This window comes from Pygocentrus nattereri, chromosome 2, assembly GCF_015220715.1.
Source record: "Pygocentrus nattereri isolate fPygNat1 chromosome 2, fPygNat1.pri, whole genome shotgun sequence".
NCBI classification, from domain to species: Eukaryota; Metazoa; Chordata; class Actinopteri; order Characiformes; family Serrasalmidae; genus Pygocentrus; species Pygocentrus nattereri.
In genome coordinates, this window is record NC_051212.1 from 16633251 (window position 1) to 16777429 (window position 144179).

Below are 144179 nucleotides of genomic sequence, written 5' to 3' on the forward strand. Positions count from 1 at the left end.
ATCCAATTTGTGATCCGCATGACAGTTTTGGCACAAGTTTTACACTGGATGACCTTCCTGACGCAACCCTCACCATTTATCCGGGCTTGGGACCAGCACCAGAAGTACACAAAGTACACCCTTAATGGCTGGTTTGCATTATCCCTACAGGACGCTGAACAATTGGTTCATGCCTTTATAACTTCAAGGCTAGACTACTGTAATGCATTGTTGTCAGGATGCTCCAACAGGAACCTAAATAAACTTCAATTAGTTCAGAATGCTGCAGCTAGAGTACTCACTAAAACCAGGAAATTTGATCACCAGCCCAGTTTTATCAGCATTACACTGGTTTCCTATCAAATTCCCTATTGACTATAAAATTCTCTTATTGACGTGTAAAGCCCTGCATGGTCTCTCACCGGAGTACCTGCAAGATCTTATTTCCCATTATGAACTGCCTCGCTTACTCAGATCACAGGATGCTGGTTTTCTACTGGTTCCTAAAATTCAGAAGACTTCAATGGGTTGAAGAGCTTTTTCTTACAAAGCCCCCAAATTGTGGAATAATCTCCCAGTTAATGTTCAGGACTCTGACACAGTCTCAACCTTTAAGTCTAGACTGAAAACATTTGTTTAGTTTAGCTTTTGATAATTAGCCTTCCCCTTTAGATAAAGGCAGGCGATCCAGGGGTTCATGGGCATAGAGGCTTATGGTAAACTGATGTTGGTGCTGTTGACCCACCACTTCACGTGATCACACAGGTTTGTTGACAGTGGAGTGGGGGGATCCCAGTGTCTCAAGGTACTCTCATATCTATGCTACCTTCTGGTTCTCTCCTTTTAGTCTGTGCTGTTATAGTTAGATCTGCCAGAGTCACCAACCACACTCTGGGGGAAATCATATTTATTAGTCACACTCCTGACCAGAACTAATTTTGTCTCTTTACTCTTCCTGAGATAATGACTGCCCTCCCATCTTGCTGAAGTCAGACCATCAGGGCCTCCTCCTCCTCACCATCACCAACCTGCTCTCTTGTTCATTTGTGCCAACTGCAACACCCTCAATTACATCACTGTGCCATCCAGATGCAACAGCATTGAGAGAGGATGGCACTGTTTCAGCTCACTCCCACTTTTCATAAAGACTCAGTCAGAAACTGCCTCTACCAGTGCAGTTTCTAAAGCTTTACCATCCAGTCTTCAGAGATCCTCTTAGCTTTTATTTGGTATTTAGCTTATTAAATTGTAAACACTGTTTGACCAGAGGAGGATGGGTCTCCCCTTGTGAGTCTTGGTTCCTTCCAAGGTTTCTTCCTCCAGACTGAGGGAGTTTCCTTGCCACCATCACCTCTGGCTTGCTCACTGGGGGATATATGTTCTAACTGTGTTTTCAAACTTCTGTAAAGCTGCTTTGTGACAACATTGTTATAAAAAGCGCTATACAAATACACTTGAATTGAATTGAGGAGGGCTGCACAACTTCAGTCCTGGCTGGTATTCAGCACAGTTTAGTTTTCTTTACTTGAACACACCTTCCAAACCAGGCAATTAACAGATAAATGTAATCAGGTAGGTTTGTGTAGGTTAATCACAACTCTGCTGGACAATGGCCCTCCAGGTTGTCAATGTGGAACAAGACTGAGGGAACGCCATGATTACCATCACAAGAAGTGCCACAGCAGAACCGTGGAGGTCACAAACAACCATAAACTTGACCCTCACGGTGACCAACCCTTAACACACAACACCCCAATATGCAATAAGCCACAAATAACACGCATCTAGTGGATTGATACAGTATTACTGGTAGCCACACAAGTCATTTTAAGAAGACTTCTGTCATGACATGCTTTCAAATAAATCAATATGCAATTTTTATCAACAGTAATGATTACAGTAATCAGTAGTAACTACTGGCAAATATAGATGTTCATGCCTGTTAAAAGGAGATCCAGATGTTTGTTTGCTAGCTGCACAGATTTTGGTTTGAGATTTTTATTTTTATTTTTTTCTGTAGACACTTGGATATCAGCCATAAATATAATTTTAATACATATTACAGTTAAAATAAATTATTAAAAATGTTCTGTAACCAACGCCTCATGAGTGATCTGAGAATTTGATGAGGCTACTAGGTTAAATGTGTCACCAGAGGAGTTACTGTGTGAGGAAAACATAAAAAATCTCTAAAAATGTAAAGTCATTATAGGCTCTGTGTACCTTCTGTTCATTTGACTTTTTCTTTTTAAAAACCAGAATTATCATAAAATCAAATAATAAACAGTAATGGAATAAAGTGTCATTTTCTAGTGATCTCCATTTAGAATTTCCCATCATAAGTGGAAATAAATGTGCAGATCGCAGGTATGGAAGCTCAGAAGCCACAGAAATCAGGTCTGTTCTGGTGTATTGATCAGCTGCATTACTTTTTGTATAAGCACTTATATAGTTTGTACAGGTCAAATATACAAGAAAGAAATGATATGGGGAAGAAACTGAACTCCCACCATCCGATGGGGGCTTTGTGCTCCCCAGATCAGCTGCTCAAGTTTAAGAGGTTTTCTGTCAGTGTTGTCCCAAACTCCCCTCTGTGTGTGCGCGTATCTTACAGGCATGTCAGCACTAAATTATCCATTCTGTCTTTCAGTCATAATGACCAGTGCTGTAGCCTCTTGGTGAAGGAGACTCAGGAGAGACTCTTTATTGACGCCTGCAGAAAAAGCTCATACAGGGCAGCTGAGCACTGACGGTCACCTCCGCTCCCTCTGGGCTGTGGTGTCTGGGGCACTCTATGATATTCGAAGTTATGAGGCTGGTATGTTTGTCTAAGTTAAGGGGCCCTGTTCTAAAGGTCAAGGTCCCATGGGTGATGGGCCCCTCGCTCCCTCTCTCTCAGTACCAGACAGATGAGATCAATTAAATAAGTTCATAAGTTGTGCCTTAGTTTCACGAAAACAACCACCCTATATAAAGCATGGGGTCAGAGCTGTTTTTCAGAGTTTTCATATTGGTGTTGAACCCTCTCTCAGGCAATCCATGATGCTGATCTTCATTTGTAATGAACCTTTTTATATACAAGTAAGACAGCAGACATTCCTTCATCATCATCTTCATCATCTCTCTGATAAACAACAAGAATTTGGCGTCACGAACTTCGGGCTTGTGGTTTGCGGCGTCGCCGATAACTTCAGCGACCTCCTCCCGCTCCAAGCCGACAAACACAGTGAGCGTTTCTCCCGTAAGTGCGCGCTGGTTCGGCCGTTGGGGCTGTTGTGTTTTGCTGTCTGGCCGCTGATTTTATTGCGTTGTAAAACACCGCAATAGGGGAGAGAACAAAAGAGAAAGTAAAGAAAATGGAGAGATAAAAATGAAGAGAAACAAGAGAAGACAAAGAAAATGGAGAAGAGGAAAAGTAAAGAGAGATGAGAACATAAGAGTGAAGAATAAAAGAGAAATAGGAATAAAGAAAAAGAGAGAATAAGAGTTAAAGAGAGACGCCGCAGGTTTGGACTAAAGCCCTCTGGGAGGCGGTTTTAGACGCGCCTAAAATCCTGGAAAAATCACTTGGTGAGTTTCGGGTCAGTTCTAAGGAACTGGAGGTGTAGAATGGGGAAAATCAATGGTGTAGTTTGTAGTTTGTTTGTATGCTGGTGAGCAGCGTCTTCATACAACACTAGTAAATAAATGAGGCCGAGGAGGCAGCGCGGAGCAGCTCGTCTGTTTCTTTACTAACTCACTCAACAAGAGAGGGCGGGAGGACACTTACTTCAAAATAAGAGTCTTACTGAACTGCAACACAACACACAACCAGTTCCCACTCGATCACTAGTTGACGAACAGTGTCTGACGCAGCTTTTCACTGAATGATCTGCACCTCAGCAGGTGGGACAAATTTAGAAGGAGCAATAAGAAAAAGGAGCGGCGGATAAAGCACGTTATAGGTGAAGTATGAATGAGTCGACTTTGAGGATTTAGGAATAAGAGTTTGTGTTTTTAGGATGATGTTGAATTTGCCGGGTGGTGTTTTTTGTGAATTTGCTTTGTGTCTCTGTCGGATGATCAGTGTCTCTCTGTCTCTGTGTGGCGCTTGTTCCAGCTGTGTGTGTGTGTGTGTGTGTGTGTGTGTGTGTGTGTGTGTGTGTGTGTGTGTGTGAAGATCAGTGAGGATATTTTGTGTGCATGAGTAAAGAAAAGTGTAACAAGTATTTATAATAAATATTTTTATAATTATATTTATTATTTAAAAAAAATATATTACTAGGAAATAAAGTCTGTGGGTAATGAGATACTATTGGAAGATTGATGATGATGATGATGATGATGATGATGATGATGATGATGATAATAATAAACTAATTTTCTATATTGAAGATGTCTGGTATGAAATTATAACTTGGTGTTTAAAGGAGGAAAAACGTCTGTTATCGATAAAAATGACCTAAGTGCGCAAATCGTATTGAGTGGCTTATTGGACCTCGTGGGCTTATAAGATACTGAATTCTTGTCTGTTTCTTCCCTCATCCACCGATGGTGTGGGGGAGTTGAGGAGCAGGAGAAGGAGGCGCAGATGAGAAGGTGGCCAGTGCATCACACGGATTGAGACTTGCTGACGACAGCGTGTGCAGCTCCTAAATCCAGTTTGATCAAGGCCAGTGCGGTTTATCCACGAACTCTTAACAAATACCTGCATTCTAAATATGTATGTTTATTTATAGTCATTATTGTTGATACACATTTAGTCGGCTTTCACTTAAAGGCTATTATAGGAATATTTCTCCATTTGGGGATAATAGAGTACATCCATTTGTTTACGTGTATATAAGATACTACATGCTGCAGTCAATTAAGAGAGGCTTGGCAACGGACTGTCCAGTTAATGCTTTTAATTTATTAATTGAGTATAATTATTTGGTTTAAACTCAGTTACAAATGTGAGTTTTATTGTTGTGCATGGTTTATTCTGGTTTCAACTGTGTTGGGGATTCAATATTGAGACTGTCTGATGATTCGAGGTGCATGGGTGTGGAGTCATGTTGCATGTTGGCGCAGTTTCTATACAAAAAAAAACGCATATAAAACGTAACACAGCCTCCCACAATGCCAGATCTAATCCAATCTAATGCTGTCCTCATCATTCTTTAACCATGACAGTCTGATTTCTGAGCTCCTGTGACCGATGGGTGCACTCTGCGGTTTATTGTTGGTTAATTTAAAGCAGTTAAAATCAAGCCTTTATTCCACTGCTGTTTGTTTTTGATTTTATAATCTGTGAAACTGTAAAATGAAGCTATTTCTTTTTCGACTGAGAATAACAATCAAAGCCAGAATTGACCCATTTGCCATTTTTCAATACTGGATTTTGAAATGAAAATCAAATGAAGGTACACAGACCTGAGGACCAGTCTGATGACCAACGGGGTAAAGAAATGAAGTATCGCACTCTGATTGTAAATTTTAACAATACTGTAAATTGTGACTCCCATTTTAACAGAATCACATGAAACTTGTTATAAAGGTTTGCTGAGCTGGAGAAAGTAATGTCTCTGAAAGTGTCCCACTGCAGCAACATTCACCTTCTATTATATTAATCTGAATAAAGTAAATTCAGCACATCAGTACGTTTATCACAGAGCACTGGCCAAACACTGCAGAGTCTCACAGTATGTCTACAGCATCACTGACCACCACCGCTGATACTGTCACTAATACATAATGAACCTACAGTAAGATCTACTGAATTATGATGTTACAGGCTGGACACACTGTGCTTTACTAGCAGCAGTGATAAACTCATCTTTCACAACAGAATTGATTTCTTACCCAGGAAGAAACACAATGTCCTGCCAATATACCTGCTCGGGTTAAAGGTCTTTTAAATAATCAATGAAATAATGAGATGAACACAGACTTGAAGAACTGAAAACTTCATGATCGGTAATCAATACTCAAATTCCAATCTCCAAATGATCCATTTTAAATATCATTACAGATTACACTCACCGCCCACTTTATTAGGTACACCTTGCTAGTTAAAGGTCGGACCCCCTTTTGCCTTCAGAACTGCCTTAATTCTAAACACCTTTTAATAGATTTTGGAAACGTTCCTCAGAGATTTTATTTATTTGAGTTACTGTTGCCTTTATATCGTCTGGAACCAGTCTGCCCATTCTCCTCTGACCTTTCACATCAACGAGGCATTTTCATCCAGACAACTGACCGCTCACTGGATATTTTCTCTTTTTCAGACCGTTCTCTGTAAACCCTAGAGAAGGTTGTGTGAAAATCCCATTAGATCAGCAGTTTCTGAAATACTCAGACCAGCCCGTCTGGCACCAACAACCACACCACGTTCAAAGTTGCTTAAATCCCCTTTCTTCCCCGTTCTGATGCTCAGTCTGCACTTCAGCATGTTGTCTTGACCACCTCTACATGAATAAATGCATTGAGTTGCAGCCATGTGATTGGCTGAATAGCTATTTGTGTTAACAAGCAACTGAACAGGTTCCTTGTGAGTGTATATTGGATGCCACAGTAATGCTTTATAAAAGCTGCTTTAAGTCCTGGCTGTAATCGTCACCCATAACAGAAACAATTGGGAACATATTGCAGATGTTGTGGGATGTGAGGAGCTTCATGACTTCTGAATAAATGTTACTAACAGATTATCTGCTCTGATTGGGAAAGAAATCTCTGTGGATCCAACTGTATTATTGCTTAACGAAGACTCCAGTTTAGCCCTGACAGGAAAACTAAAGAAGATCTGGATCACTGGTTTAACATCTGCTAAAAATCATTGCGCAGAGATGTTTTTCCCACATAAACTTAGTGTACGACACTATTTCTGCTACATGACCACAGTACTGTTAGAATCAGCTGCAGCTACAGTCAATAATGCTGGAGCATCTACTCTTCAGACGTGGAGACAGGTTTGTTTAATGTAGTGAAAAGATTGAAGCAAATGGTATGAAGCACATTATATAAGCCAGCATCTTTATTTTAATGTGTTTTCACTCATTTTATTACTTAACATCTTATTTATAGTTTGGTCAGTGATGTAAAGTACAGATGAAGGGGATGAATGGACCGGTCAGATGGGGGAGGGGTGTTTTTGGATTGCTTCAGTTCTCAAATATTTTAATAAAATGCTGTATGACAGAAAATGAAAGAAAAGGTTGATAAAGTCACACAAACTTTAACTTAAGAAAAAAATGAATGGAACCAAATATGTAATTTTGTATCCAGTGAATTTGAATGAGGAACATGCATAACCAAAGGCATTATTAATCAACAATACAAAAGTGAGTGATACGTTTTAAATTTAGTTTTAGGCCATGACTTATTATTTAAAGTCATTTAAGAGTCACTCAGACGTGAGCTGTCTATTTTAATTAAATATTTATTTACTAATTTATATAAAACCTCATGACTTGACACACAAATACATGTTCATTGATAATGACCCACAATGCAGAGTAGAGCTCATATCATTTTCTAATAAACATGTCAAAGGACCTCCAACTGAAACTCTCCACACTCTGAATTCAGCATGACAGAAAAGCTTGTAAACCATCTGAACTACATACAGTTACTGAATCACACAGAAGCTGATCATCTCAGAGCCCTCAGACTGAATATTAACAACTTCATACAGCAGCTCTCACTCTAATGAAGACATAGAGAACATTTACTCACAGAGTATCACAGAGAGAGACCTGAACTCCATACTGTCCCCGTAATGACTGACTGACTGACTGACTGACTGACTGAGCAGTGCGTTCAACAATCAACACTTCCTGTATTCTTACACTCACAGCACACGTCACAGAGAGAGAGAGATGGAAAACAATACAATTCAGGAAAACAAAGGAAAAACTCCTGAGTGCCAGCATCTGGATAAATCATCCAAGGATATGTACTTACATCATTTGTAGAATTGCTTTAATTTAGCCATATTGGAAGTTTCTTGAGCAAGAACTGCCTCTTTAAGGTCATTAAGAGTACAAGTCAGGACTGTGACTAGGCCCCTCCAAAACTTTAATCCATTCAGAGGTGGACCTGGCCTTGTGCATTGGGTCTTTATTGTGTTGTATAACCCATTTACACTTGAGCTTCAGATCACAGACCGAAGACTGGATGTTGTTCTATACTAGAGAGCAGAACTCATGGTTCCATCAATTATAGCAAGCTGACCACGTCTTTTAGCAGTGAAGCATCCCTACACCATCATACTACTACCACCACCACGTTTTACTGTTGATATGATGTTATTAGTAGAATACAGTGATAGCTTTACACCAGATGTTATGGGACCCGGAAAAAGTTCCACTTATTACTCATCAGTCCACAAAACATTATTCCAGTAGTTTTGGAGGTCATCAAGGTGATTTTTGGCAATTGTGAGAGGAATTTTCTTCTTGATTGTGTTTTTGCTTTGCAACTCTTTCAAGGAGAACTCTCTTTCTAGTGGTGGAATCATGAACACTGACCTTCTCTGAGATGAGAATCATCTGCAGTCTCTTAGATGTGCATCTGGGTTGTTTTGTGAATACCTGGATGAGTTACTGCTGTGCTCTTGGAACAATGTTGATAGGCCTTTCACTTCTGGGAAAATTCATCATTGTTCCACAAGTGTTCTTCATTTGGAGAAAATGGCTCGTACTGTGGTTCACTGGAGTCCCAGAGCTTTGGAAATGGCTGTGTAACATTTTCATGATTTATACGTTTTAATAACTCTTCTTAATTTTGGAATTAATTTTCATTGTGGCACAGTGTTCTGCTTGTTGAGATCTTTTGGACTACATTACAGAGCTGGAAAGGTTCTGTTTAAATGATGATTAGATTCAACAGGGATGGCAGAAATCAAGCTTGGGTGTGTCTTATTGAATTGATCCAAATGATCAACTACATTTGGTTAATTGGTTGATTTAGTAACTAAAGAGTGGCAAATACTCAAAAACACAGGGCCAGTTGGCATTGAATAACTTTTGCCTATATTAAGTGAAATTATTTAAAAAATGAAAAGACAAAACAAAAATCTTTAAAATCTAGTAAAATAACTAATAAATTGGGTACAAATTTTAAAATTTTACTTTTACACTTACTTTTTCACAGCACAGAGCTTTTACCACTTTGAGTGATTTTACTAGTTTAAATTATTTTGATCAGTTTTTAATGGAATTAAAATGTTCCTTTAAAAAGACTTTACAGGCTCATACAGTATCTGAGAGAAACCAGCCAATGAAAGAGCACATTAGAGGGTCATCACATGGTGTAAAATGTCAATGATCCCTAATCTGCACTAATCCAGAGACTTTACACTAAATATCAGTCATTTAAGGGAATCTTCATGTGCAGTACTTTCAAGCAGACTCAGCCGAGTCCTGAAACCATGTGCATCCAAATATGGTAGATAATTTGAAAAAGGAAGTGCAGAGAGAGCTTCATCTGTTTCTATATTTGATGCCAAACATGACTGGGTGAGATGTTACTGATTAGCATGCGAGCAGTCAGTAAACATGGTTCATCATGTTGTGTTAATGGGGTTTTAGGATTATCAGTTCTACTCTTAGAGGCAGTGAGAGGCCTGACATCAGATTTAACCCCCTCTGTGCTGCTCTGGACTCAAACTGGAAGGTGCACATGCGTGTTTCACTGCATGGTGTGATTGAGTGCGGCTGCGTAGGTTATGTGTCTGTTTTGATTGGTCAGATCATTTACAGTTTACTTTCTAGGTTTTTCTTCTGTTATTTCTATGCAATCAATTTGTAATTTGGATTAAATCTAAGTAAAAGAACAGTCAGAGCTCAGTTGAGGCCCACTGTCATCATGGAGCTTTCTGCATCGCTGAGTTTCAGTTCCTCTTTAGGTGAAGGTGTCATTGCCACTATTTAACTACAGAAGTCAGACCACAACCCTCTAAATAACTCCCCTCTGCTCTCAAACCTGAAACCTCTACTGGATTTCTGTGGCTGTATGACCAGTGAAACAGTGCTCAGAGTTTTGTTTTTGTTTTGTTTTTTATTAAATGTAGTTCATGTTCTGCTTCAAGGTCGGTCCACACCAACTCTCCTAAGGCCTGTCTGTCACTTAATGGATTGTCATGAATAAAATTCAAGCAAATTTTCAGTTTCACTCATGCAGCCATGTATAGGCTGCATTTTATTGTTTTCAGTGCAGAAACAACCACAACAACTTTATTTTTATTTTTATTTGGCAAACATGAGACACTTTTGTGAGTCAGCAGTATTTGGGGGATTGAGTGCACTCTGTTGGATCTTTTTAGCATCATATAGGGTACACACTGTTACACTGACAACAGAACACAAGAACTAAATGTCATACAGTGATCAGTACAGCGATTCTGAGATTTTGAAAGTTCTGTAGTGTCCACATAACATGGATCAGTTTTCACACACTAACTATATTCTCCTGAGCTTGTCCTGCAGAAATGCTCCCACTGTCTGCACACAGGACTGCAGTTTTTTGTTTGTTTTTATTTATTTCTCTTTGGAAGTATCCGTAAACATGAACAGATACAAATGCCTTTACTTTTTACTTTACTTTTAATAACAGCAAAAACCTGTGAAATGTACTGTGTAACTAAAGTGACAGCAGAGCACGAGGCCTTTTAGCCCCTCCTCCACTGATCGAACCCACAAAGCTGAACCAACATGGAGAGAAACCACAGTGACAGTTTTAACACCCGTGCTCAGAAATTCTGACACAGACAAAACACACTGTTTGTTCAAGAGCAGAAAAGATGTTATACTTCATTAAAAACAATGTTAAATGTAATGTTAACCATTAAGTTAATGTCATAATTGATAGTCATTTTTGTGAGGTTACTCTAGGCTTCTCTTGTCTTATAGACTGTATTATGTTAAATAACACACTGCACAAATATGCAATATGTGTTCATATGTATATCACAGTATAATATCTATGCAGTTCTGCAGGCATTAAACTTCATCAAGCCAGTTTCTTTAGGCTGACTGTGCTGTCTTTAGCTGTATATGCAAACTCATATACATACACACGCACACACACACACACACACATCATCTAAGCCACTTCTCCTTCTGGTTCGCGGGGGGTGCTAGAGCCTCTTCCAGTTTTTTATGAGGAAATCTGATTGACTTTGCTTTTACTTAGTCTACATTTTTGTTGGATATCAGGCCTTTGGGTGTGTAAGTTTGATTGTTGGTTATACAACTGATATACTCGAGTATTTGGCAGTAAATCCTGTGAAATTATGTGGTTTCAGTGGAGCTGCTGAGGACTGAGTGATACTATTCAAGTCCACTAATAAACAACAAATAATAAAACTGTAAATGCACCAGCTGTGGAGACAGAACTGTGGACAGAACAGCTTTTGACTGGACACAGCAGTGCAGCTCATTCAGCTTGGCTGTTCACTGTTGTCAGTGTTGGAATTAGTATACATTAATGTTTTAAAAGGTTCCGGTTATTAAATAATATTGTAAGTAATGACGTGTGAATCACCTGAAAATTATGTTGGTTGGTTGGTGTAGTGGTTAACATCTCTACCTTCTACGCTGTAGACTGGGGTTCAGTCCCCCACCAGTGCAACCACCCTACACTATACCAATAAGAGTCCCTGGGCAAGACTCCTAACACCACCTTCACCCACCTGTGTAAAATGATCGAATTGTAAGTCGCTCTCGATAAGAGCGTCTGCCAAGTGCAGTAAATGATGCGCAATCAAATCTTGATCTTCACCTCATAATACTGTTCAGATACAGTCGGTCGACCTCCTTAGTGAACCCGAGTCAAATACAGGTGGGTCACCTACTGATCTCCAGTCAGTTTTCACCATTTTAGGTTCATAATAATGAACTTATTCAAACAGCACTTCGCTGATCAGCGATCAGGCAGTAAGATCAGGTTCTGATCACCTGACATGACCTCCTCAGTATGAATTATAAATACATGAATAAATAAAACCTATAAAAGTACAAACACTTTCCAACACCCAGTTCAAAAACAGCTTACATGCACAGATTTAGATTCCATACAGAACATGAATATTATTTATGATTTGATCTACTGCCAGAAGAAAATTATTAAAAGAGAAAAACAGTTTCACATTTTTATTTTAAGGTCTGCATCATGTAGACAAATCCATACAATGCTGAAAATAATAATGATGAAAATGTGAGGTAATAAATTCGGGGTTCGTGATGCATTTTGACACCGATTTGACCAGCAGGTGGCGCAAGTCTGCGGTGTTTGAGCGCTTCAAAACAATGAATCATTTTTTAATCGATTCAGTTGGTTCAAAGCTTCAGGAAGACTCGTTTCTCCATTACCAGGCAAATGGAGAGAAACTGAGTTCATACAGTTCAAGACAGGCACTGAAAACACAAACGTGAGTATAAAGACAGCATCAGAACAAGATTCACCGGGAGATCAACTAGAACTGCTAGGAAAGAAAAGAACAAGACTTTACAAGGAACAAACTGAGAACAGCTCAACATGAAGAACATCAGGAGAAATGAATAACAGAGGTATCAGGAAAATACTGAAGAGAGAGCGAGAGAGAGAGAGAGAGAGAGAGAGAATATACTCTGGAGTGTGTCTCTACTGGCTGAACTTCACAGCCTGAGTTCACAAAACCACCTCAATAATGAGAGTGCTGATCTAGAACCAGTGTTTGTGATTATGATCATCATAAATGCAGATGATTTGAATCTGAGATCAGTCTCTAACTCAGAACTGCTTTGTGACACCAATCTTGCTACAGTTGAGGAGAGAGAGGATGTTGTTCTGGACTGGTTTTCTCAAAAGCACCTTAAAAGAAAGATGATTCTTAAATGGTAGAGCGAGCATCACACTGAACACTCTCTCTCTCCTAGACTGGGTTGATCCTAAGAAACAGATGCTTTTGTGAAACTGAGTGTCCCAGTGTCAGGATGGCCCAGTGGCGCAGGGGGTAGTGCTGTCGCTTCAGAGCGAGAAGGGCTTGGGTTTGGTTAGGCGGGGCGACTGCAGTCCTTTCTGTATTGAGTTTGCATGTTCTCCCCGTGTCTGTGTGGGTTTCTTTCAGGTTGTCTGGTTTCCTCCCACAGGCCAAAGACATGCAGCCAGGCCAACTGGACATGCTAAATTGCCCCTAGATGTGAATGTGTATGTCAGTGTATCTGCCCTGTGATCACCCAGTGACTGCTGGGATAGGCTCCAGCACTCACCCTGACCCAGGAGGATAAGCGTGTTCTCCCCGTGTCTGTGTGGGTTTCCTCCCACAGTTCAAGAGATACTAAGTTGCCCCGAGGGGTGTGTGTATAATAATAACCAGGACGTGAGTCAGGCCTGTTCAGCCCAGATAAATCTAGGCTGGTGATAAAAGCAGTACTAAGTTTTGGTCTCTGACCACGTTCCTCCGTATTTATGATGGTGATGGTCTCACAGTCAACCTGCCTTAACAATGGCAGATCTAAAGTGTCTTCTGCCTTGTTGATGAATGTAAGTGACTTTCTTTAAATATTTTCTAGCATCTGGAGCTCCCCGTTGTTCTTGGTGCCAGATGTTTGCCTATTGGGCGTGTCTGTCCTCTTCTTCTACTTTTACTCTCTTAGTTTTGTCTTTTCCTCTGTCCTACCTTTTGTTCGCTTGCTCCTCTGATCTCAGCTCATTATTAAAGCTTGTTGTGTGTTGTACTTGCTGTGAGAGTGAGCATTTAGTCCAAGTCCAAAGTATTTAATTCCCATTAAATCTCACATGAGCCTGTTAGTCTGAAAACTCATTATTTGACAAGGGCTTCAGTGTCTTTATTCAAACATGTGGATTTAATGTTAATACCCATATAAAGTTTGCTTTGTGACAGATTCATGAACTGTACTTATCCACTACAGCAGAGCCTTATTTCAAGCTTGTAGCTGAACACAGTGCTGGTCATTGTGAGTGAGGGACATGCAGCTCGTCCCAGGTGAGTGCAGAATTGTAGAGGACTGCATGAGCAACAGTGAAGTAGTTTTTCCTTCTGTTGGTCTGCAGAACACTCAAAGCCCTTTCTGAGAGCTCAGCTCGGCTCATATTGCTGCAGCATATCAGATAATTACGCTGCGCCGACACCATTAAGCAATTTATAGACCAGTAATAGTATCTCAGTCTTTAAATGTATTTAAATAAAGGTAATTAATAACCCTAATTAGAGCTGATTCAGTACTTTGACTGAAATTAGTCTAGACAGCTGTTTAAGGGCAGCCAGTAGTTGTTTGTGTAACCCTCGTCTCTCTACATGGCTCCCCAGCTGGGCTCTGCGTTGTGTTTTGATGGTAATGAAAGGGACCAGGAAGCGCAGGAATGTGGTGTGATCAACTGGTGGCGCTGTTTTATTGTCAAGCTCAGACAGCAGCTTGGCATTTCTTCAAGGAAACATACAATACTGTCAATTAAGCAGTTTTCCCACTTCTAACTTACACTCAATGAAACAGCTTGAAAATATGCACTAATTTGGACCACTAACTGAACATAAGATGTTATCCAGTGGTAATCTGTCCAAAACCTTGATGGATGTTAGATCTTTTTAAAGGATTAGTTGGGATTAATCACAGAGCACAGTCAGCCTGTCTCACCTTCAAGGAAGCCCACAACACTGTGTCTTATTTACTAAACAGCAACAATAAAGAGAAACAACGCGTAGCGCATGTACTTCCACCTAGTGGCCACGACTAGTAACAACACCTTACATTTGAAAATGATTTTCTCAATGATTTTTCCCATGAAAGGTAGATTTGAAATGTCTGTAATTTACTCACTAGAGTTGCTTCTAGACTTTTCTTTTTTAAGAGGTTTAACAACCGTGCTAGGAAAATGCCCAACATGAGTGACGTGTTTACTTTCTGATGTTTGTTTGCTGCTTTTTAAAAGTTTTTTTGTTTTTAATTGGTTGGTAATGTGTGAAGACTTCAAGTGGATCAACTAAAACTGAATTATTAATATCACTAAACTGGGACATTTTAACCACGATACCTTAATGTGGTGATGCAGAGAACACAGGCTCTTTGGTGGATATAGATGTAGTAAAGGCTCGTCTGACATAGATTTAAGTGTTAAAGTATACAAACTCATTACATCTCTCAGCTGAAACTAATTCAGGGGCCATATATATAGATGACTTAGTTATTCAGCCATGTTGAAGAGTGTTCTGCTCTTGTTAATATTATTGTTGATGACGCTGGAGAAAAAAGATTGTCTAGCTTTGTGCATTATTGTGTTGTAATCAAGCAGCCGGTCTTTGGAGATTTCTTTGTAGATCTGAGGTTTGGTTTCACGCCATCCGTGTTCAACCTTCCTACGTTCTCTCTTATGGAGCTGAACTGCAGCAGCGTTCCTCCGAGACCTCGTTCATCAAGATCTCATTCATCACAAGCTATGCAGCAAAGCATCAACACAGTCAGATGGTTTGCATGGTGCAGCACATTTTGCCCATGAAAAGTGCAGCTGTGTGTCATTTATAAACCTTTTCCTAAAGCAAATGTGTCTGTGTTTGATGTTTAGTGAGGACCACATTTCAAAGAAAACCATTTGAAAACCACATCCATAGATGATCATGACAGTGTGCGCTCAGTCAAATGCTTGGAGCCCAAAAGCGGGACTCTTCAGTCTTACATTGTAGTAAACAGAAAACACCAGAAATTCTGGATTTTAATTATTTTATTTGAAATATTCTAAATGTATTTCATAATTATATGAATTTTATAGAAAAATAATGAATTTAGTTGAAACAGGCTTTTAAATGTCATTTATACAGCTCCATAAAAGTTCATTACAGGGTCATCAAAATGCAGTACATTTCAGAAAAAACAGCTTATGGTCTCTGATTTTACAGCCTGAGGTGGGAAAATAACTTCAAGCACTTATTTTGAGTAACTTTGTTAAAAGACACCAAAGGAAAACCCCCATTTTACATTACATTAAACTATTTACATTAGTTTTGAGGCCTAACATGAACTTTATTCCTGGAAAGTGGCAAAAGACACAGCACTGTACACAATTTTAGTTGAGCTGATCATGAAGTAATTTGACAGTACATGCAGTTTAGCTGGTGTTTAGTAAGGATTATTTAGGCTCGTGCTTGTTTTGACAGAGCAGTCAGGTTTAATTTGATGAAAACTTGCTTATTGGACTCCTGATGTTACCAGTTTAACCAAACCTGTTTCAAGACTAAACGGCTGCTAAGCTAATGCAGATCAATAGTGCCAATGAGTCCAGGATCAACTGTAGGTGGGTGAAATGGAGGAGTGGGTGGAGCCAGAAAAGAAAACAAACCAAAGCACATGTGCACTGCAGCAGAGACCCAGGAGGGGTAGTTTGTTACAAGAGAACTGTAAATATATTATTATTAATATTTATTAAACACTAAAGCCGACAGAACAGAATTACATCTCAGTTTTGTTTACCTTTGAAACAAGAAGAGCTGTGAATATGACTGGCAATGAAATAAGAGGAACATTTACGAGTTATCAGATATATCAACTGATCATACAGGGTAGTGGAGTCATTATTTAAAAACCTCTATTACTGACTTACCAGATGAAATTATCTCTAATTGGGGTTTAACATGTTCCTCAACTATGAAAAGTAAAGCACAGCCATGCAAACTGCTAAACCGCAAACTTGGGCTTCTCACAAGATCATAACCATGACCAAAGAAACTTTCTCCAGCTCCAGCTTCTGTTAAGGGTCACATTGAGTTCAGCTCATCAGGTTTAGCTGTGAAATACACAATGATGAACACTTCAAATTAGCCTTTAATTAAGTTCATTAAAATTATTTTAATGACAATTCATTCAGGTTAATGAACAAACTGTGCTCTTACCTCGAGATCTGTAGCATTTCACCATCAGCACAATGGACACCAGCAGATACGGAGATGCTGCCTTTAAACTACTGAGCAGACTGAACACTGAGAATGAAGCTCCTGATTTAGATTCACCTGAAGAACAAAATCATTGCAGTGCTGAAACTGTTAGACTCATAAAATTATCAAATAATATAAAGAAAATTTGTAATTCTATGTACTCGATCACCTCTGACTGAGATCCAGCTCTGTGGAGACTCTCCTCTCTCTGGGTGTTTACAGTGGTAGAGACCTTCATCTGACTTTGAGACAGTACGGATGGTCATCTCTCCTGTAGTCTGAGTCTGGAGGAGTGATCCATTCTTATAGAACTCAGCTGTGAGGTTTGAGGGCTTTGGGTCACGATATAAACAGCGCAGAGTCAGAGGATCTCCCTCAGTCACAGGATGAACAGGACTGTCCAGAATCACAGCACCATCTGCAGGACAGAGTAAGAACAACACTGAAGAAAGAATCTGTAGAGAATACAGGAACTATAACTCAGTAGTAGAGCTCAGTACTGACGTGTAGGAATGTGTAAATGTGGGATTCTTCATGTATTTTCATATGTTAATATTTTCAGTAGAAAAAAAGGATTTCAGTAGATTAGTCCTGAAGTGATTTCCTCTTTTACCAGCTTCTCTTTGATTTTACTTCCATCTGGATTGGCCATTTAACTGAAAAACAGTTGCTTAAAAGTTGCTTTAAATGTACTTCTAATGTGATCATTGGCTCTACATGAAGGAAATATATCAACATGATTACTATGTGTAAGTAATTAACTTACTTAATTTAAGTTGATGTGTGTCATTTGTGTGAAACCAATGTACACAATTAACTCATTTAAAATGATCCACTTTGTTTTCAGTGCAGTGTTTTTTATTTCTCTGAATCTCCTGCTGTTTCTCCACTGAACTAACTCAGCAATGTGCTCATTCCAAATTCACGTTGTTTTTTGTGTTTATATTCAGAACACAGGATTAAAAAATAAGATGCTGTTACACTACAGCAGCATGCTCCTACACATGAAAATAGAATTATAAACAGAAGTGGACAGGGGGCAATAAGGGAGGGTGGTCTTGCACATACAGGAGGACATTGGACATACTAGACAAATAAACCAGATAACAAGTAACAATAAATAAAGCAGTGACAGTAAACAGTCCAGGTGACTGGCAGTAAAGAATTATGAAGGTGGCAGTAATTACAATAGCATTACACTGTGAATATACAGTGTAGCAATGTGTAGCAGTATGTGTGGAAATAATAATACAATTGGATATGCTAAAATTGCCCCTAGGTGTGTGTGTGTGTGTGTGTGTGTGTGTGTGTGTGTGTGTGTGTGTGTGTGTGTGTGTGCGTGTGTGTGTGTGTGACTGTCTGTGTCTGTCTGCCCTGCGATGGACTGGCGACCTGTCCAGGGTGTATCCTGCCTTCCGCCCTAAGACTGCTGGGATAGGCTCCAACATTACCCCGCGACCCTGACGGAGAAGCGACTTAGAAAATGGATGGATGGATGGATGTGAGAGAGGATCGTAAAATATCAGGAGGGGTCGCACATCAACAGACATTACTGAATACAGTGTAATGCTGCAGTATATACAATTCACCAGAATGCATAAACCTTCTAAACCACTTATCCTTCTGGGTCACGGGGTGCAATTTATACAATTAATAAAACTAAGCTATGCTACCTGTAAATGACCATTCACTCATTCACTTTGTACACGTACTGTCCCTTTAAGAGCCGCCAGTGGAATTGTGGTGGCACAGCACGTTAGGAAAAGCTGGCCTCGCGCTCCTCACTCTGTCCTCCATGTCAGCAGATTTTCTACTGTAAGTTACTTCTTATTTAGATGTTAAAGCTCTCAGAAATATAATTCTGTGTTACTTCAGTGAATTCTTTGTTTCAGAGAGGTCAGCTAGCGAGTCCTTTTGCTCGAGCCTCAGCTTTAATAACAGCGGGGAATAAGGTTCAAGGCCTCTTCAGATATTGCACCCCTTGGTGTGCGGAGTGAGGTTTGCACCTGGCAGTATTTGTGTAGTTTGTACACTGTAAACCCACATTTTATATGGACCCAAATACATTAGGTCTCTTGGACAGAAATATAATGATTTCCCGTTTGAAACCCAAACATTTTAGATAAACGGAACCTTTTTGACCACTTTGTACATACAACCTGTATCTTTGGACTGAATTAATCAAACAATTTGTACCATTGCTAAATGGAAAGATTTCATTGGCTAGTTTGAAGGCCAGATGCCCCGCTCAGCAATGTTTCTGAAGCGAGAACGTGCGGAGGTGTGAGCTTTTGATGACGAAGAGCGAGGGGAAGATGGAAATATAACAACGACAAATGAGAGAAAGAAGAGGAAGAAAAGGAGGGAAAGAAGAAAAGGAACGCTGAGGTAAGTGCGCGCGATTCACCGTTTTCAGTCAGTCATTTCAGTTTGTGTTACTGTGTTGTCTAGTCACCTCAGTGTCTCTCGTAAGTGCCATCGTGCCATTGTTTAGTTTATGCTATGACCACAACGTATTTTCTATGACTTGTATTTAGGTATTTATCATTGGGTTGCGTATTGTTTTCAGCTTTGCATATGTTCTGGTGTACTTGCAAATTATCAGAAACTTTTTCCAGCTAGGCTGCTATGAGCATGTCCACCATGCAATGTTAGGTAGCCATTTCATTGCATTTTGCTTGCTTGTCTCCAATGGTTAACACGTTGTTGTTTATTTGAGGCTATTATCGCGAATCATTCTCTAGTCTTTGTGAAGTGGTATCGCTGGCCTGGTTATTTTAGCGGCGCATAGTTTTAGACCATTTTCAGCTAAGCTGCTAGTTGCTAGGAATGTGAGCACGTGCACGGGTTCAATGGCGACCGATTTATGAACAGAGGACAGAAAATATGAATTGGAAGTGTAAATACTGCGAGTTCAATTGTGACAAAAGGGGGCAGATTTTAAAACATTACAGGATAAAGCATGGGAGTTACTCTAGAAATGAACCCTTTCCTTGCCCTCACCAGGACTGTTTGTGCACGTTCCGGTCTTTTGGCACTCTCAGGACTCGCAAATCTCGGTTCCATATTGAAACCCACTCTCTGCAACCTGCACCAGGTGCAGTCAAGTTGCGCTGTCTGTTATGCGAGTTTCTTGAACCATGCACTGATGCCACGTATTTCACCCACCTTCGTAGTAGACATCTTCGAGACAACTGTGTCCGTTTAAGGGCTGCACGTTTGAGAGCGGTGTCTACTCAACATTTAATGCACATAAAAGTAAGGTGCACAGAGATATGACTTGGACAACGTTTAAATCAGAAATAGTAGTCAGTACTGAAACAGAAGATGACGAATGTAGTGACTGTGGTGATACTCTGGAGATAAATGTTGTGGATACAGCAGGTAATCTGGATGAAGACAATGAAACACCTGAGGCTGAGTCTCAGCACTTGTGGGAAGATTTGGAGCATAACTTGGCAGCCCTGTTTCTAAAAATGCAAACAGTGCTGCATGTTCCAGAAAAATCTGTGCAAGAGGTTATTCAGCAACTTTGTGAGTTAGTTCAGTTGTCCCAGGCACCTCTGTACAGTAAAGTAAAAATGGTTTTACAGAAGCATCATACAAATGTTGATGAGTCAGTTGTTAGAGAGGTAGTAGAGACTTTGACAGGCAGCAACATTATCACTGCATGCTGTGGCAAGGATGGATGTCTAGCTACAATTAAAAGAATTGTGTTGCGTGAATTTCCACTGGTAATGCCAATAGAGTATGTAGTGGAGAAAGGCAGGAAAACTGTGGCATATGTCCCTCTTTTGCAAATGCTTCAAAAAATGCTGAACAAGCAAGATGTTTTCAAGAAGGCTAGTTTTACTCCAGTTGTTGTCCCAAATGAGTTCAACACATGCGGAGATGGCAAATGGTTCAGAGAAAATTACCTTCTATGCAGTGATGAGCTAACACTTGCACTCAACCTGTATATTGATGATTTTGAAGTAGCAAATCCACTGGGAACATCAAAAGGCAAACACAAGATGTGTGCAGTGTATTGGACCATTGCCAATATACCGGCAAAGTACAGATCTACACTTCATTCAATACAGCTTACTCTCTTGTGCAACACAACAACTATCAAAGAATGTGGTTATGAGAAAGCACTGTACCCACTCATTTCTGATTTGGTCTCTCTTGAACAGAATGGTGTCTACATTGAGCACTTGGGTAGAAGTGTCAAAGGAACTGTTTTATTTGTGTCAGCTGATAATTTGGGTGCACACTCTCTTGCAGGTTTTTATGAGAGTTTCTCCGTGGACAAGTTCTGCAGATTCTGCATGGCATCGAGGAGTGAGGCACAACAAAAAGAGGTATGCTCTGGTGCATTCCAACTGAGAGACAGACATACACACAACATGCAGGTGCAGGAGACATTGCACAACCCAACTTCAGGAAAAAATACAGGTGTTAAGGGACTATGCCCTCTCACAGCAAATCTGGAGTTTTTCCATGCAATTGGAGGTTATCCCCCTGACCCTTTGCATGACATTTTGGAGGGCATAGTTCCCATAGAGCTGTCTCTTTGTATTGCAGACTTGGTGGCAAAGAAGTGCATTACATTAGAGGTGATCAATGAGGCCATTAAAACATTTCCTTATGCTTGCACAGACAAAACTGATCGGCCACAGCCTATTGTGAAGGGCTTTGATAAGAAAGGGACGATAGGAGGAAATGGCCATGAAAACTGGTGCCTAATCAGACTCCTTCCTCTCCTTATTAGCCATTGCATTCCTGAGGGAAATGATGCTTGGGATGTACTAATGCTTCTTAAGGACATTGTTGCATTAGCTCTTGCACCAAGACATACCAGTGTGTCTGTATACCTTCTTCAAAGCAAGGTGGCAGAGCACAGGGAACTTTTGCAGTCTACCATCCCAGGTTTTAGATTGCTGCCCAAACACCACTATATCGAGCATTATTCCGAACTTATAAAGCTGTATGGCCCACTGTGTGAAGTGTGGACAATGAGATTTGAAGGAAAGTACAAGTTCTTCAAAAAGGTTGTTCGGGATGCTCAGAACTTTAAAAATGTTCCTATGACTCTTGCTGTAAGACACCAAAAAGCTGTCAGCTACCAACTAGACTGCAGTTCGTTTTACAAGCCAGAATTTGAGATGGCCAAAGTAACATCTTTGTTGGTTACCTCTTTACCAGAGAGCATCCAGAATGCACTTCGAAAAAAAGTCCCCAATACTTCAGCTGTTCTTACGGCATCCTCCATCTGTATTGATGGAATAGATTACAACGTAGACAGTGTGCTTTCAGCTGGCTCATGTTCTGGCCTTCCTGAATTTAAGCAGATCACTCAGATAATTGCTGTGAACACAGACGTTCTGTTCATTTGCAAGGTCATGACAGCTTGGTACTCTGAACAGCTTCGGTCATATGAACTTTGCAGTCCAGACAGTCCAACATTTTGCGTGCTTCAGCTTAAAGATCTAAATGACCCTTTCCCTCTTTCACCTTACAATGTACAGGGTAAATTAATGGTAACAGTGAGGCATTTTATTCACTGTTGAATGCCTTTTTTCTCCGCAGATGGCATCATCAACCACCATGAGAGTCATCCTAACTGAAGCCGATGTCTGAAAATTGAAGCTAACCTCAAGGCCTAGCTCAGTTGCGGATTTGATTATGTATATAAAAGACTCACTCGGACTCGAATATGACTTCAACTTACAGTTTCGAGACCCAGAGTTTGATAATGAACTTTGCAACCTCACAGATTTATCAGAACTGCCGGAGAAGCCAACAGTAAAGATCATTCCATTGCTCCATTTGGTCTCCCTTCCATCAAGCTTATCTGAATGACACTGTGTCTACAGCAGATACCGAGCTGCTCTCCACTTCGTCGACAGAAGCAAGGAAGCCATGGCCCGATGACTTCTTAATTCCAAAATTCTCTGTAGATGTCGAGTACAGACACTCCGTCAGGGGAATTTGACTTATCTCAAGGAGGGAACATACCTTAAGGTCTCAAAAGAGTTGAAGCATGACATCCTTCACAGGCTGGCAGAAACAATTTACTCATTCAAAGCATACCCAACTACTCATGACCTCAACGCATTAGCCAGGGCATTAATAGCGGCTCATCCTTGCCTTCAAGAACCGGCATCACCATCTGGTTGCTGTGGGTGGAAGAACAGCCTTAAAGACAAAATGGGCAATTACAGGTCAAAAATGAGAGCTCTGGGACATGAAGATGTCAAGGTCAGTGCAGGGAAACGAGGACGAAACACCCCGAATGGCGAGCCTCCACACAAGAACATAAAAAAGCCAAAGAAAGGGGAAATCAATTACTTACCAAATATTCCGGGTGGACACAATAACACAAGCCTTGAAGATGCCCGAAAGCAATTAGTGGACGAGATGAAGAAAAAGAACCCAGACGGAACACTTATCAATCAGAAGATGGATGTAACATTGTCTCTGCAAAGGAAGGAAGTTGTGCAGGACAAGCCACCTGTGATCCAGATGCTCCAGCGTTGGCCAGCACTGTTCGTGGAAAATCAGGTAAGTGTGTGTGTGTGTGTGTGATTCTTATAGTGTGGCAGTGTAATCAAAGTGTTAACGTCAGTTCTGGCCAGGCCATCGTAGTCAAGAAGCTTGCCGCTTGTCCTCACCTCAATTCCATTACTAATTGATCCAGGAGAATCTCCTCAGCTGATCATCTTTCTTCCCTAGCGATTGGCCATGCACCGCTGGCACACCCTTTAAATCCTACTCTGTTCCCCTCAGCTGCATGCTGCTTGGTTTTTGCTAACCCACCTCCTCCCCTGCTCTGCCTTGTCATGTATGACATGGCATGTGCTCTTGTCATGTCGCCTGGCTCTGTTCATGGGGGGAATATCTATCTCTCCCTGTCCTGCTGGGGTGAGAATTCCCTAACTGCTGCTGCCCCCTGACTCGCTGCTTTTCCATGGTGCTCATGGAAAAAGGTGGGGTTCCTCTGAACAGAGCCATACCGCCAATTCATATTTTTATTAATAATTCATACTTTACAATAAAGAAATTTCATTCAGAATCTTCTCTTGTGTTTCTTGACTAAATGGTTCTGACAGAATTGATATTAAATCTTGATTTATTGCTGTGTTCCAGGTGTACCAGAAATTTAACAGGGTCGTGGGGAAAAACCTGAAGCAAGAATTCTACGACTCCCTTGATCGCCATTGTCCTGCACTTGTTGATGTCATGAAGTCAAAGAGAGGGCTGAAGGGGCAGCTGCTTGATGCACTTTTGCGCCAAGCACAGGTTTGTGAATTGAATTCAGTCAATTCCCATGTACAATTGTCTTGATGGAGAACTATGAGATATCTGACCATTCTCTTTCAGCAAGGTCATACTATCTAAAGGAGTTAGGTCATAAGCAACTGGACTTATTTAGGAGCTTGTGTTTTTGTTGTACCTTACCCCCATTACTATGGTCAGGATCTCAGAAAGCTTAACAAAAATATGCCGCATCATCAGGTCATGGGTAACGTGAGCAACACAACGGCATGTTGAAATTGACCGGAATTTTCGCTCCAAATGTGAAATCAAGCTTACAATTTAGGCTTAAAGGGATATGCCGGGTCAAATTGAGTGTTAAAATGGGCAGGAATTCTTCTTTAAGTACTACTTAGGATTAAAGTAGGCACACTACTTGAGAAGTTCTTGGGAAACACAATGAATGAGAATTCTAACCTTAAGTAGTATTACAATGTAGTTTTTTTTTTTTTTTTTTTTCTTTTTTTCATTGCAATCCAGACATCGGACATTGTCGACATACGATGCCTCGTCCTGAGAGGGCTGGCAGTGCTTCTGGACGACAACCCATCTGAATTCTTCAAGGACTGTTTTGTAAGTCATACCACTTGGTTACCTTTGTACCTTGGTTACCGGGTGACGACGCCGACACGTCAGTCAAGCGAACCGAAACTAAATACCGGACGTTTGTGATATTCCGCCCGAACATATTTTAAGTCTCAAAAATAATATACGTTAATTAAATTAATTATCTTCAAAAGCTGAGCCGCATCAGAGGGATCAAAGAGCCGCATGCGGGTATATATAATATCCCTAATGTAGAATGGCTTTCTTGTTTGTCAGTTTTTACATGACTGCATTACAATAAACCTTCAAAAACCAGTCAATCTGTTTTTTTTTATTTTTTTTTTATTCGTAGCTCTTACAGCAATAGATGTGCTGTTATTTTGGAATTGTTTAAGTATGCATGTTCTAGTTTGACAGGTTTTCCCCATTTAGTGTTGAACCCACAACTTTACCAAGAAAATGCTATGTAAATGTGGAAGTACATACAAATATCTCTAGGTGCGATACTGCTGAAGACTAAAGATTCACATATTACCCCAACCCCATGTTTAGTAGTAAAATGAAGTGCATATTTAGCACTAGCCAAATTAAAAGGTTTGGAAAAAATAACAAATAATATTAAATTATGTAAACAATCAATTTCAACCTAACTAATAAGTATAGATTAGTATAACATGAGAATAGTTTATTGTACTGAATCAAACAATGCAGTGTACCTTAAAATGATGGCACAGTCAACCTTAACTTTTATGTTTATTCAGTGGTTAAGAAATCAGTTTTTTTTTTGAGGCAACGTGTTACCCCAAATGTTTTGGGTTCATTGAACATATTCGGGTTTACAGTGTAGAGTTGAGGTGTGTTTTTTGTTCTGTCTAACTTCTCGCAATAGCGCTAAACCCACCTGCTTTAAGGCACGTAGTTTGTATTTCTAGGTAAAGACGTTAAGCTTGTTATATATGAACTTGTGGAAATTATAAGCTTGTATTTTTTGTATTTTCTTTATTTTATAGTTTTTATGGTGCTCGTGAGAGTGTTCAGCAAGCTGAATAAAATAAAGCACCCGTTTAGAGACTCTCTGCGTTGCTTAGGGCTGCTACACCACATCTGTACATGTTTAAGTTGGTTGGGTCCGCGAGTCTCTTTTCTTTAGCGGTAAATTAAATGTAGCAGCAGAGCAGCGCGAAGCGGCAGTCGGTGATGATGGAGGCAGGAAGACGCCAGGTGGAGCCGAAAAGGCCAGGTTAAAATAAAGAAAGGCGCTGGAAGAAGAAGAAGCTGCCAGATGTGCTGAATGAACAGAGCTGTTCTCCAGAGGACAGACCCCAGCTGCAGCCGGGGAAGAGAGAGGTGGGAGTGACGCTGTACTGTCAGGGTGAGGCTGCTGCGCAACGTTTGCAGCGTCAGCTTAGCGTAGTTTATTCTGTAGAGCCCAAAACACACCACTAATCTCAAATATCCAGTTTCAGGCTGAGAATAAAGATCATTTAGAAGTGTAATATGTTTAATAGCCCAACTCATTAATGAATGGTTCTGCAGCGTCGGAGCAGCATGGGCGGCGCCACAGCAGGGGGGGGGGGGGCACTGGACCTCCCTGAAATCTGATTGGACCGCCAGGTGCCACCCCAGATGACTGACATGTCACAGCACCGCACGTCTTGTAGAAAAGCGCCTGGTGCAGTTTGTAATCGGTAAAACCTGTTGACTGCTAGGCCCCTCCTGTGCAGTAGGTGGCGCTGTGTATCACAGAAATGTAATCCACCCCACTGAAGGAGGAGGAGCGAGTCAACTGCTCAGGAAGCTCCTCTAACTTTGTGTGTGGCTCTGATGTGAGTATGAAGTGGCTTTCTGTTCAGAAAGAGCTGAACCCACTGCAGCAGCCTAGGGAGCTACAGGCACTGTCGGACACAAGGTGGGCTGCCGTAATCTGAGGGACAGACTTCCAGCAGTTCTCAGACTGTTGCAGGATCTTGGACTTGAAAGAAGTGGCGATAGATGAGTTGAGGCGAGGGGTCTTCTTTCTCAGATAGATGTGCAGCTCACAGGGCTATTAGTGACCTTGTGTAAAGTTCTTGGTGATGCTAAATGTCTTTCTGACCTGCTCCAGTCCAGCACACCTGATCTAGCTAGAGCTGTGGAGCTAGTAGGTGCACTTACAGACACTTTCCAGGACTACAGACATGAAAAGGACTTTGGGGAATTATGGAAAGAGGTTGAGGAGCTGGCTGAGCAATGCAAGATTGGTGAACAAACACAATATAAAAGACATCCTAGAATCAGCTCAAGATGTCTTGACTCACTGGTGATGAGCACTGTAGGCCAGAGAAACTGTGATGATGATGATCTCCAGAGCACTTTTCTATCAGGTGATTGACCGTCTCATAACTGATCTGAAGAGCTGTTTTACAAAGAAAAGCTGTGAGATTATGAAAGGGCTGCAGTCTCTGAACCCAAAGAGTGCAACTTTCCTGAATGAAGAGCCCCTGTTTGCCTTTGGACAGACCTATGAGTCAGATTTAAGTGACCTCAAGCATGAGGTTCATCATGCTTGCGGTCATGAACCATGCATGAGGTTCAAGCATGAGGTACATTTCTGACCTCATCTGGGAGTTTGTTCCAGCAGTTGGCAGCATAATGATTGAATGATGCCTCACCCTGTTTGGTTCTGATTGCTGCTTACTGACTGGTCCCCTGTGATCGGAGAGGTCTTTTGGGTTTGTAAACTACAAGTAGATCAGCAATGTCTTTTGGTCCAAGGCCATTCAGTGATTTTTATATAAATACACTTTAAAGTCCATTCTGTACTCACCTGATAGCCAGTGCAGTGATTTGAGGTAATGTTTTCAGGTCTCTTAGTTCTCATAAGGCCTCTAGCAGCTGCATTTTGAAGAAGCTGTCTGTGTGTAGACTTGGGAGGGCCAGTAAAGAGACCATTGCAGTAGACCAGCCAACTGAAGACAAATGAATTAGTTTTTCTAGGTCTTGTTGTGATGTGAAATTGTTTAACTTTGATATATTCTTGAGACAGTAAAAGGTTGCTTCCGTAATTGCTTTTACATGACTGTGTATATTCAGATCTGAATGAATTATTATGCAGAGATTTCTGGCTTGATCTTTAGTCTTGAGAGTTCTGTGTCTTTATTTTGTACAGACAGTATTCAGAATATAGAAATTCTGTTCTGAATTCAGCGTTTTAGTAAAATGTTAAATAAAAACCTTGTTGTCTTGAGGTCTACTCTCTCACAGAGCTTTCTGCGTTGCATCACTGAGTTTCATTTCCTCATTAGCTGAAGATGTAATTGCCACTGATTTCCAAAAAAGTCAAACCTCAACTGTCTAAATAACTTCCCTCTGCTCTAAAGCCTCAGACATTATATTCATAGACTGACTATGCGACCCATGAGATAGGACTGTTTTTCTGTGTCTGTATTTGTGGTCATGCTTTACATGCAAGCACAGGATTCTGGGCCTCTACCTCTGAGCTCCATGGCTCTGCTCGTTTGGCAGGAATGAGACACTGCCTGTGAGAATCGTTCACAAACACACAGGGATGGGATGCAATGGAATATACTGTAACTGTATTACAATCTAACGGAAGTATTTGGAATACATATTCAGACTACAGAAATTAAGTATGTGTAGGTCGGGGCAATAAAACAATATTTATCATTCTCATTATAAATTAAATCATGATATGTCACAATATGCTTTTCTGAGCATGTCATGATATCATCAGGTATTAATGTCAGTGGTACTGAGCTCTGCTACAGCCTGAATAGACTTATAAAATCAGTGTAACTAGACTAATAGAATTAATTTACTCCTTAAAATCCCAGGCTTTTTACATACTAAAGCTTATTATTCATTAAGAACAGGGACTTCAATGTAACCTGGCTGAGCTATTCTTAGTGTGTAATTAAACTTTGGCCCCGCTGGTGGGCCTTGGCCATTTGAGGGGTTAACCTCAGTGTTACTAAACTCTTTTAAGGAATGATGGGACTTAATAGTCTCCTCAGTAGTGGACAAGTTCACAAGTGATAAACTTGCCATCGGTGTTATGCTGGACTGCGTTGCCTGGAAAGTAACATACGGCATTAAGTGAAAATCACAAAGCTACTCGCTTTATAGTCTAATTTGCAAGCCTTTTATTGGGATATGTCAAATTGTTTAGTTCATGAGACAACATTGGAATTGTGGGAGCAGCAATGGAATGAAGTAAGTGATGAGATTAGCGATAATTTTGTATACATTTTTAATGAAACATATTAACACATCATATCATAAAGAAAACTGCCAACCAGTAAAAGTGAAGAACAGATTGAACTAAATAACAATGACAGCAGTAGAGTTTTTTCACATGCTTTATCAATATGTATTGTAAATGTATTCTGAATATGTTTTTATGTAATGAATACAGTACTGAATACAGTTAGAACTATGTTCACCTTTTTTTTTTTTTTCTCAAGGTATTTTGCAGTGCAGTGCTTCTTATATTCTCTACACTGAGTAGTGATAAATCATCATTCTCCTACACAGATTAGTCCTAACGGAACTTTTACACATCATGATGAAGAGATTCTTGGAGAAAAGTGCTGTAAGCAGCTCTACTGTAGGGCAGTACAGCGATTCTGAGATTTGTCTAGTGATGATTAGTGATAACACTAATTGGCTTTGACACATTTATCATGTCCTCCTGAGCCTGCTGTGCTGAAATGCCCCTCCTGGCTGTACACAGTACTGCAGACAACAGCTCAGAATTATAAAACAGTGAGTGTCTTTGTTTTAGGTGTGTTCTGTTCATTACACACTGATTGCTGATTAAAGCTGAATATCTGAATCCAGACTTTATTTGTTAGTGAATGTAACTTTATCTGTGAGCAGAATGGGATTTTATTGATTTTCCTTTATTTTAACTCAAGTCCTTTTCTTTCTTTGGACATCCCACAGGAAGTTTGACTGATGTGAATATGTGCATAACAGTGTGACAACCAGAGGAAAAGGCCTTTTAGCACCTCCTCCACTGGTCAAACCCACAAAACTGAAATAGAACATAAACCAAACCATGAACGCTTGCAGTCTGAACATTAGTTTCTCAATCATGGTCATAGAGGCCCAGCACCCTGCACACTTCAGAGATCTTCCTGCTTTAATGCAGTCACTTTAACTCAATATTTGGCTGTTGATGAATTGATTAGTTAAATCAGGGTTGTGTCAAGAGCAAGGAGAACACAAAAAATTGCAGTGGGCCTCCAGAACCAGGGTTGAGACATTTGTTCTAGGCTACTCTCACTGGATGACAAGTGCACAGAGAACCATACGTACCTGCTAGTGTCATTTCTTGAGTGTAACTTCTTCTTGAGCACTGCTCTGTGGCCACTGTTATCAGATCTTTCCCTGTGAGTCACAAACTCACATACAAATGTCTCTGTTACACTTTTGTTGCCATCACATGTGTCATACAGTGACATTTACTAGAACAGTAGTCACAACTATGTTTCAGCAATATGGATTTTGCTTCTTCATTATCAAATAGTTTTAACTGTACCTCCTGCAGCATCTCACTGCAGACACGTATTTGCAGAATCACCCTTCACACTTTACTTCCATGAGCCCAGCTGAAAAAATCCATAGAAACCATTACGTGGTTCTGTTGATTCCTAATGGTTTTGTAATGTGTTTTGACTTTTTGATGGGTTGATATCACAATATAAAGGATCTTAATGGTTTAACAGGTGCCCAGTTGGCGACTCTAAATGCAAATGGTTTTCTAATGGAATCAAAAGTTGTTCTATATGAAACAAGGAGAACTTCTGAGTCATTATTCCGTGATAATGTGTCACATCTCCTGATTTTCCCAAGTCGTGGCTGTCTTGAGGACAACAACTGTGATGAAGCCCTCAGGCCAAAAAACACATCAGCTAATCAAAGCTTGTCTTACAATGAAATTTCAAATGTTGGCTACTTAGAACAAAAGTTAACTAACCTGCTCCACAGCACACAGGAGCATAATCTGTAAATCTTAATGGAGCTAATCTTTGGTTTTGATATTGAGAGTTTAGTTTTCTCCATCACAAAAAATAGAGATTATTCTCTCCTTTGGACCTTTGTGAGCTCATTGTGGTACGAAATGTATGTATTGTCTATCATAATGTGGGTTGTCCCATGTCCATCATCATCATCACTAACATCACCATCATCATCATGTGTTTTGTCCTGAGTCCATCATCATCAGCATACACTGATCAGACATACCATTATGAACACCCCTTGTTTCTATGCTCATTGTCCATTTTATCAGCTCCACTTACTGTATAGGTTCACTTTCTACTTCTACAATTACAGACTGTAGTCCATCTGTTTCTCTGCATACTTTGTTGGCCCCTGTTCTTCAGTGGTCAGGACCCTCACTTGAACTGTCAAGTCACAAAGAAAATATGTTGCATGCAACTTGCAACCTTTAACTACAGACGTGCATTTTCACATTAAAGTACGCTGGTCATCAAAATCTGTTGATGTCTGTGAGTTCAGTTGTGCAGAGATTATCAGCGCTTACAGAACAGAGAACAACTGAATTTTCCCGAGAAAGTGTGTAATTAGTCCTGTTTAACTGGATTTAGTTCAGTCTAATCTTTTTATATGTGGCACTGCTGGGGCCTTTGAATGTTTCAACTGAATCCCTGAAAAACAAAATACTGTGATATTAATTATTTGTCTTAATTACAATAATTTACTGGAACTATCCTGCCTCAAATTACAGTAATTTACTGGAAGCCATTGTCCAGTTATTTATAGTTTTTTTTTTCAGCACCTGTACTATGATATACTATTACATGTATTTGCTATAATGGGAGTCCACAGCTGTTTGAGGACCCTCAGTTTAAAATGAACCACAGCAAATCTTTCTAATGAGCTTCTGATAGCACAGAACATTCATTCATACTGTTATACAGTTAAGAGAACAATCACATTCCAAACATCATAGTTCTGTTTATCAACCACACAATAAACTCCGCTCCACATTACAGCAGTTACTGCACTGATTCCTGTCATTAAGACTCCAAAGACTGTTTTCCGGAAGACAGCGTTCTCCTGACACCCGTCAAATAGATTCGTCCATCAGACTTCATGGCTGAACTTTTCTCCTGGATGCTTCCGTTTCTCAATAATAGTACTTACAGATGAGCAAATCTATCAGCGCAGAATTTCAACAAGCTAATTAGTTGCAAAGTTGGCATCCTATGACAGTGCCATGCTTAAAGTCACTGTACAGCCCATCTGACTGCCAGTGTTTCTCTATGAAAAATCATGGCTATGTACTTGATTTTATACACTGATTTACAATGATTGTAGCTAAAATATATTAGTTCAATGTTGGGGTGTCTACATACATACATATTCATATCAGTGTATATATACACCATCACTTTAGAACACAATGTTTCAGGGTCGTGTGTCACCCTGATTAAAATATTAATCTTGGAAATGCAGGCTAAGTATATTAACCTACATTTATTAGGGGACAGTCGTGGGCTGGAGGTTAGGGAACCAGCCCTGTGATGGGAGCAAGGCACCTAACCCACAACTGCTCCCCGGGCCCCTTGGATAGGGCTGCCTACCGCTCCAGGCAAGTGTGCTCAGTGCCCTCTAGTGTGTGTGTGTTCACTAGTGTGCATGTATGTGTGTATTTCACCACATGAATGGGTTAAATGTGAAGGTCTAATTCTACAGTGAGCAAACACAGTTGGCTGATGGTTCTGAATTCAATTAGATAAACTTGGTTGTTGAACAAACTACACCACCTTTTAGGATTACAGGTGTTAGCGCTAACTAGCCTTGCAGTTTCCACTACAGGACTAACTAGCCTAGCAGTATCGGCTAAGTGATTAACTGGTGGGCCCAAAGTTTAATTACATCCTTCTGTACCACTTTAGAATAAGAATGCCCTTATAAAGCAATTACTCATGATTTAATATTAGTTTCATTAGTTGTTATTAGTTTAGTCATAAATACTTTAAATATAATGTATAAGCATTTATAACACATCAATAAATGTGATGGAGAAGACTAAATAAGATCAGTAACAATAAACATCTGTTTAAAAATATAAATGATTGCGGGTTAAACATTAAGCAAACAGGTCATTGTTGCCCTTTTTATTTGTGTTTTAACTGCTCATTATTGATTTTAAGGTCTTTAAAACCTAATTAATAATCATTAATGAACAAATTTTCAACCATTCATCAACACTTGTTTTAAAGTGGTACCCATACCAACTATAACTTAAGAATAGCTTAGGCAGTTTGCATTGAAATCCCTGTAGTAGCTGAATAAATAGCCTCAGTATGTAATTAAATTAGTGTTTCTGCTTATGATGAGCTACATCTCCGCACAGTCAACTATTTCTTAACTTGAAACTTAAAAAAGCTCACTGGTACTTTTACTGGTACTCTCTGAAATCGACCCAATACACACTTCAATCTCAGATGCTGCATTAGTTTATCAGAGACTTTGCGACCACCACACTGACACAGTTCAGCCGTTAAAGAAGATCAAAAACAACATAACGCTTCACCTGAACGGTGGGGAAAAAATCTCAAAGCTTGTCTGATGTTTATTTCATCACAGAGATTCAAACAGCAGGAGCCTCGTTTCACAGCAACACTGACCACAGAAATGAAGCTTCGGTACTAAAAGTGAAAGTGAGCTATGCGAATGTGTCTTCAACAGTTGATGAGCTCATCAGTAAATAAATAAAGAAGCAGCATTAGCACCAGTACAGTAACGATATAGGAGAAAAAAACTCTCAGAAACCAAACATACAACCTAAACACATATATAATAAATCATTTTTAAAAATGGGGACGCCAGACAGAGGCAACACCATTCGAGAACATATGAAATGCCCATACAGGTTCTGAGTGGTAGGTACTACTACCAAAATAAGGATCCTAAACATATTTAATATCAGGCCTCATACATTTGGAGTAGATACTTCAATAGAGTAGAAAGAACAACAATAATTCTGCTGTTATTATTAAAATTTATTAAAAATCAAAAGCAAATGTTATAGAATCACACTTCAGTTATGTGATGAAGCCTTCAAACAAAAGGAGATTGAAAAAAGATACTACAGATGACAAAATACCACAACAACTACAAAAACAATTATAAAAGAAAAATACATCTTAATAAATGAATAAACTCTTAGCTTAGATAAAACATGCAAACTGTTCCAATGTGATTATATTTTAAAAGGAGATAAACTACATCAACACTACTCTTGCATATTTATGATGAAAATACAATGTTTATTACACTATAACAATAAAATATTCTGTGCTTAAGCAAGCCAGTATCAACTGTTTATAAAGACAGAATTGAAAAATAAAAATATTAATAGTGACAAACAAATGAAGACGTGCAAAACTATTCATTAAGCATGAACCTGATTTACTGTGAATAAGAGAGAAAGAGGTTTAAAACACACAGTTGAATAATTCTAATGTAAAACTCATGACACTCATCATCATGCTCCAGCTTCTGTCACTGCTTGTTCTCCTCATCAGGTCTAGCTGTGAAATACACAGTGATGGACATTACTAATGAGTCAAAGCTCAAGTTCATATATTAATAGGGAATATTAGCTAATATAGAAAAGTCCATCTGAGTGTGTTTGTTATAAGTGACCCACAGGAAGACTGAGTTCTCACCTTGAGCTCTGTAGCATTTGACCCCCAGCACGATGGTCACCAGCAGATACGGAGACACTGCCATTAAACTACTGAGCAGACTGAAGACGGAGAACGAAGCTCCTGAAACAATTAAATAACTGCAGTGTTGTAAGCGTTGGACAGATGATATTATAAAATAATAAAAATAAATAAAATACAAATAAAAAATTGAAATGCTTTCTGTTAAAATCAGCAAACCTCTGACTGAGATCCAGCTCTGTGGAGACTCTCCTTTCTCTGGGTGTTTACAGTGGTAGAGACCTTCATCTGACTTTGAGACAGTACGGATGGTCATCTCTCCTGTAGTCTGAGTCTGGAGGAGTGATCCATTCTTATAGAACTCAGCTGTGAGGTTTGAGGGCTTTGGGTCACGATATAAACAGCGCAGAGTCAGAGGATCTCCCTCAGTCACAGGATGAACAGGACTGTCCAGAATCACAGAACCATCTGCAGGACAGAGTAAGAACAACACTGAAGAAAGAATTTGTAGAGAATACAGGAACTATAACTCAGAGATCTCTGTACTGACAGATCTAAATATGTAAATGTGGGATTGATACAGATTCTTTATGTATTTTCACACAGTAAAATGTTCAGTAGAAAAAGGTTTTCAGTAGTTTAGTCCTGGAGTAACTTCCTCTTTTACTGGTACTACTCTGTCATTTTACTTCCATCTGGATGGCCTTTAAACTGAAAAAAGTTGCTTAAAGGTTGCTTTAAATTTACTTGATTCAAATGTGAACATCCACATTATTATAATACATTACATCAATATATTTAATATGTATAAGTACTTAGGCTCATGTAATGTATTTCATTTGTGTGAAAACAATGTCCAACTCATCAATGGCCTCATTCATTATTCAAGTTTGGTTTATATTCATATGTATTTAGAATAGAGGGCATTCAAAAATCCAATTAAATTCATTCACTAGAGCAGCAGGCTTCTACGTATTGAAGGATAAGTGTAAATAGAAGTGCACAGGGGGCAACAGGGGAAGGAGATACTGCACACACAAGAAGGGTATTTTACATACTAGGCTGATTAAAGGGTCGATTACAATGGCAGCTGATAAAACATTGTGTATAGTCCGGGGTCGGGCACTTCAATCAGATTTGGTGTTCTGGGTGCGTCTGCCTGTTACTAAGCGACAGCAGCATCATAACTGTCAGTAAGTTGTGCTAAATATTGTTTCGATATGTAGAGGCAGAAAGTTCTGTGATTTTCATTAACTAGCAAGTGTGGTGCTACCAGAAATAAACTAAACTACACTGTTATCTGTTTATTTATGGTCACACTAAGTTTGATCATACAGTTCTGGGTACTCAGTGACTACAGTCATTACTGAAGGACCGCCTTCCTTTTGATCTGACTGGTCAGCACAGAAAATACACCTGTGACACAGACTAGCTGGCTGCTTTGAGTTTGAGCACCTGGAGTGCTCTGTACAAAAGACAGCCAGACTTAACACAGACAGCAGAGCATCAAAACAGCGTGCACAATGGTTTTACCTCAATCTGAAAAAAATGTGTCCAGTGTAATCCCCCAAGGCTGCCGTATGCTGGACACGCCAGGAGACAGTAACCACAGACAGTGACACCACTCAGCATCTTTCTATTACCGTACCATATTAAACCCAGACCACCAATCCACAGTAAGTGGCTTGAACTTTACAGTGGGAAAGATGTGGCTGTAAAGTCTTTAAGATAAACAGACAAATGTGTTGATTTCTTGAACCTTTTAGCTGGAAAACAGGAAGTGTGTGAAAATTTATTTAACTGATTCCAAACCTAAACAATGTTGAAAGTTTTACTCTAACAAATCTATATGAGCTGCGCTTTGCTACATCTGCTCCCCAGGCAGTGCCGAGCTTCTGGTAGAGTGTGCTGTAGTCTTTAACCAGCTTTAGTGGTCTTTCTCTGCTTCCTTCATTGGACTAAAAAGATAACAAACTCGGACCAAAACAAAAGATGCTGGCTCTTCACTGCCCTCTAGTGGAGCACAGAGTTCAGATCTCTCATGGTTCTTATAAAACATGAATAATGATGAAGAAATGCTTGTTTGCATATTGAAAATCTTTATTTACTATTTGACTTTTAAGCCTATTGAATATTTATAATACTCCATTAACTATCAGTTTTCTTTGACAATATGACCACATGTGACACAAACATTGAGGTTTGTACAAAAGTGATGTTGATGAAATAATACAGACTCACTGGTCACTGTGATGTTGACAGGATTGCTGCTCTCTCCAGATTCAGACTCACACCAGTACACTCCAGTGTGGGATGTGCTGAGGGAGCTGATGTTGCACGTAGATCCTGTAACTGATCCCAGGCCTGATGAACAATCTGACACCTTCTCACTGTGTGTGTATCGTCTCACTCTCCATCCAGTAGAGTCACTCTGTTCCTCACAGCTCAGTGAGAGAGAGTCAGCACTAAAATGTTGAGCTCTACTGGGACTGACTGTCAGAGAGTCTGAACGAGTCGTACCTGTAAAATACAGACTCTAGCATCAATATATACACAAAACAAACTGCCAAAAATACATAAATAAATAAATTACTAGCACAAATGCATCAAATGTCTCTGCAGTAACCAAATCTCATATTTCTGTGTACTTTAATGTAACAAGTCATAACTTTATTACAAGGTAATTTTGGACAATTTCTATTGGTTCATTCATCTAACTAACATGTTTAAGGCACGGTAAATGATTCATTCAGCCTTATGAGTCCATTAAACAGCAGATTAACCTCACAGTTTCCATGTAAATGAGTCCTAATGGAAATTCAAGGGCTAGAGAGACACAACAAACTAACAGGCTAACAAATTTTCAGTCTTTCAGTTCAGTTCTTTATAGGGATCTTCTCATCCCTACAGCAGTCTGATCATTTCATTCCTGCAGTGTTTCAGCCTCACACATAATGCACAGTGACTCCAGTGGGTGGAGCATAATGGCCTTAATAACCTCAGTTATGATACTTTGGTTTGGTTGATGTTCTAAGTGAAAATAAGTGAACACATCCTCTACAGAGGACACATAAATATGGCATATGTCCGGAAATCTTAGTGCACCGATTCTATTTATCTGCTGAATTTAAACTGTTAGAGGAAATAAAATTTAAAAAATAAAATATAAAATTTGCCTTTTTTTTCTTTTGCACAAGCCACGTTTTTTGTGCTTTAAATGTGCAGAACTTTGTTCTCTGTAGAGGATGTTAACTTATTGTTAACTTTCATCATCAAAGCATAATTTGCATTTGACTGTACCCTTCCCCCACAGCACCCCCCCACGACCCTGATGGAGAAGCGGCTTAGAAAATGGATGGATGGATGGATGGATGGATGTACCCCCCCCCTCTCTCTTTTTCTCTCTCTCTCTCTCTCTCTCTCTCTCTCTCTCTCTTTACTGATGTACAGAATTGTGCAAACTTTAAGCCACTGAATTATAAAATATAATTGAAATGCTATTTAATTGGGCAGTAAGCATTCATTTACTCAGAAAAGCCTCATAACAAGAACCAATAATGTTAATACAATAAGAAGTCATTTTATGTCTGATTGTGTTTTTATTTAACCATTTCCAAACTTCTCCAAACAAACCTACGCGATGGCTGGAGGACGTAAGGCAAACCGTTGTGTATAATGCACCAAATACTTTTTTTAAAACAAAGATTTCTTGTAATGAATTAATGTTTATTTGTATTTATTCTAATGTCACATGATGTTTTATAAGCAAAAACACAGCTACTGCCCAAATGAATGTAATGTTTTAAATAGGTTGCTTTAGGTGCATAAAACATTGGGACAGTATTAAATAAAGAGGGTAAGGCAGGTGTAAACCTCACAACACACGGGTAACAGAGTTTCAGAGATAAGCCAAAAAAAAAGATACGGTTTATCTTTCTGAGCAATTTTTTTCCAATTATCTAACTTATCTAATTATCTAGTTATTTAAATTGTTCTTGTTTGTTTTTTTGCAAACAACTGAAACATATTTTTTTCTAATAAACCTAATTTGTAAAGGGGCTGAATAATAATAATCATTTTGATTGTGATTGTACATGCAGGCTGTTCATATTTCATATTTACCACTATATCACTGTCAATATTACATTAAAACATGTGTAGCTTCACTGGTGGTTTAGGACAGAACATTAAACTGTTGTAATTCTGACCGCTGGTTCCCGTCACCACCACTGTAAAGACATAATAAGTGATTAAGTTTTTCTCTAATGCATCATTCCACATCAAAACATTCTGACTCTGTTCACATCTGAATGACTAAATTACGCCAGAATCAGAATAATATAAAAATATATAGTATAATTCTCCTTTTAGGCAGCGAGTCAGACAAACCAAAACTAGCCATGTGACACTTTATACATTCCTGTTCACACAGCAGGCTTGATCTGAAGTTCCCACACAGCCTTAATAAAACTTTTAAATGTTAAGGTGAACTGATCATGAAGCTCTGTATATTAAACCTCTGCTGTCTGCATCCAGGTTATAGTCCATGTTTAGCACCAGATCAGTAGCAGAAAGTTTTCTACTCACCAGTGACGTTTATCCAGAGAGCATCACTGTAGTGAGTGTAGTAGACTGGGGTCCCTCTCCCAGCTCTGCACCAGTACTGTCCTCCATCAGAGACACTGACTGAGCTGATGGTGTAGGAGTGTGTTTCAGGCTTGGTCTCATTCTCAGGGCTCTGTGTGTGTTTGGACCAGTAAAACCTCCATCCAGCAGACTGATCCAGCTTACAGTACAGAACCACTGGATTTCCTATCAGTGCAGCTCCTTTATGGCTTGATGTGAGTTCAGGTTTAGGTTTTTCTGCAGTTGGAGATGAAGCACACAGTTCAGACTAAACTCCCACCCTAAACACTCAATTTATCGACCAAACAAATCAGTTTGTTGTCACAAATCCACTTTTGCCAGAGTTCAGTTAAAGATTGAAACCCCATGCTAAAGTAACACACAGAAAGCTTTAAGAACAGAAAAATGTCCAAACCTCTGACAGAAGCCACTAAACACACCTTACATATAAAAATACAGACAGTTTAGTGGGGAAATCAATGTGTTAAAGTAAGAGCTTGCCTCTTTGAGATGCAGTTTCTGGCGTATTTTGTTAATTTTTGGTTGCCATAGTAACTGGTGCCCATTTCCCGACAGCATGGGCTCATTATAAGACATTGAGTAGCTCAGAATCCGACTCAGCGCGGTAGAAGCTGGTCGCTCAGCTCAGAAGCAGCTGCATCTACTAGTAGCCACATGGCTACGAGCTGCACTGAAGCCCTCCGTTTGCTTCGAGCGTGCGCTTGACTTCTCTGTTGCGATAGGCTGTGGCCTGCTCTGAGAAAGGGGTGCTGGAGGAACTGAAGGCCCATTTCAGGCGCTGGACTTCAGCACTGCTCATGCCCGAGTGAGAGAAGCTGAGTTTGGTTATTTTTGTTGGACTGCAGGTGGGGCCAGAGATTTGCACATTGTTTTGTTTGGGTACCCAAAGCTATAGAACTTTTTACGCTCTAAATTTTTGGAGATTTTCTTTTTACTCGGACTAAATGGGCACATCCCCCCCCCCCCCACCACACACACACACACACACACACACACACACACACACACACACACACACACTAAGGACTGAAAACATTGCGGTTGAAGTTTCTTTCTGGATTATTTCAGGGAAGTGATCTGAAGTTCACTAATGCATCTGTTTCAGAGGACAATTGTAGTGTATGACAAATCACTATGAACTTGTTCTCTTCTTTTATTTATTTATTTTGTTGTCTTTTACTGAAATGAGGTGTATAGAGAATTCCTTTGTCGTAGAAGCAGACAAGTACATTCCTGTTCAAGAGAATATATATTTCTGAACATATGATGGTATACAGCTATCAGAACCTGTAAATTAAATTTCCTTCTTTAAAATCTCTGCTTGTTTCTTTACTGGGTTGCATAGGAGGAAAAAAAATAGCGCCCCCACAGGGCCAGGAGCATATTTTAAACTGCAAGAATAAAACAAAGACAAATTTGGCAGAACGTTCTGTGAAAGTATAAGGGTCTTACAGGGCACATGTTGCACAGCCATGGATTTGTGTGCAAAATATGATTTTGACCCTGACTGTCATCTTGAATAGAGTAGGTCAGGAAGTTACCTTAGCCGAGGTACAAAGAGCATTTGATACTCTTGACAGTGTAATAAACATACAGCATCTTTATGGGACATTGGCAGACAGTGTTTTATGCCAGTTTGAGGAGAGTATTACTCCACTTCTTTTGGATAAAGAGCAGACTCACTTTGGGAAGGGTCCCTGTTGGCAGGTAGGTCAGCTAGATGAGTATAGCCCAACTACTATTTCAGAAGAACCCCCACCTGATGTAACTGGCGCTAAAGCTATAGTGCGAGTAATTGATGACATGACTATTAACTTTAAAGACCAATTAGATGAGTTGGCTAAACTCTACAATGACAGTCCAGTAGAGTTAAATCGCCATGCTTTGGGTCAGCTTAGAGAGAGCAGTCAACAAAACCCAGTTACCTCTACTCCGGCCTGTAAACATTCAGAATCACCTACTTCAGTAACCTTTGGGGCTGTGGACACTACCGAGATGGATTCAAGTATTGCCCAAGTGCACACCACAAGCACCACCACAGCATTCCCTGTTCCTACAGATGTCCAGCGTGTGATAGTAGAGCATGTTGTCAAACATGGACCAGAAGTGCAAACTCGTACTCCTTGGAAATTAAGGGTATTCTCTGGCACCTTGCCCAAACCCCCTAATGAGGTAGCCTTTAACATATGGCGTTTACATTCTAGACAAGTCCTGAGTGATGCCAGCCTTTCTGAAAGTCACAAACGCCAAATAATACTTGACAGTCTGCTCTCCCCTGCACTGAGTGTAGCATTGTGCATTGGTGAAAATGCAGCTCCTAAAGCCTCTTCAAGAGTTGGAGAATGTCTGTGGGAGTGTTACAGGAGGGGAGGAGTTGTATATTCAGTTTTTGGAGACACATCAAAACCAGGGAGAGAAGGCCTCTGACTATCTCTGCAGACTTCATTCCCTTTTGCAAGATGTTGTAGAGCGTGAAGGTCTTGCAGGTGAAAATGCTGACGAGCAGTTATTGAAACAGTTCATCAGGGGGTGCTGGGATGACGTTCTGATTGCCACCCTGCATTTAAAAGAGGCATTGTCTGGCTCAGCTAAGAAATGTGTGCCCTTTTCAGAACTTCTTCTAAAAATAAGAACTCATGAACAGGTTACAGTCACACTAGAGATGCAGGCAGAAATAAATAGTTCTATACACTCTCAGAGCGGTACGACACTGTCACTGGGGCAGTACCCTTTTTGTCACTGTGGTGGTACCCTCAGGGGTACATCTCAGTAGCTTAGTCAGGGAACATAACTGAACCATAATCCACTGAAATTATATTTTCTAAGTTGTACTGACTCCACACACCCCGCCTCGCCTCCAGGCTTTTTATTTTAGTGTTCTGTTTTAAAACAATAGTTTATAAAAAGGTACAAATATCTACTTTTCCACTAGGAAAAACTTATTTAAGGTACACAGTTGAACCTTCAAACCGCTGTTGCACCTTTGAGGATACACTTACATTATTTGTCCCTTGATGAACGAATCATGTACCTGAATGGTGCCTTTATTTCTAACAGTGTACATAACCTTTTAAAAAGGGTTCTATATAGCACCAAAAAAATATTCTATTGTTAAAAGCTAAAGAACCCCTTTTGCTACTATATAGAACCCTTTTCAAAAAGGGTTCTTGGAGTGTTCATGGTTCTACACAGTACCATTTTCTTAACTAAAGAACCCTTATGGGCAGTCGTGGGCTGGAGGTTAGGGAACTGGCCCTGTGACCGGAAGGTTGCCAGTTCAATCCCCAGCACCGACAGTCCATGACTGAGGTGTCCTTGAGCAAGACACCTAACCCCCAATTGCTCCCCGGGCGCCGTGGATAGGGCTGCCCACCGCTCCGGGCAAGTGTGCTCACTGCCCCCTAGTGTGTGTGTGGTGTTTCACTTGCATGGATGGGTTAAATGGGTCTGCTACTCTGGTCTGCTCTCTGCTACTGTCTTGCTGCTGGTGGTGTGCTGATTGCTAGCTCTCTTTAATTTACTTCAATTTCTACATTTACCCCTGTTTTCTTCCTTTTTCACCCTTCATACTTACTAATCCACCTTTAGCCTGCTTCCACTTTGCTCTACCCACCTATTAATCCACTCTTAGCTCACTTTTACAGACTTCTTCCACAGGTTTGCTGGATTAGCTGTTTGCTGCTGCTGTTTGGTTTGTGTTAGTTTCTAATTTCAACTGAAACAAGGTGAGTGCTTTTTTGTCATGGCTACTGCTGGGTTTTTCTCTTGTTCAGAGTGTGGCATGTTTAGTTTAGACCCCTTCTCCACCGATAGTCATAATGATAGTGGTGTTTGTTCAAAGTGCAAGCTAGTTAACTGCCTGGTAGAGAAGGTGGACAAGTTAGAGCTGCGTATCCGGGGTTTAATAAGGGATAGACAGCAAGGGTCACTGTTAGCAGCCCCAGGTACACCAGGGAGAGCTAGTACCCCCTCGACTCTGGCCTTAGAGCCCCCACAGCAGGGCGAATGGGTAACGTCTCGGCGGCATAGTCGAAAGGCTAAGGCTAATGCTACTGCAAAGGCCACAGCCAGCCCACCTGTACACCATGCTCCCCCAGTTCACGTGTCAAACAGGTTTGCCCCGCTCAGTGAAGCACCCGCTGAGGAGCCTGTTAAAGGTACTCTGGTGATAGGAGATTCTATCGTCCGGCACGTGAAATTAGCTACTCCTTTAGGGGCACCAGCGGCTAGAGTTATCTGCTTACCGGGAGCCAGAGCACCGGACATTAGTGGCAACCTTAGGCTGTTAGCAAATAGGAGATATTCGAGGGTAGTTATTCATGTAGGGGCCAATGATATTCGTCTGCGGCAGTCTGAAGTAACTAAGGCTAATATTAATGAGGTGGTTAAACAGGCCCAGACGCTGTCCGAGGAGGTAATCTGTTCTGGCCCCATCCCAATGAGGCGTGGCGATGAAGCTTACAGCAGGCTTTCTTCGCTGAACCGCTGGATGTCCAAGTGGTGTACGGACAATCATGTGGGCTTTATAGACAACTGGCTAATGTTTGAGGGCAAGCCTGGTCTTTTAGGTAGGGATGGTGTCCACCCCACGCGGGATGGTGCTGCCTTACTTTCGTGCAGCATAGCACATAGTCTCTTAGTTAGTCGGCAGAGTAGCAGTAGCCTTAGAAACCGGAGCCGGGACCAGGCCGCAGACAGAGAGGCTTAACCGACCGTCTGTGAGCTGCAAAGAGACGTTACCTAGATACCAATGTATTCAGACTGTGTCTGTCCCCCGAGTCAAACATAAATGTCAAAAAACTCAAACAGTAAATCTAAATAACCTAACGTATATTAAACAATCATATCCAGACTGTAGCACTAGCACTTCAAAACTAAAGATTGGTTTACTTAACATAAGATCTCTAAATTCAAAAGCAGTAATAGTGAATGAAATCATAACTGATCAGAAATTTGATGTGTTGTGCCTCACTGAAACCTGGATTAGACCCGATGAATATTTAGCATTAAACGAAGCCACCCCTGCAGGCTATAATTATATACACAACCCCAGATCGTCCGGTAGAGGAGGCGGGGTCTGCATAATTTTTAGAAATTCCCTAGCTGTCAATCAGAAACACTATGATAATTTCACTTCTTTTGAGCTTCTTTACATCAATATAATTAATCCAATTACAAAACAGAATGCATTTTCTTTAATTAATATTTACAGACCACCAGGACCCTATGTAGAATTTTTAAAAGAATTTAGTGATTTCGCTGCAGATTTAACAGTTTGTAGTGATAAAGTAATTATAGTAGGAGACTTCAACATTCATTTTGAAAAAGTTGATGACTCATTAAAAAAGGCTTTTGCATCAATTCTAGACTCAGTTGGTATTGCTCAAAATGTAACAGGACCTACGCATTACTGTAATCATACTCTGGATCTGGTTTTGACCCTGGGTGTTAGCATAGATAACCTAGATATTCTTTCTCAAACCTCAGTAATCTCAGATCATTATCTTATTTCTTTTAAACTTCATCTTAGTCATAATATACGTACATCCCCCAGCTACTCTATGAAACGTTCAATAACGCCCTTTACCGCTCAACAATTTACTGATAACCTTCCTGATTTATCAACCATAGTGTACTCTCCAGGTAACCCAGCAGAACTAGACAAACTAACTGATTGTTTAGAAAATACCTTCCGGTCTACTTTAGATGGTGTAGCACCACTTAAACACAAAAAAGAGAGACAGAAAAAACTTGCGCCGTGGTATAACGACCAAACTCGTACTTTAAAGCAATTAGTACGAAATTTTGAGCGAAAATGGCGATCAACCAAACTGGAAGTATTCCACTCTGCTTGGAAAGACAGTATTGTTGAATATAGAAGAGAAATTAATAAAGCCCGCTCAGAGTATCTGGCCTCTCAGATCGAGATTAATAAAAACAACCCTAGAGTTCTCTTTAGTGTTATTTCTAAACTGACTAAAAATCAGGCAGGTACTGATCCTCAGATTCCAGCAATCCACACTAGCAATGCTTTTATGGACTATTTTGATAATAAAATCGAAAATATTCGGGACAAAATTCAACAGATAAATAGCACATCTTGTCTGTCATCTGGTGTGGCTGATATAGAACAAAATCCAGCTACCGAAGTCAGGTTGGAAGTTTTTAACCCACTACATCAGTTAGAACTGGAGAAAATTATCTCCTCATCAAACTGCACAACCTGTACACTTGATGCAGTTCCCACAAAACTATTAAAACAGGTATTACCAGACATAATTAAACCACTATTAACAATAGTAAACTCATCATTAAACCTGGGGCATGTTCCCAAAGCCTTTAAACTAGCAGTAATTAAACCTTTGATCAAGAAACCAAATCTTGATCCTAGTGTACCATCTAACTATAGACCTATTTCAAATTTACCATTTATTTCTAAGATTTTAGAAAAGGCCGTGGCCCAACAACTTGGCTCTTATCTGCAAAGAAACCAGATCTATGAAAAATTCCAATCTGGATTTAGGCCTCATCATAGCACTGAGACAGCTCTAGTTAAGATAACAAATGATCTGCTTCTTGCCGCTGACCAAGGCTGCGTTTCTTTACTGGTACTTCTTGATCTGAGCGCAGCTTTTGATACAATAGATCATAATATCCTCCTAGAAAGATTAGAGAAAATGGTCGGTATAACTGGAACTGCCTTATCGTGGTTCAAATCATACTTGACCGATCGTTTTCAGTTTGTGAGGGTAAATAATATACCCTCCAATTATACAAAGGTTAGATATGGAGTTCCACAAGGCTCTATCTTAGGACCGTTATTATTTACGTTATACATGCTCCCCCTGGGCAAAGTTATTAGAAAACATAATGTTAATTTTCATTGTTATGCAGACGACACGCAGCTCTTCATATCAGCCAAACCTGATGACAAACAGAGAATAAAGAAAATGGAGGATTGCGTAAAAGATGTGAAATCATGGATGTCACACAACTTTCTTCTATTAAATAGTGATAAAACAGAAGTTCTTCTATTAGGCCCTAAAGCTGCTAGAAATAAATTATCACACCTAATGTTGAATCTGGCCGACTTCTCAGTCACACCTGGTTCAACAGCTAAAAATCTTGGCGTTATCATAGATTCAGATCTAGCATTTGATAAACACATATCTAATGCTACTAAAACAGCTTTTCTACATCTCCGTAACATCGCCAAGCTAAGAAATGCTTTATCCTTACATGACGCAGAAGAATTAGTACATGCCTTCATTACGTCAAGGCTAGACTACTGTAATGCGCTACTGTCAGGATGTTCTAGCAGTAACTTAAATAAACTTCAGCTAGTTCAAAATGCTGCAGCCAGGGTCCTTACTAAAACTAGAAAATTTGACCATATTAGTCCAGTCCTATCAGCTCTTCACTGGCTTCCAGTCAAATTCCGCATAGACTATAAAATTCTCCTGTTAACGTATAAAGCCCTACATGGGCTCGCTCCTGAGTATCTGAGAGACCTTATCTCCTATTATGAACCACCACGATTACTTAGATCACAGGGTGCTGGCTTCCTAGTAGTTCCCAAAATTCAGAGAAGCTCTGCAGGAGGAAGAGCTTTCTCTTATAAAGCGCCCCAACTCTGGAATAATCTCCCCGATAATGTTCGGGACTCAGACACAGTCTCAATCTTCTAGACTAAAGTCTAGACTAAAAACTTACTTGTTTAGTTTAGCTTTTGGTAGTTAATGTTAATTCCCTTTAGATAAGGCTGCAGATCCAGGGGTTCATGGACATAGTGAATTGTGGGTAAACTGAGATGCTGGTGCTGCTGTCACTCACTACATGCAGTCACTCAGGTTTGTGGACGGGTGAATGCCAGTGTCTCAGGGAGCCTCCGTGTCTATGTTACCTTCTGGCTCTCTCCCTTTAGTTAGGCTGTTATATTCAGACCTGCCGGAGTCATTAGTCACACTCTGATAATTTTTTACATTTTCTGTTCTTCATAAATCCAATCTAAACTAATTCCTAAATCTTTCCTTCCTCCGAGTTACTGACTGTCCACCGGTCCGGCCCAATACTGATGGATGTCCCACCCTCAAGTCCCCCTGTCCCCCTGATTGACCAGACTGATGGAAGTTTCTGGAACGCAGCTTCTCCACTACAGATCACATCCAAATCTATATGAACTCTAATTGTTTCCACTGTTGATTATACACACCTGAATATATTAGAACTGCGTGGATGTAAAATTGACTTTTCAATGTTTAACTTATAAGTTGTCTGACCAGTGGTAGGCTGGTCCCCCCTTTAGATGTGAGTCTTGGTCCTCCCGAGGTTTCTTCCTCCTCCAGCTCTGAGGGAGTTTTTCCTTGCCTCAGCGCTCACGGGGGTTCTGTATATTCTGTATATTATGTTCAGTGTTTTGTCTGATTCTCTGTGCTGTGATTCCCATTTTTGTAAAGCTGCTTTTTGACAACATCAGTTGTAAAAAGCGCTATATAAATAAATTTGATTTGATTTGATTAAATGCGGAGATGGAATTTCCCTGGTTGTGGGATCAAAACAGTATCACTTAAACTTAAACTTAAACTTAAACTTATGTAGGTCAATTTGGTAGATACAGTTTCCAAATGCGCTGCGTCCCGCTGAGTCACATCAGGCCTTAGTCTATTGCTAACAGTAGTGCAGTCATCACCTACCTAATCCACCACTTCTACCTTACAGTGGTAAACAACAGCAACCAAACAGAAGACAGGATTCACACAAACACAGCCAACACTTCACTGACCAACAGCACCTTCACTATAAAGCCGCTCACCACAGGCACAGCTTCTGCCCAGTGAACACCACATGATTGTGACTTTAAGTCATCAAAGTATAACTAAGCAGTTTAGGATAAGTTAGATGTTTGCTTTGGCATTTTGATCCTTTAGCTTTTGTAGCTAAGTAAAGACCAGCTTAACTACCAAATTCACAAAGAACTGACAATGACGACGTTATGAAAATTTGGTATTTTATCTTTGGATGTGTAGAGATTGACATACTGTCCTCTACCAGGGACGGGATCTTACTTTTACTCTGAACTCCAGGTCTTTAACCACTGCTGGAGCTACAGATTCAAACACTGCCACACTGATAATGGCCTGAAGTAAAGGCAGATAGCAACGGTTACTAAGCAGTGATGGCTGGCTGAGGGAGGGCTGAGGAAATGAGGCAGAGCTTGTTGGAGGCTATAACGATTTGATTTGGGATAATTTGGTGACGGCACTCACAGGAACTCAAATTTGACAATTTGAGCAAATGCAGATTAATTTAACATTCTGTCCTGTTTGATTGTGATCAGTCATCGTGGTGCTGTGGTGGTCGTTGCTGCTGTAAAGACGAACACAGGCTGTGGCGATAAACTCACTTCTACAGAAGCAGCTGCTGTAACTGATGAAGAGACCGACTCAGTGTGAGCTGCTGGTACTTTCACTGTTGAGTTCTGACGTTTTCTGTGTCTTTTGGAAGAAATAAGCAGTGATCTGTGTTTAAACAGCTTATTAAAGTAATCCACTGCAGCATCTCACAATAGTAGTGAATATATATTTAGTGTCTGACTGAAGATCAACACTTTAGGGAGGCAGTTAGTGTTTTGATTGAGTTCTCTAGCAGGACTGATCCTCTATCAGCAGTCTCACTGCGCTCTCATTAATAACTGTGTAGGTACACAAATTAATTATACATGTGTTCACATCTTTTTAGAGATGAAAAGAGTTATGAAGTAGTAGTTTAATGAAATGTATACCATTTATATATAAAGGCAAATCAACATTTTCAGGTGGTCCTGAAGAGGCCGAACAATTTTAAAGGGGTACTTGAGCTTGTGCTGTAACAGCATCTCCTCTGATAGTGAGAGTTTCTCTGTTTACAGTGTGATACACAGACTGAGACACTGCAGTCCCTCTACTCTGTTTATTCTGTTTATACCACTGATATGTCCATCCATCCTGAGTGTTAATCTCACACTTCAGAGTGACTGACTCTCCACTGAACACGTGATTCTTATAGACACCTTCTCCCTGTGTGACACATCTGCGGCTGACAGTCTCTCCTATAAACACCTGATCATCAGGCTGTATGGACACCACAGCTTTTGGTCTCTCTGTGGAGAGAAAGAAATCCTCAGAACAAATAATTCTCATGATGTTTTCTTTGTCTTTCTTTTCTATGTTCACTATAAAGCATGATCATTTTTCAGTTGTAGCTCACAGAATAAACGTCCCCACTGTAACTGTTAATATCACACTGTTATACTGTTATACTTTTAGAACAGACCGGTTTCTGAATGATCATTAATTCATTCTGAATAATTTTACTGGATCTACAGTCAGTGTAGCTTTGGGTAGATCTACAGAAAGAAGAGAGCAGCAGTGCAGATTCAGAGAATTTAGAGTCAGTTTCATTAATAAAAACACAAACTCAAACATCTGGTCTCATCTGTGTTGCTGTGATACTGAGATTAATGAACACTGAAGAGATGATCTCACTCACCTGATACAGTCAGTGCAGCATCACTGGTGTGTGAGAAGCGTGATGTTCCTCTCTCTGTTCCTCTACAGGTGTATTTTCCTCTTTGAGACTCTGTAACAGGGCTGATACTGTACTGCTGTTCATTACTCACATGTCTGTTTGGATCACCTTTAAACCAGCTGTACTGCCAGTTAGAGACTCCCCCTCCCTGTATGTCACATCTGAGAGTGACAGTCTCTCCTATAAACACCTGATCATCAGGCTGTATGGACACCGCAGGTTTTGATCTCTCTGTGGAGAGAAAGAAATCCTCAGAACAAATCATTGTGATGATGTTTTCTAAGTCTATATAAACAATAAAGCATGAACATTTTTCAGCTCCTTTATGGCTTGATGTGAGTTCAGGTTTCTGCTGTTGGAGATGAAGCACACAGTTCAGATTAAACTCCCACCCTAAACACTCAATTTATCTACCAAACAAATCAGTTTGTTGTCACAAATCCACTTTTCCCAGAGTTCAGTTAAAGATTGAAACCCCATGCTAAAGTAACACACAGAAAGCTTTAAGAACAGAAAAATGTCCAAACCTCTGACAGAAGCCACTAAACACACCTTACATATAAAAATACAGACAGCCCTGAAGGGGAAGACGACAAAAAAGAGAGTTGCTGAAGTTTCATCCACAGTTTTTTCTACTTCTGAGGTGCACTAGACAGGTAAGGTATGATAAAGAACTGGCTAACACGTTTAACCAGCAGCAGCAGCTGTTTTTTCCCTTACCCATCAGGAATCAAGGGAAATAGTTTTCACCAGGGGAAAAACAGCCACGCCCTGCTGATCAAAGCTGGTCTATAGTGCTAATTGTAGCCACAGTTGTAGCTCACAGTGATTTCTTTCACTTAGTCCTCAAAAGAGAAAGAGGAAAAAACGTGGCTCCCCTGCTGGCCAGAGATAGCGTAGCATGCTAAGTGTTAGCTAATATTTTATTATACTGTTCTGAGTTTTTAGGTTTTTGAAAATGATCTTAGAAAAACATTCGGCTGTTTTTTTGTTTGTTATACAGGCAGAAAAAATAAATAAAGTGGAACTCAGACTCAATTTCTTATTCATGTTACCCTCCAGAGCTTCTGTATTTATGTTCCCAAAGACAACATTAATATACCATATTATATTTTCTGTGTTACCAGTAATTTAATTTTACCCAAATTAACTGATTTTAATAAACTCAAACTTTGCAGTGATGGTATTAATATAGAGCTCACCTTTCACTGTGAGAGTAACAGTGTTGCTGCGTTGTGATGATGTGGGTCTGTAATCTCTCTCTCCTCTACACCAGTACTGACCCTGATCCTGATCTGCTGCTGATCTGATGGTGAAGGTGTTTGTCTGAGACTGACTGACTGCAGTTCTACTGCTGCCTTTATACCACTGATATCTCCAGTTACTGTGATACTGTATCTCACACTTCAGAGTCACTGACTCTCCAGTGAACACAGGGCTCCATCTGGGCTCTACGGTCAGTGCAGCTGTGGGTGAAGCTGTGAGGACAGAGGAGAAGAGAGAGAGAATGTTGGTGTTGTGTGTCTACATTTTTGTTTTATTTCATTTTGATAACATATTTCATCAAATATAAACGTCAGATGTCAGAAATAACTTATGTTCAAAATATAATATATAAAAAATATAAACAAATGTATATTGTATAATAAATGTAATAGTGATTATCATTAAAAGTATGTGACATACTGACATAAGGATTTATATTATATTATATTATACTATCTACTCTGGAAATCCTGCCCAACGCAGTTTACTGGGACTGGTGACGTGTTTGAAATCGTTTCACTCCAAAAAGTACAAAACAAATCCTCTGTGTTTGAATGATTTCAGTCTTGTTGGTCAGTGTACCAGAGCTTTGTTTACAGGGGAGCTGAATTATTATCAGTGGCTGCTAAACGTTCAACAGGAGGGGGCCTGACAGGTGGTCAGTCATTCAATATGAAGATTCAATATGAAGTTTCCAATGTTCAGTATTCCAATATTCACATCTGAGGCTTGTTCACCTGCTCCATCGACTAATTTCATCTCCTCAATTACTTTTGCTCTTCACAGCTACCTGTGCTGCATTTTAGTGATGGACATTTTAGTGACGTAGGCAGAATTACGTTTTTGGGTAGGTCAACTTGGTAGATACAATTTCCAAACGTTCTGCGTCCCACTGTCATAACATCAGACCACAGCCTATTGCTAACAGCAGTGCAGTCATTAGCTACCTAATTCCACGCTACAGTCATGCAAAACAAAAGCAATCAAACAGAATAGAGGATTCACTCAAACACAGCCAACACTTCACTTTACTGACCAACAGCACCTTCACAATAAAGCCACAGGCACAACTTCTGCCCAGTGAAGACCACATGACTGCATTAAAATCAATCAGACAGCTGAAACGAGGAAAAACACCACAGCTTAAACATCTAAACACAGCCTCCCTTGTCTCAGGTGTTTCGCCACAGCGGGCATGAAGAAATATGTTTGTCTTAACTTTGATGACTTGATGCATTTAAGTATACGGTAAATGTTTACTTTGGCATTTTGGCACTTTAGCTTTCCTATCTAGTTAAAGATCACTATAAGTACCAAAATCACAGACCACTGACTAACAACGTTATTAAAATACATTTTTGTCTTTGGATGTTTAGAGATCAACATACTCTCCTCAATCGAGGATGGGATCTTATTTTTACTCTGAACTCCAGGTCTTTAACCACAGCTGGAGCTACAGATTCAAACACCGCCACACTGATAAGGTCCTGAAGCAATGGCAGATAGCAACTGTTGCTAAGCAGTGATGGGAGAGCTGAGGAAATGGGGCAGAACTTGTTGAAGGACATAATGATTGGATTGGCTCACAGAGCTCACAGGAACAATTCAAATTTCACTATCTGAACAAATCCATCTTACTTTAACACTCTGACCTGTTAATGGGGTGGGCCTGTGATAAATCATCACGGTGTTGTGGTGGTCCTGAAGAGGGCTGAACAGTTCTAAAGGGGTAGTTTAGCTTGTGCTGTAACAGCATCTCCTCTGATGGTGAGAGTTTCTCTGTTTACAGTGTGAGACTCAGACTGAGACACTGCAGTCCATCTACTCTGTTTATCCTGTTTATACCACTGAGAAAGAAATCCTCAGAACTAATAATTCTCATGATGTTTTCTTTGTCTTTCTTTTCTATGTTCACTATAAAGCATGATCATTTTTCAGTTGTAGCTCACAGAATAAACATCCCCACTGTAACTGTTAATATCTCACTGTTATACTTTTAGCACAGGCCGGTTTCTGGAAGCTCCGGTGTGAAGCAGCATGGTGTAGACGTGTTTTTGAAGCTCTCTGCAGAGCGGACTTTTATTTTAATGTTTTGAGGCTCGTTTACTCGTCTTGGTTGGTTTGTCATTGTGCTTCATTTCTTTGTGGACTTGTTTGGTGGTCACTAAGCCTCCAAAAGCCGCTAAAGCTACCAAAGATCCCGGTCCCTCTCAGCTGCTTATACGGCCAGCTGTCCCACACACAGCCTCGCCGTCGGGAGCCGTTACTCACCCTGCGGCTGAGCACCTTGTCATGTAGAGTAAATGTTCAAGTGCATAATATTGCATACTGCGCATGTCCGACGCATCCCTGAGTTCCATGATGCACGCAGCGCGAGATATGTAAGTCAGTCAGTCTAGAAGTCCGTACGAGTCATGTCAGCGTGTCATGTGTGTGTGTTCAATAAACAACGCATTAGAAATATAATGTCGTCCACCTCGCGTTACTTGGTGATGTAAACGCCACATGGTGTCAGAAGAAAACTGGATGAAAAACGTCGGACGTGAGTGAGAAGAACCGGAGTGTGCATCGCCATGGCAAAGTTTACCCCAGCGGAGCAGTTGGATTTCTCAAAGCCCCAAGCGTGGCCTGACTGGAAGCTAATATGCAACGGATGCAGATGAGTACGAAGTTGTAATGGCTAAAATCGACGAACATTTCATTCCGAAACGAAACGTGATCTATGAGCGTGAAGTTCCACTCAAGAGTTCAACAACCAGGCGAGAGTGTGGAAGCATTCGTCAGGCAACTGTATGAACTAGCTGAAAACTGTGATTTTGGGGCACTAAAAGAGGAACAAATGCGGGATCACATAGTGATCGGAATTCGAGATAAACAAGTGTCGCAGAGACGGCAAATGAAACGTGATTTAACATTGAAGACTGCCATTGAAACAGCCAGGCATTGTGAGTTGATCAAGTCACAGAATACAGAGAGAGGGCACGGCGCAGAGCACGTGGACAATGTAAAGTCAGAGAGGAAAACTGAACATAAGAGATACGGCAACATGGCAAAGATAAACAAAAAGACGGAAAAAGGAGCGTGCACGAGATGCGGGCGTAATCATGCGGAGGACGAGCAGTGCAATGCGAAAGAAAAAAAATGCATGAAGTGTAACAAAATTGCTGACAAAAACAACAAAAGCTGTTCAAGAGGTAACTGAAGCTGGTGAACAGTACTGTGTTCTCCAGCCTACACGCTGAGAGCGGATTCTGGCAAATTCCTCTAGAAGAGAACAGTGCACGTCTGACCACCTTCATCACGCCCCTAGGCAGATACTGTTTTAAGCGGCTACCATTTGGGATAACAATGGCGCCCGAGATCTTTCAGCGAAAGATGTCTGAGCGGGGACAGTCGTGTACATGGACGACATTTTGGTTTTTGGAGAAACACAGGAAATACACGACCAGAGGCTAAAGCAAGTCATGGAGACCATCACCGCCGCAGGTCTACGACTCAACAAAGACAAATGCAGGCTTAGCCAACCAGAGCTGAACTTCCTGGGATAGGTCGTGACCAAGGACCGCATAGCCCCTAATCAAGAGAGGGTCAAAGCCATAACAACAATGGAACCACCTCAGAGCGTGAGTGAGCTGAGACGGCTACTTGGTATGGTGAACTACATAGGCCGTTACCTACCAAACCTCTCCACGGTGTTACAGCCGCTCAACGAGCTACTCAAGACTGAGCGTGATTGGTGCTGGGGTCCACAGCAAGACAGAGCGTTCGCAGAAGTGAAACAGCTAATTTCATCAGCACCAGTCTTGGAGTTCTTTGATCCGGCGAAGCCAACCGTCGTCAGTGCAGATGCAAGCAGTTACGGGCTCGGAGGAGTCCTCCTGCAGAGCCATGATAGAGTCCTGAAGCCTGTTGCGTTCTGTTCGCGTACGTTGACGAATGCCGAGAAGAGATACGCTCAGATCGAAAAAGAGTGCCTTGCAGGAGTGTGGGCCTCTGAGTGTTTCTACCAGTATCTTTGTGGCTTAGAGAGATACAAGCTGCTTACAGATCACAAGCCACTGGTAACTCTAATCAACTTAAAAGACCTCGACACCACACCAATTTGTTGTCAGCGCCTGCTTATCAGGTTAATGAAGTTTAACCCAGTCGCAGAATATGTTCCAGGCAAACACTTAGTCGTCGCAGACGCCCTATCTAGGCAACCCACGGCGGACACCAATCCAGGTGACCTAGAAGCGGAGGTGAAAGCGTACGTGGGCTCGTACGTGGAGCGTAAGTGGAGGACGACCTGAGAGTGAGGAAGCCGATCGTCGAGCAGATAAAAGACCAGACAAGAACAGATGCTGAGCTCCAGGGTGTCCTCAAGTACGTCCAAAAGGGGTGGCCGGAATACGTGAAGAGCATAGCTGTCAGAGCAAGCGCCTACTTCAAAGAGCGTGGCTTACTCAGTGAGACCAATGGATTACTGCGACGCGGCAAGCAGATCGTGATTCCTGGCAGTATGAGAGACTACATGTTGCAGAAGATTCACAAGGGCCACTAAGGCCTTACCAAGTGCCGAGAACTGTACAATGGCACTGTGTGGTGGCCGGGCATCGCCAGTGACGTGAAGAAGCTTGTGACGTCATGTAAACATTGCAACATCTACAGACCGAGCCAAAGCAGAGAACCGTTGATCTCCACATCATTGCCAGATCTACCATGGCAAAAGCTCGCAGCTGACCTGTGTGAGTTCAAAGGTCGTCACTACTTAATCGTGATCGACTACTTCTCCAGATGGCTCGAGATCCTACACTTACCAAAAACAAACTCAGAAACTGTCATACAGAAGTTGAAAAGCATTTTCACACGCTACGGGATTCCAAAGGAGCTCATAACGGCCCTCGGTTCTCAGCCGAACAGTTCAGAAACTTTACACCTGAGTACGACTTCCAGCACGTTACTTCAAGCCCTCATTTCCCACAATCCAACGGCATGGCCGAACGAGCTGTGAAGACGGCAAAGTGGATTCTCAAGCAAGACAACCCTCATCTAGCTCTTCTGAGCTACCGCTCAACACCAACAGAGCCAACTAGGCAAAGTCCCGCCAAGTTGCTAATGGGTCGAGAAATCCATACAACACTCATACAACTGTACTCAAAGAGAGCCTGCGCCAATGTGGCCAAATCTAGAGACCGTCAAGAAAAATGACGCAAAAGCAAAATGGTCCTATGAGAAGTACTACAACCGCAGGTACTCTGCCAAGCCTCTACCATCACTCTCCATCGGCGATAAAGTCAGATTGAAGATCGACGGAGAAAAGGCTTGGACAACACCAGCGACTGTGCAGCGCCAGGAGGCTGCGCCGCGTTCCTTTACACTGGAGATGGAGAGGCGACATACCCCGACGGAACCGGCGCCACATCTGGCTGGCCAACCAGGAGCTGTCATCACCGCGAAAGATGGATGTTCCTCAGTCGACGGATCAAGATGGACAGCGTGAGCCAGCTGAGCAGGGCTTAACCACCGCCAGTGCTCCTGCTGACACCCCTGGTTCCCCTGAACACCCAACTCCAGTTGTCACCAGGTTTGGTCGGACTGTTAAACCAAACCCCAGGTATGCAAGTTAGTTGAGATGATGGACAAAAAGGGCAGAATAAATCCCTCCTCATCTCAAGGGACTGTGGTAGTCTACCCACACCCTTAGTTACTGTTGTAAAAAAAAAAAGAAGAAACTTTGTAAGAATGTGTTTTGTTGGGTATATGGAAGATTTTGTTTACAAGTGATAACTGAGATAAGTGGGTGTACAAGAGTAAACATATAGTTAGAAGTTATGCCAACAGTTAATGTTTATATAGTGTACGCCTACTAGAAAGGGGGGGGGGGGGGGGTGTCATGTAGAGTGACATTGCATACTGCGCATGTCCGACGCAGCCCTGAGTTCCATGATGCACGCAGCGCGAGATATGTAAGTCAGTCAGTCTAGAAGTCCGTGCAAGTCATGTCAGCGTGTCGTGTGTGTGTGTGTTCAATAAACAACGCATTAGAAATATAATGTCGTCCACCTCGCGTTACTTGGTGATGTAAACGCCACACACCTCACTCCGAGATCGCGCAGGCTGTGGCCGAAGACCTGAGGGCAGTGATAAAGTCCGAGCTACACGCCATGAAGGTTGAAGTTATTTGCGATTTCACTGCTCTGGAAACTGAGGTCTCAACTCTGAAGTCCTCGGTGGATGTGGAGCACTCCCTGACCACGGACTCAGGGGACGTGTTAGCGCTGCAGGCTGAAGTGGAGCTTTTAAAGAAGAAAGCGAGCGCACTGGATGCTGGATGTGATGAGCTGGAGTCCAGGTCTCGCCGCCAGAACATCAGGATCGTCGGAGTCCCAGAGGGGGAGACGTTCTCGCTCACCAGCTCTGCAGAGTCAGAGTTGCTGCGGCAGGACTAACAAGAGGCGGCATCCCGCGTCCCGTCGTGGCCAGGCTGTACTGTTACTCTGTCTGTGCTGAGGTTTTAAAGAGAGCCAGGCAACATCCGCACGCAGCGCAGGTTCACTTCTCCACACGGGCATGTCCGCTTCACCCTTTCTGCTGATCATTATAAGTCAACCTTTTGGGTGGTTGTAGGGAAAACGGTTCATTTTCTTATCGTGTCTCGATGTGCGGAGCGACGTTTCTGATCTGGGCTTTTTATGTTGGACTATTTTTCTAAAGCGAACTTGTAAAATCCACCTGTATTCAGGTCTGTATCCCGTCACAAAGCGAATCTGGACTTTTTTCTTTTTCTTTCTTTTCCTCTGTTTTTTGGACTTACTGTGTCCTCACAGGACGTTTTGATGAACACCTTGTTCGGGCTGCATCAATCAGAGTTTCTATGTATTTTTTGGACACTTTGTTTGGACACTAATGGCTGTATATTGAGTTACTTTGAGGGAAGAATAAGTTTACACTGTTATATAAGCTGCACACAGACGACTGTGTCACTGTGTCAGTGTCATTTTGTCAGTGTTGTCCCATGAAAAGACACTTAAATATCTGCAGAAACGTGAGGGGTGTACTCACTTTTGTGATACACTGTATGTGACTGATCCAATAATTTCTCTTCGTCCTATTATGTCACTCTTGAAGAGGTTTGGATCAATCTCAGGCTATAAAGTAAATTTACAGAAAAGCGAGTGTTACCCTGTAAACTCTCTGGCTTCATCGCTTAATCAATACGCTATTCCGTTTAAATATGGCCCTGCTGGGTTTGGGTATTTAGGGATCCATATTTCTCGAACTTTGCCCTCTTTTCCATAACAATGTCTCTCCTCTGATTGATAAACTGAAACTGGACTCTCCCCTCATCACTTATTGGGAGAATTAACGCTGTAAAAATGAAAGTTATGCCCAAGTTTCTTTTTCTGTTTCAAACTTTTTCAAACTCCTTCTCCCTAAATCTTTTTTTAAAACTTTGGATCAGCTCATCATTTCTTTTATGTGGGATGGAAAGATTCCCAAAGTGAGGAAATCCTTGTTGCAGAGATTTAAATTTGATGGGGGGCTCTGTTACTCTGCTACTCTGTTACTGGGCAGCTCATATTCAAAAAGTCTCGTGTTTGCTTCATTCCCCAAATTTGCTGTGGGTTAAAATTGAAACTCACTCCCTTTCTTTATCTTCAGTATCTGCACTTCTAGCTTCCTCCTTCCCTCTCAAGCTTACAGATCTTACCACCAACCCCATAGTCCTCTCTACCCTTCAGATTTGGGTTTAATTTAGGCGCCACTTTAAACTTATGTCACCTTCATCATCTTTGCCTATGTTGGAAAACCATTTATTCCCACCCGCCCTGAATGACACAGATTTTATTACCTGGCACAACAGAGGTAATAAATCCCTTCATGATCTTTATAAAGATGCTATTTTTTGTAGCTTTGCTCAGTTATCAGCAGAATTCAACCTGCCTCCTTCCCACTTGTTTAGATACTTGCAGATTAGACACTGTGTCTTCTCTTTTTTGGATTACATCCACCTACCTGTTGGATATCCCTTGGATGACTTTCTGTCTTTAGAGCCCTTTCAGAAATGTTGTATATCCAACATCTATTCGAAGCTTGTTCATCTGGACGCCTGTTCCACGAATAAAATGAAAAGATCTTGGGAATACGAGCTGGGCGTTGCCCTAACCGACCAATGGTGGGATAAGTCTTATCGCCAAGGTGCGGGAAAGTGTACCTTGTGCAAGACTACAATTAATTCAGTTTAAAGTATTGCAGAGTTCACCGATCTAAATCTCAGCTTTCTAAATTTTATCTGAACACCACCAACGACCAATGTGATAAATGTCATACCTCACCGTGAAATCTGAGCCATGTGTATTTTTTCTGTCCCGCTTTACGCAAGTTTTGGCTTGCTTACTTAAAACTATGTCAAAAGTTCTAGGCGTGGACATCAAAGTGAACTGTTCTTTAGCAATATTAGGCCTTTCTACAGATGTACCCCTGCTCACCAGCGGACAATTGGACATTTTGGCTTTTACATCCTTATTAGTGAGGCGCTGCATTTTGTTGTTATGGAAATCTCCAAAACCCCCTTAATTTCAAGGTGGCTTTGCGATGTCATGCACTTTCTTAGACCTGATAGGATGAGGTTTACTCTGAGAGGCAATACTGCAGCGTTTTAATCGAAGTGGAACCTCTTCCTTTCTTATTTCAACTCTCTTCAGACCACACCAGATGACTGACCCCCCCCCCCCCCCCTTTTTTTTTTTTAAAATAATTTTATTTATTTTTTTATGTAATTTTTTTGTATTTATTTATTTACTTTTAGTTTTTTCTCCTCTGTATCCCAATTCTCTAATCATATACTGTCATATTAATTTATTGGGATAATTGGGCTGTTTGTTTAGTAATGTAACATTTACTTTGGGGACTGGGGTTATTAGGCAGGTGGCGCTAGGGGAAAGGGTAAAGTGAAAGGGAAAACTTAATGGAGGGAGGATAGAGAGGGAGTGGAAGGGTGTGTGGGAGGGGGAAGAGAAAAAGGGAAAAGAAGGGGAGGAGTTAGGAAAAAGGAAAACATTATAATCCAGATTGGTCCTTTTATTCATTCATTTATTTGTGTTTTTATATTCGTGACCAAACACCAGATACTGTTCATTAATTCATTCTGAATAATTTTACTGGATCTACAGTCAGTGTAGCTTTGTGTAGATCTACAGAAAGAAGAGAGCAGCAGTGCAGATTCAGAGAATTTAGAGTCAGTTTCATTAATAAAAACACAAACTCAAACATCTGGTCTCATCTGTGTTGCTGTGATACTGAGATTAATGAACACTGAAGAGATGATCTCACTCACCTGATACAGTCAGTGTAACAGCATCACTGGTGTGTGAGTAGCGTGATGTTCCTCTCTCTGTTCCACTACAGGTGTATTTTCCTCTGTCAGACTCTGTAACAGAGCTGATTCTGTACTGCTGTTCATTACTGACATGTCTGTATGGATCATCTTTAAACCAGCTGTACTGCCAGTTAGAGACTCCCCCTCCCTGTATGTCACATCTGAGAGTGACAGTCTCTCCTCTGAACACCTGATCATCAGGCTGTATGGACACCACAGCTCTTGGTCTCTCTGTGGAAAGAAATCCTCAGAACAAATCATTGTGATGATGTTTTCTATGTCTATATAAACTATAAAGCATGAACATTTTTCAGCTCCTTTATGGCTTGATGTGAGTTCAGGTTTAGGTTTTTCTGTTGTTGGAGATGAAGCACACAGTTCAGACTAAACTCCCACCCTAAACACTCAATTTATCTACCAAACAAATCAGTTTGTTGTCACAAATCCACTTTTCCCAGAGTTCAGTTAAAGATTGAAACCCCATGCTAAAGTAACACACAGAAAGCTTTAAGAACAGAAAAATGTCCAAACCTCTGACAGAAGCCACTAAACACACCTTACATATAAAAATACAGACAGCCCTGAAGGGGAAGACGACAAAAAAGAGAGTTGCTGATGTTTCATCCACAGTTTTTTCTACTTCTGAGGTGCACTAGACAGGTAAGGTATGATAAAGAACTGGCTAACACGTTTAACCAGCAGCAGCAGCTGTTTTTTCCCTTACCCATCAGGAATCAAGGGAAATAGTTTTCACCAGGTCTCTGAAAGGTGAGGGGAAAAACAGCCACGCCCTGCTGATCAAAGCTGGTCTATAGTGCTAATTGTAGCCACAGTTGTAGCTCACAGTGATTTCTTTCACTTAGTCCTCAAAAAAGAAAAAACGCTTTCATGCCGTTCTGATATTTCAGATTTTTGAAAATGATCTTAGAAAAACATTTGGCTGTTTTTTTTTTGTTTGTTATACAGGCAGAGAAAATAAATATTGGAACTTGTTTTATTCATGTTACCCTCCAGAGCTTCTGTATTTATGTTCCCAAACACAACATTAATATACTGTATTATATTTTCTGTGTTACCAGTAATTTAATTTTACCCAAATTAACTGATTTTAATAAACTCAAACTTTGCAGTGATGATAGTATAGAGCTTACCTTTCACTGTGAGAGTAACAGTGTTGCTGCGTTGTGATGATATGGGTCTGTAATCTCTCTCTCCTCTACACCAGTACTGATCCTGATCCTGATCTGCTGCTGATCTGATGGTGAAGGTGTTTGTCTGAGACTGACTGACTGCAGTTCTACTGCTGCCTTTATACCACTGATATCTCCAGTCACTGTGAGACTGTATCTCACACTTCAGAGTCACTGACTCTCCAGTGAACACAGGCCTCCATCTGGGCTCTACAGTCAGTGTAGCTGTGGGTAAAGCTGTAGGAACAGAAGAAAGAAACTAATAATATATATTACTAATAATAACATATAATATAAAACAATGTGTATTATTTACTTTTTACTGTGTTGTTTTTTAACCAGTCACATTTTATCTCCACAGTAACTGCATTCTTTTAAAGCCAAACCTTGTCAGGTCAGGGTCATCATGCAGAGGCAGTGTTTGTCTCACAACCCACCAAATATTTTGTGAAGCGAAATTTAACATAAACTCGTCTTAAAATTCCTAATATTTTCAATTCATGTTGACACAAACTGTTATTTCCATCAACAAACACAGCAGAGTACCATGATAAAAGAATGAAAATGCATCAGCCTGTATTGTGACTCAGTGAAACTGTGGAACAGAGAAATAATAAAATAATGACTCACTAATTTGTTCTGCAAACATGTTCTCATCTAAATCTGTTCTGATCCATGTTGTCAGCTAGCATAGTAGCCCACCCCGCTCTGAGCTCTGAGCTCTGATGATTTATCAGACTAAAGCTTGTTTTACACTAGAATAACACAGCAGCTCAGCAGAGCAGAATTCTACATCTTTATAGTGGCCGGGAGTTCAAAGCAGGAGCTGCACTGACTCTTCATGTTAAAACGGTTTAGTGTGAAATAACAATAACTTCTGTTTATTTATGGCGTCCATACTGTATTATAACTTTACAGGCTGGTCCAGTTACTGAAACACAAAACACCACCATGACTAGAATACCCAAACATGTAAACTGCATTCAGATGTATATTTACAGTAAGAATTACATGTTAAGACAAAAATCACAGTCACAAAAACTGCAAGGAATGATGGGAAGCTCTGTCCTCTATCACCACAACGTTCAGAGACAGGCAGACTCTCACAATACAATCAGCAAATCACAGCTAATTACTGCATCACTCTTTACTGCAGTCTACTGCTTTAAGGAGGACAGTAGATCACTGCAGTGTTTCTGCTGTAAATGTGCAGCAGTTCTCTACAGTTTACAGCAGAATTATTCTGTAAATTAACTGCTGACGTCTGTCTTTCTGCACAAAGAAGCTGAAACGTATCAGCTGTGTTTGGTTTACTCTGCCTGATCCACAGCTCTGAGTGACAGAGTCTCCACTGTAGACACGGCTCTGAAACACCATCACAGCTGGTTTATATTCTGCTTGCAGTAAAAATGAAATGCTTTAGAAATATTTCAAACACATCTACTGTGTTAATAGTGATCATAGTAGACAACAGTAATTAGTTACGCCTGCTGTGTGAACTGAGTGGCCACTCACTGGACATTTCATCAGTAACACCTACATAAAGGTGCACTTTGTAGGTCTACACTGACCTTTTCTGCATCTTTCTGTACATATACGCAGGTTACTAGCTGTAGCCAGCAGGGTTAAGGGTGAGATGGGGACTTTTAATTTGAAAGCAGCCCCTGGAGGCAGTCATCTTCGTGCTCCAGGTGTGTTTCAGTCCCGCGATAGTTCGCCACAGTATCGTTTAGTCTCGTCTGGTCTTCTGCCGGTCGTAGTCAGCAGTCCGCGTCAGATGGAAGAAAGTCGTGACGCGGATCGTGGACGCTGCAAATCACGTGCGTGAGGACGATTTCCAGAGCGGCCCAAGCGGCGTCCGTGATCATAGAGCAGGTCGGGAGGTTCAGCAGTGAAGCTCCGCCCGTGAAGCCCCTAACGAGCAGGTAGGAGTTCCAACTCTCACCTCCACCCAGACTCGCCTAAACCAGCCTTAAACACCCGGACATGGGTTTTACAGCTGGAGCAGCATTCAGGGGTCTAGCAGGGGTCTACTCGGATTCAGGGGTCTAGCAGGATTCAGGGGTCTAGCAGGGGTCTAGCAGGATTCAGGTGTCTAGCAGGATTCAGGGTTCTAGCAGGATTCAGGGGTCTAGCAGGGGTCTAGCAGGATTCAGGGGTCTAGCAGGGGTCTACTCGGATTCAGGGGTCTAGCAGGATTCAGGGTTCTAGCAGGATTCAGGGGTCTAGCAGGGGTCTAGCAGGACTCAGGGGTCTAGCAGGGGTTTAGCAGGATTCAGGGGTCTAGCAGGAGCTGAAGAGCTCAGTGTTAAGTGGCTGGTTTGAATAATCGTGTGCCTGTTTGTACTCTGCAGGGTGCTGGTCCCTGTGGGGGGATAATAGCCACTGTTTTCGTGTTTTCTCGTGTTTTATTACTATTTTCTCACTTCTTTGTTTTATACTATTCTCTCAATGCAGAGAAAGCATTTGATAGAATTGATTCGCCATTTTTGTTTGCTGTTCTTAAAAAACTCAATTTGGGTCCTACTTTTATTCATTTAGTTAAACTGCTGTATGCAGCCGACCCAGACGCTGTCGTTAATGCGAATGGGTTGCTTTCTGAAAAGTTTCAGATTGGCCGAGGATCAAGACGAGGCTGCCCTCTCTCTGCTTTTTTCTATATCAATTGATCCACTGGTAGAAACAATTAGATGCCACCAGGACATCTCAGGTATTAGAGTAGGAGGAGCAGACCACCGAATCTCACTCTACGCGGATGACGTTTTGCTGTACATGGCCTGCCCAGAAAAATGTATTTCAGCTACAATGAAGTGCATATCAGAATACAGTAAATTCTCTGGCTATAAGATCAGTTTTTCAAAATCGTTAGCTCTACCTCTAAATATATCCCCCAACACACCTTGGGCAGGTACATCCCCCTTTCAGTTAGCATTAGAAGGTTTTAAATACTTAGGTATTCACATTACTGCAGACCTTAATAATCTCTTTGACAAAAATGATCTCCCACTCATGAGTAATATAAAACATGATCTTAAATTGTGGAACTTTCTCCCCATTTCCTTATTTGGCAGGGGGAATGTTATAAGAATGAATATCCTCCCTCGCTTACTTTATTTATTTCAGTCAATCCTTTTCTCCAGATTAACGAGAGTGACGGAGGAAGGGGGTGCCTGTGTGCCTAATATGCAGTTGTATTACTGGTGGTCTCAAATTAAGCACATGATCAGTTGGTGTGCAAATAGGCTGGATTCTTGCTGGGTCTCTATGGAAGCTAAAGTGTGTAGCCCTATTCCTCTTGATTGCTTACCGTTCATTAATAATGCTGTAAAGGTGAGGTGTGTCTCTGAGAACTGTGTGTTATACAATGCTCTTATAACCTGGACAGATGCTAAGAAATATCTTAATATCCCTCATTGTCTTTCATTATTGTCCCCCCTGGCCCATAACCCAGATTTATCTTTTCAGCTGAATAGCTCTGGACTCTCAGTTTGGTTTGACAGAGGGACTAAAAACATTTCCCACATGTTTTCTGGAAGTTTGCTCAAATCGTTTATACAACTGCAAGAAGAGTACGAGTTACCTAGGTCAGACTTTTAAAATATCTCCAGGTTCGTCACCTGATCATCTCAACTATTAATGATGGGAGATTCAGAAAGGAATTAACTGACCTTGAAGAATTGCTAGTTAAGAAAAGCCGGGCTAGAGGGGTGATTTCACCAATTCATGGCATTTTGCTAAAACATGTTAAACCATCATCAGACAGTCTGAGAGGAGGCTGGGAGAGGGACTTGGGCCAACCAATCACAGAAGAGGACTGGTGCAATGTTTGTAAAGACTTGTTTCCCAAATGTTCCTCATCTGGTGTTCATGAGCTTAATGTTAAATTCATGAATAAGATATATTTTACACCTGTTTGCTTAAGGAAGATGTTTCCAGGTAGATCTAATTTGTGTTTTAAATGTAAAACTGAAAGAGGAACATTTTTTCATGCTTTCTGGCAGTGTGAAAGAATTGGCACTTTCTGGGACAGAGTACATATTAGGGTAGAAACAATCTTCCAAACACCATTTCAGAAGAGTCTCCTGCCCTGTATCTCTTGGGAATATGAGTGGAACGTATTTTTGATACTGATAGCAAATTTTTGTTTCTAATGCTTTCATTTCTGGCAAAAAAATGTATCCTAACTCGGTGGGCCAGCCCCTCTCCGCCATCTGTTGAGCAATGGCTTTCCCAGGCTGCAGCTCTGCTTCCTCTGGAGAAACTGACCTATGATCTACGTCACCAAACGCATAAATTCTGGAAACTCTGGACCCCACTGTGGACTTACGTAGAAAATCTTTTTTAAAATCCTGTGTATGTTGGCTTGATGTGTGAGATTTAAATGTATGGTTGTTAATACTGTACAGGAGGCAATAAAAAACAATATAATGAAATGTTAAATACTGATTATAAACCACTAAAATACCCTTTGCTGTAAAAATAGCCTTATTCTAAAAACAGGAGCTGAGAGAACAGAAGAAAGAACAGAGTCTCAGAGCATAATTTACAGTCAGAGGCTGAACATGACGCTGTTATAATGATTAAAATTTCAATCCTTATGATTTACAGAAAAGAGCACAGAAAACACTGCAAGGACGCAAGAAGTGGGGAATCAGCAAACCCTGATTTCAGAACTGTAGAAGTTACAAAAGAAAAACTTTCTGAACTTCATAATAATCTGAGTGGATCAAAGACTCAGTGTGAGCCTGTCTTAGAGCCGAGTTTGTGTTTCTAAATTTGCCGTAGCTGCTCTGGTGAAGTGAACGTGGTATTTTCATTACATTGAGCTGAAGTCTGTACAAAGTTATAGACCAGTTCTGAAAGAAGCTTAATATTGTTTTTAAACTTCTAAATAATCATTCAATGTAATGAAGACGTTTTATTAAGCTCTGATTCATTAGTTAAGTATTAATAATCATTTAATGTAATGAAGACGTTTTATTAAGCTCTGATTCATTAGTTAAGTATTAATAATCATTCAATGTAATGAAGACGTTTTATTAAGCTCTGATTCATTAGTTAAGTATTAATAATCATTCAATGTAATGAAGACGTTTTATTAAGCTCTGATTCATTAGTTAAGTATTAATAATCATTCAATGTAATGAAGATGTTTTATTAAGCTCTGATTCATTAGTTAAGTATTAATAATCATTCAATGTAATGAAGACGGTTTATTAAGCTCTGATTCATTAGTTAAGTATTAATAATCATTCAATGTAATGAAGACGGTTTATTAAGCTCTGATTCATTAGTTAAGCATTAATAATCATTCAATGTAATGAAGACGTTTTATTAAGCTCTGATTCATTAGTTAAGCATTAATAATCATTCAATGTAATGAAGACGTTTTATTAAGCTCTGATTCATTAGTTACGTATTAATAATCATTCAATGTAATGAAGACGGTTTATTAAGCTCTGATTCATTAGTTACGTATTAATAATCATTCAATGTAATGAAGACGGTTTATTAAGCTCTGATTCATTAGTTAAGTATTAATAATCATTCAATGTAATGAAGATGTTTTATTAAGCTCTGATTCATTAGTTAAGTATTAATAATCATTCAATGTAATGAAGACGTTTTATTAAGCTCTGATTCATTAGTTAAGTATTAAGTGAGCTGAAAACTTTTTCACACTCACCTGATACAGTCAGTGTAACAGCATCACTGGTGTGTGAGTAGCGTGATGTTCCTCTCTCTGCTCCTCTACAGGTGTATGTTCCTCTGTGAGACTCTGTAACAGAGCTGATACTGTACTGCTGTTCATTCCTGACAGGAGTGGATGAACCATCTTTAAACCAGCTGTACTGCCAGTTAGAGACTCCTCCTCCCTGTATGTCACATGTGAGAGTGACAGCCTCTCCTCTGAACACCTGATCATCAGGCTGTATGGACACCGCAGGTTTTGGTCTCTCTGTGGAGAGAAAGAAATCCTCAGAACAAATAATTCAGATAAAGATGATTTCTACAGTGCTGTGAAAAAGTATTTGCCCCTCACCCGATTTCTTCTACTTCTATTTTTACATTCTAAAACAAAGACAACACAAGTAAACACAAAACGCAGCTTTTAAATGATCCCTCCTTTATTGAAGATAAAGATTTATTCAATACCAATACCATGTGACCTGCCTAACCTATCAACCAAACTATTGTGAAAAAGTAATTGCCCCCAAAACCTAATATCTGTAATTCAGCTGCACTGTGTGATTTTCGAACATGAACTGCCCATTTAACATCTTGTCACAGCATCTCAATGGGATTCAAGTCAGCACTTTGACTCGGCCGCTCCAAAACCTTAAGTTTGTCTCTTTGAGCCATTCAGAGGTGGATTTGCTGATGTGCTTCAGATTATTGTCCTGCTGCATAACCCCACTGCGCTAGAGCTTTAGGTCACACACACTACCACTACCATGTTTGAGTGCTGGTATTGGTATGATTCTCTAATGGTGGAATGTGCTGGTAGCTTTACGCCAGATGTAACAGGACTCATGTTTTCCAAAAGTTCCACCTTTAATCAGCCCACGGAATGTGATCCCAAAAGTCTTGGGGGTCAGGGGGACTTCCGGTGGTAATGGCGGTGTAGGACGCAATCTGGGTAGCTCCCGCGAATTTCGCTTAAAATTTCACTTAAGTGAGTTGGAATTATCTGAGCAAACTGGTTGTGGAGTGATTCTACACTTAAGAGCTTAAGTGTTTCGGTTGGCTTGCGAAAAATGTCCCCGAAAAGAGCCGGGCACAAAGAGAGCACTGAAGAAGAAGGCCAGCAAGAGTCCTCGGGCTTGCCGGAGAGCGATGGCGCAGGTGAAAGTGTGCAGCAACAGGTTAACGAAACAATTCTTCAAGCTATTGAGCTTCTGCGTTCGGACCTCAGTAAAATGAAGTCGGATATCTGCTCTACAATTGATGCCAAGCTTAGATTTTAGAGATTACTGACTCTTTAAGGGGAGAAATTGCGATTCTGGAATCGCATGTTAATGCGAGGATAGACGTGCTGAAGGCGACGGTTGATAGCCACCATGCTACGTTAGAGCATACCAATCCCATTCCAACCCTTCAGGCTCAAGTCAAAACGCCGGCTGCTGAAGTAGCGGACCTTTCTGAGAAATGCCTTGATCTGGAATGTCGCTCCAAGAGGCAAAACTTAAGGATTGCAGGAGTACAAGAACGACTGGAGCATGGCCAAAATATGAGGGACTTTGTAGCGGAGTTACTAAAAGACGTGCTCGAACTAGAGGAGCCGCCGCTTCTCGACCGAGCCCACCGAGCCCTGCGAGTCCAGCCCGAGGATGGAAGTCCTCCGCGCCATCTTATTCTCCGGGTCCACTACAATCATGTGTTGGAGAACATTATGCGCATGGTCACGGCTAAGCGGAGTCTGCGCTTCCATAACCAGCCCATCTACATCTTTCGAGACTTCCCCCGGCGGTGGTTAAACGCCGAGCCGCCTTCACTAAAGTCAGGCAGTTGTTGAGGGACAAACCGGCCAAACTGCGGGTTACATACAAGGGCACTGAGAAAGTCTTCACTGATCCCACAGAGGCAATGAAGTTCGCACACGAGCAGTTTGGGACTGATAAAGGACCGTGAAACTTAAGTGGCCTCGTTACAACAACTCGTAGGCTAGTTGTTTTGTTTTCCTAGCCGGTCATGTAAGATGCAGGTAACACTTTGGACTGGATGTTGCAAATTTCGTATTTACATAGGTTAAGCGTTTTAACGCTAGTGTTTACAGTGTGTGCCCTATAATTGCAGCGCTAATGCATGTATAGCTATACTCATTTATTTGTCATGTCTGAGATCGATGTTATACTTTATTTTCAAACTGATACTGGGGTGGATCATTCTAAATGTTTTAGCTGAGCTTTTGAACCTAGCGTCGTGTTAACTCAGCGTGTTTATATAGTGGGACTATAATTGGTTGATAAGAGTTAGTCCAGTTGATGGTGGATGGGTATTTGTTTTTACTTTTTTCTTTAAGACCTGTTTTATTGATTTGGTTCTCTGTCCACGTGAGTCGTGCTGTACCTTTTGTGGCATCAGCCAGACAGTTTTTGTTAGCGTTATATTGGGTTTGTATGGGTGGGGGGTGGGACAACATGAATGCTGCAAATTATTACAAATGTTCTATTTCGTCTGATTGGATGATGATCTGTCTATACGGTCTTTATGCAGAATGCTCCTGAGAATTCTAGTAGGAAGGGTCTGGGTCTAACGTTTACTAGCTGGAACGTGCGTGGGGTTAATGATCCAGTTAAGAGAAGGAAAGTCTTGACGCATTTGAAATCTCTCTCTTCAGATGTAATATTTCTGCAAGAAACCCATCTTAAACGGGATTTCCATATTAGGCTCCGATTTAATTGGGTAGGGCAAGTATATCACTCCTCTTTTTCAGCCAAAGCCAGAGGTGTGGCAATTTTAATTCGCAAAGGAGTTCTATTTAAACACCATTCTACTATTGCGGATAAGCAGGGTAGATATATTATTGTCACTGGAGAATTGCAATCTATACCTGTAACCTTACTGAATGTATATGGGCCAAATTATGATTCCCCTGACTTTTTCAGGAAGGTAATTGACAAGATTCCTGATATTTCTAATTCAAATTTAATATTTGGGGGTGACTTCAATTGTGTTTTGGACCAGTACCTAGATAAATCAGCAACGACAAGGAATCCCTCTTCCAGCACGAGCACTTTTTTAAAGGCATTTATCAATAACTCTAATATATATGACATTTGGAGGATCTTAAACCCAGCTGGAAAAGAGTACTCATTTCACTCTCATGTTCACAATGTTTATACAAGAATTGACTATTTTCTTTTGGATGCCAAACTCATGCCATTTGTCTGTGGTGCCAAGTATCATAATATTATTATATCCGATCATAGTCCAGTGACCCTTTCCTTGACACTGGGAGAAGTAGATAAAGCACAAAACATATGGCGGCTTAATCCCCAGCTGCTGACAGATCCTAGCTTTTGCTCTTATTTGGAGCTTGAAATTAAATTTTTCTTTGAGTCTAATGACAAACCTGACATATCAGCATCTGTACTCTGGGATACATTCAAGGCTTACATAAGGGGTAGTATTATATCTTATCAGGCATCACAGAGGAAAAGAGACAAAGCAGAGCAAGCAGAACTTGAAAATCAAATAAAAAAACCAGAGAGGGAAAATGCAGCTAATCCTACGATTGAAAAATGTAAAAATATATCAGCACTTAAATTCAAGCTTAACCAGATTTTGTCGATGAGAATTAGTAAATCCTTTCTTTATTTAAAACAAAAATGCTTTGAATTTGGGGATAAACCACAGAAACTTTTAGCAAGGCAACTTCGTAAAGCAGAATCTGACCGGACAATTCATACAGTTAAATCAGAATCTGGTATCATTCTTAACAAGGCAGTAGACATAAATAGGAGGTTTCAACAATTTTACGAGCATTTGTATACTACCAAATCCAATGTTGACCCAAAGGTAGTGGATGATTTCTTACAGGACTGTGCACTACCCACATTAAATCAGGATGAGCGAGATAAGCTTAGTGCTGAAATCACAATTGAGGAAATTTCAAAATCTATAATGTCTACACAGTGTGGTAGAACTTCTGGCCCTGATGGGATTTGTAACGAACTGTACAAAAAATTTGATAAATTACTTTCCCCTTACCTGCAAAGGGTTTATAAGCATGCCTGTGAGAACATGTGTCTACCCCCCACAGTGGATGAGGCAATTATTACACTGATTCCTAAAAAAGGTAAAGATCCTGAGGATGTTGGGTCCTACCGACCGATTGCATTGCTAAATTCGGATCAGAAAATATTTACAAAAATTCTAGCAAACAGATTGAGTATGGTGGTGGCCCAGTTAGTACACCCTGATCAGACAGGCTTTATACCACACCGTAATTCCTCAGACAACCTTAGACGCCTTTTTAACATTATATACACACCTAGAGCTGCTGTTCCAGATTTTGCTGTGCTCTCACTTGATGCAGAAAAGGTATTTGACCAAATTGAGTGGTCTTATTTGTTTGCTGTTTTGAAAAGGTTTGATCTTGGAGACTCTTTTATATCTTGGATTAAGCTGCTATATGTCAATCCTTGTGCAAGGATCTTGACTAATAAAACACTTTCCCCAGAGTTCAAGCTGCACAGGGGTACAAGGCAAGGCTGCTGTTTATCTCCTTTACTGTTCTCCTTAGGAATAGAGCCTTTAGCTCAGTCTATCCAGATATTTTTGGTTATGATACTAGTAGCACGTCAAACAAAATTTCCCTGTATGCTGATGACATTCTTTTATTTATTTCAGACCCCAAAGTTAGTATTCCAAACATTTTAACCTTGATTAATTCTTTTGGGACATTTTCTGGATACAGGATAAATTGGGGCAAAAGTGAATTAATGCCAATTTATGTTAAGCATACATCCTGGCCCCATTCCTTCCCCTTTAAAACTTCTATTGACAAATTTACTTATTTAGGTATTGAGGTAACAAGGTCATACACTTCTTTGTTTGAAGCAAACTTTAACCCCTTGCTGAATAAGCTCAAAAATAATATAAAATTTTGGAAAACGTTGCCAATTTCCTTACTGGGTAGGGTCAACGCTATTAAAATGACCTTTCTTCCACAACTATTGTATCTTTTGCAGAATATCCCACTGTTCTTAACAAAATCTTTTTTTTAAAAATTGGATTCCATTATAATTCCTTTCGTGTGGGATTACAAAGTGTGTAGAATCAGTAAGTATCATCTTTGTAAATCTAAATCAGAAGGAGGATTGGCCTTACCAAATTTCATACATTACTATTGGGCGGCCAATGTGAGAAATATTGTCCAACATGTTGAGAATCCATCAGTGTGTGCTAATTGGTTGAAGATGGAAAGAGAGGACTGTTTGCCCTATGCTATAGACGCTGTCCTTTTATCTCCTACAGCTCATAATCATTCTTTATGTAAAAGAAACCCTATTATTTATGATACAACCCGTATTTGGAATCAATTAAGAAGCCACTTCAGTTTTAGGAAAATGTCTTTCTTGCTTCCAATTGCGTCAGATCCTTCCTTCATTCCGTCTACTTTGGATGGTTCATTTGGTATTTGGGAGAATCAGGGATTACGTGAGATTGGAGACTTATATGTGTCTGGGACTTTTGCCTCATTTCAGCAGTTGCAGGAGAAGTATAGTATACCTGATAATCATTTTTTAAAATATCTTCAGGTCAGAGATTACGTCAAAACATATTTGCCCGATTATACTGCAGCAAAATTAGATAGTCTTGATCAGTGTGTGAAAAAGGGAGTAGGAATGAACAGGGTGATTTCATATCTATATAGTATATTTCAGAGCTTTAAGTCCCCGGGCACGCAATCAATCAAAAATGCATGGGAAGAAGAATTAGGCATAAAAATTTCCGAGGATGTTTGGGAAGCTAGTCTTGAACACATTCATTCTTGCTCTATTAATGCTAGGCACTGTTTGATTCAGTTTAAAATATTACATAGACTACATTATTCAAAGGTAAAGCTGCATAAACTGTTTTCAGATATATCACCTTTATGTGATAAGTGTAAGTCAATTGAGGCCACCCTCTCTCATAGCTATGTACTCTGTCCTAAGATTCATAAGTTTTGGACTGACATTTTTTCAGCCCTATCTGATATGTTGAAGGTAAACCTGGAGCCAGACCCAGTTCTTATCATATTTGGTATATCAGAAGTATTACTCAGAAGCAGTTGATTTCCTATAGTTTAATTACTGCTAAAAACTCATTCTTAATTTCTGGAAACACGCAGGAGTACCATCGATTAAGCAGTGGATCACAGAAATGACAAATACAGTACAGTTGGAGAAAATTAGGTTTATGCTGAAGGACAAACTTAAATTATATGACAAGATCTGGACCCCTTTAATATTATTCCTTAAAGGAGACTGAAATTAAACAAGACCTACTTTGTACATCCACATCTTATAGGCAGCATTCATGGGAGGGTGGTGGGTTGGGGATATTATTTCATTTTGCTTTTCCTGTGTTTTTGTTGAGTTGTATTATTGTTACTGCTTCCATATCATATCTCATTGCATGTGTCATTCAAGGCAATTGAATTGTGAGCAAAAAAACAAAATGCTTCTTAATAAAAATATTGAATCAAAAAAAAAAGTCTTGGGGGTCATCTAGATATTTTTTGGCAAATGCTGGACAAGCCTTTGTGGTTTTTTTTTTGTTTGTTTTGGTCAGTAATGGTTTGCATCTTGCAACTCTCCCATGGATGCCAATTTTGCACAGTGTGTTTCATGGACTTTAACTGACAACTGAGGCCTCCAGGTTTTACATTTGCTGGAGTCCCAGAGCCTCAGCAACAACTTTGTAACCCACTCCAGACTGGTTCATTTCAGTGAGTGTGTTTCATATCCATATTCGAGTCTCTTTAGATTGGGCATCATGTCATTCCTGAGACGTTCTAGCCTGCTTCACGTTGCCAGACAGGTTCTATTTAAGTGACATTTAGAGTCAACAGGTCTGGCAGTAATCTTGCCTGGGTGTGGCTAATCAAATTGATCCCAGCAGTCAAGTTAATTTGGTTTACTGGTTGATTTAGTAGAAGGGGGCAATTACTTTTTACCTAGGGCCAGGTTAAAGCAAAAATACTCCTTATCTTTAATGTAAGTTAATATAATGCAGTTCTTCATATCAGACCATTTCTGTTGATTCATCCATCATTCAGTTTTGACAGGATGTAAAGGACAGCTGCTGTTTAGATGATGTATAAAAATGGAGATGTTTCTTTTGTTTGTTTGTTTTTGTCACCTTTAGAGGATGTGTTAACATGATTACATCACTTCTTTGAAAATGTTTCTAGTCTTAAATTGCCCTAACAGTTCTGGAGAGTATTTCAGGCATCAGTTTCAGAATTACGGTAAATTTACAATGAAGTTAATAAGATAATAAGACAAAATTGAAATATTTAATATTTTGTCTTTGTACTGTTTTTGTTTCATCACAGGTCAAACTAAATTTACTTTACCATATGTCAGTATGTTATGTCAATTAGTATAGTTAGTAGATGAGCCACTACATTAGCGACCCCCGCAGGCCACAGTGTCAGTAGACTGTCTGTAATTAGTGCCTCTTTTAATAAAGCTGGCTTCTGTGTGTAGAAGCATTTTACATGTGAGCACAGGGTCTCCACTGAGCTGCAGGACTGGGGGCCCTGATACTGACCTGATACTGACCTAATGAATGTGCATTTTGAGCAGTGGCATTGTTTATCCACAAAAATATCAGGAGAGATTATGCAAAGAAACAGTTTGGAACAATTTACTAAAGTGAACTGACTGGAGGAGTCGTGTGTTTTTTACACCAAGAAGGAAGAGGAGCAATTACTTTGACAGAATACAGCATCAGACAATTACGCTCTTTATGACTTGTAATTAAAAAGGAGACAAACAAAAAAACAACAATCATTGATTTTCTACAGGTTTATCCAATTTTGGATTTTCTTTTGTTTCTGTTCTCAGACCAGACTTACACTTTTACTACCTGTGAACAATGGCCTGCCTGCCTCCCTGTCTGTCTGTCTGTCTGTCTGTATTTCTATCTAATCATGTACTTTTTAGATTTATTAATAATAATAACATATAATATAAAACAATGTGTATTATTTACTTTTTACTGTGTTGTTTTTTTAACCAATCACATTTTATCTCCACAGTAACTGCATTCTTTTAAAGCCAAACCTTTTCAGGTCAGGGTCATCATGCAGAGGCAGTGTTTGTCTCACAACCCATCAAATATTTTGTGAAGCAAAATTAAACATAAACTCGTCTTAAAATTCCTAATATTTTCAATTCATTTTGACACAAACTGTTATTTCCATCAACAAATACAACAGAGTACCATGATAAAAGAATGAAAATGCATCAGCCTGTATTGTGACTCAGTGAAACTGTGAAACAGAGAAATAATAAAATAATGACTCACTAATTTGTTCTGCAAACATGTTCTCATCTAAATCTGTTCTGATCCATGTTGTCAGCTAGTATAGTAGCCCACCCCGCTCTGAGCTCTGAGCTCTGATGATTTATCAGACTAAAGCCTGTTTTACACTAGAATAACACAGCAGCTCAGCAGAGCAGAGTTCTACATCTTTATAGTGGCCGGGAGTTCAAAGCAGGAGCTGCACTGACTCTTCATGCTAAAACGGTTTAGTGTGAAATAACAATAACTTCTGTTTATTTATGGCGTCCATACTGTATTATAACTTTACAGGCTGGTCCAGTTACTGAAACACAAAACACCACCATGACTAGAATACCAAAACATGTAAACTGCATTCAGACGTATATTTACAGTAAGAATTACATGTTAAGACAAAAATCACAGTCACAAAAACTGCAAGGAATGATGGGAAGCTCTGTCCTCTATCACCACAACGTTCAGAGACAGGCAGACTCTCACAATATAATCAGCAGATCACAGCTAATTACTGCATCACTCTTTACTGCAGTCTACTGCTTTAAGGAGGACAGTAGATCACTGCAGTGTTTCTGCTGTAAATGTGCAGCAGTTCTCTACAGTTTACAGCAGAATTATTCTGTAAATTAACTGCTGACGTCTGTCTTTCTGCACAAAGAAGCTGAAACGCATCAGCTGTGTTTGGTTTACTCTGCCTGATCCACAGCTCTGAGTGACAGAGTCTCCACTGTAGACACGGCTCTGAAACACCATCACAACTGGTTTATATTCTGCTTGCAGTAAAAATGAAATGCTTTAGAAATATTTCAAACACATCTACTGTGTTAATAGTGATCATAGTAGACTACAGTAATTAGTTACGCCTGCTGTGTAAACTGAGTGGCCACTCACTGGACATTTTATCAGTAACACCTACATAAAGGTGCATTTGTAGGTCTACACTGACCGACTGTAGCCCATCAGTCTCTGTCCAATTTATACGCTGCTTTAATGTTTACCTATATGGTAAGTGTTTCTGATAAAATGGCCACTGAGTGTAAGTACCTGTCTGCAGGTAACAACGGAAGGTAGGAGTACTGAATATACTGGTTTGTCAGTGAATTTTTATGGATATAACAGAAAATGTGTTACTCAAACATTTGAACATATAAAATGTAAAAACCTCTCGTTGTTGAAAGTTTATGCTTTGATCATGTAGTATTGAAATACTCGGATATATAACTTTTAACAGCCTGGAAACAAGTTACTGTGCTTTCTGCATCTTTCTGTACATATATGCAAGTTACTAACAATACATTGATCTTCTTCCTTTACATTAATGAACATGCAAGATAAAGTTGCATTAATAACTTAATCTATAATCTATGACGGTGCCAAGCTAAGAAACTGTCCTACCTACAAACCTGTAAACCTAATATAAGCTGTACCTGTAACTTTCCCTGAACTTGGCGCACTTTCTTCTCCACCGTTGTAAAGAAACCTTTAGTGAACGGAAGCTCCTCAGTGGGAGTTTACTAGCACTGATATGAGGTTAACAAGAAACTAATAAACTATTTGTGTTGATGCACTGTTGGCATTCATCACAGTGGTGCCATCTCCTGGCCAGAGTCTCCCACTTTTCAATGGACTCTAATTAATGTGTTCACTGCTGAAGTTCTTTATGTTTTGATCCAGTGTACATGTTCTATGTTGATGGAAGTGTGTTTTTATATTTTATTCAGTCAGGTATTAATGAATAACAAAGGTAACTGAACTCCATCCATCCATCCATTATGGATGGATGGATGGGGGATTCTGAGGCGCTCCTCCTGGGTCTTCCCCGGGGTCTCCTCCCAGGTGGACTTGCCTGTGACACTTCCCGAGGGAGGCGTCCAGGAGGCATCCTAACCAGATGCCCGAGCCACCTCAGCTGGCTCCTCTCGACGTGAGGAAGCAGAGGCTCCTACTCCGACTCCCTCCCGGATGACCAAACTTCTCACCCTATCTCTAAGGGAGAGTGGTAACTGAACTCCTCTAACACAAAACAAAACTACAACTTTAAACCCACCCCCCTATACCAAGAAGAAAATAGGGCTCTCATCCCCTTACTTAAAAAGAGAAAGGTTTACAGATCTTTAGAGAAGCCCATGCAATCAGGCTAACACATTAACATACAAGCAAATACTCAGGTGGAGGCTGACGGCAGAGGTACGACCACTGGAGCAACCCTTTCCTTCTGCGGTGCATCTCTGCCCCATAAGAAGCTGGACTGCCCCCTGCTGTACCCAATCAGAGTTTTCCACACATTACACCTATGAGAAAAAGTGATAAAAGAAAAAGAGTGCACAAAACCAAACACCACATACTCCCAGGGTCGTCACATTCATTATTGCATTGCAGTTTTTGTCAGTAAATCGTCTCTTTTGATCTGTAAGTTTTTATGTGAGTTTTAAGATATTTTTATGTGGTTTCAGTGGAGCTGCTGAGGACACTATGACACTATTCAAGCCCACTAATAAACAACAACTAAAAACTGTAAATCCATCAGCTGTGGAGACAGAACTGATTTTTGACTGAAAATAGTGAACAAACAAGCTGGATGAACTGCTCTGATGTGACCAGTGTGAAGGTTCACAGTCCATCAGTGACCTCTGAAAGCTTTGCTGATTCCTACAGAAATGAAGAGAATTAGTGCAAAATAAATGTTTTAAAAGGTTCCAGTTATTAAAAAATATTGTAAGTAATGGCATGTGATCAGTGGTGGACGAAGTACACAAATCATATCCAAGGTAAAATATTACTCCAGTAAAAGTAGAATTCCTTAGTCTTGACCTCAACTTGAGCAAAAGTACAAAAGTATTTTCCTTCAAATGTATTTAAGTATCAAAAATAAAAGTACTAAAAGAGTAATTATGACTAATATCCTTTATCATTTTTGTAACATGAACTCATTTTAGGTGAGAATACTCCAGCGTCTCTCTTGGTAAACCAGTCTTTTAATAGAACGTCATTAATTAGTGACGCTGACGTCTATTAAAATGATCATAAGCACAAAACACTGAAGGTAAACAGTTTCCATCAGGGAGAACCGAGTGGCTCTGAAATCACTTTTACAAACAAGCAAAGTTTCAGTTTAAGATTACTTTGTAAATTAGTTACAAGTTGAATAAAAACTGGCTTTAAACTCAGGATCACAAAGAAGTTTTCCTTTACTGTATTGATCTGTAGGTCTCTGTTCATAAACAGAAACTAACAGAAACTAATTTACTATAAAAATGAAAGTGTTTGGATCAATCAATCCTTTATTTTGACTTGGAAGTACATTGAGGGCAACCCTCATTTTCAATGTAGCTAAGCATTTACAAAAACAGGGGTTGACGTGACAAAGAAAATAACTATGTTTAATCATTTTAAATTAAAAGAAAATTTAAAATAACTAAATAAAAGATAAAAATAAAACTTTTTTCAAGGTTTAAATGGTAAGAAATTCAAGATCAAAAGAAGATAATAGATTAGTAAGGTAATAATACAATATCACAAATTAAAAAGTAATGATACAAAACTATTAAAATTAAAATGATAGAAAATAAATAAATAAGTAAAAAAGAAATAAAAAACTAAGGAGAACTAAGGAGAACTAAGGAGAACTAAAACAAAAAATAAAAGTTAAGAATAAATAAGCTTAAGTAAAACAGGTACAGGCTTCCTGAAGGTGGTTTGATATTAAAAGTTTAAAACTGAGTGAAAAGTTTAAAACTGACTGAGTGACACCAGTGAGCTGAGTTTTAATGTTTCCTGTAGTGAATTCCAGCTCACTGGTGCTGTGACTAAAAGCAGGTTTTCCCAGTTCAGTTAAAACTCCTGGTACCTGGCAGCTGATCCAGTTACTAGAGCGAGTCTGATAATTACTGTTATTTGTATTCACCAATGAAGTGATATATTCTGGCAAATGACCGGAGAGTGTCTTATAAATAAAAATCAACCAGTGTGTTTCCCTTCGTACCGTTAAAGAGGGCCACCCAACTTTCGCATACAGCTCCCAGTGGTGAGTTCTGTACGGATCTCCAGTGATGAACCTCAGGGCAGAGTGATACACTGGGTCCAGTAATTTGAGAGAGCTGGAGTCCAGCACTGATAGTAAAGTTGCTTCAACTAATCTTTTTCTGGCATGCATGGGGAAACAGGACTTACGTCTATAAAAATAACCCAGCTTCTGTCTGCATTTACTGACTAGTTTATTTATGTGCGGTTTAAAACTGAGTTTATCATCCAGCCATATGCCAAGGTATTTATATTCCGTGACTCTCTCAATAGTGGATCCTGCCAGGGTAGTAATATTTACAGTACTAAAATCAGTATTAAAAGATCTGGAAAACAGCATGAACTTAGTTTTCATGGCATTTAAAACTAATTTGTGCTTATATAACGCCACCTGCAGAGCATTAAATGAGCTCTAAAATTTTCTTGTTGCAGCATGAATAGAATTAGCTGAGCAATATAAAATCGTGTCCTCTGCATAAAGGTGAATGTTGCAGTCTGAGGTTGAAGCAGAGGTAGCAATATCATTTATGTAGATATTAAATAAAACTGGACCCAAAATTGAACCTTGTGGTACGCCTTTAGATACAGATACCAAATCTGATTTATAATTATTCAATGCCATGCATTGATTTCTGTCAGTGAGGTGGTTTTGGGTCCATTCCAGAGCAGTTGCATCAAAGCCAATCTTTTCTAAATTCCGTAAAAGAAGAGTGTGATCAACTGTGTCAAATGCTTTTGTTAAGTCAATAAAAACAGCTGCACAATGTTTCTTCTTGTCTATGTCTGAATAAAGATTGTTTAAAACCAGTGTCGTAGCAGAGATAGTGCTGTGACCTTCTCTGAAACCAGACTGATATTTAGATATCATTTTCATGAAGAAATGATTTCAATTGCTGGTTTACTAGAGATTCTAACATTTTTGCCAAACACGACAGTTTTGAGATGGGCCTATAATTATTCAGATCTGTTGTCTCACCACCTTTATGCAGAGGAATTACATGAGCTGTTTTCCAGACCCTGGGAATTCTGCAAGATGAAACTGTAGATTAAAAATGTATAAAATGTATTCGAAAATAATCAGGGCTGCGAGACGCAATAAAAAGGGGTCCAGCCCATCTTCTCCAGTGGCTTTTCGTGGATTAATTTTAGCCAGGGTTTTAGCAACTAAGTATGGAGAAAATGGCTGGAGTGAGAAGAGACCATGCGTATTAGAAACAGTAGAGTTGAGATCAGTGTTATTTAATAGGTTTGTGCTATTTCTGTCAAAGATGTGGCCAGCTGCAGCAAAATGTGAGTTAAAAGCTTGAAATATTTCCTTCTGGGCAGAAATCAGCCGATCGTCAACTGAAACGTTGGTTGGAAAAGGAGGGGAATTATTTTTAAGGAAATTTACTATTTTCCAGAAGTTTTGAGGGTTTCTAGTGCTGGTGATTAAGCTAAGGTAATATTCTGATTTAGCTTTTCTAACAGCAGAGGTACATTTATTTCTCAACTGTCTAAAGGTAAGCCAATGGTCTCTCTCCCCTGAGCGTCTAGCAGTTGACAAAGCTTTATTTCTGGCCTTAAACAATGAGGAAACCTCACCTGTAAACCAGGGGCTTGATCTGTCTTTTATTCTTGACTTTTTGAATGGGGCATGTTTGTTTACCACTGTTAGGAAAGTTTTACTGAAGTGGTTTAGTGCCCCATCAACATCTGAGATTTCTAGTGTAAGCTTGCTCATTAAAATTATTAAAATTTCTTCTAACCACCAACCGAGAGCCTGTTTTGTTTGTACAACTGTTTCTAATGCATCCGATGGGACAATGATCACTTATGCCAAGTTCAAAAACTCCTGAGTCAGTAATTTTGTCAGCTTTATTGGACAGTATTAGATCTATCAGGGTTGACTTGGTGGGTTCTTTCAGATTTGGGTGAGTTGGTTCATTGATTAACTGTGTTAGGGTAAGATTGCCACATATTTCCTTTAAGTGATCGGATGCATTAGAAAGCCAGTTAAGGTTAAAAATCACCAAGGACCAGCAATTCAGAAGCACTAAATTTGGATAAAAGATTCGCTAATTCCTCGACTGCAGAGTGTGGGGCAGAGGGAGGCCTGTATATCCCAATTAATACAAAAGAGTTGTTTTTTCTGAGTGAAACCTCGAGGGCTAAGAACTCATTTTTCTTTGGATACTGCACATAAAACAGTAGTTTGTAAATTTACTCTGGTATAAATAGCAACTCCCCCTCCCCTCTTTTCTATGGAGGATAAAATTATTTAAAGCTACAACTTCATCATTGGTACAATGTCAAAGCCAGGTCTCTGTTAAAACGATTATATGAGGATCAGACTGTGCAGCCAGGATTTTAAGATTATCCATTCTATCTTTTTGTAGTAGGCTTCTAATATTCAGATGAATTATACCTAAACCTTTTCTTTTCTTAAAACTCTCAAGATTACTCATTGGGTTATCAGTGCAGTTTTCTTGGGGGTTTATAGTAATTTGAGATGGCTTAATGCAGATAAGATTATAACGATTAATAAAAACGTTAAAATTGTGTGAATTATTACTAATGATTACTGGTATAATTGAACTTGCATTGTAGGTCTTGAGTTGTCTTTTAAAATTAAAAACAGAATAAAACATATTGTGTCCTAAAATCTGAGCACCCAGCCTATTGGGATGAATCCTATCAGATCTATAGAAGGAGGGGCGATTCCAGAAGAGGTTAAAATTGTCTATAAAAGTCAAGCCTCGGGAAAGGCAGGTATTGTGAAGCCAGGTATGAAGGTTTAAAAGTCTACTAAAATGACCGGAGCCTCTTCCTAGTGAAGGAATTGGTCCAGAAATAAAAACAGATTTACCACAGTCTTGTATGGAGGATAGCAGGCATGTGAAGTCCTTTTTTAACAGTTCTGTGCTCTGCTTTCTGATGTAATTACATCCCATGTGGATTATTATCCTCTCCACTGAATGGTATTTCTTTAAAAGACTGGGAAGCTGCAGCGTAATGTCAGAGACCTTTGCACCAGAGACTGAGTGGACAGCAGCTGAGCGATGCTGAATGTTCCTGACGATTGAGTCGCCAACTATGAGGGTGGTTTGTTGAGGCCTGCGGGTCTGTTGAGGGGGTAAACGATGAGGTCGCGACTCAGTGATCAGTGGTGTTTGATCGGCAGTTCTCGTGGGGGGGAGCAGCGTTCAGGCTGATCGTTAAGGGTGTGGGTCTGGGAGGGAGCTTGGCCGGATGGTCTTCTGGAGTCTTCTCGAGGATGTCCCTCAGAGCTAAGCCACGCTTCTGCAGGCCAGGCGCGGCCCACTGCCTGGTGGGGTTTGTGGATGGAGCAGGGGTGAAGTTGATGGCTGGAGAGCTCACTCTGATGGGTGTTGTTGGAGTGGCATTGTCCAGCTCTTCCAGTATGGATAGGCTGTTGTTTATACAGATCTTCCAAGTTACCAGGGTCGGGCGGAGCGTCTACCATCCTGCGAACTTCCACCTGCAATGGACCATGGCTTGGTATGGCTCGGTATGGAGCAGTACATCTTCGTGGTCCTGGGCTTAGCTCCAAGTCAAGGCCGGTGCTCCTCATCCCCTGCAGCCGAAGCAGCCGCTCGAGGTAACCCCGCGCTGATCGCCTGAGATGTTGCCATCATGGAGTCAAGGAAATCCTCATCGTCTTTAATCTGGTGGAGCACAGAGATTTTGCCCTCGAGTTCTGAGACCTTCTGGCTCAGCCACAGACAGCTTCTACAACTAGCTGGAGAGCTGAGTGGGGCCATGTCTTTAAACAGTCCAGTAGGTTAAAATAAATAAATAAATACAATTAAAATAAATAACTAAAATTTTAAATAAATAAAATGTAATTAAAAGTCAATAGACATCCTTGGCTAGACATCCTTGTGTTTGGCTAAGCTAGCAAACGTGCTCTCTCGGTCGCTCGCTCTGACGTGCTCTCTTGGTCACTGGCTCTGGTGGAGTATGAATTCAGGAAAAAAAGAAACACATCAGTCACGACTGCACATGTGTACATATTTGTATATTGTGGTCTATTTCCACAAAGGTAGGTTAGTTCATCATTTAGGTGACGTATGTGCTCCCAAATCTTTACACTGCTGCACTGACGTTGAACTGTGTGCTGCACTGGGTCGGTATGACCAACAGGTCAAAACAAGCTCAGAACAAAGTGACCGCTGTGCCCTGATTGGTGTTCTTGCTTTGCGCTTCTTTTGTTTTGACATGTTACATTTTTATACACACAAAAACCAAAAGGAATGACAGATTTCTGAAATGTAGTGGAGTAAAAAGTCTACTGAAGTACAGTAACGAATTACATTTACTTAGTTACTGTCCACCACTGAATGTGATACACCTGAAACTGATGCTCAGTCAAATCTTGATCTTCACCTCATAGCACAGTTCGGATACAGTCTGTGTTTCTTCAGCTGGAGAAATGACAATGAAACATGCCTGATTCACATGGGAATAAACTGCTATAGCAGGAGAAATGAGTAACAGGTGTTTCAGCAAGACACTCGATACTGAGGAGAGAGTGACCTCTGTCAGTGAGAGGGAGATTACAGGGGAATGAGACTGACTGTATGGCAGTTTAGGAAAACACATGCAACATTAAGGTAAACAGTTCTCATAGTTTTAAACTTGATACTTTATCATTGCAAATTGGATAAAATATCAAGCTGTGAGTACACAGGGGTCAGTTAATCTAGTGACCTCTGATCTCTATATAAATGTTCCTTGTGCACAAATATTCAGCAACAGCAGTTATCAGAGAGATCCTTGTGTAATTGAAGTGTGGAAACCAACGTGATACAATTAGTCTGTTTTTCTGAGATATATTCATTCGTCTTGAATGAAAAATGTAGTTAGAAACCAAAAAAGGAAAGAGCAAGAGCATCAGTAACACACAGTGGTGGACAGTAACTAAGTAAATGTAATTTGTTACTGTACTTAAGTAGTTTTTTCATTTATCTTTACTTTACTTTTACTTTTTGCTTTACGTTTTGGGTGGCTTTTTACTTTCATTCCAATACATTTCTGTCAAATATCTTACTTTTTACTCCACTAGATTTGAGAAATCTGTCGTTCCTTTTGGTTTTTGTGTGCATAAAAACATAACGTCAAAACGAATGAAGCGCAAAGCAAGAACACCAATCAGGGCACAGCAGTCATTTTGTTCTGAGCTTGTTATGATCTGTTGGTCATACCGACCCAGTGCAGCACACAGTTCAACGTCAGTGCAGCAGCGTAAAAATTTGGGAGCACATACGTCACCTAAATGATGAACTAACCTAACTTTGTGTAAATAGACCACAATATAGAAATATGTCCACATATGCAGTCGTGACTGGCCTGTTTCTTTTTTTCTGAATTAGATTAGATTAGATTAAACTTTATTGTCATTGTGCAGAGTACAAGTACAGGGCCAATGAAATGTAGTTAGCATCTAACCAGAAGTGCAATATATAACATTATTTACATAAAGTGCGGTGGTAACAGTGACCAGTTCATAAATATAACTGTTATATACATGTGTGTACAAGTGAAATGTGAAATATGTAATATAAAGTAGGAAACATACAATATAAAATATACAGTGTTATATATGCAGTGTTATATGTATCTATATATCTGTGTATTAAGTTTATAATATACATATATACATAAAGTGAGATATGCAGTAATATGATTGTAGGTTATTATATACACATACGTATACAAATATAGACATGTAGATGTAATAGATACTGTACAGATAGTGCATTATGTATGCACTGGGAGCAGCAATACAAATGAGAGTTGTATGAATGAAGTATATTATCAGTGCAGAAGGTGTAGGAAGTGTTTGTGCAGTTTTTTAAAGTGACTGTGTAGCGTTCGTCAGGATAACCGCCTCAGGAAAAAAGCTTTTCCTAAGCCTGCTGGTGCGGGAGCGGAGGCTCCTGTAACGCCTGCCAGATGGTAAGAGGCTGAAAAGTCTATGATTTGGGTGGGTAACATCTTTGATGATGTTTCTTGCCCTGCCCATGCAGCGTTTGTGGAATATGTCCTCGATGGTGGGTAAATCGGTGCCTGTGATGCGCTGCGCCGTTTTTACTACCCGCTGGAGTGCTTTGCGGTCAGCAGCGCAGCAACTGCTGTACCATACAGAGATGCAGCTGGTGAGTATGCTCTCAATGGTACAGCAGTAAAAGTTCACCAGGATCCTGGGAGACAGGTGAGCTTTCTTGAGGCTCCGCAGAAAATAAAGGCGCTGCTGCGCCTTTTTGATGAGGACGGAGGAGTTCAAGGACCAGGTGAGATCATTGGAGATGTGGAGACCAAGGAACTTAAAGCTGGACACCTGGTCCACTGCAACTCCACTGATGGAGATGGGGGTGTGAGCCTAGTTCCTAGTCCGTCTGAAGTCCATGATGATCTCCTTTGTTTTGTGCGTGTTGAGTGCCAGGTTGTTGTCATTATTCATTATGTCATTATTACAAACACTTTTATTTTATAGTAAATTAGTTTCGTTTAGTTTATGTTTATGAACCGAGACCCACAGATGCCGTTTAGTAAAGGAAAACTGAGTTTAAAGCAAGTTTTTGCTTTGCTCCGAGAGCCACTCGGATCTCCCTGATGGAAACTGTTTACCTTCAGTGTTTTATGCTTATGATCATTTTAATAGACGTCAGCATCACTAATTAATGACATTCTCTTAAAAGACTGGTTTACCAAGAGAGACGCTGGAGTGTTTTCACCTAAACTGAGTTCATGAGTATTGTTATAAAAATGATAACAGGACATCAGAGCCACAATTAATCTTTTAGTACTTTTACTTCTGATGCTTAAATACATTTGAAAGCAAATACTTTTCTACTTTTACTCAAGTTGAGGTCTAGAGTGTCTCTACTTTAACTCAAGCACATGATTTGTGTACTTCGTCCACCTCTGGTAACACAGGGCGCACAAAACTACCAAGTAATGGGCTTTTTGTTTATACGTGTAGAAAATATGCCTCAAATATCTTCCTTATGTGGCTTAATTGTGATCTCTAAATCAATAGATTACAGTTGCTAATCTCCTGAATGAGTTTAAGAGCAGACGGTGTCACTGCTGGCTAAACTTCAGGGATTGTGTTCACAGGGTCTGTGTTCACAAAACACTTCAGTAAAGCCTTAGTAAAGCCCTAGTATGCCTTGTTCTAACTGCCAGCCCAAATCCATTTTTGGTACATCCATATTGATTTTTTTTGTGAGCCTTGGATGCTTTTGTGAAAATGAGCCCCAAATAGCTTAAAATATTCTGGAATATTTTACTGAATATCCCAATTTCACTTGGATTTGAGTGAATGCACTTGAGGCCTGCAAGGCTTAAATAATAACCAGGACGTGGGCTTGGCCTTTGCAGCTCATGTTAACCTACATGAAGATAAATCTAGGCTGAAAATAATAATAAAGCAGTTCTAAGTTCTGATCTCTGATGACATTCCTCCATATTTTTAATGGTCATGTTCTCAGAATGAACTTGTTGATGTCACTTGTAATGGAGAAAAAAAAGGGGGAGCGTGTGGTGGAAGAGCTAGCCAGGGTTTCTGACTCCTTTGGAGGCACACAGACAGGAATACACTCCGTGCGGGGTAGAAGACATATTTAATGACAGGTCACCCTCTTATCTCACCATCACTGTCCAGATAGCTCAGAGTATAGATACAGCAGACTGGAGGCTGTGCTACAGCAGCTCACCATCTTGCATGGAGGGGCTAAAACTCCCTTGCGCATGCACAGTAGTACAATACATGTAGGCAATTGTCACAAACTGCTTCACACGAGGGGCAGGAGTCAAGTGCAAGTTTAATTCCAGATGCAAGGTTGGTAATAACAAGCAGGGGGTCAGAAATCCAAAAAAGCAGGCCACAGAAAGCAGACAAATCCAAAGAGGGCAAATCCAAAAGAGTAGTCAAAAACAAACCAAGAGGCAAGGTCAAAACACCAGAAAACCAAATCATAAAAATAAACACTCAGAATTGTGGAAAAACCAAACAAGACTTCACAATGAGCACCTGCAAACGCAGGGTATATATACACAAGATGGCAGACTACACAGGTCAAAGGATCAAGAAATGCCTAGTTTTCAGGAGTCGGTGACCTCCTGTGGTGGGGAAGAGAATGGCAGGCGGCAGATGTGACAGCAATTGTTACACACTGAAATTTCTTTCTAAGACATTGTAGTATTTGACGCTTCCCTTTGGACTTGCATATTCAGCAGGTTTGTGTCTTTGCTTCACTTTCACTCTCTTAGTTTTGTCTTCTCCCCTGTCCTGCCTTTCCTTTTGCTCATCTGATCTCTAGCTAATTATTAAAAGTCACTATGTTGCACTTGCTATATGACTGAGTTTGTGATAAAGCAGTTAGTCCAGGATCAAAGTGGCTCTAATTTTTTCCCCAATAAATCATAAATGAGCCTGTTAATATAAAAAATCCTTACTTGACAAGGGCTTCTGTTTTTTGGTTGAACATTGATGTGGGCATCTTTGAATTTGCTTTGTGATAGACTCCTGAACTGTATCCAGTGCATGTCCACTGAAACGGAGCCTCATTTCAAGCTTGCAGCTGCAAACTGTAACGAGTCTAACAGAATTGGACGCTTGCAGATATAAAAATCAAAGGAGGCTTTACTGATATAAACACAATCCAATCTCGATGTCACAGAACAGGCATGGGTCAAACTGATCAGCCAGAAGATGAACAAAATCACATACGTCCCACCAGGTGAACAATCCAAAAGGGAAAAGACAACGTGGTTCAGACACAGGCAAGAGTCAAAAATCCAAAAAGCAGTAACCAGATAAACAATCCAGACGGCAGAGCAAAAAGGGCAAAGTCAGAAAACAAAGTCAACAGAAACATGACTCAGAGTAAATGCTTAGTAGATCACAGGACGGATTCAATACCTCACAACATTCTAATCTATAGCTCTTATACTAAACTATGTTAGTCACATTATCAACACCACGGGTGTCTTATCAAACCTCTGATCAAGAAACCAGATCTTGATGTTAGCGTATTGTCAAATTACAGGCCTGTTTCTAACTTACCATTTCTATCTAAGATCTTAGAAAAAGCTGTGGCCCAACAACTTAGTTCTTATCTACATAAGAACCATATATATGAAAAATTCCAATCTGGATTCAGGCCACATCACAGCACTGAGACGGCTCTAGTTAAGATAACTGATGATCTTCTTCTTGCCTCTGATCAAGGCTACGTATCCCTGTTAGTGCTACTTGACCTCAGCGCAGCTTTCGATACAAAAGACCACAATATTCTCTTAGAACGGTTAGGAAACATGGTTGGAGTCACAGGGTCAGCGCTGTCATGGTTCATATCTTACCTAACAGAACGTTATCAGTTCGTTAGGGTAAAGAATTTATCTTCCAATTATTCAAAAGTGAGATTTGGAATTCTGCAGGGGTCTATATTAGGACCATTATTATTTACACTATACATGTTACCATTAGGCAGTTATAAGTAACCATGGCGTAAACTTTCATTGTTACGCAGACGATATGCAACTGTACATATCAGCCAAGCCTGATGACAAATACAGGTTAAAGAAAATGGAGGACAGTGTAAAAGACGTGAAAGGCTGGATGTTATGTAACTTCCTGCTACTAAACAGTAACAAAACAGAGGTTCTCCTTCTGGGTCCAACATTTGCAAGAAATAAATGATCAGATTTAATTTTAAATCTCACCGACATTCCAGTTACACCTGGTCCAGCAGCAAAAAATCTTGGCGTCATAATTGATTCAGATTTATCATTCAATCAACACATAGGCAGCATCACTAGAACAACTTTACATCTTCGCAACCAAGATCAGAAATGCCCTGTCCCTGCATGATGCAGAAACACTAGTACATGCCTTTATCACTTTCTAGGCTAGACTACTGTAATGCGCTACTGTCAGGATGTACAAGCAGGAATCTAAGCAAACTTTAACTAATCCAAAACGCTGCAGCCAGGGTCCTCACTAAAACTAGAAAATTTGATCATATCAGTCCAACGCTATCATCACTTCATTGGCTGCCTGTTAAATTCCGTATTAATTATAAAATTCTTTTATTGACATATAAAGCCCTACATGGGCTCACTCCTGAGTAGCTGCAAGACCTTATTTCCTAACATGAGCCATCACGACTGCTCAGATCCCAGAGTGCTGGCTTATTAATAGTTCCTAGAATTCATAAGGCTGCAGCTGGGGGAAGAGCTTTTCTTATAAAGCCCTCAAACTCTGCAATGATCTTCCAGAAAAGGTTCGGGACTCAGACACGGTCTCAATCTGAAAACATGGCTGAAAACGTGGCTGAAAACTCACTTGTTCAGTTTAGCTTTTGGTAGGTAATGTTCCCCCTTAGATAAAGGCAGCAGATCCAGGGGTCCATGGACACAGGGAGTTAAAGTAAACTGAGCTGGTGCTGTCATCCCACCACTCACGTGCAGTCACTCAGGTTTGTGGACGATGGATTGGAGGGATGCCAAACTGTTTCAGAGTGCTCTCGTGTCTGTGTGTCCTTCTGGTTCTCTCCTTTTAGTTAAGCTGTTATACTCAGATCTGCCGGAGTCGTTAGCCACACTCTGTAAATGTTTACATTCCCTGTTTTAATAGGAAATAGGAAAAAATGCCAAGGAAACAGAAAAACTAATGGCAGAAATGAATATACTTTTATAATATAAATTATAAAATACTTTTATTAATATAAATTATATAATATAATTCTCACATACAGACCTAGTAAAGAGACCCCCCCACCATATGAGAAGGAGGTGAAGTTTAAGGAAATCTATCCCCAGGATGACCGAATAATAGAAACAGGACAAGTGTAAGTAAGAAGAAAATGGCACGTCTGGAAACTAAGAGTGAACTGAGGATCAAGAGGATGGAATTTGTTTTTCCCACATAATCTTAATGTATGACACTATTTCTGCTACATGACCACAGTACTGTTAGAATCAGCTGCAGCTACAGTCAATAATGCTGGAGCATCTACTCTTCAGACGTGGAGACAGGTTTGTTTAATGTGGTGAAAAGATTGAAGCAAATGGTATGAAGCACATTATATAAGCCAGCATCTTTATTTTAATGTGTTTTCACTCATTTTATTACTTAACATCTTATTTATCGTTTGGTCAGTGATGTAAAGTACAGATGGAGCGGATGAATGGACCGGTCAGATGGGGGAGGGGTGTTTTTGGATTGCTTCAGTTCTCAAATATTTTAATAAAATGCTGTATGACAGAAAATGAAAGAAAAGGTTGATAAAGTCACTCAAACTTCAACTTAAGAAAAAAATGAATGGAACCAAATATGTAATTTTGTATCCAGTGAATCTGAATGAGGAACACGCATAAGCAAAGGCATTATTAATCAACAATACAAAAGTGAGTGATATGTTTTAAATTTAGTTTTAGGCCATGACGTATTATTTAAAGTCATTTAAGAGTCACTCAGACGTGAGCTGTCTATTTTAATTAAATATTTATTTACTAATTAAGGACACACAAATACATGTTCATTGATAATGACCCACAATGCAGAGTAGAGCTCATATCATTTTCTAATAAACCTGTCAAAGGACCTCCAACTGAAACTCTCCACACTCTGAATTCAGCATGACAGAAAAGCTTGTAAACCATCTGAACTACATACAGTTACTGAATCACACAGAAGCTGATCATCTCAGAGCCCTCAGACTGAATATTAACAACTTCATACAGCAGCTCTCACTCTAATGAAGACATAGAGAACATTTACTCACAGAGTATCACAGAGAGAGACCTGAACTCCATACTGTCCCCGTAATGACTGACTGACTGACTGAGCAGTGCGTTCAACAATCAACACTTCCTGTGTTCTTACACTCACAGCACACGTCACAGAGAGAGAGATACAATTCAGGAAAACTGAAAGGAAAAACTCCAGTGCCAGCATCTGAATAAATCATCCAAGGATTAGTACTTACATCCTTTAAAACATTGTTTTCAAATATTGACCTTACAAGCTACAGTGCAGTGAATAAGTTTTTACGTCCTCATATTTTTCTATTTTTGCAGATTTGTCACTACGTGGTTTCAGATCCTCATAAAAAATAATTTTCTTTATTGAAGAAAATAAGTTTTGTAACATCTACATTAACTATATGTAAGTGTCCCCTAACCCTAATAACTTCTCTTCTTTATAGAATTACTTTAATTTAGCCATATTGAGCAAAAACTGCCCCTTTAAGGTCCTTAAGAGTACAAGTCAGGACTGTGACTAGGCCCCTCCAAAACTTTAATCCATTCAGAGGTGGACCTGGCCTTGTGCATTGGGTCTTGTGTTGTATAACCCATTTACACTTGAGCTTCAGATCACAGACCGAAGACTGGATGTTGATCTATATTAGAGAGCAGAACTCATGGTTCCATCAATTATAGCAAGCTGACCAGGTCTTGTAGTAGTGAAGCATCCCTACACAATCAAACTACCACAACCATGTTTTATGGCTTGCACTGTGCTTCGCTGGAGTCCCAGAGCTTTGGAAATGGCTGTGTAACATTTTCATGACTTATACATTTTAATAACTCTTCTTAATTCTTTTCATTGTGGCACAGTGTGCTGCTTGTTGAGATCTTTTGGACTACTTTACAGAGCTGGAAAGGTTCTGTTTAAATGATGATTAGATTCAACAGGGCTGGCAGAAATCAAGCTTGGGTGTGTCTTATTGAATTGATCCAAATGACATTTGGTTAATTGGTTGATTTAGTAGTAACTAAAGAGTGGCAAATACTCAAATACACAGGGCCAGTAGGCATTGAATAACTTTTGCCTATATTAAGTGAAATTATTTAAAAAATGAAAAGACAAAACAAAAACTATTAGATTGAAACAATTCTGTAACAAATGTGAAAAAGACTAATGTACACTATAATACTAAAAACTAATAAATCAGGTAAAACTTTTAATTTTACTTTTACAGTTACTTTTTCACAGCACAGAGCTTTTACCACTTTGAGTGATTTTACCAGATTAAATTATTTTGATCAGTTTTCAGTGGAATTAAAATGTTACTTTAAGAAGACTTTAGACTCATACAGTGTCTGAGAGAAACCAGCCAATGAAAGAGCACATTAGAGGGTCATCACAAGGGGGAAAATGTCAATGATCCCTAATCTGCACTGATCCAGAGACTTTAAACTAAATATCAGTCATTTAAGGGAATCTTCATGTGCAGTACTTTCAAACAGACTCAGCCGAGTCCTGAAACCATGTGCATCCAAATATGGTAGATAATTTGAAAAAGGAAGTGCAGAGAGAGCTTCATCTGTTTCTATATTTGATGCCCAACATGACGGTTAAAGATGTTACTGATTAGCATGCGAGCAGTCAGTAAACATGGTTCATCATTTTGTGTTAATGGGGTTTTAGTACAAACGGTTCATCAGTTCTACTCTTAGAGGCAGTGAGAGGCCTGATATCAGATTTAACCCCCTCTGTGCTGCTCTGGACTCAAACTGGAAGGTGCACATGCGTGTTTCACTGCATGGTGTGATTGTCTGAGTGCGGCTGCGTAGGTTATGTGTCTATTTTGATTGCTCAGATCATTTACAGTTTACTTTCTAGTTTTTTCTTCTGTTATATCTATGCAATCAATTTGTAATTAAGATTAAATCTAAAAGAACACAGTCAGAGCTCAGTTGAGGCCCACTGTCGTCATGGAGCTTTCTGCATCACTGAGTTTTTTTTTTTTTTTTATGTAGTTCATGTTCTGCTTCAAGGTCAGTCCACACCAACTCTCCTGAGGTCTGTCTGGTCACTTAATGGATGATCATGAATAAAATTCAAGCAAATTTTCAGTTTCACTCATGCAGCCATGTATAGGCTACATTTTATTGTTTTCAGTGCAGAAACAACCACAACAACTTGTTGAAGCTATTATTTGGCAAACATGAGACACTTTTGTGAGTCAGCAGTATTTGGGGGATTGAGTGCACTCTGTTGGATCTTTTTAGCATCATATAGGGGACTCACTGTTACACTAACAACAGAACACAAGAACTAAATGTCATACAGTGATCAGTACAGCGATTCTGAGATTTTGAAAGTTCTGTAGTGTCCACATAACATGGATCAGTTTTCACACACTAACTATATTCTCCTGAGCTTGTCCTGCAGAAATGCTCCCACTGTCTGCACACAGGACTGCAGTTTTTTGTTTGTTTTTATTTATTTCTCTTTGGAAGTATCAGTATACATGAACAGATACAAATGCCTTTACTTTTTACTTTACTTTTAATAACAGCAAAAACCTGTGAAATGTACTGTGTTACTAAAGTGACAGCAGAGCACGAGGCCTTTTAGCCCCTCCTCCACTGATCGAAACCACAAAGCCGAACCAACATGGAGAGAAACCACAATGACCGTTTTAACACCCCGTGCTCGGAAATTCTGACACAGACAAAACACATCGTTTGTTCAAGAGCAGAAAAGATGTTATACTTCATTAAAAACAATGTTAAATATAATGTTAACCATTAAGTTAATGTCATAATTTTGATAGTCATTTTTGTCAGGTTACTCTAGGCTTCTCTTGTCTTATAGACCGTGTTATGTTAAATAACACACTGCATAAATATGCCATATGTGTTCATATGTAGATCACAGTATAATCTCTAAGCAGTTCTGCAGTTCTACATTAAAGTCAGCACTGATGCCCTGGGGGTTGATTTCTACAAATAGCTCTTAAGAGAAATACATAGTTTATATTTTTGACGTTTTAGTGTGTTCTTCCATAAAATCTTGCAAACCAGTGATGATCAATTGTAATTAAAGTGAAAACACAATGTTTGCACTTGGTTGTAGTAAAGACTGACAAAGCATTAAGCAGCAGTGCTTAGCCAGTCAGTTAATGCTACCTTTTATGTGTATTACCATTGTATGATTTTTTTATGTATATAACAACATAGAAACCAGAAATGAAGCACCTGCCCTGCCTCCATCTTGCCCTATCCATTGCCTCCTCTACTTTCACACCAACCATCTCCATGTCCACCTTCACTACATCCATAAACCTTCTCTGAGGTCTACCTCATCTGCTTCTACCTGGCAGCTCCATCTCCAACATTCTTTGCCCAATATATCCACTATTCCTCCTCAACACATGTCCAAACCATCTCAACCTGGCCTCTCTGGCTTTATCTCCAAACTGCTCCACCTTCACTGTCCCTCTGATCTGCTCATTTCTAATCTTGTCCATCCTTGTCACTCCCACGAAAATCTTCATCTCCGCCACCTCCAGCTCAGCCCCCTGTCTTTTAGACAGAGCCACAGTCTCCAAACCATACATCATAGCAGGACGCACTACTATATTGTAAACCTTCCCTTTCACTCTTGCTGCTATCCTTCTGTCACACATCAGCCCTGACATCCGTCTCCACCCACTCCATCCTGTCTGCACCCTCTTCCTCACCTCTTTTCTGCACTGTCCATTGCTCTGGATGGTTGACCCAAGATATTTGAAGTCATCCACCTTTATGACCTCTACTCCTTGCATCTTCACCTTTCCACCTGCTTCCCTCTCATTCACACACATGTATTTCGTCTTGTCTCTACTGACCTTCATTCCTCTCCTCTCCAGTGCAAACCTCCACCTCTCCAGATTCTCTTCCACCTGCTCTCTACTCTCACCACAGATTACAATGTCATCTGCAAAAATCGTGGTCCATGGAGCTTCCTGCCTGACCTCATCTGTCAACCTGTCCATCACCATTGCAAACAAGAAAGGGCTCAAAGCTGATCCCTGATGTAACCCTACCTTCACCTTGAAACCATTTGTCACTCCAACTGCACACCTCACCACTGTCTCACTATCCTCATACATGTCCTGCACCACCCTAACATACTTTTCAGCTACACCTGACTTCCTCATACAGTACTACAGTTCCTGTCTTGGCACCCTATCATATGCCTTCTCTAGATCCACAAAGACACAATGTAGCTCCTTCTGACCTTCTCTGTACTTCTCTACCAACACTCTCAATGCAAAAATGGCATCTGTGGTACTCTTTCTGGGCATGAAACCAAACTGCTACTCACTGATCTGGACCTCTCGCCTTAGCCTTGCTTCAACAATTCTTTCCCATACCTTCATGGTGTGGCTCATCAACTTTATACCTCTGTAGTTACTGCAGCTCTGTACATCACCCTTGTTCTAAAAAATGGGGACCAATACACTGCTTCTCCACTCATCAGGCATCCTCTCACTCTCCAGGATTTTGTTAAACAACCTGGTTAAAAAGTCCACTGCCTTCTCTCCTTGACATCTCCATACCTCCACAGGTATGTCATCTGGACCAACTGCCTTTCCATTCTTCATCCTTTTTAAAGCTGCCCTCACTTCCACCTTACCAATTCTCTGCACTTCCTGATCCACTATCTCTCCCCCCGTTGTCCTCCTCTCTCTTTCATTTTCCTCATTCATTAGTACTTCAAAGTACTCCTTCCATCTACTCAACACTCTCTGTTCACTCACTAGTACATTTGCCTCTCTATCCTTTATCAGCCTAACCTGCTATACATCCTTTCCAGCTCTATTTCTCAGTTAAGCCAAACAATACAAGTCCTTTACTCCTTCTTTACTGTCCAGCCTCTCATACAGTTCATCATAGGTCTGAGCCTTTGCCTTTGCCACCATTCTTTTTGCTGTGCGACTAGCCTCACAGTACTCCTGCCTACTTCCTTCATCTCTCTGGCTATCCTACTTTTTCTTAGCTGCCTTCTTCTTCTGAATACTCTCCTGGACTTCCTCATTCCACCACCAACTTTTCTTGTCTTCTTTCCTCTGACCAGGCGAAACACCCAACACATTTTTGCCAGTTTCTCTCACCACCTTAGCTGTAGTTTCCCAGTCCTCAGGTAGGACCCCCAAGGGCCTGTTGCAATTTTTCCCTGAACTGCCTGCAACCTTCCTCCTCCTTCAGCTTCCACCATCTAATCTTTGGCTCTCTCTTCACTCTCTTCCTCTTCTTTGTTTCTAATCTCATTCTACAGACAACCACCCTATGCTGCCTTGCTACACTTTCCCCTGGTACCACTTTACAATCTCCAATCTCCTTTAGGTGGCATCTCCTGCTAAGGATATAATCAACCTGTGTGCACCTCCCTCCACTCTTGTATGTCACCCTGTGTTCTTCCCTCTTCTGAAAATACATGTTCACCACAGCCATTTCCAGTCTCTTTGCAAAATCTACAACCATCTGATCTTCCACATTTCTGTCTTTCACACCATACATACCCAGCAGCTCTTCATCCCCTCTGTTTCCTTCACCAACATGTCCATTGAAGTCTGCACCAATCTCTCCTCTCTAGGGACACCATCTACAACTTCATCCATCTTACTCCAAAATTCCTCTTTCTCCATTAACTGACAACCAACCTGTGGTGCATATGAACTGAGCACATTCAAAATCACACCATCAACCTCCAACTTCAGGCTCATGATCCTGTCTGACACTCTCTTTACATCCAGAACACTTTTCCCAAGCTGTTCCTTTAGGATTATCCCTACTCCATTTCTCTTCCTCTCTACACCATGACAGAACAGTTTGAATCCACCTCCAATGTTCCTGGCCTTGCTTCCTTTCCATCTGGTCTCCTGGACACACAGAATATCTACCTTCCTTCTCTCCATCAGGTCTGCAAGCTCTCTGCCTTTACCAGTCATTGTCCCTATGTTCAGAGTCCCTACTCTAACCTCCACACTCCTGCCTTTCCTTCTCTCTCGCTGCTTTCTAACCCACCTTCCTCCTCTCCTCTTTGATGGTCTTTGACCTACAGTAGTCCAATTTCCACCGGCACCCTGCTGGTCAACAGCACCGGAGGCGGTTGTTCTTAACCCGGGCCTCGACTGATCCGGTATGGCAATCATATTCGTGATCCGCATGATAGTTTTGGCATAAATTTTACGCTGGATGCCCTTCCTGACACAACCCTCACTATTTATCCGGGCTTGGGACCGGGCACCAGAAGTACACAAAGTACACCCCTAATGGCTGGTTTTTATGTGGTGTTTTTATATTATAATATTGAAATGTGAGCCATTATATATCGTGATAATAATATTCAAACTCTAACTGTAAATGTACTTCATTCTTCTAGTTTTACTTTATACATTTTACATAACAATTGCATAACTGCTAAAATAAGTTCTGTGTGTTGGCTGTAGCCTCTTGACCTTGTCCCTCCACTTGTCAGACCATGTTGGTAGCCTTGGAGACCGACATCCAAACCAGGTAGCCTATATAGACTCCTGCACCTGTGAATCCTGAAGTAGCGTCCTTACACCCACTTGTATATATTTCTAGGAAGAAGTAAAAATGTAAGCTCTAACTAACTGACCTGTAATCCTGTAATTATTGTTGTGTATGATGACTGTAACTTTCTAGGTGATGCTGAATTTGCTCTATGTGTGCACAACTGAACATTACTGTGTTTCTGAAGTGATGAGCAGAGCATACGGCCTTTCAGCACTAACTCCACTTGTGAGACCTCCTAAGCTGAAGTAACACATATAAACCACAATAAACTTGTTTCTTCAAGATGAGAAAATATGATTAACATCAGCACAAACAGTGGTCTGTCATATTTCAGCTGTTCTCATATCTCCAGTTTTTTGTTTTTCAGTCTCTGGTATAATTGAATTGAGAATGTCTGTCCTTGACGTGGTGTGTAAATATCATGAGTGGAGGCAAAATTATGTAGAAAACAGATTGGTTATGTTGACTTACATTAAAAGTAAAGTATTTTTTTCCTTCTGCTGTAATTTTCAGAGATACACTATTCCAACTGCAGCAAATAGGTCTGAAAGCAGAGGCCAAACAAAGGAAAACATCAAGGGTATTAATGCCAGGTTCAAATAAATAGGTGTGGGTGTGCAAGGATGTAGATGAAGGATAGCACTTACACTGTGAGAGATCTCTCGTCTTACACTGTGACTAAACTGTAATTTGTTGTGTTTATGTGTAGAGCACATAGAGTATAATCTCTATGCAGTTCTACAGGCATTAAACTTCATCAGGCCAGTTTACACCAATTTGATCAGCAGGTGGCGCAAGTCTGCGGTGTTTTGAGCGCTTCGAAACAATGAATCATTTTCGAATCGATTCAGTTGGTTCAAAGCTTCAGGAAGACTCGTTTCTTCATTAACAGGCAAATGGAGAGAAACTGAGTTCATACAGTTCAAGACAGGAACTGAAAACACAAACGTGAGAATAAAGACAGCATCAGAACAAGATTCACCGGGAGATCAACTAGAACTGCTAGGAAAGAACAGAACAAGACTTTACAAGGAACAAACTGAGAACAGCTCAACATGAAGAACATCAGTCAGGAGAAATGAGTAACAGAGGTATCAGGAAAAGACTGGAGAGAGAGAGAGAGAGAGAGAGAGAGAGAGACAGAGAGAATATTCTGGAGTGAGACTGACTGCATGGCAGTGAATAAAAATACATGAAAAATTAAGTTAAACTTGGTTATTATAATTTAAGACTCCATTATCACTGCAAGTTGGACAAAACATGCAGCTGTGAGTCGACAGTAATGGAGTCAGTGAAAGTAGTGACCTCTGATCTCTGTATAAATGTTAATTGAGCACGAATATCCAGCAGCTGTTACAGAAAGATGATTTTGTCACAGTGAAACATTAATAAATGTGGAAACCAACAAAGAAAAACACTGTCAAGAGCAACAGAGACTCATGGGTGCACACAGCTACCAAGTAATGGACGTCTTGTTTATATGTGTAGAAAAAATGCCTCATCTGCATTTAAACACAAACATTTGCCTCGTGTGACTTCATTATAATGTCTAAATCAACGGAATACAGTTGTAGCTAATCTCCTGAATGACTTGAAGAGCAGATGGTGTCTCTGCTGGCTGAACTTCACAGCCAGAGTTCACAAAACCACCTCAATAATGAGAGTGCTGATCTAGAACCAGTGTTTGGGATTATGATCATCATAAATGCAGATGATTTGAATCTGAGATCAGTCTCTAACTCAGAACTGCTTTATGAACACCAATCTTGCTAAAGTTGAGGAGAGAGAGGATGTTGTTCTGGACTGGTTTTCTCAAAAGCACCTTAAAAGAAAGATGATTCTTAAATGGTAGAGCGAGCATCACACTGAACACTCTCTCTCCTAGACTGGGTTGATCCTAACACACAGATGCTTTTGTGAAACTGAGTATCCCAGTGTCAGGATGGCCCAGTGGTGCAGGGGGTAGTGCTGTCACTTCAGAGCGAGAAGGGCCTGGGTTTGGTTAGGCGGGGCGACTGCAGTCCTTTCTGTATTGAGTTTGCATGTTCTCCCCGTTTCTGCATGGGTTTCTTTCAGATTGTCTGGTTTCCTCCCACAGGCCAAAGACATGCAGCCAGGCCAACTGGACATACTAAATTGCCCCTAGATGTGAATGTGTATGTCAGTGTGTCTGCCCTGTGATCACCCAGTGACTGCTGGGATAGGCTCCAGCACCCACCCCGACCCAGAAGGATAAGCGTGTTCTCCCCGTGTCTGTGTGGGTTTCCTCCCACAGTTCAAGAGATACTAAGTTGCCCCGAGGGGTGTGTGTATAATAATAACCAGGATGTGAGTCAGGCCTGTTCAGCCCAGATAAATCTAGGCTGGTGATAAAAGCAGTATTAAGTTTTGGTCTCTGACCACGTTCCTCCATATTTATGATGGTGATGGTCTCACAGTCAACCTGCCTTAACAATGGCAGATCTAAAGTGTCTTCTGCCTTGTTGATGAATGTAAGTGACTTTCTTTAAATATTTTGTAGCATCTGGAGACCCCCGTTGTCCTTGGTGCCAGATGTTTGCCTTTTGGGCGTGTCTGTCCTCTTCTTCTACTTTTACTCTCTTAGTTTTGTCTTTTCCTCTGTCCTACCTTTTGTTTGCTTGCTCCTCTGATCTCAGCTCATTATTAAAGCTTGTTGTGTGTTGTACTTGCTGTGAGAGTGAGCATTTAGTCCAAGTCCAAAGTATTTAATTCCCAATAAATCTCACAAGAGCCTGTTAGTCTTAACACATGTGGATTTAATGTTAATACCCATATAAAGTTTGCTTTGTGACAGATTCATGAACTGTACTTATCCACTACAGCAGAGCCTTATTTCCAGCTTGTAGCTGAACACAGTGCTGCTCATTGTGAGTGAGGGACATGCAGCTCGTCCCAGGTGAGTGCAGAATTGTAGAGGACTGCATGAGCAACAGTGAAGTAGTTTTTCCTTCTGTTGGTCTGCAGAAGACTCAAAGCCCTTTCTGAGAGCTCAGCTCGGCTCATATTGCTGCAGCATATCAGATAATTACGCTGCGCCGACACCGTTAAGCAATTTATAGACCAGTAATAGTATCTCAGTCTTTAAATGTATTTAAATAAAGGTCATTAATAACCCTAATTAGAGCTGGTTCAGTACTTTGATTAGGCCAGAAAACTGACTGAAATTAGTCTAGACAGCTGTTTAAGGGCAGTCAGTAAGTTGTTTGAAAATGATTTTCTCAATGATTTTTCCCATGAAAGGTAGATTTGAAATGTCTGTAATTACTCACTAGAGTTGTTTCTCTTTTCTTTTTTAAGAGGTTTAACAACCGTGCTAGGAAAAGGCCCAACATCAGTGACATGTTTACTTTCTGAAGTTTGTTTGCTGCTTTTTAAAAGTTTTTTTAAAAAATTGGTTGGTAATGTGTGAAGACTTCAAGTGGATCAAAAAAAATACCTTACAATCCACTTTAGAAAATATGGCCCCACTTAAAATAAAAAGAATAAGGCAGAAAAAGCCCGTGGTACAACGATAAAACCCGGACCTTAAAACAAACAGCTCGGAAATTACAGCGGAAATGGCGTCAAACCAAACTGGACGTGTTCCACTCTGCCTGGAAGGACGGCCTTATAGAGTATAGAAATGCCCTCACTGAAGCTCGCTCAGCATATCTGGCCTCGCTGATCGAGAATAAGAAGTATAATCCTAGAGTTCTGTTTAATGTGATTTCCCAAATCACACAAAATCAGGCAGGTAATGAACCAGAAATCCCAGCAACTCTCACCAGTGAAGTTTTTGTGGACTTCTTTAATAATAAAATTGATAATATTAGACAACAAATTCAACCCACAGTATCAAATTCAAATCCAGCTTGGCTGTCATCTGACTTGGCTGATATAGAACAAAACACCTTTTACCCCCTCCCACAGCTGGAGCTAGAGAAGATGATCTCTTCTGCAAATTGCACAACCTGCACACTCGATGCAATTCCATCAAAATTACTCAAAGAAGTCCTGCCAGTCATTATAAAAATTTTAACTATTGTAAACTCGTCCCTTAGTCTGGGCCATGTACCCAAAGCTTTTAAACTAGCAGTTATCTAACCCCTGATCAAGAAACCAAATCTGGATGTCACCGTTTTGTCTAATTACAGGCCTGTTTCTAACTTACCGTTTATATCTAAGATCTTAGAAAAAGCTGTGGCCCAACAACTTAGTTCATATTTACATAAGAACCATATATATGAAAAATTTCAGTCTGGATTCAGGCCACACCACAGCACTGAGACAGCTCTAGTTAAGATAACTAATGATCTTCTTCTTGCCTCTGATCAAGGCTACATATCTCTCTTAGTGCTACTTGACCTTAGCGCGGCTTTTGATACAATAGACCACAATATTCTCCTAGAAAGGTTAGAAAACATGGTTGAAGTCACAGGCACAGCCTTATCATGGTTCAGATCTTACCTATCAGAACGTTATCAGTTCGTTAGGGTAAAGAATTTATCTTCCAATTATTCAAAAGTGAGATTTGGAATTCCGCAGGGGTCTATATTAGGACCATATCTTTCTAATCTTAAATCTCGCCGACTTTCCAGCCACACCTGGATCACAGAGTGCTGGCTTATTAATAGTCCCCAGAATTCATAAGGCTGCATCTGGGGGAAGAGCTTTTTCTTATAAAGCCCCCAAACTCTGGAATGATCTCCCAGAAACTGTTCGGGACTCAGACATAGTCTCAATCTTTAAGACTAGGCTGAAAACTCACTTGTTCAGTTTAGCTTTTGGTAGCTAATGTTCCCCCTTAGATAAAGGCAGCAGATCCAGGGGTCCATGGACACAGGGAATTATAGTAAACTGAGACGCTGGTGCTGTCGTCCCGCTGCTCGCACGCGGTCACTCAAGTTTGTGGACGGTGGAGCGGAGGGATGCCGAACTGTTTCAGAGTGCTGCCGTGTCTGTGTGTCCTTCTGGTTCTCTCCTTTTAGTTAAGCTGTCATAGTCAGACCTGCTGGAGTCGTTAGCCACACTCTGTAAATGTTCACATCCCCTGTTTATGTACAAACAGATAGAACAAAACTAATCCCATTTACCTGCTTTTTTTTTTCCGAGTATACAATCACCCATATGTCCGGCTGGACACTGAAGGACGACTGACTGCCGAGCCCTCCTTCTACCCACTTCAGACCAGCTGCCCACGCCCCAGCTACCACCACCACCAGCTACCCTTGGATGAGCTGCCCACCCTACGCTGATGTTCTCATAGACTCCTAGTTATTCCTAATACCAATATTACTGCTATTAATATTAGTAATATAATCACCTGTAGGTAGTTTGACCAGAGGAGGATGGGTCCCCCCTGGTGAGCCTGGTTCCTCCCAACGTTTCTTCCTCAGTTCTGAGGGAGTTTTTCCTTGCCACTGTTGCCCCCGGCTTGCCCACTGGGGGGTTTCTGTACATTCTTACAGTTCTCTTGAAACTTTTTCTTTTCTGAAATTCTGTAAAGCTGCTTTGTGACAACATCTGTTGTAAAAAGCGCTATACAAATAAATTTGATTTGATTTGATTTGATTTGATCAACTAAAACTGAATTATTAATAGCACTAAACTGGGACATTTTAACCACAATACCTTAATGTGGTGATGCAGAGAACACAGGCTCTTTGGTGGATATAGATGTAGTAAAGGCTCGTCTGACATAGATTTAAGTGTTAAAGTATACAAACTCATTACATCTCTCAGCTGAAACTAATTCAGGGGCCATATATATAGATGCCTTAGTTATTCAGCCATGTTGAAGAGTGTTCTGCTTTTGTTAATATTATTGTTGATGACGCTGGAGAAAAAAGATTGTCTAGCTTTGTGCATTATTGTGTTGTAATCAAGCAGCCTGTCTTTGGAGATTTCTTTGTAGATCTGAGGTTTGGTTTTACGCCATCCGTGTTCAACCTTCCTACAACCCTAATTGCAATGAAGTTGGGACGTTGTGTAAAACGTAAATAAAAACAGAATACGATGATTTCAATACAGTGCAAAGTTCAAAAGCCAGCATCTCTGATGGTGTGGGGGTGTGTTAGTGCCCATGGCATGGGTAACTTGCACATCTGTGAAGGCACCATTAATGCTGAAAGGTACATACAGGTTTTGGAGCAACATATGCTGCCATCCAAGCAGCGTCTTTTTCAGGGACATCCTGCTTATTTCAGCAAGACAATGCCAAGCCACATTCTGCACGTGTTACAACAGCGTGGCTTCATAGTAAAAGAGTGCGGGTACTAGACTGACCTGCCTGCAGTCCAGACCTGTCTCCCTTTGAAAATGTGTGGTGCATTATGAAGCGCAAAATATGACAACAGAGACTGTTGAGCAACTGAAGTTGTACATCAAGCAAGAATGGGAAAGAATTCCACCTACAAAGCTTCAACAATTAGTGTCCTCAGTTCCCAAACGCTTATTGAGTGTTGTTAAAAGGAAAGGTGATGTAACATAGTGGTAAACATGCCCCTGTCCCAACTTCTTTGGAACGTGTGGCAGGCATCAAATTCAAAATGAGTGAATATTTGCAAAAAACAATAAAGTTTATCCATTTGAACATTAAATATCTTGTCTTTGTAGTGTAATCAATTGAATATAGGTTGAAAATGATTTACAAATCATCGTATTCTGTTTTTATTTATGTTTTACACAACGTACCAACTTTGTTGGAATTGGGGTTGTACATCAGTATTATTAAAATGATGGTGGGGAAAAATCATAGAAAATTCCCATCCTACAAATGTATTTTTCTTTCCACCTTGTCTCTCTGCTTCTCTCACTCATGGACTCACAGACAGCCATGAGATGCAGTGAAAGCTCTGTAAAGGCAAATCTTTACCTAAATAGTTTATTTCATACTAAGGCTTTGAAATGTGCCTTTTAATGCCCCCCTTTTACTGTTTTTCATTCCTAAATAATAAAGTATTCTCTCATGTGTGGCATCCTGCATCCCTTAACAAAAACTATATGGAGCTCCCCCTGCTGGACATTTACAGACATAAGCTTCCTCTGTATTCTTCACAAACTGTTGTAATTACATGCATCTCTTTGGGCTTTCTTACATAAACAGTATTTAGTGTTGATATAAATACCTCACACAAAATGATTAGGTTTTAAGGAATGATTAACACTAATTTCATACATGAGACATTCTGTCTTTACATTCAGAATCATTCAGAGTCTCTTTGTATGTACAGTAACTGAATGTAAATGAACTCCTATAAATCAGTCTCAGTTACACTGATGGCACCATGTATGCATGATGGCACTGCTGGCTGTGAAGAGTCTACCACCAGGACTTAAAAAATCACTGCAATCTGCTGTATTCAAGGAAGATCATTGTAGTGTTTCTGTTAAGTTAAAATCAGTTTATTACAATAAATAATAAATAAATGCTTGATTAATTAATTCATTATTTTGTATGTATACTTACATTTCTATTTACTATTTACTTAAATGAATGAACACCCTCATTATTATTAATTTGTTAATGAATAATAGTAAAGATGTGTACATTAGTGTAGATTAATCTCACTGAATAACATCTAATTATACCAGGGCTGCAATGAATAGGTTACAATCCAGCTTCTGTAGGTAAATGGGTGGTAGTAACAGACTGGGCACAGTGTGGGATCAAGTAGCATCAAAGTGGCATCAGAAGCATACTAGAGTTAGCAGGCTGTGAAGAAGTAGCATCATCATACACTATATGGCCAAAAGTATGTGGACACCTGTTCTAATTAGTAAGTTAAGGTGTTTCAGTCACTGCTAACTGTATGTGTAAAATCAAGCACAGAGCCATACAATCTCTACAGAAAGACAAATACACAAACTGTCCTTTGGGAACTTCATGAAATGAGTTTCCAAGCAGCTACACACAAGCCTAGAAAGGCAAAATACCAGGCGTCAGCTGAAGTGATGTAAAGCACACTATCTCTGGACTCTGGAGCAGTGGATAAAGCTCTCTGGAGTGATAAATTTCACTTCACTATCTGAAAGTCTGACTGAGTCTGGGTTTGGCAGGTCCCAGGAGAACACTACCTGTTGAATGCATAGTGCCAACAGAAACATTTGGTAGAGGAGGGATAAAGGTCTGGGGCTGTTTTTCAGGGATTGGGCCTCTTATACTACCAGTGAAGAATGATGTTAAATTCTAGACAATTATATGCATTCAACTTTGTGGCAGCAGGTTGGGGAAGACCCTTTCCTGTTCCAGCGTGACTGTGCACTTGTAAACAAAGTGAGCTCCATAAAGACATGGTTTGAGTTTAGAGTGGAAGAGCTCCAGTGGCCCGACCTCAACCCCAGTGAACACCTATGGGATTAATTGGAATGTCGATTGTGAGCCAGGATCACTCATTGAACATCAGTCTCTGATCTCACAAATGTTCACATTGTGCAAAGTGTAGCTATAATTCTCTGATATTTTTATACTATAAATGATATTTTTCAGTTATAAATATAAAATATACATTATTGTGCATCCATGATGGAAAATGCACAGAAGATTAGCAGCTGTCCCTCCCTGGTATTCATTTACTCATGCAATCACCATCCTCAGAATAATTTTCAGGTTTAGCAAATTACACTGTGGGTACTAAATTCATCTGTTTGCATTGACACTGCACTATATTTCGCATGCTTAAGAAGAAAGTCCCAAAGTACATGAATGCATGCACAATTAACATAATGAAGATAAACAAACTTACCTGACAAAGTTAATTTAACAGGATCACTGGATCTTGTGGTTCCCTTGCAGGTAAATTCCGTGCTGTAATTTGCAGTCATCTGAAACCTGTATTCACTTTGTTCTTCAGAGCGATGAACTTCTTTCCCATTGTTATACCAGCTGTAAGTCCACACACGACCTTCCCCCCCCGGTATTTCACATTTTAGAGTGACAGTCTCTCCTATGTGTATATCTTTTCGGCCTGGAGGATCTTTAATTACAACTACTGGCTTATCTGTAACAGAAACAAACATTTATCCTTAAAGGAAAGACATCAGATCTACACTGATCTACTAAACATCATAGAAAGGGCCTAATTTCATAGTCATCTATTAAAACAAAGGTTTAAATTGTGAATGTATATGACTTTAAATTGAAAATGTATATGAATGCATGTGAGTGATTCACCTTGAGTTTGTCCACAGTGGATAAGGACAGTCAGCACTAAAGCAGGGAAACAGAAGATAAGAATTAATAAGAAATATTAAAAGGTAGCATTAATGAGTCTGAATGGGTCAAGCAGAGCTGGAGCTGTAGATTCAGGTCAACTCAGCGTCAGTCCTAAACACACAGCCCTGAACCAAATACTAAGGATAGTAGATAGTCTTGAAGGGTAAGATGGAAAAAAATGCATTCATAACTTTTAAATTCCACATTATTTAATTTTTCTTCCTATATAACTCACCAAAAAGACAAAAAAAGTTCTGTTTTTTCCATCACTTGTACAACTTCAACCATGAAAAATCTCATTATTTTCCTCCCACACATTTTTTTCCAATACAGTGTGAAAAAAAAATGATTTGACCAGCAGGGGGCAGCTATTTTTTCCCCCCTTACCCTTCGGTGACCAGTTCATGAAATCATCACTAGGGGGAGCTAAGAGGCTAAATGTATGTATACTGCATGAAACAAAAACATTCCTAAACCTCAACACTCACTAAACAGACTGTCATCTATCAATATGAACATTCATAACTATGCTAACTTTAAAGCCCCCTTGCTGTCCTGTTTCTAAACCCTGTCCTTCCCACCAGTATCATGCATGCTGTCTCTATCTATGAACAGACTGAAATGAAGAGCAGTAGCAATAATAAGATCCCACTATAATAATCATAATTAGAAAGATTCTGTCTTCCAGTCAGTCCAGCACCCGTCATTCAGTTTCACTCGCTCAGATTTTGAGTCTTTATCCTCTAAAAGTGCCTCAGTGAGCTGGAGCTGCTGGAGATTTTGCCTTTTAGCCCTCTGGTGTTACAAGGATATAAATAAAAATAGCCTGAGCGAACAGCTCCACACACAAAAATGCATATTTACTTGCTCAGATTTGAGATTTTGTTCTTTAAGTTGTGGCAGTGAGGTCTCAATGAGCTATCATGATCCTGTGCTGTGGCGAAACTGCTGCATGCTAAGCTAGTGTACGTTGGTGCTTGTGGCTCTTATCAGGGCCTGTCACATCTTCTCGCCATATTTGGTATATTGGGTTCTGATACGTTCAGGCAAATCCAGGCAACACTAAGCTGCTGTGTAGCGCCTCACAAACCATTTTTTTTCAGAAGAACTAAGAATAAAACAATGTGAACTCTAGATGTGCTGTAGTAACACAACTGATACAAATATCAGCCAATATAACCATAATAACCATACAATATCTCTTATCTATTTAAAAAAACACACTTTTTTTGGTGCAGAGGGTCTGTTAATTTTTTTTTTTAAATTTGGACACATTTTAAAAGTGAATTAAGTAAAATCATTGCATTGTATTATATTGTGTTGTATTGTAGTGTAGTTTATTGTATTTTAGTGTATTGTATTGAATTGTATTGAATTGCACAGAGTTCAGCTCTGTTCCTTTTCTCTCGGCATCAACAGTGACATTTTGTTTCTTAGCAGTATCTGAGCTCAGGACTGGCTTTCTCTCTAACCTGTTGGTAACTAGCAAAGATACATTATCTAGATAGACAAAGCACTTCTTGTAAGTTGCTCTGGATAAGAGCGTCTACTAAATGCTGTAAATGTAAATGTAATGCATCGGCTTGAGAGCATCTACAACGCACCAGTAGTACTGCAGTACTGACACTAATACATGATTAGAGTCTGATACCTACTCTGTGATATGATCTGAATTACAGTGTATAATAAAACACATAAGCGACAGAGTTTTGAAAACATAGCCAAAGAAATAAATCAAGTGGAACACAGACTCACTAGAAGATGCCTTCGTTCTGTAGTTCATTCTTAGAATTTTCATCAAAGTACCTCATAACAATGCAGACTAGATGCTATGCTAATAATTTACTATAATAAACATGTCAAAGGACCCCCGGCTGAAACTGACACTCTCGACACTCTGAATTCAGCATGACAGAAAAGCTTGTAAACCATCTGAACTACATACAGTTACTGAATCCCACAGAAGCTGATCATCTCAGAGCCCTCAGACTGAATATTAACAACTTCATACAGCAGCTCTCACTCTAATGAAGACATAGAGAACATTTACTCACAGAGTATCACAGAGAGAGACCTGAACTCCATACTGTCCCCGTAATGACTGACTGACTGAGCAATGCTCTGTGTTTAACACCCATCACTTCCTGAGAGAGAGAAGAAATTTGCATATTAAATATGGAAATGAACACTAAGTACTTTAAAACAAGTTTCAGAAATTCCTCTGACCCTCCAAGTTACAAGTTAAGTGCAATGGAAATGACACCCCATTAGTGATTGTACCAGTTTAACTGCCTACAGTTTTAAAGGGATCAACCTCTTCACTTCAAATTAGCCAATGAAATAAACTTGATTGACCAATTAGAGCATTTGCAATTAAACTGTTGAAATATGTGATGATTATGAGCCAAAAATATGAGTTCAACTCATTTTGATTGTAGTCTATTTTGTTCCTGATCAAACAAGGCAGGAACAAAATATAAATACTGTACCACTGAAAAGAAGAACACATCGCAAAAACAGAAAAACATACAGAAACACTAAATTTGATGTGTGGCTGAGTTTGTGGACCCTAGAAGGTTAAAATCAATGATATCAGTATCACTTATCCTGAACCTCAGATTATGTTGAGCACTGTGTTAAATCTGCCATGCCATCTGATGTTTACTTCATAAAACTATTAATATCACCAAACCAACTGAGATCTTTGACCAGCTGTAGGCTTTATCGTCTTCAAACCCAAGGTACAAATGATCCCTTTTCAAATGATCCCAGTCAAAACAATACAGAACCAGTGGGTTAGCTGATGTTGGCACCACAGATTGTGAAGTGAAAATACCATTATTTTGGAAAAATGTAATAGTGTTCTATTGGTTTTCAATGTTTAACATGGAAATCATGAAATGCACCTACACTATATTGCCAGAAGTATTTGGTCATCTGCCTTCACATGCATATGAAATTGAGTGACATCCCATTCTTAATCCACAGGGTCTAATATGATGACAGCCCACCCTTTGCAGCTTCAAGTCTTCTGGGAAGGCTTTCCACAAAGGTAAGGGAATTTTTGACTTCTTCCAGAAGCACATTTGTGAGGTCACACACTGATGTTGGACAAGAAGGCTTGGCTCACAGTCCCCGCTCTAATTCATCTCAAAGGTGTTCTATCGGGTTGAGGTCAAGACTCCATGCAGGCCATTCAAGTTAATCCACACCAAACTCACTCATCCATGTCTTTTTGGACCTTGTTTTGTGCACTGGTGCGCAGTCATGTTGGAACAGGGTCATCCCTGAACTGTTTCCACAAAGTTGGGAGCATAATGCTTCAGCAGACCATGAGATTTTGGACAGTTTTAAGAGTTCCCAATCAGTTCCACTTTGTTATACAGCTTCTCCTTCATACTGACTCTGAGCACATGGGCTCCCCAGGAATGTGTGCACAGCCCCCTCCTGTACTCCCTGTATACACATGACTGTGTAGCCAAACACGTGTCTAGCATCAAGTTTGCTGATGACACCACCATCCTAGGCCTCATCGCTGATGGAGATGAAACAGCCTACAGAGACGAGGTCAGCGCTCTGTCAGAGTGGTGCTACGACAACAATCTCTGTCTCAGCATCAGCAAAACAAAGAAGATGATTGTGGACTACAGGAAGCTGCAGAGGGGTGGTCACTCTCTCCTGTTCATCAGTGGAGCTGAAGTGGAGAGAGCCAACAGTGTGAAGTTTCTCAGCATACACCTCACTGATGACCTCACCTGGTCCCTCGACACCAACACTGTTGTGAGAGCTGCCCATCAGCATCTTTTCTTCTTGCATAGGCTCAGGAAGTTTGATCTGCCTCCTTAGATCCTCACCAGCTTTTACAGATGCACCATAGAGAGCATCCTCACAGCCTTACAGGACATGTACCAGTCCCGCTGCCTCAGGAAGATCAAAAAGATCCGTTCAGACAGCGTCACCCAGCACACTGCCTGTTCACCATCCTGCCATCAGGCAGGAGATTCTGCAGCATCCAGGCTAGAACAACCCAGTTTCTACCCACAGGCTGTCAGGCTTCTGAACAAGCTATGAAGCTGTGGGTCCTTCCCCAACTACCATTTTCACTCAGTCCCTCTGTCAGTATTATTATTATTATTATAATATCACATCATCTCTGCTATGGACAATAACACCTTAACACCAAGTCACTTTAAAGAACAATAACACTGAGTCACTTAAACCACTTTAAAATGTGCATTGTCTCTATATTTTTTGTATATTTTTAAAAATTCTTTTTTTTTTTTGTTTTTTATATTTTACTTTGTGTAGAGTGAATACCTGAGCCTCACCACAAGAATTTCAATGCATAAATGTCCTGGCATGTTGTGCAAATGACAAATAAACTTGAAACTTGAAACTTGATAATACCACTGACAGTTGACTGTGTAATATTTAGTAACAAGGAAATTATGACTGGACTTGTTGCACAGGTGGCATCCTATAATGATACCACGCTGTGATTCACTGGGATCCTGAGAGCGACTCATTCTTCCACGAACGTTTGTAAAAGCAGTCTGCAGGCCTATGTGCTTGGTTTTATACACCTGTGGCCATGGAAGTGATTGGAACACCTGAATTCAGTGATTTAGATGGTTGAGTGAACTTTTGGAAATATAGTGTACTTCTCCAAAAATAAGCAGTCTATTTCTATAGTTAAATATTCAAGAAAGGTGAGGAAAAGATGGAAATTAAGTGCTCCCAAGCTTATTTTGGTAGAATATCCAGTAGCACTGTGTGACTAGAATCTGAACCCGAGCATCTAATGTTGTTTGCAACAAAAACATATTGCAATATCATCGACAAACATGCACAGAAAGTGAAGTTACAGTTTCAGAATGACCTTTTTGCACCTCCTCCAATGGTCAGACTCACAAAGCTAAAGTAGAAAATAGACAAACCACAATGTTACTTCTGTTCACACCCATTCTAAGAAATTGACAGACAGAAAAAGCCCAAACTATTTGCTCAAGATATCATGTTAAACATGACCAGAAATAATGTTAAATATAATGTTATCCATTAGGTCATTGTCATAGTACAAAAAACCAAACAAAAAAAAACCTCAGAGGATAATGCTGGGTTGAGGGTGGTGTTAGCGGTGGTGGTGGTGGGGGTGATTATGAAGGGCTTATGAAGTAGCTTAGCAACACTGCTGGCAATGTAAACCCATGTTAAGGAAGTCAGGAACTAAAACCTGTAAACCACAGGCACCTCATTACTGACACCTACTGACCAAGGACATAAATTAATGTTAGCGGTTTTATTCGATGGAGCCTTTAATGCTCACCTGCCAAATGTAGTGATCTATAACTGGATTAACATCACTGAACAAACATTGGACAACATCATAATCATGATCCTAATCCTCTGACTGACTCTCATCAACATGTTCCAGCTTCTATCACTGCTCACACTGTGTTCAGCTCATCAGGTTCAGCTGATCAGGTTTAGCTGTGAAGTACACAACAGTAAACATTTTAGCCCTTAATCAAATGTTATTATTTCATTTCAGGCCAATAAAAACAGTGTTCTCACCTCGAGCTCTGTAGCATTTGACCCCCAGAATGATGGACACCAGAAGATACGGAGACGCTGCCATTAAACTACTGAGCAGACTGAACACTGAACAATGAAGCTCCTGAATTAGACACACCAATAAAGTCATTGCAGTGCTGTAACTGTTGGAAGCAGGTCAGTAAAACATAAAAAGGAGATTGCACTGAACCAGAAAGCTTGCAGATACAGTAATGAGAACTCTGAGAACTCTATCAGTGACAGATATTAGTGATAGTGTGTTATAGTGAGATGAATACAAAGTTTTCTTGAGTGTCTTTGCACTGTGTTAAATCTGCCATGCCATGTGATGTTTACTTCATAAAACTATCAATATCACCAAACCTATATATACCTGTGGCCATGGAAGTGATTGGAACACCTGAATTCAGTGATTTAGATGGTTGAGTGAACTTTTGGCAATATAGTGTACTTCTCCAAAAATAAGCAGTCTATTTCTATAGTTAAATATTCAAGAAAGGTGAGGAAAAGATGGAAATTAAGTGCTCCCAAGCTTATTTTGGTAGAATATCCAGTAGCACTGTGTGACTAGAATCTGAACGCGAGCATCTAATGTTGTTTGCAACAAAAACATATTGCAATATCATCGACAAACATGCACAGAAAGTGAAGTTACAGTTTCATGAGAGGAAAGTGAGAATTGCTGACTTTTGTTTGTGGCCAATAACAGTGAAGTGTGGCCTACAAAATGGTTTCCGCCCTGCTTGTATGCTGAACAGAAATTGGTTAGCTTTACTTTTTGCTGAAATAATCATTGGCAAATGTGTTTATCTCTACATTATCCATGGTTTCACTGTATGAAGCACACAAGATGCATGCTTAATAATTATGACATCACTCATGATTCACGGATACAATTAACACGTTTAATACAGAAACAGTGCAAGGATTGGACAAAATTGCAGGTTTTTCAAGGGTTGATTGAATGTGCATGAATTTGTTCTTGGAGGGGTTGGTTTCACTTCCGGGGTTGATGAGAGGTATAACTGACCCTGTCCCTTGTTGTTCTGGCCACAAGGTGAAGAGTGTATATGCATGATTTACTGCAAACTGTGACATGTAAGGTCACAGTGCGCTTCCACTGGACACCATCTCACTCTCTCAGAAGACCATTTGGATCAATGAAGTAATCTGAGGTTTGCATTCCAGTTTTCTTTTCTGCTCCAATTTATTTGTAATATAAATGAAAAGAGTTGAGGCCAACGTTCTCACAGAGCCTCATGTATCTTTTTGTTCATTAGCTGAAGATGTTATTTCCACTGTTTAACTAGAACACAAGTCAAACCACAACTACGTAAATAACTCCTCTCTGCTCTAAAACCTCCGAAATTCTACTTATAGACTGGGACTATGTCACCAGTAAGATGAGATCTATAAATTTGTGGTTGTGCTTCATCTGCAAACACAGGGTGCTGTGCCTCCACCACTAAGCTCCATGATCACTGCTAATTTGGCAGAAATAAAGCAGCATTTTTTCTGTGGTAACAGTTTCCAGACATGCTAATGGGCCACTGTTGGCTATACATAGTACTGCAGACAATAGCTCAGTATTATTAAGCAGTGAGCTGTGATTATTTATTTATTTATTTACTTACTGTTTTTTTTTTGTTTAGATTATATGGACAGATGATAATTTATTATTTTACTGATGAAAGCTGAATATTGTTAATCTGACTTTTGATTACATCTGTTTATGGTGACAGTAATTTTATATGTGGAGCAGAATTGGCTTTATTGATGTTGCTTCATTGCTTCATCATCCCTCAATGTTTAAATGATGTGAACGTGTGCATAATTATTAAGCTTGCACTACTATACTGTGTCTAGAATGACAGAGCACAAGGCCTTTTTGCACCTCCTCCAATGGTCAGACTCACAAAGCTTAAGTAGAAAATAGACAAACCACAATGTTACTTCTGTTCACACCCATTCTAAGAAATTGACAGACAGAAAAAGCCCAAACTATTTGCTCAAGATATCATGTTAAACATGACCAGAAATAATGTTAAATATAATGTTATCCATTAGGTCATTGTCATAGTACAAAAAAACAAACAAAAAAAAAACCTCAGGGGATAATGCTGGGTTGAGGGTGGTGGTAGCGGTGGTGGTGGTGGGGGTGATTATAACTTAGCAACACTGCTGGCAATGTAAACCCACTTTATGCAGCTTCTGATGCACAGTTCTTGAGCTGTATTGCTTCCAGAGGCAGGTTGAAACTCTGTAGTGGGTGATGTGCATCATGGCTGAGCTGTTGTTGCTCCTACATGTTCCCATTTAAAAATAATAGCACTTACAGTTGACAATGGACAGATCTATCATGGCAGAAGTTTCACATGTTTGTGAAAAACATGGCATCCTGTGACATTGGTGATTTTCATGTTATTATTGTTAATTTGGCTATAAATGTGGTGATGATTAAGCCTGAAAAAAACAGAGCCTCTGTTTCACTACTGGTTTTTGCATTTAAAGTCACTGAGCTCCTCAGTACAAACCATTCTACTGCAAGTATTTGTCTATGGAGATTGCATTACAATTTACACACCTGTTAGCAATGGGTGTGGCTCAAACACCTGAGCTAAATAATTAGGGAAGGTGACCATATAACTTTGGCATTCACTTATCCTTAAACATTGAAATAACATTAAAACAAAACACTCCTGTGAAATCTCCTCGTGAGCTAACTTGCTAGCCTTGCAAGCGTATCAATGCAAATTGAGTAGTTTGAATGTAATACACACAAAGTTTGTGAAGATTTGCTTAATTGTTTATAAACCTTGGTGTAGAGATGAGTTGTGTTGTGTTGTGTTGTAGTGCCTTTCTTTTGTTTTCTTAGCCATGTATCCTTTAGCATGAGAATTAGCCAGCTGGCTAGGAAAAGCAGTGGAATTGTATTAGCTGTCATGGTTAACAGAGTATTTTATATATTGTGGGTGAGTTCTGCTGCTGAAGTTGACACTTATGTTCACTCTGTCCTTTCGAGGGCTCATCGAACATCCGTCACTTGAGCTAACATAAATATGTCCCTTAAGATGGCGTCAAAGATTACGCTGAGGGGAAGTGACGAGGCCTTCACTAAAACTGGTAGCGAAAGAGCCAGAAGCTGTTTGTTCCTCTTAAGTATCACACATTTACAACTACAAATGCATTCTAATTGATTAATAATAATTCATGAAATATTAACATGCAGATCAAACAATGATCTTTAATGACAGATAATGTAAAGAAGAACATTATGAAAATGATAGTTTGTTTTCATATTTGAATACTGACATGATACCATTAGATATATGATAATGAATCTTGCTTTGTTTCTTCAGCTTTTTTATGTTAAAAGTTGTGCTGTAAATTTATGTGACCTATGTTGGCTGCAGTTTCTTAATGTTTTGCCCCACTTGTCAGGCTGAATTTGTACTCTTTGAGACAGACCTCCAAACCAAGTACTTACTTCTTCCCAAGTACTCACTTCCTAAAGTAAGATCCTTAGACCCACTGATACAGATTTCATCTGTATCTATCCAGCCTTTTACTTCACTTCACTTCACTTCAAGATTTAACAAGGATTGTGGAAAAAGGAGGTACAACCCTCCTCTATGCTACATGCTTCAAAAATCATTTATAAAATTGTGGACTCCACAGCCAGGTCTCACCACCCAGCCTTAAAGTCCCACCAGTACATACTCAAAACAGCACATATCATTGCTTATATACTGCCACCTAGTGTTTGTCCTGTGTGATACATGCACATATGTATTTCAACAATGAGGATCAGTGAGGGTCATGCTGGAGACTCTGTCAGAGACACCCACCCCGATCCCCAATGCAACATAAAAAATAGAACAATAATAGTAATAATAATAATAATACAAACAGACAGACATCGTAGCCTCTCTCAGACACTCTCACTATAATACAAAGGGTTTCCAACTCCACTGGTCAGTTCAGTTGGTTAGTTTCTTCCACACACTCTTTAGACTTCCTAACTAGTAAGCTAGTTTGAGTGTTTTGTGTGTATGGATTAGATTATTCACAAAGAGAAATGCAGTCCTAAAAACTGGCAACTAACCAAAGTCACGTTTCCCCATATGGCACAAAAAGGCATTAAAAAAGCTCAAGCTGGCAACCCAGAATATATTGTACTGAAAGGCCTCTACAGTCCTAGTCCTGGAGATCTACCACCTGTAGAGTTTGATAGTAGAGCTTCAGGCTTGAGAAGTGGGCCTTATACAGAATATGAAGCACATCTAGTGGTGAGAAAACACAGACGATTTCATGTTCTACATTTCTCTGAGCCAGGAGTGCTTCACAACGACTACCATCATTCCTGTGACAAAGAAATCTTCTGTGTCTTGCCTCAGTGACTACTGACCCAAAGCGTTTACTCCGGTCAAATAATAGAAGAAAATAGTTTCAAAAATTAAGAAATATTAAAAACTACACAGTGATAAAAATGTTACAATATAAAAAATAAAATTGAAATGTATTTGCAAGGCAAATGTTAACAACAACAACATTTTTTGTCGATTTTAAATTTATGATTTGAGCTTTAAGGCTGAGTCAGGAACTAAAACATGTAAACCACAGGCACCTCATTACTGACACCTACTGACCAAGGACATAAATTAATGTTAGCGGTTTTATTCGATGGAGCCTTTAATGCTCACCTGCCAAATGTAGTGATCTATAACTGGATTAACATCACTGAACAAACATTGGACAACATCATAATCATGATCCTAATCCTCTGACTGACTCTCATCAACATGTTCCAGCTTCTATCACTGCTCACACTGTGTTCAGCTCATCAGGTTCAGCTGATCAGGTTTAGCTGTGAAGTACACAACAGTAAACATTTTAGCCCTTAATCAAATGTTATTATTTCATTTCAGGCCAATAAAAACACTGTTCTCACCTTGAGCTCTGTAGCATTTGACCCCCAGAATGATGGACACCAGAAGATACGGAGACGCTGCCATTAAACTACTGAGCAGACTGAACACTGAGAATGAAGCTCCTGAAACACAATAAAGTCATTGCAGTGCTGTAACTGTTGGAAGCGTGTCAGTAAACCATAAAAAGGAGATTGCACTGAACCAGAAAGTGTGCAGATACAGTAATGAGAACTCGGAGAACTCTATCAGTGACAGATATTAGTAATAGTGTATTATAGTGAGATGAATACAGAGTTTTCTGGAGTGTCTCTGTTCTGCTTTACTGGTTTCTAATAATAAAAAGTGTGGACTCACTGGTCACTGTGATGTTGACAGGATTGCTGCTCTCTCCAGATTCAGACTCACACCAGTACAATCCAGTGTGGGATGTGTTGAGGGAGCTGATGTTGCACGTAGATCCTGTAACTGATCCCCAGCCTGATGAACAATCTGACACCTTCTCACTGTGTGTGTATCGTCTCACTCTCCATCCAGTAGAGTCACTCTGTCCCTCACAGCTCAGTGAGAGAGAGTCAGTAATAAAGTGTTGAGCTCTGCTTGGACTGACCATCAGAAACACTGCAAAAGATGAAAAATGTAGACATAGGACTATATACATATAGACACACACAGAGTTCTGAAAGCAAAAAGGGGGTCCAACCTTTTACTAGCAAGGTGCTAGTAAAATTAGGTGTACCTAATAAAGTGGCCTGTGAGTGTAATTATATATATATATATATATATATATATAACCCCCTTTTTGCTTTCAGAACTTCAGACCTGCCTTGATTCTTTATGGCATACTTTCAACAAGGTGTTGGAAACGTTCCTCAGAGATTTTGGTTGGTTATTTGAGTTACTGCTGCCTTTCTATCATCTCAAACCAGTCTACCCATTCTCCTCTGACCTCTCACATCAACAAGGCATTTTCGTCCACAAAACTGCTGCTCACTGGATGTTTTCTTTTTTCAGACCATTCTCTGTAAACCCTAGAGATGGTTGTGTGTGAAAACCCCAGTAGATCGGCAGCTTCTGAAATACTCAGACCAGCCCGTCTGGCGCCAACAACCACGCCACGTTCAAAGACACTTAGATCACCTTTCTTCCCTTTCTGATTGTCTTGACCACCTCTACATGCCTCCATGCATTGAGTAACGGCCATGTGATTGGCTGATTAGCTGTTTGTGTTAGCAAGCAATTGAACATATTGTACCTAATAAAGTGGCCAGTGAGTGTGTGTGTGTGTATATAATACATACAGTATCTCACACAAGTGAGTACACCCCTCATATTTCTGCAAATTCTTTTTATATCTTTTCATTGATATAACAAAGTAGTCAGTGTACAGCTTGTATAGCAGTGTACATTTACTGTCTTCTGAAAAGAACTCAACACACAGACATTAATGTCTAAATAGCACACCTCACAGTGAACATGTCCAAATTGTGCTCAAACTGTCAGTATTTTGTGTGACCACCATTATTATCTAGCACTGCCTGAACCCTCTTGGGCATGGAATTCACCAGAGCTGCACAGTTTGGCACTGGAATCCTCTTCCACTCCTTCATGTTAGACACCTTGCGCTCCTCCACCTTCCTCTTGAGGATGCCCCACAGGTGCTCAATTGGGTTTAGGTCTGGAAATGTACTTGGCCAGTCCAACACCTTTACCTTCAGCTTCCTCAGCAAGGCAGGGTTGTTATTGTGTTGGAGAACTGCCATGCAGCACATTTTCCGAAGGGAGGAGATCACGCTCTGCTTCAGAATGTCACAGTACATGAAATTCATGTTTCCCTCAATGAACTGCAGCTCCCCAGTGCCGGCAGCACTCATGCAGACCCAGACCACGATGCTACCACCACCAGTGCTTGACCGTAGACAAGAGACAGTCATCTTGGTACTTCTCACCAGGGCGCCACCACACATGCTGGACATCTGAGCCATACAAGTTTATGTTGGTCTCATCAGACCATAGGACATGCTTCCAGTAATCCAGGTTCTTGGACTGCTTGTCTTCAGCAATCTGTTTGCAGGCTTTCTTGTGCGTCAGCTTCAGAAGAGGCTTCCTTCTGGGACGATGGCCATGCAGACAGAGTTGATGCAGTTATATTCTGAGCATTGACAGGCTCACCTCCAACTTCTTCGATCTCTGCAGCAATGCTGGCATTTATTTTTTGAAGCCAACCTCTGGATGTGACGAACACGTGGACTCAATTTCTTTGGTAGACACTGGCGAGGGGTGTACTCAATTTTATGCGATACTATATTTTATGTATATTTATATATTTATTTATACATTTTATATAGAGATAATCTTTGAAAGCTTTTATTATGGTAGTCTTCCCTTTCCCTGTAGTTCTCCTAGTAACTGGTTGCAGGTGTCTAATTCCTTGAATGGCATTTCTTTGTTGGCCTTTGGTACTGTTTGTTGTGGCCTGCTAAGACAGCAGTTGGATCTCTCTGCATTTTTGTTGGTGCTGTATGTCTGTAAATAGCCTAAGCCATTCAATAGTGTTACTCCTTTCCTCTTTACGGGGTAGGCCCTAATCTTATCCTACAGGAGGTGTTTGTTCCAGTAGGTCTGTACTTGACCCTAGATTGGTTGGCTACTTTGTGGTGAAGGCCTACATGGTTATGCTGTATATCACTGTTTGAGGGTTGGGAGCTGCTGTTTCTTCCCCTTTTTTTCCTTTGCTTTACTCTGTGTGATTCGAGTGTGTGTGTGTGTGTGTGTGTGTGTGTGTGTGTGTGTGTGTGTGTGTGTGTGTGTGTGTGTGTGTGTGTGTGTGTGTGTGTGTTTGGAGTGACACCTAACTTACGAGGTGGTAAAGGTTTTATTTAGGGACATATACTACTTACACTTGAGCCCTACCCTTAACTTATGTTGGTTCGTGTGTTATTTTTTCCTTTTTTTAATTAAAGGAATAAAGTTGATTTGATTTTTTTATAAGGTTATACCTTTCCATTGTTGATGATTGATGATACCATGTTGTGGAATTTTAAGCTTGAAGAGAAAAAGATTATATCTTATGTTTTTATCTTTTTGAAAAGTATATTTGGGTACTGTCAAAATAATTTTTAAAAATCTTCTATTTTGAGAGGCACAACCTTGATCCATATGCAAATATATTAATAAATTATGAATTTGCTGTATAAATGTATCTAGAGCATTGCCTTGCACTCTTTTTTATTGCTGTAGGTCAACACTAAGCTGAAAAACGCTGTGCTTCTGGCTTCGTGTATATATAGTTTACTTTGAAACTTCCTTCTGCACTTTATCATTTTGTAAGGTGAAGTTCCTTTTCACTACCTCTGGGTCTCCTTGGCCTTAGCTGTGAGATTTTAGTGAATATGCTCCTCATCAAGCAAGAAGTTATCTGTTATGCTGTTTAAAAGCATTCAGCATTAAAAGGTTCTGCATAAAATCCAGTTAAATTTACTACTTTATGAGACATCCATGTTTAGATTTTAGTCAAAAAGTTCTCTAAAATATATTAGGACATGATTACATATAGTATGTTGTTATTTTTGAGACATGATGTACGTTATATTGTGTGTTAGCAGAGACCTTTGCAGTTATAAGGAGGCTCATGATACATCAATGCATTTATTTTGTGTAATATAAAAAGAGCACAGTCAGTATTTACAATTGGCCTTGGTGAATTGGAGTAGAAAATTCATTATAGCATCTTTGTTATTTGAAAGGGAAACTCCTAGAAATGCACATGCAATAATGCATAAGAGGCCATTGCACCTGTTTAGTAAACTGAGACAGGCACTTTTTTAATGCCAAAATAATGGCGTTTGTTAACATTTTGTGACAGTGCAAAATGTCAATAAATATGCCCGTTGGTGTTTTTTAGAATGGTGTATTTACACTGTCATAACCAATAATGCACAAGTGAGCTGTTCAGGGACATAATGGATCCATTAGTCTAGTTCTGGGTAAAGCTGGTTATGTTGGTATAGATAATATAATTCAGCAGAAGCTCACCGTTTACAGTGAGAGTAACAGAGTCACTGTACTGTGATGATGTTGGTCTGTCACGTCTCTCTCCTCTACACTGATACTGATCTCCATGAATCACAGCATCTCCTCTGATGGTGAGAGTGTCTCTGTTTACAGTGTAATACACAGACTGAGACACCGCAGTCAGTTCACTCCGTTTATCCTGTTTATACCACTGATACGTCCATCCATCATAACCTTTAATCTCACACTTCAGAGTCACTGACTCTCCAGTGGACACAGGTCTCTCTGGTTCTACAGTCAGTGTAGCTCTAGGTAAAGCTGTAGAAACAGAGGAGAGAAGACAGAACAACTCAGAGTATATTTTACAATCAGACACTACACAACACTTCTGAAGGCTTTGTATTCATATTTTAACACTTTTAACTAAAATGGAGCTAACCATTAAAATAATGACACATCCACATTATTCCGTGCATGGAGTCTCATCTGAAGCACTTAAAGTCACAAAAAAGATGTACGGATCTCCATCATATTGACTCAAGTATTCAAATGTGGATGGAAATGCTGTTGCCAACATAAAAAGACATAAAAACAGAAATGATAATGTGCTCACCAAATACAGTGAGAAAAACAGTGTTACTGTACTGTGATGATATTGGTCTGTCACTTTGCTCTCCTCTACAGCGATACTGATCCCCATCCAACACTGCATCTTCTCTGATAGTGAGTGCGCTCATGTTTTCAGTGTAATACACAGAGTGAGATACTGCAGTCCATCCATGCCATTTATCCTGCTTATCCCATTGATATGTCCATGATATGTTGATAGGTTCTATTTCACACTTGAGGGTGACTGACTCTCCAGAGAACACTGCACTTGCTGGTTCTACAGTGAGTGTAGCTCTGGGCAGATCTAGACAAAATGGGAAAAACAGTAGTTCAAGTCAGTTCCATTATACACGATATCAACTTCTACATTGTTTCTTTGTGTCCATTGGTTTCAGATTCATTTTTGGTTTGGATTCAACAGACGGTTTGCCTCGTTTTCAGGTTTCACTTTTAAGAAAATTTACTCTATAGTCATGTAAATGTTAGCATTTGATTGTTTCCTTGGGGAAATTATTACTTGATTACTTGGGGACTGAACATGGCCTACATAGCAAACAGCTCCATATAGATCTGCACTGTCTCAGCTTTAGCACTTGAATAAATATGTGACGTTTTACTACGTAACTGCTAAGGGCTAGGGGCTACTGACAGGCTTGTTGTCCATTAGACAGGGTCCTTGGACAGTCTTTACCTTGCTTTGAGCTGTGCACTTTACATTGGTTGGATTTGTTAACACTCACATTTAGACACCTTTTGTGTTTAAATATTTCTACTATACTCAGTATGTATCACCTTCACCTTGCTTTTCACAGGGTGCTTTACATTTTCCAATACTACCCGTTTGACTCTGATTGCCGAGTTCTGGATTGAGAGTTCACTGTGGTAATATGTAACTGCAGACCTGAATGACTCACTGTAGTTGGCCAGAAGTCTTCTAGTCATCATGGAATGAACTTTCTTCTGCTATATTTAAAGGATCATAGTAATACTTCTTGATGATTTAATGTAGCTACACTTTACATTGGAATCCCATGATCAAGTTGATATATTCTACTTTTTGTACTGTTTAGACTGCCCTGCGATGGACTTCTGCCCAATGACTGCTGGGATAGGCTCCAGGATAAGCAGCTTAGAGAATGTGTGTGTGTGTGTGTGTGTGTTGTTGTTGTTTAGAGAAAAGAAGGGTATAAATTGTTTTCCTTCTAACATTACCATATTTTTTTTTTTATCTATAAAGCTGGTGGAAAATAAAATATTCTCCAAAGAAACAAACCTGATATCACCTGACACAGACAGTTTAATAGGATGACTGGTTCATGTGCCCTTTGGGATGCCTTGGGTCCCTGTTCCCATGCTGGTAAATTCACCTATTCCCATTTATTTTGCCTCTCATGTGTATTCACTTTGCTCTTCAGAGCATTGAACTTCTTTTCCATTCTTATACCAGCTGTAAGTCCACTCACTGTTGTTTGACCCTCTCTAGTTCACATTCAAGAGTTACTTCAGTGAATATTTCTGTATGTCCTTATGACTGTATATGACTGTATTTTAATTGTAACATGACTTTTTTGTAAGACACAATACATTATTAATTTATCCATTGATCTCAGATACACAGTGTATGTGTTTAAGATATGATGTAAAATAATTTTAAAAAATGTTCTGATTACTCTAAACATAGTTAACTGGTCAAGACTTGACTTGTGGAACTTTGATTTTTCATTGCTCCATTACAGATTTTACTGATTTGATGTGTATTTCATTTAACTGATTCACCTTCACTTTGTCCGCAGCAGATGATGGTAGTCAGCACTAAAGCAGGGAAACAGAGGATATCACACAATGTGAAATATTAGGTAATTAGATAATTCATCTGAAAAATTAGGTAAAATTAATGACACTGGGTTATGCAGAGATGGAGTTAGTTAGGACCCTGAGAACCATAGTTACACTACCGTTTGAAAAGGCAATGAAAAGCCACATAAAAGACAAATGTGATTTCAGGTAAAGGTATAAAACAATTCTAATGTGCACCCTGTGCAATTTTATAGCTTTCAAGAAATAACATAAAAATAGCATAAAAAACATAAGAGATGTGTTTAGTCTAATGAGCAGAGCTATAGATTATCATGATTCTAAAATGACTGAGAACACTACATATCGTCTAGAATGAAGTTAGAAAAAAGGAACTTCCAGTGTCTCATATTTGAAAAACAGTGCAGTTACTTGAAGTTACAACATATGTATATAGATAATGACAGGTTCATAATTATTCATATGCACATACAATTACACTATCATTATAAAACTAGAATCACTAAAACATGAGAAGGTTCTATCTGGCATTCTTATCAAAGCTGAGTTTTGTACATATAGTTTATCTTTCAGTGCTGATTATGTTGCTGTGTTTCAGCATTGTAGAGTCTATTTTTTTTTAAGCAAAGACCATACCAAGACGGCATTATTGGGTTCTGTCTGCTTCAAAAAAAAAAGAAATCAACCTATTTAAACCTAATTTTTTAAACACTGACTAATCAAAATCTCAGATTAGCAAATAGCTCTAACTCTGAGGTGTTTGCTTAAAATTCCTCTCTCCTAAACCACTGACCCAGTCTTAGACCCCCAGCTACATACTCAGTGCTGACCCTAAGATCTTCTCATCACTCTCGTAGGAGTATGAATTCATGGTAGGGCTGTAGTCAAGACCACCATTGTTAACTTCAAGACAAGCCGAAGATCATGATTAACTGTCTAAAGGGGGATGAGTCCAATCTTCAAGATCTCCCGGTATAAAGTACTGGAAAAATAAGTCATTTAAGTATTTGTTGTTTGTCATTTTGGCATCAAAATTAGATCAACAAAAAAATAATATAAAATCATTTCTAACAGAAACAAAAGTCAACAAAGCCACTCACCTGATGTTAATAAACTTTACTGTCCTTTCACCTGTTTGGATCATCTGCCTCTTTTTTAAATAGATTACAAACTAGATTCAGCGCCATCCAACTCGACTTTGGGAACATTTCTCTAACTGCTGTAAACTCCAGCCTTCCTACCGAACAAGCTCAGCTTTTGTGCCTAACATCACTAACCAATTTAACTCTGATTAGCAAACAATATCAAAATACATCCGCTGTTAGCTGGTTATGTGCAAATGTGTGCCCTTGAGTACTTTCAGCAAGAATCATTTACATTTACAGCATTTGGCAGACACTCTTATCCAGAGTGACTTACAATTTTATCATTTTATACAGGTAGGCGAAGGTGGTTTTAGGAGTCTTGCCCAAGGACTCTTATTGGTATAGTGTAGGGTGTTTGCTCAGGTGGGGATTGAACCCCAGCCTTCAGTCTGGAAGGCTGTAGTTATCAAAACATTGGACTAAACACTATGTAACGCTGTCAAATTCAGTGAAACCCATTTATACATCTGCTGCATCAGCAAATGCTTGATTGAGCTTCCCCATTCAAGAGAACTATGTCTGCATAAACTGACACATGACATGTTATAAATTCAGCCAATTAAATAACAGCAAATAATCAAGGCTACTTGTTGAGGTATAACAAAAATTTAAATGAATCCACCTAATTAAAACATCACAACATAACATGAATGAATGAGCCCATACTTACACGGTCATGGAATTCAGTAGAGCCATAAGAGTAAGACCTTTCAAATGTATTAAAACAAACTAATTTGAGAGGCGGGAGAGAGAATGTCCATCTGTTTAGAGGCTATTTCTTACTGTGGTTCATCACATTGAACGGGTAAATAGATTTTATACAAAACAGCTTATATTTCAGGTCTATTTTAAACCGAGAGCTACCTGAGACCGAGTTAAAAGAAAATCATTTTTATATTTAAACTTCAACTGGACTGAAACTTGGTCAGAATACAAATACTACAGATTCCAAGGAAAGTCAGAGACTATAAAAACTGCAGCCCGAATTCATGGAGTCCTGCAATAGCAGTGAAACTGTGAGCATTTTAAGAGCAGAAGTGTATGAACAAAGCCTTAAATACAAAAGTAGCCATTCACAAAATGGCCTGTAGCAATAAATAACTGACCTTGCCCCCACTGATCTGAAACACACATGGACCGACAGTGACTGGCTAGCTAGGGTTATATCCTTCACACGCATTCAATTAAATTACATCCAGAGTGTGTTAAAACTGAAAAAAGGTAAGGTACAGCCACATCAGTTATTCTATCTGTGTAAGTGGTGTGGAACACTATTTTCAATGAGATGAAACTGGGCTGACGTATAAGGGGGTCATTACCACACAGGATGTATTTGCTTCTCTAAACGTGTGGCGTCAGCGTAGAAGGAGAAATGGGACAGGCCATTATTTCTGCTGCAAGATGTGTTCTTTTACTCACAGGAGCAGAAAAGGCACAGAGAGACGTACACACGCAGCAGAAGAGCTAGAATATTTCTAAAGTTTATGTACTATAATAAATTATTTTAAATTTATTTTTAAAATTATATTTAAATATTTAAAAAATATTAAGGAGTTAGCATGTTGGAGCGTTTCTCTACAGCATTTTCACATAAAATTATACAGCACAATATTTTCATCCTACCATCATACTGCTTTTCTCATATACACAGTGAACACAGTACAACATGTTTCCCCACAGTAACCTTATATAGTTAATATTTAAACAATGTAAAACAATGGCGATCACATCTCTGATAACACATTATTATAAAGATAATGATATAAAGAGAACATTTACTCACAGAGTATCACAGAGAGTGACCTGAACTCCATACTGCCCCCGTAATGACTGAGAGAAAGAGAGAACTGGGTGTTGTGTGTTTATATGTATATAAGCAGTCATCACTTCCTGAGAGAGTGTGTGTGTGTGTGTGTGTGTGTGTGTGTGTGTGTGTGTGTGTGTGTGTGTGTGTGTGTGTGTGTGTACCTGCACACATTGCCACTCAGGAAGTGATGACTGTTCAGTCAGTCTATAAATATTCATCAGAGATGGGAACAAGCTGCAAGTAACAAGTAAGTCTCAAGTCTTGACACAAAGATAGTCGAGTCTCAATTCAAGTCCCAAGTCAGTACAGGCGAGTCTCAAATCTTCTAGTCCTAAACAAGTCAGTTTTGCATATTCTTCACTAATTATTGGCCCAAACATCGAATGAAGGTAACAGTACCAAACCACAGCGTGTCAGCAGTGCCTGTATATTCATTTTTCAGTTGTTTTGGTTTTTATCCTTCCAACAAAATCCAGGGTACACAGAAAACCACATTTATAAGGGTTAGGAAATTACAAAGTGAAGTAAAATAAATAAATAAATAAATAATAATAATACATCAAGCGAATGTTTTGCAGTTAGTATGCATGTTTTCTTTTATTCATGGCCACGATTTCTTAAGTAATGATCAGCATCAACATTTCAACAAACTCAAATTAAACACACACAGAAACATTAATGTGGGATGAGGTCAAACGGCGAAAGAGTTTAATAGATCTGTGGATTAGATGTAGATATATTAATGTGAGGAAGTTGAAACGCTGCTAATTTCTACCTGTAATTGTGTGATGGTCTCTAACACCGGCATTTGACCCTGAGCAGAAAAACGCCCTGGGCCATTGGCTGTGAAGAGGAGCTGCAGTTTCCTCATAAACCCCTAAATCAGAATCAGCCCTGGTGAGCGTCTCAGTTCATCTCATCAGTCTACCTCATCAGAACCCGTCAGACAGTCTCAGGGAGCTGTTACCAAAACACAAACAACATGCGTTTAGCTAAAAATAAAACATGACCAACGTCTAAAAAAATGAGAGAATGAATAAACAAAAACGTACCCACGAAGTAAAGAAAACGTGCGTACCAACTGCAAAACGTTCGCTTAAATTAAGTTTTTATTCCTCCGTAAGGATCCAGCTATTTGGGGAACTTAAAAGATGAAGGACCGTTCAGAGGCGACTTCTTGGACAAAGCTCCAGTGCAGTTTTGCTTTATGGTGATCATTCAGGTAAGATGTTTTATGAGACACTTACCTTGTAAAGCTTATTTAAGATGAGTATAATTTGCTGTGGTGTAAATGGGATTATGATTACCTCTATTCTGTGATGTAGACAGTAGTAAATTACACCAAATTGCTCAGATCTTCCAGCTTGTTGTTTTTGAAACCTCCAGAAAATACTCAAAATTCCTATTTTGTGACTTATTTTAACTAACTGACTACACAGAACTCCTATTGTAAAAGGTTTCACAATAAAATAGTTTCTAACAGATTATTGCTTGTTATTAGACAGGTAGGCAATAAACCTGGACCAAGCTGTTCAGTTCAGTTCGGTTTGTAAGAAAGGCAGAGGTTTAACGTGTAAAACTCTTCACCACCACCTCCGCTTTCTGCACGGTCTTCACAGAAAGAGCTCAATGAGATTTGTGATGTTTGGAATGCCCAACCGCATTCGGCCTTCCACAAACACGAACATGCTAAGTGGGCTACCTAACGTCATGGACCTTGCACCACATCTGTGGAAATCTGAAGACCTTCTTATTCCAGTCTGTGAAGGTGAACTCAACACCTGCAAAGAGTACTGAGTTTTTGACCCGTACAGTGAAGATGTATTTGACCTGTGTTCCATATTTTTGGAGGAATCAAGCTCATAATTTCCAGCCACTGAATCACAGGCACTTGAATTGTACTTATCTTTGCAGGATTATTCGGTGGCCAATTACAGGATCACTTAACATTTGATGAAGGTACAATAACATTCCTACTGTAATGGAAAAACAGAGAGCAGTAATCTGAGCATTAACCTGGCAGATTGACTGATACACTTTCATATGCCAACAGTTTCTTTGATCTTTGTCAGGCCTTTACAGTTAAAAGCACAATAGCAAATTGCCTGATGAGTAAGAAATTACTAAGAAACCAAAAAAAGGACAATTAACACATTTTGTAACACTTCTTACTTACCTAACCTAGCTAGCTGATCAGAACCACTGACTCTCAGTAGTTTTAAAACACTCAGTTCATGGCGGACTACATATACAAAAACTATGAGCAAGCTGTTAACTAGCATTTGATAAATATAATGTTACTTCCTTTCAGGAGGGGCTGCAGGTGGTGCTGATGGAGGTGGTGAACCGAAGTTTGTCCTCAAATGATCTTGTTGAGAGTTCAGTGAAGGTGTAGGATGACAGCGCCTTGACGGTGTCCAGCTGTCTCTCCCACAGCTGCAGCGCTATCTGTGCAGTCCCGTCAGAGATGCAGCAGTTTCTGACCTCACGCTCGGCCCCACGGATATTCACCGTTTGTACAGATGGACTTAGAGAGACCACTTTAGCTTCCACCAGGCTGACCTGCAACCAGAGAGACAGGCAAGGACAAAAAGGTCAGTAAAGTGCAGTAGAAAAATGCATTAAAGTGTAATTTGCAGCTCATAGAGCGTTTAGGGTTCACCTTTCTGCCTGGCGGCATCATCATCGAGTGTTTTTCTGCTGTGATGGGGGGCTCCGTGTGAAGAACGGCATGTCTCAGTGACTGAGACATCACTCCTGTGACGATCACGTCGAAGTCTGTTGTCCCCCTGACACCTGAAAAACATAAAATCCTGCATTAGGAGGAGGAGGTGGGTAAACGGTGACACATTCATAGAGAAGAACTTACTTAACGCCTTCTTTACGTTCTTTAGGCAGAGCAGAGTTCCGTTCCGCTCAGCCTGGAGAAATGCGTGTCTCTAGCCTGGGCTGAAGACCACCGCATCGTGGAAGTCCTCCCGGCCTTGTTATCACCTCTGGTGGTACCGACTAAATCACTGTAAATAAACCGCTGTAAAACTGTTAAAACACAGGAGAAAACGACACTAGGACGTGTTTCAAACTTCAAATATGGACATAACTATACCAGCACCAGCATGAACAGCCATAAACAGCCCTCTGCCAAATAACTCAGAAAAGCCCTTAACTTAGCATATTCAGCTGCCTAGACAGCACGAACACTCAGCTCACAGCACACTACATACACAAACCCATGAGCAAGCGTGTTAAATATAACGGTAATAATAATAATTATAATAATAATAATAAAACGTGAATAATCATCTAACGTCACTTCCTTTCCACAGTTAGTTGACGCTATAGTGTGGCAGAGCTGGTGGACCCTCTCTGACCGTTTACGACCCTCCAGCTGCTGCTGCGAGCCCATAATGATGCTCTGCGGCGCAAAGGAAGCTGCAGCAGCTACAGTGTCCTAACTGCTAATCGTGGGATCGAATAAAAGAAAACGGATCCACGAATTAAAGAAAACGGGGTATGATTAGACGAAAACGAGGGAACGAATAATTAATCGTGGGAACGAATTAATGAAAGCGTGGGCAAGATGAGGGAACGATCTAAGAAATTGTTACCACGAATTGCAAAACGTTCACTCTAATTTATTATTATTATTATTATTATTATTATTATTATTATTATTATTATTATTGACCTCCGTCCCCTCCGGGGCTCCGTAGAGGAAAGAGTTTGTAGCCCATGTTAAAATATGATGCTCGCACATTGTTGTTGTACTGCTGGTAGAAAATGAACTGAAATACGGATCCACGTCAGAAACCAGCGCCAGGCTGAAAGCGACGCCGCTAATCACGAAACCCGCTCAGCCGCTCTGATCACAGCAGCGCAGCAGGAGCTTCTCCTTTAACAAACTGAGGAACTCGGGAAAAAACGGCGGCTGGAGTGAAAAACACAGAATCAGAGAAGACGGAGAGAAACACGCCAAGCGGAGAAATGCAGCCGATTTCTGACAATAAAAGACCAGAAACCTACAAAAGCAGCTGGAGCGCAGCGACCGGACCGCCGGAGAGACGGAGCCGGAGAGCCGGAACCGGAGCCGGGCTCTGTCGGTTTTACAGCTCCGCTAATAAAGGAGTGGAGTAAGTTAACTGGCCGTGTAATCTAGGATTATATCCATGTGGTGAGGTTACAGTACAGTTTAAATCAGACCGAGCCCGTGATGTTACTCCAGCCTGCGGTGGGAATTCACACAGTGGGCCGTGTTGGGCGGGAGCTGGTCTGGATTAGCTGCTGCTCCGCCGCCATGTTGTTATCTCTGCCTGCGTTGTGTGAAATGGGACGTTAACAGGGTCAGCTGGTGTTTCCTGGAGCCGAAATGCAGGCCAGGCTTTCCTTCCCCTTCGGGGTGTTTCCTCCTCGTTCCCCTTCGGGTTTACCAACCGCTGTGAAACCGCAGACCGCGGCGAGCGACCCGCGGATGTGGAGCCGGTTAAACAGCTGAAAACCACCTTCAGGACGGCGGGAGGCGGAGAGCCTGGACGCTGCGTGGTTTCTGGACATTTAACTTTACAGGCAAAGCTCCAAGAAAGAAAGAGGATTTTAGTTGTTTTCCCTCTCCACCGTGAGAGCTTGACTGAAATGCTTGGCTGGGCTGTAAACTCCCTCAGCAGACTGAATCAGAAGAGCTGAGACTTCATGTTAGTTTACTTTTATTTGACCTGGACGAGCTGAACTGCTCAGGTCTTCCTCTTGGACTCCACTGTGCATGTGTAGCCTGTAAACCTACAAAAGTCAGAGAAAGGTCAACTCTTACAGTCGGTACTCAGCCCAGTGAAAAACACTCACTGCTGATTATTAATGTTGTTACTTTCCTTTTAACCCGTGAAACAAAGTTAATCAGCAGTTATTCTAAAGAGGCTGACCTGCTGTTCCTCAACTAATTAAAGGAAAACACAATTAACTTAGTAATTAAAACACTTAGTAGCTAAATATAAACAATACTAATCCAATCCTAACTAACTAAACTACTGTAAATTAATAGGAAAAGAAAATATAAGCCTTAACCTTCACTCAACCAGCCAAAGACCCCACATAAGGAAAGATAACTGCATTACTTTTATTTTAACAGCTGATATAAAATTCCTTCTTTTTTTTTGTTTGTAACCTGGTCCATTCAAGAGAAACTTTCACTAAACGTTCAAATGCTCTCTTATGTTCGTGTCTCTGGTCATTAATTGTTCAACCACTCGCACCGAACCTAGAACTGGTCCAGTAGCATAACGTTACTCTTGTGATAGACTTTGGTGCACAAGTGTTACATTTCAAACTGCTGTGTTTCCATTACTAAAACATTTAGATTAAGTGTGTTCTCTGTAGAGGGAAGGTTAACCTATTTTCACTGAAAAACTAAGGAGGACATATGATTTGACCATTGTGAACCTTTTGCAAATACATTTTCATTGACAGTGATGGATTTCCTCATAAAAGAAGAAATGTTTATATAAATGATAACTGGGTTAACATCAGTGTAGATAAGTTTTAAAATGACCCTTTTGGCATTGGTAATCTTATGGCCCACCCCTAACAGACATTAATAATACATAATTAGTCAGTGGACTACAACTCCCCATTTTAAGATAGGTGAAGGGACCTAGGGACATTAAGAAGCAAAAACACAATTGTTTTAGTTCTAATAGAAACTGCAGCTGCCCTTCAAATCCTTGGAAGAGGAAGTCAAGGTTACAAGAGCTAGAGAAGTGGTGCAGTACAGGGACTCTAGTGATCCGAAGGTGGCCAAAGCTGGAATCCAAGTGAGGATGGGTAGGAAGTGGAGGGTGGAGGAGGCAAGGCTGTTTTACAGGAGCCTGGTGTGAGTGGTCACAAGAGGCCGAGCCGGTTTAGGATGCTTTCCAACTCTCCAAAGGAACACCAGAGGGAAGGAGAGGCAGTGCCTTGTTCAAGAGGAGGTGAGAGCAGCTGTGGAGGAGACAAGATCATGCAAGGCAGTGGGAATGAGGCATCAGGGGGCTTGGATAAGATGGGAGAACGCGGTTGAGAGGAAGGTAACCTGGACTGAGATTTGGAAAGCCGAACCTCACCGCATTAAATTCTTCACCCAGGCAGTGTATGATGCGAGTCCAAGCCCATTTAACTTGCACACATGGGGCACAGCAGAAACACCAGTATGTCCATTGTGCTCCAAGAGATACCAGTGGAGGCACGACCAAGTCCTTAAGACCATCGCTGAATCCATCAGCACTGGACTTGTGTGGGCAAAGCAATTTCATCCCTCCAAGAAATCCATCGCCTTCGTCAGAGCTGTGGAGCAGGCAGCCCCGGTCAAAAGTTCATCGGCAGGCATCCTGACCACTGCTAGAGACTGTCAGCTGTTGGTGGACCTCAAACGGCAGGTGTAGTTCCCCAGCCACATTGCCGTCACCACCCTCCGACTAGCCATTGTCCTCATGTCTGAGACGACCAAGCAAGCCGTGCTGGTGGAGCTGACAGTCCCATGGGAAGACCGCTTGGCAGAAGCATTTGAGAGGAAGCTCTCCAAGTACGTGGGACTGGTCAGCAACTGTCAGCAGGCTGGATGGAGAGCGAGGTGCCTCCCAGTGGAGGTTGGATGCAGAGGTTTCGCGGCCCATTCCTTGGCCAGAGCTTTAAGCAGTTTAGGCATCGTGAGCGAGCAAAAGAGGAGAGCCATCCACAATACCACCTAAATGGCAGAGAGGGCCTCAAGATGGCTGTGGCTCAAGAGAGAACCATGGAGTCATGGTAGCTAGCTAGCCATCTGGACACAAGCTGGGGTCTGATCAACCCCAGGTGGGTCACCTGGATGAGGGTGTATGATGTTGAAAGACCTGAGACACCCAATGAATCCAGGAACATCACTGATGTGTCCATATGCATCAGCAGATGTATTTGCACAGCAGATAAATCCCTACCATTGAACAAAGTAACTTCTTCAAAAGACAATCGAATGCAGCACTAACGAGAGATGTTTTGTGATATGCCAAGCAGTCCTGTGACTAGGCTACCAAAAAGGCTTAACAATTGATCAGATCAAATACAGTCAACAACTAACATAACAAGAAAGCCATGTGCTCAACAACACAAGCTTTATATCATTACTTTGTACTCTTGTAAGGAAGGAACTTAGCTTGTTTAACCACTAGACGTCCTTTATATGCATTGTTTTAAACAGAGAGCAGGGAACCTTTTTCAATAAAAGTTCCAACAAAGCTTTGCTGTTTCGTTTCAGGAAGCTTAGCTTAACAGTAACTAGGCAGCAAAAAGGTGTTTTATCAGCTTTATAGGTACAGAGTCAGAGTAAACAGCAGGAGAGGAGTAAAAAAAGTGAGGTAAATGTTAGAGAAAAGCGTTCAGGAAGTAGTTGGTACATATAAAAGCAATTTTAGGATATATTTTTGTGTGTGCTGTTGGTAGTTGCAGGTTCAACAAAGCATCAAAATATTGTGTAAACTATATTTTGTCAAACATATTGTAGGCTACAGTTGAGGAGCTCAAAGGTGCATTAAAGAAGATTTTTACACCAATAGATCACTGACCATTATGATTGTGTGTTTGTGGTGCATTCTACGATATTAACATTATTTAAAGTTTGGATTGGAAAAAAAAAAAACGTATTAAGCCAAATGCCCACACAAAAGTTAAATCAGAACGACTTTATTGCAGAAAAGCAGCAGTGGGGTTCTTCAGTGGTCTAAGCGTTGGCCCGGTCATTAGGAGATCACGAGTTCAATCCCTGGCGATGCTACAGCCATCCGTAGCTGGGAGTACAAGAGAGCACAATTGGCCGCGCACTCTTTAGGTGGGTAGGATGGCGCCCCTTCTCACCCCATCACTCAACACGATGCTAGTCAGCGCACATAACAGATCTGGCGGTTGGCGTTTTCCTCAGAGAGCATTCGGCTGTCCAATGCAGTTAGAAAAGAACTGGTGGCTGGTTTTGCAGGTCTCGGAGGAAGCCTGTGCTAGCCTTCACCCTCCTAACATTGATGGCATTGTGTGATTGGGAGAGTCCTAACTAGTGGGTGGAATTGGAGACGATTAAATTGGGGAAGAAAAAAATATATAGAAGAAGAAGAAGATGAAAAGCAGCAGTGAACGGCAATTGTTAAAGGCAAACGTTTGCAAAACAACGTTAGCTGAACAACACTGGCAAATTAAACAAAAAAATGAAGACTTTTAATAAGTAAAATTACAAGGTAACAAAAGCATACTAGCATATAGAAATGTACATTAAGTGCAATGTTCAGGAAAAAAAAATGCTAATTAACCAAACTCACCTACTTGCAGCCATTAAGGATTGGGAACTCACGGAAAGGGTCAATGTTTCTCAGGCTCAGAGTGTTCAACTTCAGCGCTGCTTGTGGGCACTGTGGGCTCAGAGTGGTTTACTTCGGCAGGGCGTGGAGGGGCTGTGGGGCCCAGAGTGGTCTCCCTCCGCGAAGCTTAAGGGGCTGTGGACTCTGAATGGTCTGCTTCATCATCAAAGGAAATACAGAAAGACGTTTGTCCTAAGAACTGCTCCTCGAGCTCATCAACATTGTCCATCCACTGAAAGCTCTTTGTTGTCCTTGTAAATTTTCATTGTGCCAGAGAGGCTTTTGTAGGTAGCTGTCTTCTGCATCATTCGGCACTGCTGGCAGCGGTGGAACTTGGGGTTCCTGGGGTCAAATTTATCCTTCCGGCTACCACAGAGAGAGCGCTTCATGCAGTTAATGGTTTATGTGTAGCATATACAGCACTGTGCGAAAGGCTTAGGCACCCAAGACACGTTTTCAAAATATATTTATTTGTGTAGTCCGTGTTTATTTGCTGAGAAAAGTGTTAATATTTGAATAAGCAAAATGTATGGAATATTAATTCATAATGATTTTATTTATAAATAATACAGTGATTTTAGTGGGTTTGTTTAACTATTTCCAAACCTCTCCTCGAGGAAGCCCAGTATTATATGTAGTTAAAAAGCAGCACCTGGTTTGACCAATCAGTGCTTCAGTAAATTGTGCTCATGATGTAGTTGGTGATATTAACAAGTCTCTGTGGTGGCTGTAGAGGTGTCAAGGAAATATATTAATTTTATAGAAATAGAAATTCTTGTTACTTTTTATTGTTTGTTTATTTGAGTTATGAATATTACTTTATTCTAATGTATATTGTGATAAACTCACTGCGTGAGGTAAATTGTTATAAAATTTGCTTAGATGCCTTCGCACAGTACTGTAAATCACAATCATTAGTACTAAACATAATTTTGTTTCTTTGTTTTATACTGATATAAAGCTTTATGGATGATGATAATCAAATGTGTGATTAACCAGTTTTAGAACACCACAGATTTTACCACTTGCACCTGCACATGGCATTTTCTATTCCTCATTTCATGTGTAGTACTTACTGTTAAATATCAGGAAAGATCTTAAATGGAGTGCTAATTCTTATGTTTTCTGTGCTAAATGATATTAAACGGATTTCTGGACAAAAACATACAACAGTCCTTGCACCATCATCTGTGTTTGCCCAGATGGTGCAGTTGTACATCTCATGTGATTTACCCATGTGCTTACACATTTTAGAAAACAATGGATTCACCATTGATCATTAGTGAGTAATTATAGCACTTCACTTTAGGAATTAACCCATGTAGCTGGGTTGTTGTAAAAAAATGTGCACATTCCTACAAGATATAAATTCAGCAAATAAAACCGTAATTGTGCATTAAAAGGTGCAGAAATATATTCCTTGAACACCAAAACATTGAAATTCCTTGAAAATCAAAACATGTCATTTGAAAAGGGTTGGCAAAACTTTTGCATATTTTAGTACATGCAAAAAAATGGATACTCACAGCCTGAAGCGACACCCTTGCTCAGCTCTTCTAACTTCAGTGCCTGGGTTGTTAAAGCTCTCCAGGGCTGCATCATTTCAGCACACAAAATACGCTCTTCCTCTTGTAGTTCTGACCGTTAAAGAGCAGTGAACAGGAGCTATTGAAGCACACAGAGATGCATGATGAACAGAGGGACTGCAGGCAGTGATTGCTGACCAACAAAGTGCTCCTATATGGTGAGTGGAGCTAATAAAATGGACAAAGATTGTATACACTTCATTAAGTGGTTGGTCAGTGTATAATCTGAAGTATAAAAAAGCTAATGAAACACTAGTAAATGCTATGCATTATTAAAGCTATAACATTTACCATTTCCTCTGGCATTTGCCAAGGCCATACACACATTTCAGACTTGAAAAAGTTCTTCATTGTAGACTATTTTTGTTTTGTGAAAGATCTGCCTGTCTGTTCTGTTGTTCCACAGCAACAGCCAATTGCTGCTTCTCCTCCCAGATCTTCTGCCTTATCTTGTGACGTCTCTTGTTGCTATCTGAATTAAACATGATTAAGGCCCAATCCCATTTCTTATTTTTACCCCTTGTTTCCCATTGAAACTGAGTTATAAGGGGTAGTGGTTGAAATCTCCCTCCTATGAAATGGGACGACCCTTCAAGAACCGGATACGTCATCAGTTGCCGTCAGCGACTTTTACGTAAACAGACGAGACGAGGTTTTCCAGCCATTTCCAATACGCCGCCTCCAGAACAGGTGAATCATATTTAAAATAGCCAGAAAAATAATCAGTACATGTTTTCCTGCTTTGTCTCCAGACTATAGCAATAAAGGTATATCACACTGAAATTCGCATTTTATCCGAAGGAGACTGAAAAGCAGGGCGCTCGCGTTTCATTCACAACTTCAGTTTTACCCATTAGTCAATCAAATGAGAATAAGAGAAAAAAAAAAAAAAAGAGCACAAACAAAAACCTACATCACTTCATTAAAGGCTACTAGCGCTGCTCTGTAGGCGACCCTGCCGGTCTGCAGTGACAGCAGAGGAGGGGAAAGTTCAGCTCCTCATTGCTTAAATACATTTAGGGCATCATACACCTTCAAAGAGGAGAGGAGGGGGGGGGGGGGGGCAATTATTTATTATCACCACCAAGAATTCTTCAGTGATGAAGCTTTTTAAATCGCCAGCTTCATGATCGATTTCCCATTCCACCTAAAATGGTGAGGCAACCTCACATACCAGAACGTAACTGCTGCACCATTTAAGATGGAATGGTAAATTTCGCTGGGTAGCGACCGAGACGTCAGCGACTAGCGATTTTTATGCGTTATGAAGGAAATTACCATAAACTGCTATTACAATGGTTCTTACAGTACAGGTGTGGTTGTGTGTAGCATGTGATTTGGTGTAGTGGCGAGTTGTGGAGTTTGTGTGGTAATGTGTAGCATGTGATGTGGTGTAGTGGCGAGTTGTGGTGTTTGTGTAGTAGTGTGTAGTGTGTGATGTGTAACGGCAAGCGTGTAGTGTTTGTGAGATGGTGTGCGGAGCGTGTAGTGTTTGTGAGATGGTGTGCGGAGCGTGTAGTGTTTGTGAGATGGTGTGCGGAGCGTGTAGTGTTTGTGAGATGGTGTGTGGAGATGGTGTGCGGAGCGTGTAGTGTTTGTGAGATGGTGTGCGGAGCGTGTAGTGTTTGTGAGATGGTGTGCGGAGCGTGTAGTGTTTGTGAGATGGTGTGCGGAGCGTGTAGTGTTTGTGAGATGGTGTGTGGAGATGGTGTGCGGAGCGTGTAGTGTTTGTGAGATGGTGTGCGGAGCGTGTAGTGTTTGTGAGATGGTGTGTGGAGCGTGTAGTGTTTGTGAGATGGTGTGCGGAGCGTGTAGTGTTTGTGAGATGGTGTGCGGAGCGTGTAGTGTTTGTGAGATGGTGTGCGGAGCGTGTAGTGTTTGTGAGATGGTGTGTGGAGATGGTGTGCGGAGCGTGTAGTGTTTGTGAGATGGTGTGCGGAGCGTGTAGTGTTTGTGAGATGGTGTGCGGAGCGTGTAGTGTTTGTGAGATGGTGTGTGGAGCGTGTAGTGTTTGTGAGATGGTGTGTGGAGCGTCATATTGCTTCGAAAAGCACACAACCTGGTCGGGTATATATATTCTACCACCCTGTAAAGTTTTCTGGTTCTAGCTCAAAAACTGTGCAACAAAAAGTGTTGAATATTTTGAGCGTAGAATAATGATTAGAAGAAGCAGCAAACGAACAGTAAGATAATAAGTAATGGTTCAGTATAAAACTAAGGACCAAATCAGTTGGAAAATAAAATCTAAATTATTGTTCCTGGTGGAACCTTTACTCACTCTGCCAAAGCGCACAGTCCTTTCCTGCAGCATTTTCACAAAGGCCTGAATAGACAAGCCAGGTGCAGCCATCTTCATCTCCCGAAATGACAGGAAAACATCAGCTGCAAAGATGATACAGAAGTTAATGTTGCCAAGCCAACAGCCTCTCCTCTGCAGATCGGTCATGAAAACCGAACAAGTCACTCCACACAGTGGACAGGACAGCTCAGGCAATGTCAGACTGTAACGACCTACAGAGAGTCAGGGTGTATTATTTGCCTCTCTGAACTTAAGGGAGCTTTATCAAGTTCCTTAGTTAAACTAACACTGAGAGTGTCAGTCATGTCAGTCGTGTTATATCTGCATTTTAAAATCTCTTTTAAAATGTACACACTTAACACAACTTCTTACCATCAATGGTAATGAGAGTGACAGGCCTTCCAGGAGAGACTCTGCATGTTTGCTGAGGACAACCACAAACACCCTGGCATTTGCACAAGTAGAAACCGAGCTAAAAACACAGAATACAGAGGAACAATTAGTAAATACTGTAAAATATTGGTAATATTGCACTTTTTAATAATTTGCATTTCTTACTGCCATTTTAAAAATGCTATTTATGTATCATTTGTACTTTACTAAGCTGTTTTAAAGTTGTTTGATCACTCACATGTGTGAAGAAGTCGGTGGGAGGCAAAGGCTCTAAAAAGCCTGACACGGGCTGATAAGTGGCGCAACCGTCTAAGCGTTGGCCCGATCATGAGGAGATCACGAGTTTGATCCCTAGCGATGCTACAGCCATCCGCAGCCGGGAGTCCAAGAGAGCACAATTGGCCTCGCTCTCTCTGGGTGGGTAGAATGGCCCCCCTTCACCTCTCAACACAACGCTAGTCAGCGCAGGTGTCTCTTAGCTGATGTAACAGATCTGGCGGTTGGCGCTTTCCTCGGAGCGCGTTCAGGTGTCCCGTGACATTGCGTGAGCGGCAGTTCGAAAAGAAGCGGTGGCTGGTTTCACAGGTCTAGGAGGAAGCTTTAGCCTTAAAAAGAAGAAAAAAAAAAGCCTGACACTACAGCGTCCCGGTTAGGGAGGGAGAAAAATCATGCTTGTCAAGGTCGCACTCTGCACAGAAGAATGGGTACGGGAGACAATCTCTACAGTGCACAACAGCCTTTTTATTGCCACACTTCTAAAAACTGTTGGAACAAACATCTTCACCTTTTAGAATGTTCTCAATTAGAAAGGGCCTAGCCTCTGTCCATCTCTCAGAGGATAGGGAACTTCCTGTGCTCCAATCTGAAGAGGCTGAGATAGGTGGAGGCTCAAGGAAAGACACTAGATTCTCTCCAACAAGTGCACTGTCCAAAAGATCCCGGAGTTCCTCAAGCAGCAAATCTGTATGAAATGTGTAGTACAATAAAAAAAATAGTGTATAAATGTATAAAGTAAAATATGCACTGACCAGCTTACATTTCAGAAAGAAATATAGAAATATTACAAAAGTAAAGGTAGTATGAAAGTAAACTTAACGTGTTTATTTTCATGTCAGTAAAATGTGCTGTCGCCTCACAGCAAAGAGGGCCTGGGTTCAATTGCCCGGCCGGGCGACCAGGATCCTCTCTGTGTGGAGTTTGCATGTTCTCCCCGTGTCTGTGTGGGTTTCCTCCGGATTCCTCCCACAGTCCAAAGACATGCAGTCAGGCCAATTGGACATGCTACACTGCCCCTAAGTGTGGGTGTGTGTGTCTGTCTGTCTGTCTGTCTGCCCTGAGATGGACTAACGACCTGTCCAGGGTGTATCCTGCCTTCCGCCCAATGACTGCTGGGATAGGCTGGGAAGACATTTTCATGACACACTGTATGTATATCGTTATAATGTTATATTCGACGCGTGACTTCATTCAGAAGGGTGTAACGTAATGCGACAGACTTTATAACAGTAAATATGATCGTACTGGAAACTCCTCTTACACGCGGTGCTGGATTATTTAGACTATGAACGGGCGCGTTAGTCACATTAGACGCTAAAGGACTAGCTAGCTAGCTACCGTTGCCATGGGGACTATGAGCCTGACCTGAGCTCGGCTGTTTAGTTGAGCAACATCAGCCGGTTATGTAGTTAGAATTTACACGGGGCGACAGGAAGAACAGCTGAAACGGAGGCTTTACTCTTCAAAGCCGGGTAACGCGTGAAAGCTCGTAGTTTATGCTGCTCACTCACCAGCGCTGAACCGCCGACGCTGCGAGTGTCGCGTGGTTTTACGTCACGAGATGGAAAAACATCAGAAAAGCTGTTTTTATAATAAAATAAATTGAGGATTTTTCCAGCGCTTTGATAAACAATAAAACAGCAGCTGCGCTGGTCAAAACCTGAAAGTAACACTGAACTAAATATTTCTAGAATAACTTCTGCAGATTCAACCCGCTAATGTTTTGTTTGTCCAACACAATATTCACCAAATCCCAGATGAAATGGCTTCTACATACGGCTCGGTGTTTTCTGTAGGATTTGGCTTGATGTCTGTGGGAATCCGTGCGCGACAAGTACGGGACGCGAAGGTTCACCTTCAGCCTGCAGGTGCTGACTCACAGGGGTTCTGCCCAAGCTTCAAAACATGACGAGTGGGACGAGAACGCGTTTCCTTGCTTTAATTCACCCACTTCAACTCAGTAAGGGGTTGGTAACAGGGCTGGGTTTCCCAAAAACATGGAATTGATTCCTAAATGGTAGAGCGAGCATCACACTGAACACTCTCTCTTCCAGTTAACCCCTTATAGATCGGCCAGTTTGCACTAAGGTGCCTGATACACACAAGGTGTGTTCCAGCCATTGGTGTCTCTTTGTACTGTATGCAATATACAGAAAATGTACATATACTTTAGAGACAATCCAGAATATACAATATTCACAGTATACACACAATAAACAGACAATATAAGGACGATAACATGCACATAATGTACATATTATACACAGACAAAAATACACAATATACAAGCATTACAGAAGATATATAGAGAAGCAATATATATATATATATACACATACACATATACATACACACACACACGTGTATGTGTGTGCTTGTGCAAACAATAGTAGTGTACATCATGTATGGGAATAAAATTGTGATTTATAATGGTATGAGTCTGAAGCAGGGTGTAATAAGTATCTGGAGAATACAGGAACAGCTATGGCCTAGCCAGGCCCGTAGCCAGGGGGGAATCGAAGGGTTCGTCCAAAATCGCTAAGCTGCTGAGTGCAGGGCTTCTATTTCTTTACAACTCCCCTGCGTTAACAGTGCCGGCTCGGCTTAGCCCAATAGTATATTGTACATGTAACACCGGATTATTAGTGTTATTATTCAGATAACTCCAAAGTCTGGATTTTAGTTGATTTTTAAGAAATGTAGGTTAAGTGACAATAACATTGTCACTCACTCTGCAATGCTGATGATCAAGCTAGGGTGTATTTTACTCTCAACATGCCTGTTGCTCCTAAGGCCATAGTAAATAAAATACAGTATAGAGCTGTAAAAAAAGGGGGTTAAATATGGAAATGTTTTAAATGTATTATTTTGCTGTATTTATTCAGTGGGTCAGCAGTTGGATGGTGAGCTATCAACAGCTAATAGCAGTGAAACAGCCTTGGCAGGTAACAGTGCAGTGGAAGACCAGAGAGATGCAGCAGCTACTGAAGTGGCTGAGGATGTGAGAGTGAGACAGGCAGATGTGAGACACGATGGACACAAACAACATTGAACTCAACATTGAACAGTTAGCCGAGTATAAATTATGAGATATTAAAATACTAAAATCTGAATAAAAAAAAAAAAAAAAAAAAAAAAAACACACACAACACTATTTTAAAATGGTCAGTATCTTTTCCACATCTAGCCTGCAATGTCATGAACAACCTCTGAAATATTAGTGCCAGATTCATGCAAATGCAGGTTTGGAGTTCTACCTTGCCACTAAAAAGGGCCTAACTGTTGAGTTCAATGTTGTTTGTGTACTCTGTAGAGCCAGAAAAGAGCTTTCAAACAGTATCAAAACCATCTGTTTGTAATTTAAATGGACATAATCAAGGTTGAATGTGTAGTGCCCTACCCTCTTACTTAAAACATTTAGTCCATTTCTCCCTTTATATTAGTGGCAGATTCATGCAAATGCAGTTCTGGGGTTCTACATTGCCACTAAAAATGCACACAAAGTTTGATGAAAATCTGTGTCGGTTGAGTTCCAAAGTGTCCGATTTCCCATAAAATGACCCTAAAGGAGAGAAAAAAAAGACAGACAGTGAAGGCAAGACCCAATTAAAAAATAAAGAAAAAGAAGGCAAGATACAAAAGATGGAGAGGAAAAAATAGACAGACAATGAAGAAAAGCAACAGAGACAGACAGCAACAGAGATACAGAGGAGGGAGAGCAACAACAGACCTAGGTGAGCAACAGCGAGAGTTGTAGGAAGATTTGAATAAGACAGAACACTTCAATTTATATCATTATTAATTCATGTTTAAGTTTTAATGACCATACCGATAGTGTACCTCATGAAGTAATTCTTATCTATTTATGTCAACAGTAGAGAGATAGGCAATAAAGGACAGCAACATCAGAGACAGACAATGGAGAGCAGCAACAGAGACAATGGAACAAAGCAACAGACAACTGAGGTGAGCAACAGAGACAGACAATGAAGTCACATCACAGATGTAGGAAGTTTGAGTAACACTTACATTTATATCAAATTTATGTTAACAGTGGGGAGCAACAGACGAACAAATAAGGACAGCAACAACAGACTCACAATAAACTTATAATGAATAAAATATGTCTAAATTAAAAGGTTTGAAGTGTGCTCGTGTATTTAGGGGGCATTGGAGTAGAAAGCCAAATGAAGTCCACTTTTGGGGGAAAAAGATCCCCCCCCCCATCACAATGCTGGCTACGGGCCTGCTAGCAGATGATATTACAGGTCAGCTGTTTATGAGGGCGATGACCTGAGGAAAGAAACTGCTCCTGTGTTTGGTAGTCTTGGTGTGCAGGGTTCTGTAGTACCTACT

The 144179-nt window shown here is 40.3% G+C and overlaps 3 protein-coding genes across 5 annotated transcripts; 1 reads left to right on the forward strand and 2 right to left on the reverse strand.

Moving 5' to 3' along the window:
• Positions 1-15737: 15737 nt before the first annotated feature.
• LOC108415279 (Fc receptor-like protein 5) lies at positions 15738-109146 on the reverse strand. Its single transcript, XM_037535042.1, has 14 exons — positions 109090-109146; positions 106994-107029; positions 106566-106820; positions 67133-67405; positions 61408-61683; positions 60215-60487; positions 50832-51107; positions 49591-49860; positions 49112-49201; positions 39004-39279; positions 36658-36936; positions 17034-17282; positions 16823-16939; positions 15738-16716 (listed from the first exon to the last, which is right to left on the reverse strand). Exons 1-14 carry the CDS (start codon positions 109118-109120, stop codon positions 16688-16690), a joined length of 2730 nt encoding a protein of 909 aa, XP_037390939.1. The 5' UTR covers positions 109121-109146; the 3' UTR covers positions 15738-16687.
• Positions 18620-24925, forward strand: LOC108416082. Of its 2 annotated transcripts, XM_017689118.2 has the most exons (6): positions 18620-18679; positions 19092-19252; positions 21131-21207; positions 22436-23410; positions 23996-24148; positions 24644-24925. In XM_017689118.2, exons 4-6 carry the CDS (start codon positions 23057-23059, stop codon positions 24833-24835), a joined length of 699 nt encoding a protein of 232 aa, XP_017544607.1. In that variant the 5' UTR covers positions 18620-18679; positions 19092-19252; positions 21131-21207; positions 22436-23056; the 3' UTR covers positions 24836-24925. The 2 variants fall into 2 exon arrangements, with proteins under 2 accessions (XP_017544607.1, XP_037390966.1); XM_037535069.1 differs by having other exon boundaries at positions 18655-19252.
• A 6836-nt stretch (positions 109147-115982) lies between the features above and the next one.
• On the reverse strand, positions 115983-130131 carry LOC108414630 (Fc receptor-like protein 5). 2 transcript variants are annotated; one of them, XR_005129717.1, is made up of 11 exons: positions 129797-130131; positions 129590-129723; positions 127703-129489; positions 126904-126950; positions 123937-123972; positions 122165-122464; positions 121573-121869; positions 117895-118158; positions 117561-117662; positions 117313-117476; positions 115983-116892 (listed from the first exon to the last, which is right to left on the reverse strand). XR_005129717.1 is itself a non-coding variant. In XM_017687524.2 (10 exons), the coding sequence occupies exons 4-10, from the start codon at positions 126932-126934 to the stop codon at positions 117445-117447; spliced, it is 1062 nt and encodes a 353-aa protein (XP_017543013.2). In that variant the 5' UTR covers positions 126935-126950; positions 127703-129489; positions 129590-129723; positions 129797-130131; the 3' UTR covers positions 117096-117444. The 2 variants fall into 2 exon arrangements, 1 of the variants encoding a protein (XP_017543013.2); XM_017687524.2 differs by lacking the exon at positions 115983-116892 and having other exon boundaries at positions 117096-117476.
• Between the last annotated feature and the right edge of the window lie 14048 nt (positions 130132-144179).

Excerpts from the sequence above, each read along its gene's own strand:
- LOC108416082 (XM_017689118.2), top strand. The coding sequence starts at position 23,057 with ATGGGCAATTACAGGTCAAAAATGAGAGCTCTGGGACATGAAGATGTC. Across the intron at positions 23,411-23,995 it reads CACTGTTCGTGGAAAATCAG|GTGTACCAGAAATTTAACAG; the intron begins GTAAGTGTGTGT and ends GCTGTGTTCCAG. Across the intron at positions 24,149-24,643 it reads CACTTTTGCGCCAAGCACAG|ACATCGGACATTGTCGACAT; the intron begins GTTTGTGAATTG and ends ATTGCAATCCAG.
- LOC108415279 (XM_037535042.1), bottom strand. The coding sequence starts at position 109,120 with ATGGAGTTCAGGTCTCTCTCTGTGATACTCT. Across the intron at positions 67,406-106,565 it reads TGTTAAATTAACTTTGTCAG|AGAGACCAAAACCTGCGGTG; the intron begins GTAAGTTTGTTT and ends TTCTCTCCACAG. Across the intron at positions 61,684-67,132 it reads TGTTACACTGACTGTATCAG|CTTTACCCACAGCTACACTG; the intron begins GTGAGTGTGAAA and ends CTGTTCCTACAG.
- LOC108414630 (XM_017687524.2), bottom strand. The coding sequence starts at position 126,934 with ATGGAGTTCAGGTCACTCTCTGTGATACTCT. Across the intron at positions 118,159-121,572 it reads TGTTACTCTCACTGTAAACG|TGTTTCTGATGGTCAGTCCA; the intron begins GTGAGCTTCTGC and ends CATCTTTTGCAG. Across the intron at positions 117,663-117,894 it reads TGTCAACATCACAGTGACCA|GAGCTTCATTCTCAGTGTTC; the intron begins GTGAGTCCACAC and ends ATTGTGTTTCAG.